Source organism: Coregonus clupeaformis, chromosome 24, assembly GCF_020615455.1.
Source record: "Coregonus clupeaformis isolate EN_2021a chromosome 24, ASM2061545v1, whole genome shotgun sequence".
Classification (NCBI taxonomy): domain Eukaryota; kingdom Metazoa; phylum Chordata; class Actinopteri; order Salmoniformes; family Salmonidae; genus Coregonus; species Coregonus clupeaformis.
In genome coordinates, this window is record NC_059215.1 from 33,177,951 (window position 1) to 33,322,129 (window position 144,179).

A 144,179-nucleotide genomic window follows, 5' to 3' on the forward strand; every position below is an offset into this window, starting at 1 on the left:
TTGGGGTAGGATCAAGGCCCTGGCGAGAGAGGAGCAGCGGCGTCAGCAGTGCCATCGTCGGACGGACGAGAGGCACCCCCCAATAATTTTTTAGGGGGGGGCACAGGGCATGGACGACGGGGCTGACGGAGGCAGAGAAGGGGCGTATTCAAAAGGCCACCAGGTTACGGGGGCCACTGGTCAAAGTAGGGAAAGGAGGTTTAGAGGCACGGCGAGAGGTACTGGGGTGTGTTACCAGTCCGGTCCGGCCCGTTCCAGTTCCCGGAGTAGAGCCAGTGGTGTGTGTCCCCAGTACGGTCCGGCCTGTTCCTGCTCCACGCACCAAGTCTACGGTGTGCGTCGACAGCCCTGCCCGGCCTGTTCCTGCTCCACGCACCAAACCTACGGTGTGCGTCGCCAGCCCAGCCCGGCCTGTCCCTGCTCCACGCACCAAGCCTACGGGGTGCGTCGCCAGCCCAGCCCGGCCTGTCCCTGCTCCACGCACCAAACCTACGGTGTGCGTCGCCAGGCCCGGCCCGGCCTGTCCCTGCCCCTCGCACCAAGCCAGGGTGCGAGTCGCCAGCCCGGCCCGGTCTGTTCCTGCCACTCGCACCAAGCCAGGGGTGCGAGTCGCCAGCCTGGTCCAGCCTGTTCCTGCCACTCGCACCAAGCCAGGGGTGCGAGTCGTCAGCCTGGTTCAGCCCGTTCCTGCTACTCGCACCAAGCCCGGGGTGCGAGTCGTCAGCCTGGTAAGACCGGTCAGCTGCTCCACAACGGAGCGTGGGCAATCCGCTCCGTCGATGTCCAGTCCAGATCCAGCCAGCGGGGTCAGACCGGACCAGGGGCGCTACGGGGGTAGTATGGAGGGGTGGTGGTCAAAGCCGGAGCCGGAGCCGCCTCCGAGGAGGAATGCCCACCCAGCCCTCCCCTGTTTGGGGTGTTTAGACGCGGTCGCAGTCCGCGCCTTTAGGGGGGGGTACTGTCACACCCTGGCTCGGGGACTCTATATGTTGAGCCAGGGTGTGTGCATTCTATGTGTTCGTTTTCTATGTTGGGTGTTCTAGGTTGTCATTGTCTATGTTTGCCTGTGTGACTCCCAATCAGAGGCAACGAGTGTCAGCTGTCGGCTGGTTGTCTCTGATTGGGAGCCATATTTAATCTGTATGTTTTCCCTTGGGTGTTGTGGGTTTTTGTTCCTAGTCAGTCATTGTCACTGTGGACTTCACAAATCGTTATTTGTTTTGTTGTTTCGTGTTTCGCTTTAATTAAATAAAGCATCATGTTCGTGCAACACGCTGCGCTTTGGTCTACTCCTTTCCAAGACGATCGTGACAGAAACTCACTCTCGCCCATGTTTACACCGATCCAATGCTTTTTGAACTTTAGTAGTATAAAATGAATCAAGTTGGCTACCTAGACAATTTTTCCCCTGTTAGCTAGTGATAGCTAGCGAAACACAACCTAGGCCTATTTGAAAAGTTGCCATCTTCTGGATGCATTTACCCCTCAGATTTAGTAGCTTGAAAACCTCCCAGTAGCTTGAAAACCCCATTTAGATTTTTGCCTTAAGTTAAAGATGCATTATGCAGAAATCGATCCGCCATTTCCTGGTTGCTCAAATTATAATAGTTTGCCTAATTTCAGTATATGCGACAAAACAAGCAAGTATAGTGTGGGGAATCATTGTACCATCTAAACTGCTGTGAAATATATTTTTCATAACCAAAAATATTGTATTTTCATCTGGTGTACAAAACCAAAAGTAAAAGTTCCAAAAAAGAAATGTAAGAATGTGAAGCATAGAAATAGCGCACATAGGACAGATCATCCGCTTCTTAGACTTTCTTTCAATGAGAATTACAGCTCTATAACTCATATTTTTCTATGTGAATTTGGTCTGGTCGCCCAAAAAGTACCTATTGTGAATTTAAGAAAAAATAATACATTGTTTTTTATTTTAGTTAGTTTGAGTCAAAGATAATAGTTGCAGAATAGTTTTCTTTTTTCAAAAGGGTTGTTTAATTACTTTATTTCAATTGACTAAATTGATTTTTCCTGGCAAGTTTTCGTTTACTATAATAACCTTGGTTAGGAGACCCATGTTCGGGACCGGCAGGGGGAGTTGTCCTGTCACCGTTTGCTAGGCCATCCCACTTCTGACACCAGTGTAGCGAACAGCAACATTGCAGGTCTACTTGCTTATTGTGGTGAAATGCTAGTGCATTACCACTTGACTTTTTCCACTAGTAATGGTAGCCAAGTGACTATTGTTTATTATGGAATTGTTTCATCATTAAAATGTTGGATAGCGTACAGTCCAAGGGCAGAGACAGCATTCCTGGGGATACTAGAATAATGATTTAGTCTAGCATTTCACCAAAATGACGATGATGTCTTTTTGATTAATGTTTGCCATTGACACCAGCGCGATGTTTGGACCCCTGATGGACATTAGCTCAATGCTTTGTGCGTCGTTGTTTTGCGTTATAACCAAGTTAAAATAAAAACCATTGTTGTTTGATTCAGATTAGCCTACTATTAAAAATGTCCAGCCTTCGGACACCTTGGCAACAGCAGCTATGTACAGTGTGTAGTAGCACCCAGAAGCGAACAAAGCGACCCGGAAGCGCTGAACCAATTGGAGGCAGGCAGAAAGAATACCAATCTTTTATAAAAAGCAAGACAAAATCTGCAATCGGGACATCAGGTCTGTGTGCAATTCTTTGAAGTTGTTTGTAAATGTGCATTTCTGGAAGTTGATAAACCCCAAATGTATGCATTATGCAGATAATATAATGTATGCCCCTCGATTCGTTAAAAAGTTGTGCAATGTAAAAAATACCAAAGTGAACGCATTTTGGGAAAGATTGGCATACCGTCGTTTTGAATATCATTATGTCAGAGTGCGGTTGTTACATTGTGATCTTTACGCATCGATTATGTTTTATCAAAATATTTAGGCGCAAAGCTCGAGCATTTTATCTATTTCCGTGCTATTTGCTGGGCATGGTTGTTGTAGGAAGTGTCCGTTTTTTAAGCGGTGGGGAGGCCGGGCTATTCAAACCTGCAATTCGTCGTAAACAATTATTCATGTTTTTCACATAAACACACATTTGTGTTAAGCGGCCTCCTTTTAGGAGAAAATGAGATGCTCCTAATTTTGGGGTCTGCAGAATATGGCGTCCCCTCTTCGAAAAATAAGTCAGGCTGCCATTTTTGTTTCTCTTTTGTCTGGAAATGTTTTAATAAAACTGTCTGAGGATGTTTCTGAGTGGCATCTGATCGGAAGGTCGCATCGCCAAATGTGACTGAATTTCAGAGCTGTCGAGGGGCACACGTGTTATCAAGTCTAGACTACCAAAGGAAATGTTTTATTAGTGAAATGTTGCCTACATTAATTCTAACTGGAAGGGGTCGTAACTAATATTTTACAGGAAAGACATTTTGGAAATAAATAATAAAACGTTGACATTGAGCCTATTCTGATGTCTATAGACCAAAAATGTGTGCTAAACCGTCTAGGCATAAAACCTCTGGCATAAACCTTTGGGAGTGGGATAAAGAATATTGAAGGTAGGCCTATCGAAAATGACTGACAGGTGTGACCATATTCAGTGAAAGTTTTGATGTTTGATTGCATTCTTGTAATGTCTTTTGAGGCCTGTGTTTCACTATGCAGTTTGAACTAAACATACTAGGTTTCTATACAATAATTATGAAAATGTATTATTGTGACTGTGTGTGAATTGTGCTGTTTGTTCTGTTTATTACCCAATCCGAATGCGACAATAAAGTTACTCAATTGTATTCTATTAATAATTCATTATTGGCATATCATATATTTTTTACAAGTATTAATGTAATATAGTAGAAATAATATAATAACTTTAGTTATTAGGTAATAAACTCACGATAACAGCACAATTCACATAGTCACAATCTAATTTCATAAGGCATATGGTACAAAACTGCTCTCTTTGTCTTGAGAGGTAGAGACCTGAGTCTGCCTCCCATTAAGGCTATTGTACTCCCCCCACACTCTACTACTACTACTACTACTGCTGTGCTGTACTCTGATTAGGTAGACCTCCGCAATTCAGAAAACGAAGGAAAATAGGAGGGATGCTCAAAAACAAAAGACAGTCACAGGAATCCAAAAATAGATGGACAGATATCTTGACTCTTGACATTGAAACATCAGTATACCTGTCCATTCTATTAATAGTTTAAATCTAATGCGTTTTAATAACCTCCCAATACATGGAATAATGCTTTGTAGATAATTGCATTTGGAAAATAATAAAATACCGCAACAAAATGTACGTTTCTATCGCAGGATGGCTGAGCCTCGGTTCAACAACCCCTACTTCTGGCCTCCGCCTCCCTCCATGCCTGGCCAGGTAAGGACATCATCATTTTATCTGTCCTTCCATCTAGGCTGACATGGTTATGCATACTATTTTCTCAGAAGTATTTAAATCTAGGCATGGTCCATATAGGTAAATGCCCATCAGAAGAGGTTAACAACTAAGGTATTAAATGGCAACAAAAGTTTGACTATAATGGGATCATCTTAAGCTTGATGGTTGATAAAATTGAGCTGTTTTCTGTTGAACATGACCGGTTAACCCTTTCAGCTGGATAACCTGGTGCTCATCAACAAGATCAAGGAGCAGCTGATGGCTGAGAAGATCCGACCCCTGCACCTGCCACCTAACTCAGCCCCCTCCCAGCAAACCCTGCTGCTGGCCTCCTCCCCCTCGGACGGGGGGCAGCAGCAGCACAGCATGCCCATGCCCAAGCCCCAGCAGGGGCAGCACCACCCCCAGGGCTCGGTCCAGCAGCCCGACATCGCCCTGCACGCCCGCCCAGCCTCCAGCTCTGTGCCAGGTAGGTACTGTAACAGTGTTTGCTGTCTGCTCACCACACTGGAGACACCACTTGGCTCTAGTCATGCTCTAGACCTATATTCTGTTCAATGGTCTCAATCTAAATTGTCTGAAGTGCCTTCCCCTTCGCATCTCCTCTCCGTCATCTGCATTGGCTTAAGAAAGCATAGATGAAAGTCATATGGTGGATGCCTACCAGTGTAGTTCTTTCATATCAGTGCAGATGATGGAAAGTAAGTCAAAAATATAGCTTAAATGCAGCCATAGATGTAGAAATGTTAATCATCCCCATTGTATTATGGAGCGTTGTAAGATTTCAGGATGGATGTTGAGTATAAATTGGTGCCATTTATAAAGTGATTTTCTCATTTTCCCTCAGTTAGATCAGTTAATTTTATTACCTTCAATTTCGATGATGCAGACGTGAATATGGATGACAAGTCAGCAGTGAAGGCCAAAGGACTGTGGGATGAGTGGCACATGCGACAGATCGTAGAGCAGCCATCTAGAGTTAACCATCGGTCAGGTAATAACCACACCACCTTTCTCATTGGAAACATACAAGCGTCAAAGAAAACATTCAAAAGCTGTGTAGTTCACAAGGGTTAGACAAGAGCCAAATACATTTCAGTGTGCCTCTTAAGTTTTAACACCTTCACTTATTAGTTTGTGTCAAAGTTCAGTCTCTCAGCAAGCTAAATCGCTAACCTTTTGCATGCTTATCATTTGTAAGTCTTCATGTGCCCATACACAGGTCTGGCCCCGTCATCCCGGCCGGACGGCCACAGCACTTCGGAGGCCCTCACGCCCACCACCCCCACCTCCAGCAGCCAGAACCGACTGGGAGGGGCCCCATCAGTCAACATCATCCCTGGGCTGGCCAGTGGGCCCGGCATGGAGCAGATGAAGAGCGGGGGCCTGGCCGGACTCCTCGGCCCTCCACCCAAGACACCCCGCGGGCGGAAGAAGATCAAAGCGGAGAGTGGAGGGCCTCTTCTGGTGGTGCCCTACCCGATCATGGCATCGGGCGCCGACCAGGGCTGTATCACCTTCCCTGCCAAAGAGGGCAAAACCTACAGGTATGGGCACTGTTTGTAAAATGCTTCAATTTAGCTTAGTTTCAAGTTTACATCATTCTTATTTCTTCAATAAGCACCCATTTCAGTGGTTTCAGACCTAGAGACATTTGAGTCACATGCACATATCGGTAACAGTGTTGCAGTATCATTCATAACACAACCTTCATCCATGACATATGATATGACCCAGTCCCATTTGTATGTATCCCTCCAACCAGATGCAAAGTGTGTCCGCTCACCTTCTTGTCCAAGTCGGAGATGCAGATCCACTCCAAGTCCCACACGGAGGCCAAGCCCCACAAGTGTCCCCACTGCTCCAAGTCCTTTGCCAACGCATCCTACCTGGCTCAGCACCTCCGCATCCACTTGGGCATCAAGCCCTACCACTGCTCCTACTGCGAGAACTCCTTCCGTCAGCTCTCACACCTGCAGCAGCACACCAGGTCATTTGAGTTCACCTTCATGGAATAAAAAGGAATAGAAAAAAAGTAATCCACCAAAATCCACACCATATGAAAATGTGTTTGTGGCTTCACAATGGCATTGACAACATTAAAAACATATTTTAAACAGGAACACTCCATGTATTGCTGGAATGTACAGTAGCTTTCCATCAGTGACACTGACATTGGGTAGTACTGTGAAATGTATGATTATGTATCCATTCTTTTATAACTGTCTTCTTTTTTTTTTACACCATATTCTTTTACATTGTAATTATATTATATTTCCTGCCATAATTGCTAAATAAACCATAATATTTCAGTCCATTCTCTCTCTAACATATATCTATCTTCCTCTGCATGTGTCTTAGAATACACACTGGTGACAGACCCTATAAATGTGCGGCCCCTGGATGTGAAAAGGCCTTTACCCAGCTCTCTAACCTCCAGGTCAGTATTAAATCACAGCATGATTACTTACTTATCCTCTACAGTCCATCTCGCAGTGCTGAATGGCCCCGAGCCTATTGATAATATTAAAGGTGCTACACAGTAAAATTCTACCTGAAAGTAGCCCTAAATGGCATACTGCAGAAGTGAAGGAATACGATTCCATGAGAGAAACATATGGTCTACTCAACCATACAATAATTACTTTCCTGGGATGCTCTGAATGATAGTTATCCTGTAATGAGTGACTGAGTTGCGCTTACCTCTTCTATTTCTCTCTTGCTCTGCCCCCCCTCCCTCCCCTATGTAGTCTCACCAGAGGCAGCACAACAAGGACAAGCCGTACAAATGTCCCAACTGCTACCGTGCCTACTCAGATTCAGCATCGTTACAGATCCACCTGTCTACGCACGCCGTCAAAAACGCTAAGGCCTACTGCTGTAGTATGTGTGGCCGGGCATACACCTCAGTGAGTATCCTATCCCACTGTTCTGTATTAGGTGTTAGTAGTAGTGTAAGCAAATCCAAGGCATTGCTATAGTCCTGGTCAGTTATAGTGTCTGTAAACATTTGCTCAAGCCGCACATAAAACCACAACATAACTAAGCATGAATTAAGCTCACCACATGAAGAAAGAAAGAGTGGTCAAAGATTATTGTGATTTACTGAATCAGTTGCTTCCTGACTTTTATAAAAACCTGCAGGCAATCACTGCATTTTGGGACCAGGGTTGCCAACCTATTCCTGTGTTTAGGCATTTGTGTGGGGAAACCAACAGGTTTTGAGTCATCCATTTTGTGTCTTTGCAGGAGACCTACCTTATGAAGCACATGTCCAAACATACGGTGGTTGAACACCTAGTGAGCCACCAGTCCCCCCAGAGGACAGAGTCCCCCAGTATCCCAATACGCATCTCCCTCATCTGAGCGCTCCACCCACACAGCATTACTGTATGTTGTTGTATTCATTTTCAATGTAAGGCTGTAGTTAGGGACCCTGGACATAAGGCAATTGACACAAGGCCTACATATGCATCACATGACACCTGACATTCATTTCCAAACCCCTTGTTCTATTTTGACAGATTGGGTCGGTTAAATGAAAACGAGCACATTCTTTGCAAAGGTTTATGTCAATGGAAACAAATGTCTTGCGTCGAATAAAACTGAGCACTTACGAAGGCGTTTTGCAAACGGTCTTATGCATTGGCCCTTAAAATATATTATATATATATATATATATACACACAGTACGAGTCAAAAATGTGGACACACCTACTCATTCCAGGGTTTTTCTTTATTTTTACATTGTAGAATAATAGTGAAGACATCAAAACTATGAAATAACACATGGAATCATGTAGGAACCAAAAAAGTGTTAAACAAATCAAAATATACTTCAAGTAGCCACCCTTTGCCTTGATGACAGGTTTGCACACTCTTGGCATTCTCTCATGAGCCAATCAGTTGTGTTGTGACAAGGTAGGGGGGGGGTATACAGAAGATAGCCCTATTTGGTAAAAGACCAAGTCCATATTATGGCAAGAACAGCTCAAATAAGCAAAGAGAAAAGACAGTCCATCATTACTTTAAGACATGAAGGTCAGTCAATACGGAATATTTCAAGAACTTTTAAAGTTTCTTCAAGTGCAGTCGCAAAAACCATCAAGCGCTATGATGAAACTGGCTCTCATGAGGACTGCCACAGGATTGGATTACCCAGAGCTACCTCTGCTGCAGAGGATAAGTTCAGTAGAGTTACCAGCCTCAGACATTGCAGCCCAAATAAATGCTTCAGAGTTCAAGTAACAGACACATCTCAACATCAACTGTTCAAAGGGGACTGTGTGAATCAGGCCTTCATGGTCGAATTGCTGCAAAGAAACCACTATTAAAGGACACCAATTAGAAGAAGAGACTTGCTTGGGCCAAGAAACACGAGCAATGGACATTAGACCGGTGGAAATGTGTCCTTTGGTCTGGAGTCCAAATTTGAGATTTTTGGTTTCAACCGCCGTGTCTTTGTGAGACGCGGTGTGGGTGAACGGATTATCTCTGCATGTGTATTTCCCACCGTAAAGCATGGAGGAGGAGGTGTTATGGTGTGGGAATGCTTTGCTGGTGACACTGTCTGGGATTTATTTAGAATTTAACCAGCATGGCTACCACAGCATTCTGCAGCGATATGCCATCCCATCTGGCTTGGGTTTAGTGGGACTATCATTTGTTTTTCAACAGGACAATGACCCAACACACCTCCAGGCTGTGTAAGGGCTATTTTACCAAGAAGGAGAGTGATGGAGTGCTGCATCAGATGACCTGGCCTCCACAATCCCCCGACCTCAACCTAATTGAGATGGTTTGGGATGAGTCGGACCGTAGAGTGAAGGAAAAGCAGCCAACAATTTCTCAGCATATGTGGGAACTCCTTCAAGACTGTTGGAAAAGCATTCCAGGTGAAGCTGGTTGAGAGAATGTCAAGAGTGTGCAAAGCTGTCATCAAGGCAAAGGGTGGCTATTTGAAGAATCTCAAATATATTTTGATTTGTTTAACACGTTTTTGTTTACTATATGATTCCATATGTGTTATTTCATAGTTTTGATGTCTTCACTATTATTTTACAATGTAAAAAATAGTAAAAATAAAGAAAAACCCTTGAAAGAGTAGGTGTGTCCAAACTTTTGACTGGTAGTATATTATATATATATATATACATATACACACACACACACATACCATTAAATGGGTTTCCAAAATATGCCAGACAATATTTGCCCTTATACGGAAAATAAATACATACATTTTTTTCCTGGGTGTGTTCTGGTGACATCCAAAGATAATCTTAAAGGGGCATTCTGCAGTTGCCACATACATTTTTGGACTTATAAATTAATTATATGTACCCATTGATTCTTGAAGATTATAACTTATAAATGCCTCATAAGCTTAGTTCAACTTTCATACCGCATCAGAACCCGAAATATAAGCTTGTTTTACACCAATGTTTGTAAACAAAGTAATGTTTGTAAACAAAGTAAATGTGAACAAACACTGCATACCCTTAAGACATGGTTAAAACTATCATTTTGATATCATGGATGGTCAGTCCTTGCATCCATAGCTCTGTCTATGAATTTGAGAGTGGTCACATTTCTCAAGCCCCATCCCTCAGCTTTTTACCGAAACAGTGGCGGTGAAAACACTTTGTTATTGTTTCAACTACGGATTGTCCCTTTAAAGCACTTTCAGGCCTTGTGGTTTTGGCTCCAAATGTTTCGATATTTTCCAATGGAAATGCAAAAGCATTGCTTGAGGCAGCTAAGACTATTGACTGTGTCTAATCGAAAGTTTGTTATTTTGTTATTTTTGTTCAAGCAAGTTTACAGGGTCAAACTTTAAAAGCGGCATTTCAGCGGAAAGCAATTGGAACTATGTGGACAATTCGATTGTAAGGTTGTTTCTCTCGGAGGAATGATGAAACAAACTAAAGTGCACCAAAATGTAAAAAAGGAATGAATGTTTGTTTGGTCAAGATAATTTCAATCATTGTTTATGGTTAATCGAATCAAGATCATATGGGTTATATGACCAGACACTAATTCAATCAACTGAACTGTTCAAATCAACAGAACTTTTCACCAATTTTCCTTGCGGCCAGGTAGTACAGATGGTAGCTTTGCACCTATGTGAGCCAAGTCAAGATTCATTAGGAAAGCAAGCTAACATTAGCTAGTGTGCCAGCTTTATGTTATTACGTGGCACTGCCCTCAATAGGCATACGCAAAGCTATCAAGATGAGCATTACAACTGTCATAAACAGTCATGCCAGCTTTTGTCAAGTAACTTCCGATGGTCCTCATAACACAAGCTGCTGTTAGCTAAGGTGCTAATAACAGAGATTAATGCTTTTGTCATGACAGTTCTATAATAAAAGTCACAACAGCTGATGATGGCTCTTATGATTGTGACCGAGTCAGGCAGGCCTTGACAGGGGGCCATGAAGTTAAGTGTTGCCACGTTGGTAATGTTGTTAGGGCTATGTTACTTGAGTAGAACATTTCTACTCTGAATATAGAGAAATATATAGCAAGCATACATTTATTGGAGGTGAAATATTTGGTATTTCTGTTGACTTCTAGTTTGTTATACTCTCATTGGTGTCACATTACACTTCAACATCTTATCACCAAGTCAAGTTAAAGCTATTGCCCAGCCTGGGAACAGAGGCTTGTGCTGCTTCATCAATAGAAAGTCAAAGTCAATAAAACAGTTTAAACATGACAATGGTATTTGAAAGTGGACCAAAAAGTGAACCAAAATTAACCCCTAAACCCACTACATTCAGGATAGATTAATCTTGATTTGCTTTGTGAAACCAATTCTCAACAGGTTTACATATAGTTAGAGTACGTGCAGTCAGTATGAGTTTGTTCAAAGGTTCATACCATATATAACTTCATATGAACTGGCAGTGTTACTGCAAGTGTTTCTTTCATCATGGTATACAAAGTATTGTTTGTTGTATTTTTACTGTAAATTGTACCTTCTGGTTGCTCTGGATGGTACTAGTAGCTTGTATTCTTCCAAGTTGCTTAAGAAAAGATGCTAAGGCTAGACGTTTATTTGAGATGGAGCTGAGAATATTGTTAAATACATTTATAGTATGTAAAAAAAAAAATAAAAAAAATAATAATAACTATAATTCAAGCCACTGGCCTGGAAACAAACATTTATGCCAACAGACCCTGCCTCTTCAATTTACTCTCTTCTGAGAAAAATTATAGGGAAATGTACATGTTGCTGTACTGTAAAACATGATCCTCATTTATAGTACCAATTTTCATAAACTGTTGTTTTGGGTTAGAGTTTTGTACAGGTATGTTTATGTATGAACTTATTGTAATGATTTGAGTCTATCCGAATATTGATAATTTGTTATTAATATTCATGTTTTATCAGTTATTTACATATAAGCCTTAACTATTTTATCATTGAACAACCATTTTATTTCCATATTCTGTATTGTGTTCTTCAGTATTCAGTCTAGTAAACATTTTTATTTTTCCGCATGGAATATCCAAACTGTAATCTGTATATTAATTAACTGTTAACCCATATTCTCTATGAAAATATATTATGTGTAGATTTATTACACCTCTTTCTTTGTGATTTCATAGAAAGTTTTTAGACAACTTAATATGCACACACAAGACTGAGAAGTAAAACTAAGAATATCAATGTTTTAAAAAACGTTGTATCTTTACCTTGTTTAATAAACAGACTGTTACAAACAAAAAATTGTACTGCATAACTTTGATGAATAATTTGAAACCAAACAACAGCTTGCAGCCACAAGTTTGACCTTCTGTTCCAAGATATGACCTGGAGTTTATTCATTAGGAACCAGACAGAAGCAAACAGCCGAAACGGGGAGGGACTAACCTGAACTTTTCCAATAAGAAACCAAAATGTTCTGTTGCCAAACTTTTTGCTTCTGTTTGGCACTAATGAATACACCCCAGGTGCGCTTAAACTAAACAAAGGAATCAAATACACGTGGGAAGATTTAATTACCTTTATTTATGAAAATACATGTTTATTATCTTTATAAAATATCGCATTTACATCAGTACCTACAAAAGTTAAAGGTTATTGTTAATGACTCAAATGAATATGACTGTTAATAGAGAGTATTATTTGTAGATTGATATTCCCTCCCAGTTTAGCAGCAGGATAGAGCATTACACTTTATCATTACAGGCACATTGAAGACAAAATGGATGATTACAAAGCATATCATACCATATTATTTAATGTACATTCCTTTCTGAATCAATCTCTAAAGGCTAAAGCGAATGATTGTAAGTTGTCAGTGGTTAAAGAAAAGGTTAAAATTCCAAGTTTATAAAACATTGCTAAATTAAATAATTACTTTGTGGTTAAAACGTCTAAGAGTCATACAACACAAACTTTAAAATCTGTAGTGACAAAGAAATGCATTACTGTAACAGGTGATCAAATGCTGCGTATACTGTGAATATGGTTTTTCCAAGACTACCAAGCAGTCACTAACCTCGACAATATATTAAATGTCACTCCCACAAAAGTGACATAAAACATTTTATATTTTTAATGATAAAGTACCTTAAAACCCTGACCTCTAAACGGACATGCGAGTGGATCCCATTCAAAGCAAAACAAACTATTGTAAGGCTTGTCATTACATAAGAGAGACAAGAACATAATGAACACAGGTATAGTATAGCCTACGCCTGAGTACAAGTTTGAGAATCCAAAATATAGTGGTTTGGGTGATAATTTTAGGATTGCTAATAATGGCTATTTGAAAGCCAACAATCTGTTTCTTAACATTAGGCTACACACACATACTGTATCTGCCTCATTACAACACATACAGTTGTATGTAACATTCTCACCCTCGTAACACCTATGTTCCACTCGATAGAAAACACATTTTGTAAACTTGTAACAGATACGTCTTTACCCACATTAAGACTTAATCTCAGAAAACATCCTAAAACATATTACAATCCCAAAAGGCATGAGTTTTTCATAGAAAATAAAAATAAATGGCAACAATGGATTTAAGTTCAATCCTACAGCTACTGTTTCACTACCACATTCCTCAGAATGTAAACCAACTCAAGAGCAGGTTCTAAAAACGTGATCATTTCAAACAGCTCTTTCACACCACTACCATTTAATTGTCACTATTGTACATTGTTTGATGTCACATGCAGCAAGGTCCAAAAGTATTTGGACAGTGACAAATGTTTTGTTGTTTTGCCTCTGTACTCCAGCACTTTGGATTTGAGGGTATTTTGATCCATATTGGGTGAACCCTTTAGAAATTACAGCACTTTCTGTACTTAGTCCCCCAAGTTTTGGGAACCAAACGTTTTTTGGACAAATTTACTTACGATATTTATGCCTCTAACTTTCTCACTCATCATTATTCACGACTCATTAATGATTATCAGTAATCATGGTAGCATCCACATTAATGTAAAAGTGTTTAGAATCATATTCTATTCTTATTTACAATAAAAGTGACTCCAAAATTAACCAATACATTATTTACCATTCATTTCTATTAGGCACAAAATCATCTGAAACACAACCAAAACAAACTGCAAATGCATCCAACAAGTTTGTACAGTCACAAGCTTGATGTAGTCATTGCATTCTAGGAATATGGGACCAGAAACTAAACTTTTGACTAATACTTAATACACACAAGTGAATATGTCCAAATACATTTGGTTCCCTAAAATGGGGGGACTATGTACAAAAAGTGCTGTAATTTCTAAACGATTCACCCGATATGGATGAAAATACCCTCAAATTAAAGCTGACAGTCTGCACTTTAACCTCAGTCCTTGTATCATTTCAAATCCAAAGTGCTGGAGTACAGAGCCAAAACAACAAATTATGAGTAACTGTACAAATACTTCTGGACCTCACTGTATTAGTGTAGAAATTGTGATGCTAGTATCCAGTACCATTTTTTTTAAAGGTTGCCGGTCTTTCCCTTGAATACAAAGACACATATTTGATTCAATGTAAATGTAGTCATACCACCTCCAGACCTTTATAAGGCTCCATGTTCAGTTTGGCTTTATTTTCTGAATACAAAGACCATTGTAGCATTTGGAGGATCTCAAATTAAGTGCATCCACATTTAGTGCATCCACAAAAGGACCGTACCTTAGTTAACTACTTCCACTTCGAATAGTTGCACTGAAGCTCAAATTACGCAAGTAATTGTTAAAAATACTATTTTCAATGTTTGCCATTGACACACTCCCACAGGCTTAACCAGCCAAACCCCCAAAAGCTCATTTTTCAAACATCCCACTGTGAACACAAGGGAGAGAAAGCAGCAGCTGCAAGCCAAATGAGGGAGTCATTTCAACCGTGTTCCACAGGCAAAGCAGAAAAGACCCTGAATGTCGTTACATTGGAGGCATCGCCTAAAACATTCTCACAACTGTCTATTTTGTACACAATGACATGATTGTCTTTTAAAATCACCACTCAGGTCAACACCTCACAGGTAAGTAACAGTAGCCTTCCAGGCTTCCTTAGAGACTTGGAAGAATGGTAACACAAGACTAGAGTAACAGTGACAGATTCTCCTGTGGTCAATGGAGCAGCCATTTTGTATACCAGGGTCCTCACCACCCTTTAACCCCTTCCTCATACCTGGTCACTCCCCACACTGATCACTTCCTGGTCACTGGTCACTCTCCTCTGGGTCTTTGGTGTCTGGGGGAGCTACAGGGGAGGTGAGGTTCAGGTAGCCCAGTTCAAAGGACTGCGACTGGGAATGGGGCGTGGAGGACGACATCCGGATGCCCTCCACGCGCTCGCCCACCTTCCCCCGGCAGATGGCATCGAGGATGCCCAGAGGGTCACACGCACCTGATGTCAGACTGCAGGCAGACAAGTGGTTACTGTAAGAACAATGGATGAATGGTGTGCAAGAAGTTATGAATGACCTTGCTACAAGCGCAGTTAAAATGTTGTTCAAGCCCAGAGCAGTCACAACGTTGAAGAGTAGCTTCAAATAAGAACATACAAACAAATAATCAATCCTTAAACTTTTGGAGAAATCTGTTTGACCAGATAAAATTGTATTTCACAGTAAACAAATTGACAACAGACTTTCAGCACGCTTATAGGGAAGGTCATTCAACAAGCACAGCACTTACACAAATGACTGATGATTGGCTGAGAGAAATTGATGATAAAAAGATTGTGGGGGCTGTTTTGTTAAGACTTCAGTGCGGCTTTTGACATTATCGATCATAGTCTGTTGCTGGAAAAACGTATGTGTTATTGCTTTACACCCCCTGTTATATTGTGAATAAAGAGTTACCTGTCTAACAGAACACAGAGGGTGTTCTTTAATGGAAGCCTCTCCAACAAAATCCAGGTAGAATCAGGAATTCCCCAGGGCAGCTGTCTAGGCCCCTTACTTTTTTCAATCTTTACTAACGACATGCCACTGGCTTTGAGTAAAGCCAGTGTGTCTATGTTTGCAGATGACTCAACACTATACAAGTCAGCTACCAAAGCGACTGAAATGACAGCAACACTTAACAAAGAGTCCCCTGTAGCTCAGTTGGTAGAGCATGGCGCTTGCAACGCCAGGGTTGTGGGTTCGTTTCCCACGGGGGGCCAGTATGAAAATGTATGCACTCACTAACTGTAAGTCGCTCTGGATAAGAGCGTCTGCTAAATGACTAAAATGTAAAAAATTTAAATGTAAAGAGCTGCAGTTAGTTCCAGAATATATGCAATATATTGTATGCATCTAAGCAATTTGTACCTTAATGTTGACGCATGAAGGACGCTGTCGTTCGGAAGACTTTCAGAAGGAAACATTTTCTTGATATCCTGAGGGGGGAAAGCGGATGAAAAATGTGTTAGGAAAACATGATGCTCTTTTGCTCCAATGTCAGGGACCATGGGATTGGTACCTCTATGTTGCAGAGCGATGGTGATTGGACGTTCCTCAGAGCCCGCTCTAGTGTTCCGACTTGATTGGCCAACTTTAAAGTTATTTCCTGAAGTTGTCTGTTCTCCACCTCCAGAAAGTTGACCCTGAAAGAGACACATGATCCGTGTGGACAGGAGATGGGCAACACAGCTCTGCAGTTACTTTCACTGTTCTACCAGCTCTGGCTACATACCTTCTCTAAAAGTAATGTAACTACACAAAGGATGGACCACAATAAACCTATGCAGTTGAACATGAGGACAGTCAGTAGTATATTGTGTACTGTATGGTTACATACCTTAAAAAAAGGGACACTTCGGCGAAATTACATATTGTAAAACTTGTATTAATAGCCAGGGAGTTTATTTGCTTAAATGACTGAACACAACAGTCAAATAGACAAACTTCTATTTGAGCCAGGCATCTATTTCCTTAATGCACACAGCTTTTGGTCATTTGCATAGTTAATTGTTTAATTCCAGCATTCATTTCCAGCATTTTAATACATTTCTTCATTTCCTGCACTAATGTGTTATCATTTACACACTGTAACCACGTTTCCATCCAGAGTTTATGCGAGTCAAAAATCACAACAGCTGTGATGGAAAAAGTTAATTTGTTTGTTCAACATGGTTATGCGAGAAATGGTGGTGGAAACGCCTTTATGCGCAAATATTGAAATAATAACAATCATATAGAAGTCAACTTTGAGGCACGCGATGATATGGTGTGTGGTCCTCCCGTTACGACTCGGGAAAACGTGCAGTTGACTAGGCTACAGATGAAATAAGTCACGATGAACTTCACAGGGTGGTGAAAGTGCATGGTGATCTTGATGCTCCTTTCCAATAAATATCTAGGGTCTTATTTTAGTGACATGTTCGATGCTTGACTGCCATTTGACAAATAAAAATATTATCACTCTTAGGCTATCCATAATAATCTCATCATGTAGACTACCTGCACAGCCTACCCAAACGGTATCTGCGACCTGTTGGCTAGAGCACACGTTTCAAGACCATAGTAGGCACATTTGCTATTTAACGCAACAGTTTTTGTGACAGAACTATCGGTAGAGTTGAAAATGCGATGGAAAGATATTTAACTTTAGATTTTATTCGGTACATGAAAACATAAGTGAAAAAATATATTTTGTCTGCACTGTCATCACGCAGTGATTTCTAATCCACAACCAGTCTGTTTGGTGGAAACACCACTGGTGGGAAAATGCCCATATTTTCTTTATGCTTTAAAAAAAAGATTCACATGAAAATCTGTCACCAATTGAATGAAAACCTAGTTAATGTCACTTTTCTTTTGTCTTAGTATACCGCCATAAAAAAATATATACTTTTCCTTGACAGAATAATTTGACTCTGACTGTGCATTTCCGGCAGTTCTTACTTCTGCCACTAGAGGGCGATCTGCCTATTTCTGGGGGTCTGTACTCTCTAAGTTATTGACTGTTTTCTGCTAGCCAGTTAGCTTGCAGTTATCAGCTGTTGGCAGCCAATGGCTAGCAGTTTCTTACTAACGATAAAAATGGATGATTGTAAAAATGTTCGAGTCATTACTGAATTATTTAATGTAACAAATCAAACATTAAACCTCGTAAACAATTAATTTAGACCCAGTGTTTATTTGAAACAGGTATTTATTTGCTAAAATGCGTGCCATTGCGTGGCTATTAAAAAGAGACAGGTGGCTATTTGAGACTCGCGTTTAATTGAACTTTTACAGTATTTAGATATTTGTTTCCTTACCTTGAAAGCAGTCTATGGAGAAGCAGTGACTGAATTCCACACATTGGTTTTGTTGAACTTTCCCTAATTTCGCTGAACTACACCTTTACCCATGTGATAACCCATGACTATGTTATAGCCTGAGTTGCGTGTGGCGAACACATTCACATCAGCACTAACCCTTACCCTAAAGACACACTCCTTAATTTGGCAGCCCAACCTTGCTTTAACTACTTATTACAAAAATAAGGAATGGGGCTGGAGAAATGTAACCACACTCAAACTCATAGATAGAGTACTCAGTACCTATGCTGAACATTGGAGGCCTTTCTCAGGCCATTGCTTTCCATCTCCTCTGCCTCGCTCATCCTCCTCAGAAGTTCTCTCTTCTCTACCAGCAATTTTTCATTCTCCTCCATAACTGTCCTGATCCAGTCTTTCTCCTGCATACCATAAGGATGAGAGACAAAAGAGAGAGAGGGGTAGAGTCCTTCAAGGCTATCATCATTATTATTCCTATTACAGCAACTGCTCATGCCACATCTCAATGCCCTCTCAGACACAACAGACACCATGCCCTACAGATGGCACTCTTTCAACAAGGGCAGACAAGCCCATCTAGGGATGTTGAAAATTAACATAGAGCATCGGATGATTGTTACATCAATGTGTCAATGTGTTTGTACCTGTCCCTATTCATGAAACAAACCATGAAACCAATGAAATGACTGACAAATGGACAGACAGACTGACCTTGTGGGAGAGGCTGGAGGCCAGGGCCAGGTCGTTCTCCAGTTTCTGGATGGTGCGGTCTCTCTGGGCCGTGGCCTTCAGGAAGATCTGCTTGGCCTTCCTCAGCTTGGTCTTGTGCTGTGACTGTTTCTCATTGTACTTCCTGTATGTGGAACGGGGAGGTGGGAGAGATGTTGGAGCGTTCATGATGTGTCATTGATGTCTATATAGTTTAATTATAGTCTATAGTGTTTATGGTATTCATGGAGGAAGTCATCTTAATGTTTGTGTATGTGTACAGTAAGTCGCTGGAGAGGATGGTGGTGTGTGTGTGTGAACAAATGTGCTCATTACATATACCCTTTTCACACTATCGTGCACAAACGACCCGAACCAAACTGTGCTGGCTCTGATATTTCCTTTTCAGCACAGTTCCAGCAACTGTGGTTGGATGCGTAGCCAGGCCTGTTCAGTTTGGTTTGGCACAGTAGTGTGAAAATCCCTTTATAGGCTACTCGATGAACAGGGTCTGACCTGATGTGCGTGTCCAGCTGCGTGATGACCTGCTGGAGCTCCTCCTGGAGCCGGTCACTCTCCTGCTGACTGGCCACCAGCTCCTCTCCCAGCTGAAGACACGTCCTCTGGCTCTCTCTCTGCTGCATACCAGACCATGCATACCCAAAACATAACGTTCAATCTGTATTCCTATTACTAGGGTTGACCCCATGGAGTCGAATTGACGAATATCAAATTCTACAAATTATCTGATTCGAATAGTCGCGAAATTAAATTTTTAACATGAAGCTCAGTCTTTAAAAATACATACACTAATCAAAACATTAGCTTCATTAAAGTGTTGGCCAAATGGTTTCCACCTGTCTGGGCACAGAGACCCAGTAAGGGTGAATGAGGGCAGAGAGAAGTAACAGAGCTATGGGATTGGAAACTCGCTTCAGAGGTAGATCCTGTAGGTACTGCAGACCTGGGTTCAAATACTACTTGAGATCATTTCAAAAAACATTAGCTGGGCTTGAGTGAGCTTCCCTGTTGCCATGGAACCAATAGAGAAGTCCCAAAAGGGCAAACCCCACCCACCTGGCATTCTAGACATACTAAAGCAAACGCTCAACGTATTTGAAAAATATCAACTAGTATTTGAACCCACGTCTGGGCCCAGTATCTACTGACCTCCTCTCTGGCCTTGCCATGCTCGGCCTCCACCACGGCCAGGCGTGTCTCCAGCTGCTGTGTGAGGTGTCTGAGCTCGGAGTTGCTGCGTCCCAGCGACGCCTCCTTCCCCCTCAGAGAACGCACCTGCTGCTGCAGCTCCTCCTCCCTCTGCTCCAACAGCTTCCTGTTCAGGGGGGCGGCGATGTTGGGACATGAGATATAGCCATAGTGAGATCAGGTACTCGGTGTTAGGTGATGGTACTTTTAAAAGTGGCATCCTTTTTAAAATAAATTATTTCCATTGACCCCCTTTTTTTTTTTTTATGTTCACTGATATTCTTGCACTGACTCTACCCACACACTCACACATACTACACTGACACTCCAACACACAGATACACACTACATACGCTCACACACAGAAAAATATTCACACACACACTTTCACATATGCTACTGGTACTGTTTATTATCTATCCTGATTGTCTAGTCACTATTAGCCCTACCTACATGTACATATTACCTCAGTTACCTCATACCCCTACATATCGACTCGGTACCGGTACTCCTTGTATATAGCCTCGTTATTGTTATTTTATTGTGTTACTATCTCCTTTCTAATATTTTCTTACTTTTTAACTCTGCACTGTTGGGAAAGGGCTCATAAGTAACCATTTCACGGTAAAGTCTACACCTGTTGTATTCAGAGCATGTGACAAATACAATTTGATTGAGAATATGAGTCTCTTTTTCAATGTGAGCCCTGGAGGACTTTTCTTCTGTCCTACAGCTCACTCAATGATCTTTAAGGGCTACAGGGTAAAAGCAATATAGTAGTGAGTGAGAGAGAAAAGATCAAAAGTAGTGTATTTGGAAAGTGCGCTGGTGTGCCTCAGCAGACTATTATTCTCTGACTGTAGAGTACCACAGTATGAAACATAATACCCATAAAACCTAGCGGTCAAACAGGGAAATGGTTCCAACCGTTTTTCCACCATTCATTTTTTCCATAGAGGTTTTTATTATATTTTGGGTTGACGGTAGGTGAGGGCGGGAGTTCCTGTATAAACACAAACTCACTTCCTTGACAACAGCTCTGCGAAGCACAAGAAGTACAGTATGAATGCCCTGATTTCTGCAGAGGACATATCACCGTAAATTCTGCACGGCCAATGCAGACAGCGGATTGACCATGCAGCGCCTTTAAATCTCTCTAGGACAAGGTTCCTTTTACCAATATATTCGCCTGTATTTAGCCCCCAAAATGAAATGCTAATTAACTGCTAATGTGGCTATCATAAAGAACTCCAAATGCCACGATGATCTGGACGAAACTGCCAAATCGAGGCAAAGGTAAGAATCTCTGGATTAACTATCTAATGTTAGCTACATGTAGTATGAATAAATTGGCTACATTTCTTTAAATGGACAATTCTGTGAACTGTTTTGTGCAAGTTTTAAATTGGCACAATACATGATAGCAAAGGTGTCAGCTAGAGATGACGTGCAGGAGCTTGCAGGGATTTGTAGTTTTGCATGATGTCTACTTTGATGCTAATTATCATTTTCGAATCAGAGTAAATAGAGCAGAATATATTAATAAAAGAGTTACCTTGTCCGAGAGAGATTTACATGGTTATCAAAACGTCACGCCAGGGTAAGCCTACACAAACACAGCCCTTATTTTAAGTGTTTCTAAAATCCCCTAAAGGAAAAATTGATGGTGTTTGACTGCTAAGTTTTATTGGTATTATGACACCTCCACTGTGGGGCTCTATACCAACCCTCACTATCACACACACACACACTACGAGCTGGAAGAGGAACCAGGCTAAGTGAAAATTAGACTTATGTGGAAGTTACGAATCGCCCCTTGACAAGTGCGGGTCAATGGGATATTCAGCTATTCAATGCCTCTGCTTTCTTTACACTAGTAATCACCTCTGGAGCTGGTCCTCCTGCTGTCTGGCTCGGAGAGAGGAGAGGGTGTCGGACATGTCCCTACTGTCCCTCTCTAGCCGGCTGGTCTCCCCAGCCCGGGCCTCCTCCAGACGGAGCTGGTGGTGGGCACGCTTCAGCTGCTGCTGCAGCTCCAACACCTACAGAACACAGCCAGGCCACAGCAAGGGGTTCACTTACATGAAAGAATATACATACTTTTTTGGGGGGGGTCACAAAAATTGTATAGTTTAAAAAGTATAAATACTAGCAAAACACCTTAATGGAGGCAAACTAAGTTGAGTCAGGCTGCATATTATAACGTTAGATTGGTGTGTCTAGCTTAAACTGTTGAAGAGCAGGATGTGTTCTGGGAGGACAAATGTTTCTGTAAAGCATGATAAATCAAAAACCCTAATGCCATATTCCACTATCGCTAAGCAATCAATATGTTGGCTCAGAATTGAGTGAGAACTGAGGAACCTTCTTGTCTGCGGAGATGACGCGGGCTCTCTCTGCTTGGAGCTCCTCCTGCAGGCTGGCGTTGGTGTTGCGGCTCTGCCCGCTGCGGGCCAGCTCCAGTTCCAGCTCTCGGAGCCTGTGTTGCAGCCGCTCCGTCTCCGCAGCCTGCCCCGAGCCACTCTGCTCTGCCTGGGAAAGCTTTGCCTGTGCCTGCTTCAGCTCCGCACACACCTGGGAAAAGAAGTCCACATAACAAAAACTCCAAGCAACAAAATAACTTTGCAATGAAACTCCAAATGTAAGTGTCGTCAAGATAATTACCTCTCACACACACACGAACACACAATGATAATAAGTGGATGAGCAGGTGGATCTGGGAAGGGGTGATGTTGTAGATGTTTGTGTTCGTCTGTATGTTGTCGTTTGTATGTGTATGTTTTGTATTGCTAAAAAAAAAAAAAAAATATATATATATATATATATAAACTACCGTTCAAAAGTTTGGGGTCACTTAGAAATGTCCTTGTTTGTCCTTGTTTTCGAAAGAAAAGCAATTTCTTTGTCCATTAAAATAACATCAAATTGATCAGAAATACAGTGTAGACATTGTTAATGTTGTAAATCGCTATTGTAGCTGGAAACAGCTGATTTTTTATGGAATATCTACATAGGCCCATTATCAGCAACCATCAGTCCTGTGTTCCAATGGCACGTTGTGTTTGCTAATCCAAGTTTATCATTTTAAAAGGCTAATTGATCATTAGAAAACCCTTTTGCAATTATGTTAGCACAACTGAAAACTGTTGTGCTGATTAAAGAAGCAATAAAACTGTCCTTCTTGAGACTAGTTGAGTATGTGGAGCATCAGCAATTGTGGGTTCGATTACAGGATCAAAATGGCCAGAAACAAATAACTTTCTTCTGAAACTCGTCAGTCTATTCTTGTTCTGAGAAATGAAGGCTATTCCATGCGAGAAATTGCCAAGAAACTGAAGGTCTCGTACAACGCTGTGTACTACTTCCTTCACAGAACAGCGCAAACTGTCTCTAACCAGAATAGAAAGAGGAGTGGGAGGCCCGGTGCACAACTGAGCAAGAGGACAAATGCATTAGTGTCTAGTTTGAGAAACAGACGCCTCACAGGTACTCAACTGGCAGCTTCATTAAATAGTACCCGCAAAACACCAGTCTCAACGTCAACAGTGAAGAGGCGACTCCGGGATGCTGACCTTCTAGCCAGAGTTGCAAAGAAAAAGCCATATATCAGACTGGCCAATAAAAATAAAAGATTAAGATGGGCAAAAGAACACAGACACTGGACAGAGGAAGATTGGAAAAAAGTGTTATGGACAGACAAATCAAAGTTTGAGGTGTTCGGATCACAAAGAATAACATTTGTGAGACGCAGACCAAATGAAAAGATGCTGGAGGAGTGCTTGATGCCATTTGTCAAGCATGGTGGAGGCAATGTCATGGTCTGGGTGTGCTTTGATGGTGGTAAAGTGGGAGATTTGTACAGGGTAAAAGGGATCTTGAAGAAGGAAGGCTATCACTCCATTTTGCAACGCCATGCCATACCCTGTGGACGGCACTTGATCGGAGCCAATTTCCTCCTACAACAGGACAATTTCTATTAAAAATCATTTTTTCTAACCTTGTCAATGACTACATTTCCTATGCATTTTGCTATATTTCCTATTCAAACTCATTTCATATATGTTTTCATGGAAAACAAGGACATTTCTAAGTGACCCCAAACTTTTGAACGATAGTGTGTGTATATACAGTGGGGAGAACAAGTATTTGATACACTGCCGATTTTGCAGGTTTTCCTACTTACAAAGCATGTAGAAGTCTGTAATTTTATCATATGTACACTTCAACTGTGAGAGACGGAATCTAAAACAAAAATCCAGAAAATTGTATGATTTTTAAGTAATTAATTTGCATTTTATTGCATGACATAAGTATTTGATACATCAGAAAAGCAGAACTTAATATTTGGTACAGAAACCTTTGTTTGCAATTACAGAGATGATACGTTTCCTGTAGGTCTTGACCAGGTTTGCACACACTGCAGCAGGGATTTTGGCCCACTCCTCCATACAGACCTTCTCCAGATCTTTCAGGTTTCGGGGCTGTCGCTGGGCAATACGGACTTTCAGCTCCCTCCAAAGATTTTCTATTGGGTTCAGGTCTGGAGACTGGCTAGGCCACTCCAGGACCTTGAGATGCTTCTTACGGATCCACTCCTTAGTTGCCCTGGCTGTGTGTTTGGGGTCGTTGTCATGCTGGAAGACCCAGTCACGACCCATCTTCAATGATCTTACTGAGGGAAGGTGACCCATTCAGGTGTCACGATACATGGCCCCATCCATCCTCCCCTCAATACGGTGCAGTCGTCCAGTCCCCTTTGCAGAAAAGCATCCCCAAAGAATGATGTTTCCACCTCCATGCTTCACGGTTGGGATGGTGTTCTTGGGGCTGTACTCATCCTTCTTTTTCCTCCAAACACGGCGAGTGGAGTTTAGACCAAAAAGCTCTATTTTTGTCTCATCAGACCACATGACCTTCTCCCATTCCTCCTCTGGATCATCCAGATGGTCATTGGCAAACTTCAGACAGGCCTGGACATGCGCTGGCTTGAGCAGGGGGACCTTGCGTGCGCTGCAGGATTTTAATCCATGACGGTGTAGTGTGTTACTAATGGTTTTCTTTGAGACTGTGGTCCCAGCTCTCTTCAGGTCATTGACCAGGTCCTGCCGTGTAGTTCTGGGCTGATCCCTCACCTTCCTCATGATCATTGATGCCCCACGAGGTGAGATCTTGCATGGAGCCCCAGACCGAGAGTGATTGACCGTCATCTTGAACTTCTTCCATTTTCTAATAATTGCGCCAACAGTTGTTGCCTTCTCACCAAGCTGCTTGCCTATTGTCCTGTAGCCCATCCCAGCCTTGTGCAGGTCTACAATTTTATCCCTGATGTCCTTACACAGCTCTCTGGTCTTGGCCATTGTGGAGAGGTTGGAGTCTGTTTGATTGAGTGTGTGGACAGGTGTCTTTTATACAGGTAACGAGTTCAAACAGGTGCAGTTAATACAGGTAATGAGTGGAGAACAGGAGGGTTTCTTAAAGAAAAACTAACAGGTCTGTGAGAGCCGGAATTCTTACTGGCTGGTAGGTGATCAAATACTTATGTCATGCAATAAAATGCAAATTAATTACTTAAAAATCATACAATGTGATTTTCTGGATTTTTGTTTTAGATTCCGTCTCTCACAGTTGAAGTGTACCTATGATAAAAATTACAGACCTCTACATGCTTTGTAAGTAGGAAAACCTGCAAAAATCGGCAGTGTATCAAATACTTGTTCTCCCCACTGTATATACATACACACACACACACACACACACACACACACACACACACACACACACACACACACACACACACACACACACACACACACACACACACACACACACACACACACACACACACACACACACACACACACACACACACACTACCGGTCAAAAGTTTTAGAACACCTACTCATTCAAGGGTTTTCTTTATTTTTAGTATTTTCTACATTGTACAATAATAGTGAAGACATTAGAACTATGAAATAACACACAGTTTTCATGTAGTAACCAAAAGTGTTAAACAAATCAAAATATATTTTATATTTGAGATTCTTCAAATAGCCACCCTTTGCCTTGACAGCTTTGAACACTCTTGGCATTCTCTCAACCAGCTTCATGAGGTAGTCACCTGGAATGCATTTCAATTAACAGGTGTGCCTTCTTAAAAGTTAATTTGTGGAACGAGAAACGCCAATCCAGCAATACTTTAAGACATGAAGGACAGTCAATACGGAACATTTCAAGAACTTTTAAAGTTTCTACAAGTGCAGTCGCAAAAACCTCTCATGAGGACCGCCACAGGAATGGAAGACCCAGAGTTACCTCTGCTGCAGAAGCTAAGTTCATTAGAGTTACCAGCCTCAGAAATTGCAGCCCAAATAAATGCTTCAGAGTTCAAGTAACAGACACATCTCAACATCACCTGTTCAGAGGAGACTGTGTGAATCAGGCCTTCATGTTCGAACTGCTGCAAAGAAACCACTACTAAAGGACACCAATAAGAAGAGCCTTGCTTGGGCCAAGAAACACGAGCAATGGACATTAGACCGGTGGAAATTTGTCCTTTGGTCTGGAGTCCAAATTGGAGATTTCTGGTTCCAACCGCCGTGTCTTTGTGAGACGCAGTGTCGGTGAACAGATGATCTCTGCATGTGTAGTTCCCACCATAAAGCATGGAGGAGGAGGTGTTATGGTGTGGGGGTGCTTTTCTGGTGACACTGTCTGATTTATTTAGAATTCAAGGCACCCTTAACCAGCATGGCTACCACAGCATTCTGCAGCGATACGCCATCCCATCTGGTTTGGGCTTAGTGGGACTATCATTTGTTTTTCAACAGGACAATGACCCAACATACCTCCAGGCTGTGTAATGGCTATTTTACCAAGAAGGAGAGTGATGGAGTGTTGCATAAGATGACCTGGCCTCCACAATCCCCCGACCTCAACCAAATTGAGATGGTTTGGGATGATTCGGACCGCAGAGTAAAGGAAAAGCAGCCAACAAGTGCTCAGCATATGTGGGAACTCCTTCAAGACTGTTGGAAAAGCATTCCAGCTGAAGCTGGTTGAGAGAATGCCAAGAGTGTGCAAAGCTGTCATCAAGGCAAAGGGTGGCTTTTTGAAGAATCTCAAATATAATATTTTGATTTGTTTAACACTTTTTGGGTTACTACATGATTCCATATGTGTTATTTCATCATTTTGATGTCTTCACTATTATTCTACAATGTAGAAAATAGTACAAATAAAGAAAAACCCTTGAATGAGTAGGTGTTCTAAAACTTGACTGGTAGTGTATATACAGTGGGGAGAACAAGTATTTGATACACTGCCGATTTTGCAGGTTTTCCAACTTACAAAGCATGTAGAGGTCTGTAATTTTTATCATAGGTACACTTCAACTGTGAGAGACGGAATCTAAAACAAAAATCCAGAAAATCACATTGTATGATTTTTAAGTAATTAATTTGCATTTTATTGCATGACATAAGTATTTGATACATCAGAAAAGCAGAACTTAATATTTGGTACAGAAACCTTTGTTTGCAATTACAGAGATCATACGTTTCCTGCAGGTCTTGACCAGGTTTGCACACACTGCAGCAGGGATTTTGGCCTACTCCTCCATACAGACCTTCTCCAGATCCTTCAGGTTTCGGGGCTGTCGCTGGGCAATACGGACTTTCAGCTCCCTCCAAAGATTTTCTATTGGGTTCATGTCTGGAGACTGGCTAGGCCACTCCAGGACCTTGAGATGCTTCTTACGGAGCCACTCCTTAGTTGCCCTGGCTGTGTGTTTCGGGTCGTTGTCATGCTGGAAGACCCAGCCACGACCCATCTTCAATGCTCTTACTGAGGGAAGGAGGTTGTTGGCCAAGATCTCGCGATACATGGCCCCATCCATCCTCCCCTCAATACGGTGCAGTCGTCCTGTCAACTTTGCAGAAAATCATCCCCAAGGAATGATGTTTCCACCTCCATGCTTCACGGTTGGGATGGTGTTCTTGGGGATGTACTCATCCTTCTTCTTCCTCCAAACACGGCGAGTGGAGTTTAGACCAAAAAGCTCTATTTCTGTCTCATCAGACCACATGACCTTCTCCCATTCCTCCTCTGGATCATCCAGATGGTCATTGGCAAACTTCAGACGGGCCTGGACATGCGCTGGCTTGAGCAGGGGGACCTTGCGTGCGCTGCAGGATTTTAATCCATGACGGTGTAGTGTGCTACTAATGGTTTTCTTTGAGACTGTGGTCCCAGCTCTCTTCAGGTCATTGACCAGGTCCTGCCATGTAGTTCTGGGCTGATCCCTCACCTTCCTCATGTTCATTGATGCCCCAAGAGGTGAGCTCTTGCATGGAGCCCCAGACCGAGGTTGATTGACCGTCATCTTGAACTTCTTCCATTTTCTATTAATTGCGCCAACAGTTGTTGCCTTCTCACCAAGCTGCTTGCCTATTGTCCTGTAGCCCATCCCAGCCTTGTGCAGGTCTACAATTTTATCCCTGATGTCCTTACACAGCTCTCTGGTCTTGGCCATTGTGGAGAGGTTGGAGTCTGTTTGATTGAGTGTGTGGACAGGTGTCTTTTATACAGGTAACGAGTTCAAACAGGTGCAGTTAATACAGGTAATGAGTGGAGAACAGGAGGGCTTCTTAAAGAAAAACTAACAGGTCTGTGAGAGCCGGAATTCTTACTGGTTGGTAGGTGATCAAATACTTATGTCATGCAATAAAATGCAAATGAATTACTTAAAAATCATACAATGTGATTTTCTTGATTTTTGTTTTAGATTCTGTCTCTCACAGTTGAAGTGTACCTATGATAAAAATTACAGACCTCTCCATGCTTTGTAAGTAGGAAAAAATGCAAAATCAGCAGTGTATCAAATACTTGTTCTCCCCACTGTATATATTTTTAACAATACAAAACATACACATGCAAACAACATACACATGCAAACAACAACATACAGACGCACACAAACATATACACACACACACACACATATATATACATATATAAATAAAACAGTTAAGTGGATGACAAGATGATGGCAGGTATTCTAGGCTCGATGGTGGTACGATTTAACAGGCGAATCCTAACTTCCACTTAAGCACTTAAGTCTCAGTCCCATTGATATCAATGCATGACTAAGTGAAACTGTCAGTGAAAGTTAGGATTGGCTGTCAGTGAACATGTGGTTGTGTTAAGTGTACCTTGATTTTCTCCTGGTCCAGGAGGGCGTTGTGTCTCTTGAGGTCCAGGTTCTTCTCTCTCTCGTAGCGTAGCTCCCTCTCAGCCGAGGTGAACAGACTCTGTGCTCTCTGGATGTCCTGCTTCAGCTGCTTGCTCTCCTCAGCTTTCTGCCCCAGCACGGAGTCCTGGGACTGGGGAGGCATTGGGGAAGAGGGGGGTGGGGTGGGGGAACAGACACGCCACTGAATTGGAAGGGCTGGTTCACCTTTGGTAAACCATTCAAAAGGAGAATATCAGCCAATATATTTTTTAAAGTGCCACGTGAAACACTTTTTCCCTGGCTTTATATTTGTGTTTATATTAGGGACTAGATTGTGTGTTTCTTTGACTTGAGCGCATTAGGTGTGACAGTATTTTGATTGAGTAATATTGGCTTATCGTCGAGGGATAACGTTGAGTAATGTTGGCTTATCGTTGTTCAGTGGATTACGCGTGACAGTATTGATTGAGTTACACTGACAGGCCCTTGAGGGGACATTGGGTACTGACCTTAGTGCGGGCCTGGGCCTCGTTGACCTGGGCCTGCAGGGCCAGCTGGTGCTGAGTGGCCAGCTGCCGCTCCTCCTCCAGGATGGCGTGCAGACGACTCAGCTCACACTTCAGAGACGCCAGCTAGGAGGGGAGCGCAGAGTGCACGCACGCACACACACACACACACAATCTGTGATATGGAAGATACATAAACAATCTACTGATAATTGATGTATGTGGCAACACAATTTGATATTCATACATCCTTTGGCTTATCATAAATCAGATGTTTTTCTATTTAAGACCCTATGAAAGTCCCCATGTTAACCATGTGTTTCTATGTGAATGCTTATCCAGGTACCTGGTTGAGGCATTCATCTTTGGTCCTCTCTGCTAGCAGGAAGCTGTAGTCTGGTTCTGGGGTGTCCTGTCTGGACCTGGTGAGCCCTGCTGTCTCCTGCCGGGTCTGGGTGGAGAGTTGGAGTTGTTCCCTGAGCCGGAGTACCTCGATGCCCAGTCTCTCCTTCTCCCCTTCAGCCGTCAGCTTCTCCCGGACCCTCTCACTCAGCTGGGCCTGGAGGTCTGCGGCCCGCCTCCTCTCCTGCGCCATCTCATCCCTGAAATGTGGCATGGACAGTCAGACACGTGGGAACTGTGACCTGACTAGGATGCATGACTGTATGGCAACCTAACAGTACACAACCGCAAGGCCATACGAGGGAGTGTGATGACGGCAGATTGGGGGGAACGGCACAAGGAATCATAGGGACAGAGCTGCACTCTGTAGAGGACAATTACACCAACTGCTGCCGCAACAAGGCTTTTACCACATAAAAAAAGAAATCCTCTAGTCACAAAATGACTATGTAAAGAAAAGTCAGTCTAAAGTCTAGATCAGTGGTCAACAACCTTTTTCTGAGTCAAGATCACTTTCGCAGTCAAAAAGCAAGCCGAGATCTACCGCTCAGATTATTTATTTTTTAAACATGAAAAATGTAAGCCTATGCAACATTAATAAAAACTGTTCTGTAGGAATGACGTTTGTGCAGTAGGCCTAATACATTATCACAGCATATTGGCTAAATGCCTGGCCTGCTAATATTGTTATTCTCAGGCCATATTATATTTCAAAACTCAAGCTTTGACAACAAAACAGATCAGTTGTATAACTTGCGAGGCACAGCGGAGCATAAATTGAAAGAATATATATTTTTTTAATTGACCAAAGGGACACCGTCCTCCTACTGATAGTGAAACTCGAGTCGCATCGCATTATTTCTGCCTCATGCATGTTGTTCCTATGACCAGAGAAAGTTAAATATTCCTCGATATTAAAATATAACGAGCAGGCCTATCGATACACTTGGCTACTAATTCAGTGCAGCTGCAGCACGAGAGTCGGGAGAAGCGTGTTTTATGCTTTATAAAAACAGTGTTGACACTGCTGAATAAAAAAACGTAAACATGAAATCACTCATAAAAACAGCAGCTCTTTGCTGTATTCTTTGACAGTTTCTCTCTGGTATCAAACTTTGCTGTGGGGTCGTGGAAGCTGTACTAGGCACGGTGATTTGAGCTATCCGATTGGCCAGCGCAGTAGGCACTCTTGATTTAGCTACAGCTCTCCTGGTCCGCCGGGTAGGCGGAGTTTGTCCTTTCAGACAAATGAAATGGTTCAAAATGTGCCTAACCTGCGTGCAGGGCTTCTGAATCAAGTGCACCTTCCGCCAAAAGCAAAGTCGAATAAAAATAAAGGAGCGCAAGTCTTTATCGTTGGCTTTTCTACAGAAATGTTTGGTGATCGACTAGGAATGCCTAGAAGATCGACCGGTTGGTGACCACTGGTCTAGATAATGACCTCCGTGTGCAATGCTCTTCCTCCAAGCAGGAGAGCTCCAAAGTGAGCTGCTCCACTTTGGCCTCCAGCTCTGCCACCTGCGTCCTGCTCTCCCTCAGGTCCTCCTGGGTCTGGCTACTCTCGGTCTGGCTGCTGTCTGTCTGGCGCTCCCGGTCACTCTGGAGTCTGCTCTGAGCGCGCTCCAACTGGGCCACCTGCCGCGAGCACAAAGTGAATGAAAAACACTTTCACTTCCACTAGACATGTTGTCCATTCAGATCAATAGAAAATGATATTAGGTCAGTGCATTGTCTTCCGTTTGGTAGCTTCACTCCTACGCGACAATAGTCTCTTGATCAGTGCAGTCGAATACAATGAAGGATGGATTTGAAATGAATCACAAACTGAACCCTATTGCCCGATTCGCACTATAGGGCCGTCCCAAACTGTCCTTTGCTGGCTGAAACCGTACTTTGCTGGCCCAAACCGTACTTTGCTGGCCCAAACCGTACTTGTATATTTTCCTTTTCAGCACGGTTTCAGCATTTAACCAGGTCAGCCCAGTATATCGCGGCTTGGCCCTATAGTGTGAAGTTTATGTTTTTGATGAACATATAACAATGGTGTACAGACTGTATTCAGTGATGACCGATGGCAGGGGCAATTTGGTGAATTCAACTCACTTTCTCTTCCAAAATTCCCTTTTCCCCTTTAACTTGCATTAGGCTCTTGATGAGGGTTTTCCCTTGTTGACATTCAGTTTGCAGGCCCTGCAGCTCCAATCGCAACGTCCTCAGCTCCCTCTCATCTCTCTGCAGTGTCTTGGGGTGACAGACAATGACAGTATTATCATTAAACACAACTATAGCTGCTAAAGCTATATAACTACAGATAAAACTACAGCTACAAATACAGCTATAAAACCAAAGGACAAATAACTTGCTGTTGTGCATTTCCAAATGAATGAGGTAGGCTGTTGTAACATTTCCACATGATTTAGGTTAAATCCATGCGAGTTGTAATCAGGGGACAAAGTAGGCCCCTGACATATACAGTGAGGGAAAAAAGTATTTGATCCCCTGCTGATTTTGTACGTTTGCCCACTGACAAAGAAATGATCAGTCTATAATTTTAATGGTAGGTTTATTTGAACAGTGAGAGACAGAATAACAACAAAAAAATCCAGAAAAACGCATGTCAAAAATGTTATAAATTGATTTGCATTTTAATGAGGGAAATAAGCATTTGACCCCCTTTCAATCAGAAAGATTTCTGGCTCCCAGGTGTCTTTTATACAGGTTATACGCTCTTAAAGGGAGTGCTCCTAATCTCAGCTTGTTACCTGTATAAAAGACACCTGTCCACAGAAGCAATCTATCAATCAGATTCCAAACTCTCCACCATGGCCAAGACCAAAGAGCTCTCCAAGGATGTCAGGGACAAGATTGTAGACCTACACAAGGGTGGAATGGGCTACAAGACCATCGCCAAGCAGCTTGGTGAGAAGGAGACAACAGTTGGTGCGATTATTCGCAAATGGAAGAAACACAAAATAACTGTCAATCTCCCTCGGCCTGGCGCTCCATGCAAGATCTCACTTCGTGGAGTTGCAATGATCATGAGAACGGTGAGAAATCAGCCCAGAACTACACGGGAGGATCTTGTCAATGATCTCAAGGCAGCTGGGACCATAGTCACCAAGAAAACAATTGGTAACACACTACACCGTGAAGGACTGAAATCCTGCAGCGCCCGCAAGGTCCCCCAGCTCAAGAAAGCACATATACAGGGCCGTCTGAATTTTGCCAATGAACATCTGAATGATTCAGAGGAGAACTGGGTGAAAGTGTTGTGGTCAGATGAGACCAAAATCGAGCTCTTTGGCATCAACTCAACTCGCCGTGTTTGGAGGAGGAGGAATGCTGCATATGTCCCCAAGAACACCATCCCCACCGTCAAACATGGAGGTGGAAACATTATGCGTTGGGGGTGTTTTTCTGCTAAGGGGACAGGACAACTTCACCGCATCAAAGGGACGATGGACGGGGCCATGTACCGTCAAATCTTGGGTGAGAACCTCCTTCCCTCAGCCAGGGCATTGAAAATGGGTCGTGGGTGGGTATTCCAGCATGACAATGACCCAAAACACACGGCCAAGGCAACAAAGGAGTGCCTCAAGAAGAAGCACATTAAGGTCCTGGAGTGGCCTAGCCAGTCTCCAGACCTTAATCCCATAGAAGATCTGTGGAGGGAGCTGAAGGTTCGAGTTGCCAAACGTCAGCCTCGAAACCTTAATGACTTGGAGAAGATATGCAAAGAGGAGTGGAACAAAATCCCTCCTGAGATGTGTGCAAACCTGGTGGCCAACTACAAGAAACGTCTGACCTCTGTGATTGCCAACAAGGGTTTTGCCACCAAATACTAAGTCATGTTTTGCAGAGGGGTCAAATACTTATTTCCCTCATTAAAATGCAAATAAATGTATAACATTTCTGACATGCGTTTTTCTGGATTTTGTTGTTGTTATTCTGTCTCTCACTGTTCAAATAAACCTACCATTAAAATTATAGACTGATCATGTCTTTGTCAGTGGGCAAACGTACAAAATCAGCAGGGGATCAAATACTTGTTTCCCTCACTGTAGCTATTCAATGAAGAAGTCTGACCAATTCAACCATTGGAGGTTACCAATGGCGTGTATAAACCCTGGATGACTGACAGGGGGCGCATTATTGAAGCCACCGCACAGCCATCTTGGTACTCCTCCATTGTAAAAAATATTTTGGAAGCTATAGGAATGCATTTACGTCTACATTTTTGCCAAGTATATTACATTACAGACACCTTAATACATACTTTTAAATTATATTGTGTAAGCTAAACATAACCACTACAACAACAAAAATACTTAAATACATGTAATTTTGCCCTTGAAACATTTAATTGAAATACTGTAGAATTCCATTAATTCCTATGGAGGATTGCTCCTACTGGGGAGTGCCATAATGGCCGACCAGTGGCTTCAAAGCCTCTCAATGAGCAATACATAGCGTCAGCAATTCAGCAATCCAGAGTTTATATACATCCTTGGACTTCGCAAAACCCATTATTCTACCTAGCATGCCTTGCAGTGTACCTCTTTGTTCTTTTTGAGTGCAGCCTGGGCAGCGCCAAGGTCCACCTCCAGCTGTCTCCTCCAATCCTTCTCCTCGGTCAGACGAGCCTCCAGCAGAGCCACCCTCTCCTGGCTGCTGTCCCTCAACTAGGTAGGGGAGGCAGAAAAACATAATACAGTTGGTAAAAGTCCTTATTCACTGATGTCCTGTTTTGTGGTTAGAGGCAACTTGTAACTCAAGCACATCACCTGTTCTCAAAGTTCACAAATCACAAACCGTTAAGATGTACAATAGGTCACTGGCAATCAAAGAGCTCTAGGCGATGGCCAATCTGGGTGCCTCTGGGTGCCTGGGAAGAACTTATTTGGCCTGCTACATTGGTTTTAAATGACTACCATTAAATGGGTGCCTGACACTTTGAGAAAGTAGTTGGATGAGACAAAAGCATGGCACAGGCAAGTTAGCTTGTACATTTCCACTCTAAACTACCAGCACAACGTTTTCCTACCTGATGTAAGTACGTCTCAGTCTCTCTGCCTACGACACCTCCATCCTTCAGTACCTGGTCCTGAGCACATATCTTCTTCAGCTCTGCCTCTAGGCTTTTAATCTGTGAGTGGACGTTTAAAAGGAACACTTTATTATAATTTATAACCTCCTATTCATTATCTCCAGCACCATAACAGTGTCTAAATCTGTGAAAACTGATATTTTCTATGTTCTGTTAGCAAAAAGATAAGAAGAAAAGGTCTTGAGAAAATTACTCTTGATTATGTCATAAAATAAAAAATAAATGAAAGAATATACACTACCGGTCAAAAGTTTTAGAACACCTACTCATTCAAGGGTTTTTCTTTATTTTTACTATTTTTTACTTTGTAGAATAATAGTGAAGACATCAAAACAATGAACATATCGAATCATGTAGTAACCAAAAAAGTGTTAAACAAATCAAAATATATTTTATATTTGAGATTCTTCAAATAGCCACCCTTTGCCTTGATGACAGTTTTGATGTCTTCACTATTATTCTACAATGTACAAAATAGTCAAAATAAAGAAACCCTTGAATGAGTAGGTGTTCTAAAAAAAACGGTAGTGTATTTATGACCCTTCTCGTTCAACCCCCTCTCCCACCTTGCGGTGCAGTCCCTCGAGTTCTCCCTCGTGGCGCTGGCACTCCTCCTTGCTGGCATTCTGGGCCTCTCCCAGTAGCGCCTCCAGCTCTTCGTTCCTCTCCACCAGCTCCTCCTGCTCCTGTTGCTGCCTCTGCATGCGCCGCTGCAGCTCCCGCAGCTGGCTGCCCACGTCCTCCACAGCCTCGCGACACCTGCAGGACAGGGTGAGGGAGTCAGGGAGAGAGTGAGATCGTGTGAGAAAAGTGTGTAAGAGAGAGGGAGGGAAAGAAAGACAGGGTGAGAGTAAGTTGAGGGGAGGGAGGTAGAAAGACGGCACAAAATAAGGGAGTAAGATACATGTGTGAAAGAGGGAGAGAGTGTGAGAAAGAGACAGAACAAGAAATATGTCAGATCATTGATTAATGGCAATACAGCGCTTTGTGACAACTGCTGATATAAAAAGGGCTTTATTAAATACATTTGATTGAATAGAGTGAATGCTACTTCTTATGACTGACATGTGGACATGACTGACATGAGGTGACTCCTGGTCAGCACAACCAGAGAAAGACCTCTGAACAGAATGATTCTACAGATGTAGGATAAACGTATTTACTGCAGAGGGGCTGAGGGTGCATCCATACCTTTTATGAATCTGCTCCTGTTCGTCAGGTGTCGATGTTGTCAACAACAGCGTAGGCAGGTCTTTATGGTGCTCACTGCCATTGCCCTCCCCCTGACAAATACACACGTCGGTGTACACACATCATTCCTTCTGTACAGGAAACACATCCTCTTTCTATCTCACAAGGATCATACAAGTACTAACCACATCACATAGTGCTGGGAGTTTGGCAGTCTGTGACATTATTGTTCGAGCTTACAAAGAATCAGTTAGGTAATATGTGGTTACCCAATATTTTAGGGCCCAACAGTAGGCCTATGTTTAGTTAATGCGCACCATCTGTAACAGGGTTTTCTTCTCAGAGTCCAGGGAGCGCACTCGCTCTCTCAGAACCCGGATTTCCCCATCCAGTCTTTCGTTGTGCTCCTTCGCTCTCTGCAGCTCCAGCATATCTGAAGAAAACAAAAAGGCATTGTGTAGAGGGGCTTCACATGGACCTCCCCAAATGAAGTGCTACTTAATAAGTGATACTACAGTGCACTCGGAAAGTATTCAGACCCCTTCACTTTTCCCACATTTTGTTACGTTACAGCCTTTTTCTAAAATGGATTAAATTGTTTTTTCCCCCCTCATCAATCTACACACACAATACCCCATAACGACAAAACAAAAACAGGTTTTAGTCATTTTTACTTATTTACATAAGTACTCAGACCCTTTGCTATGAGACTCAAAATTGAGGTCAGGTGTATCCTGTTTCCATTGATCATCCTTGAGATGTTTCTATAACTTGACTGGAGTTCACCTGTGGTAAATTAAATTGATTAGACATGATTTGGAAAGGCACACACCTGTCTATATAAGGTCCCACAGTTGACAGTGCATGTCAGAGCAAGAACCAAGCCATGAGGTCGAAGGAATTGTCCGTAGAGCTCCGAGACAGGATTGTGTCGAGGCACAGATCTGGGGAAGGGTTCCAAAAAATGTCTGCAGCATTGAAGGTTCCGAAGAACACAGTGGCCTCCATCATTCTTAAACTGCAAAAGTTTGGAACCACCAAGACTCTTCCTACAGCTGGCCGCCCGGCCAAACTGAACAATCGGGGGAGAAGGGCCTTGGTCAGGGAGTTGACCAAGAATCCGATGGTCACTCTGACAGAGCTCAAGAGTTCCTCTGTGGAGATGGGAGAATCTTCCAGAAGGACAACAAATCACCGCAGCACTCCACCAATCAGGCCTTATTGTTAGAGTGGCCAGACAGAAGCCACTCCTCAGAAAAAGGCACATGACAGCCTGCTTGGAGTTTCCAAAAGGCACTCTCAGACCATGAAAAACAAGATTCTCTGGTCTGATGAAACCAAGATTGAACTCTTTGGCCTGAATGCCAAGCGTCACGTCTGGAGGAAACCTGGCACCATCCCTACGGTGAAGCATGGTGGTGGCAGCATCATGTTGTGGGGATGTTTTTCAGCGGCAGGAACTGGGATACTAGTCAGGATCGAGGGAAAGATAAACGGCGCCGAGTACAGAGAGATCATTGATGAAAACCTGCTCCCGAGCGCTCAGGACCTCAGACTGGGGCGAAGGTTCACTTTCCAACAGGACAACGATCCTAAGCACACAGCCAAGACAATGCAGGAGTGGCTTCGGGATAAGTCTCTGAACGTCCTTGAGTGGCCCAGCCAGAGCCTGGCCTTGAACCCGATCGAACATCTTTGGAGAGACCTGAAAATAGCTGTGCAGCAACGCTCCCCATCCATCCTGACACAGCTTGAGAGGATCTGCAGAGAAGAATGGAAAAAAACTCCCCAAATACAGGTGTGCCAAGCTTGTAGCGTCATACACAAGAAGACTCGAGGCTGTAATTGCTGCCAAAAGTGCTTCAACAAAGTACTGAGTAAGGGGACTGAATATTTAAGTAAATGTGATATTTCATGTTTTTCATTTGTAATAAATATTTGTAAAAAATCTAACAACCTGTTTTTGCTTTGTCATTATGGGGTATTGTGTATAGAAAAAATAATAATAATAGAATAAGGCTGTAACGTAACAAAATGTGGAAAAAGTCAAGGGGTCTGAATAGAAAATCAAAAGAAATCAGCCAAGACCTCAGAAAGGAAATTGTAGACCTCCACAAGTCTGGTTCATCCTTGGGAGTAATTTCCAAACGCCTGAAGGTACCACGTTCATCTGTACAAACAATAGTACGCAAGTATGAACACCATGGGACCACACAGCCGTCATACCACTCAGGAAGGAGACGCGTTCTGTCTCCTAGAGATGAACGTACTTTGGTGCAAAAAGTGCAAATCAATCCCAGAACAACAGCAAAGGACCTTGTGAATATGCTGGAGGAAACAGGTACAAAAGTATCTATATCCACAGTAAAACTAATCCTATATTGACATAACCTGAAAGGCCGCTCAGCAAGGAAGAAGCCACTGCTCCAAAACTGCCATAAAAAAAGACAGACTACAGTTTGCAACTGCACATGGGGACAAAGATCGTACTTTTTGGAGAAATATCCTATGGTCTGAGAATAGAACTGTTTGGCCATAATGACCATCGTTATGTTTGGAGGAAAAAGGGGGATGCTTGCAAGCCGAAGAACAACATCCCAACCGTGAAGCACGGGGGTGGCAGCATCATGCTGTGGGGGTGCTTTGCTGCAGGGGGGACTGGTGCACTTCACAAAATAGATGGCATCATGAGGAAGGAAAATTATGTGGATATATTGAAGCAGCATCTCAAGACATCAGTCAGGAAGTTAAAGCTTGGTCGCAAATTGGTCTTCCAAATGGACAATGACCCCAAGCATACTTCCAAAGTTGTGGCAAAATTACTTAAGGACAACAAAGTCAAGGTATTGGAGTGGCCATCACAAAGCCCTGACCTCAATCCTATAGAACATTTGTGGGCAGAACTGAAAAAGTGTGTGTGAGCAAGGAGGCCTACAAACCTGACTCAGTTACAGTACATCAGCTCTGTCAGGAGGAATGGGCCAGAATTCACCCAACTTATTGTGGGAAGCTTGTGGAAGGCTACCCGAAACATTTGACCCAAGTTAAACAATTTAAAGTCAATGCTACCAAATACTAATTGAGTGTATGTAAACTTCTGACCCACTGGGAATGTGATGAAAGAAATAAAAGCAGAAAATAAATCATTCTCTCTACTATTATTCTGACATTTCACATTCTTAAAATAAAGTGGTGATCCTAACTGACCTAAACAGGGAATTTTTGCTAGGATAAAATGTCAGGAATTGTGAAAAACTGAGTTTAAATATATTTGGCTAAGGTGTATGTAAACTTTCGACTTCAACTGTACAACACACATACAACCAGTCAAGTTTGGACACACCTACTCATTCAAGGGTTTTTCTTTATTTTTAATTTTTTTTACATTGTAGAATAATAATGAAGACATCAAAACTATGAAATAACACATATGGAATCATGTAGTAACCAAAAAAGTGTTAATTAAATCAAAATATATTTTATATTTGAGATTCTTCAAATAGCCACCTTTTGCCTTGATGACAGCTTTGCATTCTCTCAACCAGCTTCATGAGGTAGTCACCTGGAATGCGTTTCAATTAACAGGTGTGCCTTCTTAAAAGTTAATTTGTGGAATTTCTTTCCTTCTTAATGCATTTGAGCCAATCAGGTATGGGGGTATACAGAAGATTGCCCTATTTGGTAAAATATCAAGTCCATATTATTGCAAGAACAGCTCAAATAAGCAAAGAGAAACGACAGTCCATCATTACTTTAAGACATGAAGGACAGTCAATACGGAACATTTCAAGTACTTTGAACTTTCAACAGGACAATGACCCAACACACCTCCAGGCTGTGTAAGGGCTATTTTACCAAGAAGGAGAGTGATGGAGTGCTGCATCAGATGACCTGGCCTCCACAATCCCCCGACCTCAACCCAATTGAAATGGTTTGGGATGAGTCGGACAGCAGAGTGAAGGAAAAGCAGCCAACAAGTGCTCAGCATATGTGGGAACGCCTTCAAGACTGTTGGAAAAGCATTCCAGGTGAAGCTGGTTGAGAGAATGCCAAAAGTGTGCAAAGCTGTCATCAAGGCAAAAGGTGGCTATTTGAAGAATGTCAAATATAAAATATGATTCCATATGTGTTATTTAATAGTTTTGATGTCGTTTTGATGTACAAATAAAGAAAAAGCCTTGAATGAGTAGGTGTGTCCAAACCTTTGACTGCTACTGTATGTATGTATGTATGTATGTATACACACACACACACACAGACAGAACCCCTAGATATAGCAAGAGTAGAGTTTTCTGTAGGCTGGCTAGTTTGTTTCGTAACAGTAGTTTAAGTTAGCCTATCTTACACACTTGGTGTGCATAAGTCACCAACTGGCTCCAGTCAATAACGGCGCTTGTTAGGACTCAGTGTTAATATGGATTGTGAAGAAAAATTAGATGGAAGAGGAACTATCAAGGTCAAGTAGTATCTCACCACATTGCTTCAGCTTGTCCACCTCCTTCCTCAGGCTCTCCACCTCTTGACCAGTTCGCTCAAGCTCAGGTCCTACATTTTTTACAAATGACAAATTGTGACATGATTTTAAGAGTAGGCTACACACTTCTATTACTCCAGCATTTCTGTCACTAATATCACACTTTATTACATTGTTTTCAAATATTTTTAAAATTTCCCAATATTTGAACTGCCCTCCTGAACATTAGCAATCCTTTCATGGTGATGCCACACAGCAGCATATTCTCCTTTCCTTCCCGTTGTGTGTTAAAATCATAAGAAATAAAATGTGTGGCCTCCTGAGTGGTGCAGCGGTCTAAGGCAATGCGTTGCAGTGATGGAGGCGTCACTACAGACCCGTGTTCAATCCCAGGCTGTGTCGCAGCCGGCCGTGACCGGGAGATCCATGAGGCGGCATACAATTGGCCCAGCGTCGTCCGGGTTAGGGGAGGGTTTGGCCGGCCGGGATGTCCTTGTCCCATTGCGCTCTAGCGACTCCTGTGGCGTGCCGGGCGCATGCACGCTGACACGGTCGCCAGTTGTACAGTGTTTCCTCCGACACATTGGTGCGCCTGGCTTCCGGGTTAAGTGAGCAGTGTGTCAAGAAGCAGTGCGGCTTGGCAGGGTCGTGTTTTGGAGGACGCATGGCTCTCGACCGTCGCCTCTCCTGAGTCCGTACGGGAGTTGCAGCGATGGGACAAGACTGTAACTACCAATTGGATATCACCAAATTGGGGAGAAAATGGGGTAAAAAAAAGTTTTTTTAATAATAATTGCGTTATTATAATTATATTGTAGGAGTGTTTAAAAGTAAGTGTTAAACATGTATTATAAACTGGGTGCATGCAGATGAGCTTCCCTGAGACGGTTTCTGACAGTTTGTGCAAACCCAGTTTCATCAGCTGTCCGGGTGGCTGGTCTCAGACGATCCTGCAGGTGAAGAAGCCGGATGTGAAGGTCCTGGGCTGGCGTGGTTACACATGGTCTGCAGTTGTGAGGCCGGTTGGACGTACTGCCAAATTCGCTAATGATGTTGGAGGCAGCTTATGGTAGAGAAATGAACATTCAATTCTCTAGCAACAGCTCTGTGGACATTCCTGCAGTCAGCATGCGCCAATTACACGCTAACCTCAAAACTTGAGACATCTGTGGCCTTGTGTTGTGTTTGAAAACCGCACATTTTAGAGTGGTCTTTTATTGTCTCCAGCACAAGGTGCACCTGTGTAATGATCATGCCGTTTAATCAGCTTCTTGATATGCCACACCTTTCAGGTGGATGGATTATCTTGGCAAAGGAGAAATGCTCACCAAAAGGGATGTAAACTAATTTGTGCACAACATTTGAGAAATAAATATTTTAGTGCGTATGGAAAATTTCTGGGATCTTTTTTCAGCTCATTCAACATGGGACCAATACTTTACATGTTGCGTTTATATTTTTGTTCAGTATACATACAAATACTGAGATATATTGTTTGCTCCAGAAAATCAAAAAAGTATTATTTCATACTAATACATTTACATTTTAGTCATTTAGCAGACGCTCTTATCCAGAGCGACTTGCATACATTATCTATTTTATTTTATTTTTCAAATTTGGCCCCCCGTGGGAATCGAACCCACAACCCTGGTGATGCAAACGCCATGCTCTACCAACCGGCCATTCCCTCCCCTTCTCCCGGTCAGCTACGACAGAGCCTGGATTCGAACCAGGATCTCTAGTGGCACAGCTAGCACTGCGATGCAGAGCCTTAGACCACTGCGCCACTCGGGAGGAGAAAGAGATTGTTTAAGTAATTATATATATTTCTTAATTAAGATGGGTAAAAATGACTGGATCCCCTGTTTTCAATACTTCAGCACCCTCTTCTTGCGAGGATAACGACACCGAGCCTTTTTCTAAACTGTTTTAGGAGATTGGCAAACATATTGGGAGGGATCTTAGACCATTCCTCCATAAAGAATCTTTCAAGATCCTTGATACACTTTATCTGCCCCTCTTAAATTCAAACCACAGGTTTTCGATGGGGTTCAAGTCCTGAGACTGAGATCGCCATTGCGAAATGTTGATTTTGTGGTCAATTAAGATTTGGTGGGGGATTTTGTGGTGTGCTTGGAGTCATTGTCTTGCTGGAAGATCCACTTGCGGCCAAGTTACAGCTTCCTGACAGAAGCAAGCAGGTTTTTGGCTAAAATGTCCTGGTACTTGGTAAAGTTCACCTTAACAAGGGCCCCAGGACCAGAGGAAGCAAAATAGCCCCATAACATCTGACTGTATATAAACCCTTGATTGCTCACATGTATTGGCAAATTAGACTTTCAAGGCACTGTCCGCCTTATTGGTACTAGGAATTAATGGAATTCTACAATATTTCAAGGACAAAATGTTATGTATTTAAAGAGATTAAATGGGATCTTAAGCACATAAAAATTCGTAAAATATTGTACGAACTGGAATTCGTAACATATCATATGAATTGCAGATTATTAGTTTAATGTATGCATTAAGGTGTCTAATAGAACATTCTAAAAGGAAAGAATTCAGACCCCTTGACTTTTTCCACATTTTGTTAAATTAAAGCCTTATTCTAAAATTGATTGATGAGAAAAATAAACTATTTAATCTACACACAATACCCCATAATGACGAAGCAAAAACAGATTTTGACATTTTTGCAATTGTTTTTAAAATAGAAAAAAATGAAATACAGTGGGGGAAAAAAGTATTTAGTCAGCCACCAATTGTGCAAGTTCTCCCACTTAAAAAGATGAGGCCTGTAATTTTCATCATAGGTACACGTCAACTATGACAGACAAAATGAGAAAAAAAAATCCAGAAAATCACATTGTAGGATTTTTAATGAATTTATTTACAAATTATGGTGGAAAATAAGTATTTGGTCAATAACAAAAAAGTTTCTCAATACTTTGTTATATACCCTTTGTTGGCAATGACACAGGTCAAACGTTTTCTGTAAGTCTTCACAAGGTTTGCTGGTATTTTGGCCCATTCCTCCATGCAGATCTCCTCTAGAGCAGTGATGTTTTGGGGCTGTCGCTGGGCAACACAGACTTTCAACTCCCTCCAAAGATTTTCTATGGGGTTGAGATCTGGAGACTGGCTAGGCCACTCCAGGACCTTGAAATGCTTCTTACGAAGCCACTCCTTCGTTGCCAGGGCGGTGTGTTTGGAATCATTGTCATGCTGAAAGACCCAGCCACGTTTCATCTTCAATGCCCATGCTGATGGAAGGAGGTTTTCACTCAAAATCTCACGATACATGGCCCCATTCATTCTTTCCTTTACACGGATCAGTCGTCCTGGTCCCTTTGCAGAAAAACAGCCCCAAAGCATGATGTTTCCACCCCCATGCTTCACAGTAGGTATGGTGTTCTTTGGACGCAACTCAGCATTCTTTGTCCTCCAAACACGACGAGTTGAGTTTTTACCAAAAAGTTCTATTTTGGTTTCATCTGACCATATGACATTCTCCCAATCCTCTTCTGGATCATCCAAATGCACTCTAGCAAACTTCAGACGGGCCTGGACATGTACTGGCTTAAGCAGGGGGACACGTCTGGCACTGCAGGATTTGAGTCCCTGGCGGCGTAGTGTGTTACTGATGGTAGGCTTTGTTACTTTGGTCCCAGCTCTCTGCAGGTCATTCACTAGGTCCCCCCGTGTGGTTCTGGGATTTTTGCTCACCGTTCTTGTGATCATTTTGACCCCACGGGGTGAGATCTTGCGTGGAGCCCCAGATCGAGGGAGATTATCAGTGGTCTTGTATGTCTTCCATTTCCTAATAAATTGCTCCCACAGTTGATTTCTTCAAACCAAGCTGCTTACCTATTGCAGATTCAGTCTTCCCAGCCTGGTGCAGGTCTACAATTTTGTTTCTGGTGTCCTTTGACAGCTCTTTGGTCTTGGCCATAGTGGAGTTTGGAGTGTGACTGTTTGAGGTTGTGGACAGGTGTCTTTTATACTGATAACAAGTTCAAACAGGTGCCATTAATACAGGTAATGAGTGGAGGACAGAGGAGCCTCTTAAAGAAGAAGTTACAGGTCTGTGAGAGCCAGAAATCTTGCTTGTTTGTAGGTGACCAAATACTTATTTTCCACCATAATTTGCAAATAAATTCATTAAAAATCCTACAATGTGATTTTTTAGATTTCATTTTCTCATTTTGTCTGTCATAGTTGACGTGTACCTATGATGAAAATTACAGGCCTCTCATCTTTTTAAGTGGGAGAACTTGCACAATTGGTGGCTGACTACCCCCAAGCCATAAGACTCCTGAACAGCTAATCATGGCTACCCGGACTATTTGCACTGCCCCCCCACCCCATCCTTTTTACGTTGCTGCTACTCTGTTAAGTATTTATGCATAGTCACTTTAACTCTACCCACATGTACATATTACCTCAACTACCTCAACTAGCCGGTGCCCCAGCACATTGACTCTGCAACGGTACCCCCCTGTATATATAGCCTCCCTACTGTCACTTTATTTTACTTCTGCTCTTTTTTTCTCTCAACACTTTTTTTGTTGTTTTATTCTTACTTTTTTTTGTTTAAAATAAATGCACTGTTGGTTAAGGGCTGTAAGTAAGCATTTCACTGTAATGTCTGCACCTGTTGTATTCGGCGCATGTGACCAATACAATTTGATTTGATTTGACTAAATACTTTTTTCCCCCACTGTAGTACATTTAAATAAGTATTCAGACCTTTTACTCAGTAGTTTGTTGAAGCACCTTTGGCAGCGATTACAGCATTGAGTCTTCTTGGGTATGACACTACAAGCTTGCCACACCGATATTGGGAGTTTCTCCCATTCTTCTCTGCATATCCTCTCAAGCTCTGTCAGGTTGGATGGGGAGCGTCGCTGCACAACTATTTTTAGGTCTCTCCAAAGACGTTCGATTGGGTTCCAATCCGGGCTCTGGCTGGGCCACTCAAGGACATTCAGAGACTTGTCTCGAAGCCACTCCTGCGTTGTCTTGGCTGTGTGCTTAGGGTCGTTGTCCTGTTGGAAGGTGAACCTTCGCCCCAGTCTGAGGTCCTGAGTGCTCTGGAGCAGGTTTTCATCAAGGATCTCTCTGTACTTTGCTCCGTTCATCTTTCCCTCGATCCTGACTAGTCTCCCAGTCCCTGCCGCTGAAAAACATCCCCACAGCAGGATGCTGCCACCACCATGCTTCACCATAGGGATGGTGCCAGGTTTCCTCCAGATGTGACGCTTGGCATTCAGGCCAAAGAGTTCAATCTTGGTTTCATCAGACCAGAGAAACTTGTTTCTCATGGTCTGAGAGTCCTTCAGGTGCCTTTTGGCAAACTCCAAGCGGGCTGTCATGTGCCTTTTACTGAAGAGTGGCTTCTGTCTGGCCACTCTACCGTAAAGGCTTGATTGGTGGAGTGCTGCAGAGATGGTTCTCCTTCTGGAAGGTTCTCCCATCTCCACAGAGAAACTCTGGAGCTCTGTCAGAGTGACCATCGGGTTCTTGGTCACCTCCCTGACCAAGGCCCTTCTCCCCCGATTGCTCAGTTTGGCCGGGCAGCCAGCTCTAGGAAGAGTCTTGGTGGTTCCAAACTTCTTCCATTTAAGAATGATGGAGGCCATTGTGTTCTTGGGGACCTTCAAAGCTGCAGAAATAGTTTGGAACCCTTCCCCAGATCTGTGCCTCAACACAATCCTGTCTCGGAGCTCTACGGACAATTCCTTCGACCTCATGGCTTGGTTCTTGCTCTGACATGCACTATCAACTGTGGGACCTTATATAGACAGGTGTGTGCCTTTCCAAATCATTTCCAATCAATTGAATTTACCACAGGTGGACTCCAATCAAATTGTAGAAACATCTCATGGATGATCAATGGAATCAGGATGCACCTGAGCTCAATTTCGAGTCTCATAGCAAAGGGTCTGAATACTTATGTAAATATGGTATCTGTTTTTAATTTTTATATAAATGCGCAAACATTTCTACAAACCTGTTTTCGCTTTGTCATTATGGGGTATTGTGTGTAGATTAATGAGGAAAACATTTCATTTAATCCATTTGAGAGTAAGGCTGTAACGTAACAAAATGTTGAAAAAGTCAAGGGGTCTGAATACTTTCCGAATGCACTGTAAATGCATTTATATAGCTTCCAAATGCTTTTTTTTACAATGGTAATGGTGGAGTACAAAAATGGCTGCGCAATGGCTTAAAAACAGCGCCCCGTCAGTCATCTAGGATATATATACATAATTGACTCAAACACACGCAGGTTTTTTATAATGGCCGGGCATCACTTTCCATTTTAGCAAATAAACACCAGGTGGGAGGCGGGATCAGGTCAGCCCAGAATTGTCCAATGAGGTTGCAGAGTGGGCCCAAGCACACCACAGTTTTTTTTTACTCTTTGTGCACATGCTGCAGGGCTCGAGAACAATTACATGATACACATTATATGACGTTGTACACAATTTTCAGGGATCCATTTTGGCTAGTGAGCGCTAGTTTCAAAACTACTGGGTGAACTTAGGCAGAATTTCTGTAATATGACTAATTTAACCTGGGAAAACATGTTTGTTATGAAGTTGAAGACATGCTCTTTATAACAATGTTAAAATGAGATTAAATAATAATTTCTGACAAAAATACACTACCCAAAAGGCACTCTATTTGTGGAATGACCCAAGTATTATACAATATTTAAAGTAATTACAAGTAGGCTATACGTGCACACATTTAGCACTGCATCAAATGTAAGCCTGCCTGTTATATAAAATGTTTAATCAATATTTGTGCATTTTATAGGCCTCGCCTCCTTTACGGAGTTTCCTGCTGCTTCTCCTGTTGATCCTGTCATTTGCTGGCTTACCGATCTGTCCACTATGGGGGTTCTGCCTTCATCGGGTACCACAAATGTGCAGCCAGGGTGGCATCTCAACCACTTTCTCCTACTCTGTCCTCTTGCTGCCACGACCACTCACGCCAAACCACTTACACCATCCACCCTTCCAACACTCGTCTGATGACGAGAAGCCAAACTTGTGACGTGGGATGTATTGATGTGTTTGGCTAATGGTTTGTCTTCCGGTTATTGTTGGGCCGTAACACAGATTGATAAGACCAAATGCTGATTTTATTTGTGTGACTGCAGGATGCACCCTGAACTGCCCAGCAAATAGTGTACTAAGAAAATGTGTAGGGGAATATCAATTACATTCTATTTTATATTAGTCAACTCAGAAGTGAGAAGGTGTTCATGTTATTGCTTGGTACTACAGGTAACCTCTGTAGCTCAGCTGGTAGAGCACGGCGCTTGTAAGGCCAAGGTAGTGGGTTCGATCCCCGGGACCACCCATACACAAAAAAAAACAATATGTATGCACGCATGACTGTAAGTCGCTTTGGATAAAAGCGTCTGCTAAATAGCATATTATTATTATTATTAAAATAATGGAAACACTTAAGTGAGGAATACAAAATATATTGAAAGCAGGTGATTCCACAGAGCTGTGGTTCCTGAGTTAATTAAGCAATTAACATCCCATCATGCTTAGGGTAATGTATAAAAATGTTTAGGCCATTATTTTGGCTACCATGTCTAGGCCCCCATAGGATGACAATGCCCCCATCCAAAGGGCACGGAGTGGTCACTGAATGGTTTGATACCATGGCCGTCTCAGTCACCAGATCTCAACCCAATTGAACACTTATGGGAGATTCTGTAGCAGCACCTGAGACAGCGTTTTCCACCACCTACAACAAAACACCAAATGATGGAATTTCTCACGGAAGAATGGTGTCACATCCTTCCAACAGAGTTCCAGACACTTGTAGAATCTATGCCAAGGTGCATTGAAGCTGTTCAGGCTCGTGGTGGCCCAACGCCCTATTAAGACACTTTATGTTGGTGTTTTATTTTGGTAGTTACCTGTACAATATAATGAGAAAGATAATATTGTTGTCTCATACCACACATGGCCTGGGTCTTCTTGGCAGATTCCAGCTCGTCTGTCAGTCTGCGGATGTCCTCGTGGGCCATGGAAAGCCTCCGAGCTGCCTCCTCCAGATCCCTCTCCAGCCGCTGGCGCTCGGAACGCTCCTGGGATACGTCCTCATTGCGGACCTGAGACAGAGGGAGAGCAAATACGGAGTCAAGATTGAGTCAAGATACCATGTTGGCGTTAGAACTTTAAACAAATGCATGTGTGGCAATAATATGGATAAAATGTTTATAGATATTTGCATCTGATAGAGTACATAAATGTACTGAAGCTGAAACCCAACTAAAAAACCCATATTGATACTTTATTTTTCTTGGTAATAATTACGTTTACAGAGCTTCATATAAACGTGGACAATTTCCACCAGACCCATAACTCCCAATGCCCATGCCATTCAAAATGCCAGTCTAAAACATTTAAATATTTAAGCAGTTAGTAAGGCTCCAGGGTTAGCAATGTGAGCAGTGTCGTGGATGCCTTGCCAACAGTAGTACGGCTCTGAAATAGGACTTGAAAGGAAGAACCACAGAAAAGTTGACCCATGCAATCTTGCCTCAAGTCATTACAATATCATGGTTAGTTGGATATGGCAGATAAGATGGGGACCTACAGGGGCACCATTGTGTGTGCTCTGTGAGGACTTGCGTAGGCCAAACAGCTTCTTCCAAGGCCTCTGAGCTGGAGACTGCTGCTCCTTGGGAAGAAAGACCACGGGGCAGAAGGATTGACAAGAGAACCTATGAGGGTGTCCCCACTGTCCAGGATCAATGCCAGCTGCGTCAAGGCGGTATCAACTTAGACGCTAAATCAGCGTTTCCCAAACTCGGTCCTCAGGACCCCAAGGGGGATTTTTGCCCTAACACTACACAGCTGATTCAAATTATCAAAGCTTGATGATTAGTTGATTATTTGAAATCAGCTGTGTAGTGTTAGGGCCTTGGGGTCCCGAGGACAGAGTTTGGGAAACCCTGTGCTAAATACAATTTTTTAAATTAAAGGGTCAATCTGCAGTTTCAACAATAACAAAGTGACACCCAGTCACTGTTTAGGTAAACAGATGAGGGATAGGGCTGGAGAAATGTAACCATTTCAACGGACCATCCATGATATCAAAATTATGGTTTTAACCATGTTTTGAGGCTATACAGTGTTTGCTTAAAATTAAATTGTTTACAAACAAAGGAGTTTGTATTTTGGGGTTCTGATGGGGTACGACAATTGAACTAAGCTCATGAGGTATATATAACTTATATTCTTCAATAATCAATGGGTATATATAATGAATTTAAAAGTCCAAAAATGTATGTAGCATTTGCAGATTGGCTCTTTAAAGTCAGATTTCACTTCCAGATCTCTTTTCTTTCATAACCTGAGAGAGATGCTGACTAGTCTAAAGCAAGAGGAGGTTTTCCACCCAGATATCTATAGTTATCCCTCTTCACCTGGTTCATGCTTTCTTTGGTACACTGCATGGTCTCCCTCTGCTGTCTTAACTCTTCCTCCATAGTGTGGCGAATATGATCCAGCTCGTCCTGTGAAACACAGCAACCCCACACCCCAGGACAGTCACATACATTTAAAACTGCACTCCGTGATTTACATACATTTAATTGACTGTATTTGAAAACAGCTTTACTTATAGCCTTCATTGTGGAACACAAACAAGATAGAAAATAACCAATAAAAACATAGTCCGTTACCTGCAGGTGGACCTCCCTGAGGTTGCCTGTGAGGCTCTGCGTGTCCAGCCTCCTCTCTGCAGCCTCCAGTCTCTCCAACAGCGTGGCCCTCTCCACCAGCAGGTAGGCCACCTGCTCACTGGTGCTGCTGAGGCCAATTTCACCCAAGTCCTCCTGGGCCAGCATCTCCACCACCTCCTTCCTCTGTGAATCTGTGAGACAGTGGAAAGGAGAGTAATTGGGTCAATGCAGTGTCTTGCCCAATCACAAACGGCTACTAATCCCAACCGCCCAGGTACTTGTAGAGATAGACATAAGCAAGATTCTGTGTCTACACTGTTGTTCAGACAACTTTTCACAGTGTGTGCTAAGTGACAACAATGCGTGCCAGTGAATACATCTTCCATTAATCTTGCCTAAATACCTTGCTGGAGCCTAATCTGCTGGAGGTCTGCATGGAGCTGCTCGTTGTCCCGCTCATACTCGGCTGTCAGAGACTCACGCTCCTCCAGCAGGCCACGGATGTGCTCCACATAGTTCTCCACCTGAGACAGACCGACAGCCAGCCATGAATGACATTGGTCCATGGATGAGGCTACCCCCCTGGTAGGGATGATATTGAGAACCGGACCAGTACTTTACTAGTACCCGTATTAAATTGGACAGAGCTGACTGAATCCCATTGGAACTTTTGCTGCCTGTTTTCAGTTCTGGATTGTCTAAACACTGCTACCATGAGTTAAATGTAAAATAAATGTAGAATGCAATTTGTGGACTGAATACAGTAGGCCAGGACTGCCCAACCCTGTTCCTGGAGAGCTACCGTCCTGTAGGTTTTTGCTCCAACCCTAATCTAGCACACCTGATTCTAATAATTAGCAGGCTGATAAGATTAATCAGGTTAGTAACACCTGTGGTTGGAGCAAAAACCTACAGGAGGTTAGCTCTCCAGGAACAGGGTTGGGCAACCCTGCAGTAGGCTATAGTTTTGCTTTAAAACAAGATAGCTGTGGGCAAGACTATTCACCAGCTTCCTCGTGCACCAGAAGGAGGATAGCAGCACAAATGTGATATGAACGCCTCATTAACCATTCTTTAGAACTAGGCATCAGATAGCAGATCCTAGCCTACCGTCTGTGGCCCCTGGTGTGTTATGTGCATTATGTCTTAGGCAACTGTTCCAGAACCAGTTGTGTAATTTACTTCAAAACGGTTAGCGGGATAACTGTGATGGGAAATGCTGATCCCAAGTCAGTTCACACTGACTGAGTAATCACAGTGTGGTGTCTGCTGAGCTCTGTGCCTCACCTCTTTCATCTCGGTGGCCTGCTGTGTGCGCAGCGTGTGCAGCTCCTGGGTAGCTGTGCGCAGGTCTCCCTCACAATGCAGGAGCTGACGCCACAGGTGCCGCTGACACTCCTCCGGACTTGCCGAGTGAGCCAGGCCGCCCTCCTGCAGACGCAGGGCAATCTGATCCAACTCCGACGGAACCTGGGCGCCATAACAAAACGCATTAAACAAAATGATACGCCATAGTTATTTCCTTTTTACAGGTGATGCCATGTCGTACCATTTGGTGTGATTGAATGATTTAACAGCAAAGCAGTCAGTTTAACTGTAATGTGATCTCCTTTGTGACACATGGGCGGTCACGCACAGAGACCCCTGCCAACGCTAAACACAGCCTAAAATAGAATTCAATACTGTAATTTGCAAGCCCAGTAACCTGACACGGCTCATCATTCAACGATGAGACTACAAGGCTACTAAAGACATTGTTCAACATGATAGTAGGCAGAATGGTTCAACAAGCTGCCCCAGAGCATCAGGTCTCATCCACCCCCACCTGTTGTTGTGATCTAACACAAAATATTACTGCCAAGTCAAAATTGTTTTGTTAGGCTAGTTGTGAGTTCACAATAACTGAACTGCCAAAGAATTAAAACTATGATTGACAAATAGTGTCCCTTCTCCATGGCATCCCTTATAACCAATTGAAAGGTCAGTTGTTCTCATACTTTGCTATCACATAGGGCCCTAGCTCTCAAGTACCCAAGAGGACATTCAGCCAGCCCTAGGGTTCTCAGTTGAAAGTATGGACCTCAGCTGGGCAATGTGAACTACAATCCCAACACTCTGTTTTAACATTTAGAAACGCTAATAAAACTCACTTGCGATACGGTTTTGGAAACCTTTGGAACTTCACTTTCATTTCACAGAGAAATAATTGTACAAATACAAAATATAAACCTACTGTGCATTTTTTAAAATATAATTCCACAGAGTTGTTTTGCATTGCACATTTACCTGAACTACAACAACACTTCCTGAGTTAATGGAAACTTGGGAGGGAACAACAACAAAAACGTTGGCTTGTGTAGCTGCATTACACAAAAAACCTCAGTGGAAATCTGTAAAACAGCTAACAGTAAGTGTATCTTGAATATTTGTAAAGTTATTTTTGGATGCTAATTCAGTTGTGTTCAAGGTTTCCAAAAGTGTATCGCAATCAAGGATCCATTTGTTTCTAGATAGAGCATTTCTCACTTGAATCCCTTCAGCTAATCAAAAGGGGATGTGGAATGACTCCAATGCAATGCAATTGGAGTCATGATAAGGGCAAATAGCGCCCTGGGCCTAGACTTAGAACTAGCTACTGAAGATTAGCAACTAAAACATTTGCATTGCATGACATGCAGGTTTAAAATTAACATATTATCAAGCTGGATGACTTCATGCACATGCCTATCTCGTTTAAATAAGCAAATTCAGGCTTGAGTTTACCTCATCATAATCCATGTCCATACACTAGCTAGATCCAAGGGAGTTGCATTTGCAAGTGATGCTGTTTCCTTCAGTAAAAAGTTACCAAGTAGCAGGCTACATGGTACACTGTTAAACAGCTTGTGGTTTGAAATGCATGACAAGGATGGATGCAAGCCAGCGAAATCCACAGACAGTAGTTTAGACCGTCCATCCCAAGTCAATCACCTGAAAAAGATGACAGAGCAACTATAAACAGAGCAAGGAATGAGCAAACGATTAAAGCTAAGCAAGGCTTAGAGTCGAGCCGATTATAGTTAGCTAGCTGCTAAAAACTAATCTTGAGGAGCTGTCATGATGGTCCAGCAGCAACTACTACGTCAGTTGCTCTCGAGAACCCAAGTTGCCATTCTACTGCCTTTATCACTAGAGTTAACTAGCTAGCGTCTATGAATAGGCTACTAACGTTACGCTAGCTACTATATAGAACGAAACTCTGAAGCTTGCACTAATGTCTGTCTGACTGATAACATTTCAGGGTGCAATGTCTCACAACAAGTAGGCAGACAACCTTAGTTAATTAGCTAGCTATAAAATAGAGGCAGTGCAACGTTAGCCAGCTGGAGTTTGATAAAATTCCTCATTCTCCCCAAAATGTCTGACAACGTCAGAGAGGAACGACTTACTAATGTTAGCAATCACAGAGAGTTAGCGCTAGCTAACGTTAGCTTGCTAGCTTGCTAACGTCAGCTAAACGAATGATCGCTGACTGCATGCACGCCAAAAAGTTATTAATTACAAGTTGTAGACACAACTGAGCGACTTCAAATCTTGGACGCTTGGCTCGATCAAACTTATTGCACCGCCACTTCCAGCACCAGGCAAAACCAACCAACCTACCTACCTAGCTAGCTAGCTAGCTAGCGCTGAAGCTCAGGTGCAGCAAACACTCACTGATGTAGCCAGCAGGTGTGGACAAGTCGGTCGCTTCTACCAGCGCCTAGGCAACGGAATATACCATTCAGGTGATACAGGGGGTAAATGGGAAAATCTATCTATTGTATGATGAGGAGAAATATGTGTCTCTAATCATTTTATACAAAACATGAAAATGGTAACAATAAAAAACTATGTACAAAAAAAAAGTCACGTTCTATACTGATCCCTGGAGCATGCTTTTGGGGAACAGTCGATGGCGCGCTGGACTTCGGGCTAGAAGGTTGAGGGTTCGAGACCTGCTCCCTGCCTGTTTCATTACAATACATTTAGTTGTTCTGTATCTCCTTTGTAAACCTGAAAACACCAACGTGTGGAATAGGAGGGCCAGAATGCACCCACATTTATTTCGGTCAGTACAGTAAATTCCTCTGAAAATGAATGCCTTATATATATATTTAGCCTTCTGTGTGTCATTTAATGTAATTGCTTTGTGGCATGATTTGCATTTCTATTTATCTGTTGCCAGTCGCTTTGTAACTCACCACACGCACATGCAAATTAACATAATGGTTTGTGTACTGTACACCGCATTTAGGCCTAGCACACTCCCACTCTAAAGTGGCATTTTTTTTGTATTTTCTTTTTCCATATATATCTTTCTTTGGGATTAAAAGATAGGGTGATCATAACTAGTGCAGTATGATCATATAGACACCAGATGTGGGATTAACTCAACGTGAAATGTTTACAGTATAAATATTTTCATGTGGCTTGCTGTTCTACTGCTCAAGGGTGGGTCTGGTTTGAGATGGTGATTTTGGACTGAAGGGAGTCAGGAGAGCAAAGGGAGCTCTGTTCAACTAAAAGGAAATGGGCGTTTAGGGTTTCTTTTTTTAAAACTCTGCAGCATTCCTCCTCCTTTCCTCCTAATGGAAACTTTGGAAATGGAGTGATTGAAAAAAATAAAGGGGGAGTGGCATGAGAGGCAAGGAGAGGACCACCAGAGGGGAAACTTACAGAGTTGTACAGAAGGAGAGGCCTGATTCAGAGGAACGTGAAATACACAAACTAAGGTGAGTACAGATTCTTCAATGATAATTCGGACTTTCTGGAGTACATTCACCAGAGGTTTATTATATAAATGTTATTATATAAATGTTTTATAGGCGTACTTGTCAGATTCTGGCTTTATGATGGAAGAAAAACATGTTCTTAAATCACCAGACTGAAGTATTCAGAGCATAACGCATGGAACAAGTCTTAGAATTGAGAAAGCTTGTGATAAGCCATTTTCTATAAATGTTTTGATTTCCATGCTAATTCTCATTCAACTCAACCGATACAGTCACATCTAAGACACCCAAGCCCTTCATTCAGTTGTCAGATGGAATTTGTTTCATTTAATGGTATAATTTGACAATCATGATTTACCCACCCCAAATCGGGCCCCTCCTAAAGATAGAGATCTATACAGACGTGTTCATCGTTCTACCCTTTTTGCTGGGCTAATTCATCATGTCCCCTGTGGTAAAATTATATTTTTATGTTTTTGACCACCATACTACTACAAAACTACTATATTATGACTATGTTCAATGTTTGCGGGTGTTGTTGTAAACATCTATTTGATGATTTATTTAGCAAAACTGGATTTGCTCTTTACAAGTTGAAATGTTGTAAAGCTAATATTAAAACCATTTGTTAGCCCAGTTTACTCCTCCAAATTGTAAAGCACGTATTCCCCTTTTCCGTCATTGCAGACGTTTGAGGTTACTTCAGTAAATAACGTGACACAATTTTTATTTCAACCAGCCCCGCCCTCTCGTTTAAATACATGTTTATTACAGTGACACAGACCAGTCAAAGAGCCGTTTTAGAAAGAGTTAATTGGCTCTCTGTTTTGTGGCCTTTTCACAGCTCAGACTTTCCATTTGCGTTTGGGGTGAAATCTATTTGAGCTCAGAAGCACACAGTGGTGGAAAAAGTACTCAATTGTCACATTTGAGTAAAAGCAAAGATACCTTAATAGAAAATGACTCAAGTAAAAGTCACCCCAGTAAAATATTACTTGAGTAAAAGTCTAAAAGTAACTTGTTTTAAATGTACTTAAGTATAAGTAGTTGAAAACATACTCAATTGTCATACCTGAGTAAAAGTAAAAGTAAATGCTATACATTACATTCCTTTTGTTAAGAAAACCAGACAGCAGAATTATTTAGTTTTTAAAAAATTTTTACAGACAGACAGGGGCATTCTCCAACACTCAGACATAATTTACAAACACAGTATTTGTATTTAGTGAGTCTGCCAGATAAGAGGCAGTAGGGATGACAACACGTTATATTGATAGGTGTGTGAATTGGACCATATTGCTGTCCTGCCTGAGCATTCGAAATGTGTACTCTTGGTGTCAGAGAAAATGTATGGGAGTAAAAGTAGGCAAAAAAAAAAGTGGAATGTAGTGGAGTAAAAGTAATAAATATAAATAGTAAAGTAAAAGTACAGATACCCCCAAAAACGTTACTTTAAAGTATTTTTACTTAAATACTTTACACCCCTGGAAGCACAGTAAACCTATATTATGAGGTGGATGTGGAGGTGCGGCAGTGTTTGTGAGGTGAACCTGATGAAAAACATACATTTGCAAATATTACTTTATAGCATCTAGACCACAAGTTTTTTTTGCCATAATCAAAATATTGTTTTGGCTTCCCTTAAACCAATAAAAACACCAACCAAGCCCGAACTGAAACAGTAAATGTTGCCTGTTATGTGCAAGCCATCTGTGATTTCAGCCAGATTTCAATCTCCATTATCTGACAGGGACCTTGTTCAGATGGCGTACTTGCTGATGTTTGTGACCCTGCTGCATCTAATCACCTTGGCCATGCTCTTCATTGCCACCATGGAGAAGGTGAGAGACCTACTTCACCAATATATATTTTCATTATTGTTAGTTAAGATATAAATGTGTGATAAAAGTAGTTCAGCCTTTTCTCATACAGTAGATGTTTACCATACAACAAAACCACTCCCTTCACTTGAACACGTTTCCTGCCTCTCTTTCCCTCTTAGTCCTGGTGGGTATGGGATGGGATGGAGAACTCAGATCTCTGGTATAACTGTAGATTTGACAATGACACTGGAACCTGGTTGTGTGCCTCCACCAAGGAGACTGGTAAACATATTTTTTACCCCATGACATCATTGAAATCTTCCCTTCCCTGACAGTTTGAGGTGCATATTGATAAATCTTTCCTTGTCCTTCCTCAGAGTGGCTCCAATCAGTCCAGGTGTTGATGGTGCTGTCTGTGGTCTTCTCTTCAGTTTCCTTCCTAGTCTTCCTTGGGCAGCTCTTCACAATGTCCAAAGGGGGGCTCTTCTACTTCACTGGATTATGTCAAGTCTTTGCAGGTATGAAGTGAAACAATGAACCATCTCTATCTGCCACCAGGCCTGTTGTAGTTGATTTTGAAAAGGTAATGTGGTCAGAAAAAACGCATGGTCCTAACCATCAGTGCTAGATAATGTTTACAAACATTCACTCATGCTGTGAAAGACCAACGAGCTCCCCTTATGGTGAAATACTGCTCTTGCAGTCTCCTTCAAATCTTTTCAGCCTACCTCCGAAAGTTTTTCCAGTGCTGTGTTACGGTTGTTGTAATATAGCAATTTGATGAAAGTATAGGATCATTTCAACACTGGTATAGAGTGTCAGTTGTTGCGGCCCAAGTCAACCACTTTGCAATAACCAGAAGACGAACCATTAGCTTGTTCATGAATACATGCCACAGTAGACCTACGACAACATCAATAACAAATGCCTCTTCAGCAAAGCCCTCTTCAGTATGGAATCAATCAAATCATAGGGGTGCTTAACTTCCCCCTTCATTCCTTCATTTCATTATTTATTTCCTTTATTTTGGACAATATAAAATAAACAGGGAGCCTAAATTGTGCATGGAGTTTCATTGTCATGCATGCTGACATCCAGGATGTAATTTTTGTGCTGCGATTCCAATTTAGTGACTTTTTCATCCAAATTATCGTTTTCAGCTGCAAGCAAACGTTATTTATGAGAACTTGGAATAGACGCATGGCTGCGGGAAGATGTTTTGCACTGGGGGTGCTGTAATTAATTAATTAATTTATCAGGGGGTGCTGCAGCACCCTCAGCACACCTACTTCCTGCCTTTATGCTGGTTCAGTCACCGATTGACAGCTCATCAGAACAGTCCACACTCAGGCTCTTTATACCTGACGGGAGGCGCGAATTCAAGACTCTGATTGGTGTGGGCACATACTCACACCTGATGCTCCTTTTCGTTGATTACGGGGAGGTAACGCACACAGAATAATTTCATTCTAAAACAGGCAGGAACAACAACATAACACAGTATACAGTAGAGTTATCTTGATGTGACTAATTTAAGAGTGTTACAGGAAAGAATAGAATAGATGCTTTATTGTCTATTGTTCAACGGAAATGTGTCATTTTGCTGTCACAGTACACTCAGTGCTTGACTTGGGCAGGATCTCACTGGAGCTGAGTACCGGCACCTCAACTTTTCTACTGCTTGAGCTCCTGCGCCTCTTACAGAATATTAGCTCAAAACTATTGTGGAGCTCCTGCACCTAAATATAAACAGTAACGGCACCCAAAATGAGTACAGGCACCTATTTCAGTCCAAGTTAAGCACTGAGTATACCCCTAACTTAGCTCTGGCTTTTGATTCTCTTAGGTCTCACTGCATTTGCGGCTGCTCTCATCTACACACTGCACAACCAAGAGATCCTCCAGGACTCACAAGAGCTGATCAAGGGACATTTTGGCTACTGTTTCATACTGGCCTGGGTGTGTGTACCGCTGCTACTGATCAGTGGAGTCATGTACATCCACCTACGTAAGAAAGAGTGACCAGGGAAGAGAGGTGAATACTGAGCACAAAAAAAAGCCTAGTTGTTGACATTGAGCTATAATTAGATCAGAGGCGATGGAGCTCCAGATCTGGGTCTGTTACTTTGTTGTCATATAGAAGCAGCTATTTCTGATCAATCCAAATATTGATTGGATCTTGGATAAAAGCGAATCTGGTGAGGCTTTTGAATATAGCATGTTTAGTAGCCTATAGAGCTTCGCTATACAGTGCTACAGGCAATTATATATATTTGTCCTATTTCCAAAATATCTATGTCTGAAAAATTCTGAAAGCTCCAAGTCAGTATGTATTGTAAACCTGGGTGACTTATGAAGCCAACGATGACAACTACCAAAGAGGTGTTCCTGATATTGCAGAATCAAGCTTGTATTGATTTGAAATATATGTACATGAATAGGGAAATATATTTTTGTATTTGTAATATGTAGTCCTATCAGCTAGAGCTGCTCTAACTTTCCTAAATAAAACGTATAGAACTTACGTTGAAGTTAGTTGTTTCTTATTATATTCTCTGTTATTTATTTGATTGAAATGCTCTTATTTTCAGTGTGCAGAACAAAACACGCCACATACATCTTTCATGTTCTATTCAGTAACAGTTACCAATAGTGATAATTTCCTGTTCTTTTTAGAAATGATCCATTCATACATGAAGATAGCTGCAAGGTCACTATAGTTATAGTTGTGTTCCTGGACCTAGGATAACAGTTTACTACACAATTGTCACGATCGTTACAGGAAGACTCGTGGAACCAAGGCGCAGCGTGATAAGCGTACATCTTTAATTAGTACTTAACACACGAACAAAACCAAAACAACAAACCAACGATACGTGAAGTCCTGAGGTTACACACACCAAACCTTTACGGATCAAGATCCCACAAACTAACTGGTGCCAACAGGCTGCCTAAGTATTGTCCCCAATCAGAGACAACGAGCTACAGCTGTCTCTGATTGGGAACCACCCTGGCCAACATAGATCAACACGATCTAGAACAAAAACATAGAAAACTAAACAATGAAAAATCCACACCCTGGCTCAACATTTAAGAGTCCCCAGAGCCAGGGCGTGACAACAATTCAACTCAATTGGCTTATGTCAGGAAAGGATCAAAGACAGAGATGAATCATTAGTGTGCATGCAAGTCCACTCTAGATATTCGACATTCAGTGTGCCAAAAGGGCATAAGTGATGCAGATTGGATATAGGGTTACAGTAAAGGACTTGATTTTATGTGGTGCCAGACATTACATACATAAAAGATGAGTAGCGTTTCGTTTTTAAACGTGTATGCTTTTCTCTTCTGCAAAAACAACAGCTGATTCAAAGAGGGTGTGTCGGATTTCGAAATGCTTCTGCGATAGGGAGCCTTGGGATAAACATGAGTATCCTCAGCTGAAGGAGGCTATCGAGGCCACGTCTTTGTCTACTGTCACCCCTTCAAAGGTCTGAATACAACTATCTACTGATTCTTCAACACAAGCAAGCTGTCATACTTTGAACTGTTCAATGTACAAGCAATAAAACAATACATGTAAAACACTGGTTTGATAGTCTTTGGAACTTGTTTTGGAGTCATTGAACTCTAGGGGTAGACACAACAACAATAACAGCAACATGTGTCTGTTGCCAGGCTATGGCTGCCACCAGCAGTCTCCTGTCTGAACAGCATTTTGGAGTGCTCCATCTGCCTGAAGATGTTCTCAGACCCAGTCACCACCACATGCGGACACAGCTTCTGCTTGGCCTGTATCAGTAGATACTGGGGAAGCAGTGACCAGTACCGGTGTCCACTCTGTAATAAGAGATTCCAGAAAATACATGAGGTAACTGTCAACACAACACTCAGAGAGGCTGTTGAGAAATCTAAAGCTAGACATACTGTCCAATGTCAAGTCTTAACCTCAGCCCCAGCCCCAGCTAGACATGGAGAAGAAGAGCCTGGCAGTGTTTTCACTGGATGGAATCTCATGGCCCTGGTGCTGTGTTTGGTGTGTGCGGTGTATATGATGTATCCACATACTCACTTGGAGCCTGACAAACCACTGGGGGAGTGGGGAAAAAAGTTGGTATGTACTGTGTGTGTAGGATGGACCCATGCATTAGTAAGGAACAAACCAATGAGACATCTCTTTATAAATGTATTTTTTTTTACAGTTAAGAAAGTGAAGTCAGAAATGCAGCAGATGATCCAGGAGATAATGGATATTGTTAAAGAGGTCAAATGCTCAGTGGAGCTCAGCAAGGTGAGTCAAAAATGTCAAAACCCACAATGACTGCTATGTGTGACTTAGTTGACAATTTTGTTTACTATTCTAAAGAGAACTGCAGACAGTGAGCGGGAGGTCCAGTTTAAAGTATAGAAGTGAACTGAAGCTCTTGATTGAGAGAAGCCGAACTGAGCTTATTGACCTTGAGAAGAAGCAGAAAGCAGCAGAAAGGCAGATTGCAGGAATCATGAAGAGCTGGAGCAGCTCTCACACACTGAGGACAACCTCCACCTCCTCAAGGTCAGTGTCCCTCTGTCTCTCTCTCTGGTGAATTGGGATAAATGGGGTAAATCAACAGACATCTCTCTCTCTCTCTCTGCCTCCTCTCTCCTACTGCAGAGTGAGAGTCTCCCATCCAAGTGTCACGCCCTGGCTCTGGGACTCTGTTATGTTGAGCCAGGGTGTGTAGTTTCCATGATTTTGTGTTCTAGGTTCATTATCTAGCTGATGTGTTTTCTATGTTGGCCGGTGTGGTTCTCAATCAGAGGCAACGTGAATCAGCTGTTGATTGTTGTCTCTGATTGGAAACCATACTTAGGAAGCCTGTTTTGCCACAGTGTTTGTGGGATCTTGTTCCGTGTATGGTTTGTGGCTGTTACTAAGGACTTCACGTATCGTTTTGTTCGTTGTGGTACTCTAAATAAAGAAGTATGTTCACTTATCACGCTGCGCATTGGTCCACTTCCTCCAACGATCTTGACACCAAGGGGGGAATTAAGGGGGATGCAGGTATGTACTGTTCACAAATAGTAGTTTGGTTATATACACTAAGTGTAAAAAAAAAAACATTAAGAACACCTTCCTAATATTGAGTTGTACATCCCCTTTTGCCCTCAGAACAGCCTCAATTCGTCGGGGCATGGACTCTACAAAGTGTCAAGTGTTCCACAGGGATGCTGGCCCATGTTGACTCCAATGCTTCCCACAGTTGTGTCAAGTTGGCTGGATGTACCTTGGGTGGTGGACCATTCCTGATACACACGGGAAACTGTTGAGCACGAAAAGCTCAGCAGCGTTGCAGTTCTTGACACAAACCGCTGCGACTGGCACCTACTACCATACCCCATTCAAAAGCACTTAAATATTTTGTCTTGCCCATTCACCCTCTGAAAATATTAACTTAAATACCTGGACTGTGTTATCTGCTGTGTAATACTTTACTAGTAAAATAGACAAGACACAGAACAGTATGGCACAGGAGGTAGGTTGCTTTTTGTTTACAGAATCAAATCAAATTGTATTTGTCACATACACGTGTTTAGCAGATGTTATTGCGGGTGTAGCAAAATGCTTGTGCTTCTAGCTCCGACAGTGCAGTAATATCTAACAACTAATATCTAACAATTTCACAACATACAGTGGGGAGAACAAGTATTTGATACACTGCCGATTTTGCAGGTTTTCCTACTTACAAAGCATGTAGATGTCTGTAATTTTTATCATAGGTACACTTCAATTGTGAGAGACGGAATCTAAAACAAAAATCCAGAAAATCACATTGTATGATTTTTAAGTAATTAATTTGCATTTTATTGCATGACATAAGTATTTGATACATCACAAAAGCAGAACTTAATATTTGGTACAGAAACCTTTGTTTGCAATTACAGAGATCATACGTTTCCTGTAGGTCTTGACCAGGTTTGCACATACTGCAGCAGGGATTTTCGCCCACTCCTCCATACAGACCTTCTCCAGATCCTTCAGGTTTCGGGGCTGTCGCTGGGCAATACGGACTTTCAGCTCCCTCCAAAGATGTTCTATTGGGTTCAGGTCTGGAGACTGGCTAGGCCACTCCAGGACCTTGAGATGCTTCTTACAGAGCCACTCCTTAGTTGCCCTGGCTGTGTGTTTCGGGTCGTTGTCATGCTGGAAGACCCAGCCACGACCCATCTTCAATGCTCTTACTGAGGGAAGGAGGTTGTTGGCCAAGATCTCGCGATACATGGCCCCATCCATCCTCCCCTCAATACGGTGCAGTCGTCCTGTCCCCTTTGCAGAAAAGCATCCCCAAAGAATGATGTTTCCACCTCCATGCTTCACGGTTGGGATGGTGTTCTTGGGGTTGTTCTCATCCTTCTTCCTCCAAACACAGCGAGTGGAGTTTAGACCAAAAAGCTATATTTTTGTCTCATCAGACCACATGACCTTCTCCCATTCCTCCTCTGGATCATCCAGATGGTCATTGGCAAACTTCAGACGGGCCTGGACATGCGCTGGCTTGAGCAGGGGGACCTTGCGTGCGCTGCAGGATTTTAATCCATGACGGCGTAGTGTGTTACTAATGGTTTTCTTTGAGACTGTGGTCCCAGCTCTCTTCAGGTCATTGACCAGGTCCTGCCGTGTAGTTCTGGGCTGATCCCTCACCTTCCTCATGATCATTGATGCCCCACGAGGTGAGATCTTGCATGGAGCCCCAGACCGAGGGTGATTGACCGTCATCTTGAACTTCTTCCATTTTCTAATAATTGCGCCAACAGTTGTTGCCTTCTCACCAAGCTGCTTGCCTATTGTCCTGTAGCCCATCCCAGCCTTGTGCAGGTCTACAATTTTATCCCTGATGTCCTTACACAGCTCTCTGGTCTTGGCCATTGTGGAGAGGTTGGAGTCTGTTTGACTGAGTGTGGACAGGTGTCTTTTATACAGGTAACGAGTTCAAACAGGTGCAGTTAATACAGGTAATGAGTGGAGAATAGGAGGGCTTCTTAAAGAAAAACTAACAGGTCTGTGAGAGCTGGAATTCTTACTGGTTGGTAGGTGATCAAATACTTATGTCATGCAATAAAATGCAAATTAATTACTTAAAAATCATACAATGTGATTTTCTGGATTTAAAAAAAAATTACAGACCTCTCCATGCTTTGTAAGTAGGAAAACCTGCAAAATCGGCAGTGTATCAAATACTTGTTCTCCCCACTGTATACCCAATACACACAAATCTAAGTAAGGAATGGAATTTAAGAAAATATACATATGGACAAGCAATGACAGAGCGGCATGGACTTGGATACAGTTAAATATTATAGAATACAGTATATACATATGAGATGAGTAGTGCAAGATATGTAAACATTATTAAAGTGACTAGTGTTCCATTTCTTAAAGTGGCCAGTGATTTCAATAGACAGCAGCAGCCTCTAATGTGCAAGTGATGGCTATTTAACAGTCTGATGGCCTTGAGATAGAAGCTGTTTTTCATTCTCTCGGTCCTGATGGAGATTTTTTAGTGGACTATGAGATAAAACTGGGTTAATCACGAATATAGAGTTAGAGTTCTTTGTTATTGGGCCAGGAACTTAATTGGATCATTTCACTGTGTGTGGGGGGGTTTAGGATTTAGGGACCTGTCATGTCCAACAATCGGTCTTCAGGTAAAGCCCAGGAGAGCCGGGGTTGAACAGAGTTTAAACTAAACATGAGTGTTTTTGCAAGATAAGGGATTGATTGATGGTATTACTATTGATTCTGAACTGAATGAAAGTCGAATTTAGCCGCCACCATAAACAAAGGGAGTGGGCAATAAAAGAGCGGGAAACTGATAAAAAGTTTGTGCGGGTTTTAGGTGCCAAGCCAAATTTCTTCAGCCTCCTGAGGTTGAAGAGGCTCTGTTGCACCTTCTTCACCACACTGTCTGCGTGGGTGGACCATTTCAGTTTGTCAGTGATGTCTACGCCAAGGAACTTGAAGCTTTCCACCTTCTCCACTGCGGTCCCGTCGATGTGGATAGGGGGGTGCATCCTCTGCTGTTTCCTGAAGTCCATGATCATCTCCTTTGTTTTGTTGACATTGAGTGAGAGGTTATTTTCCTGGCACCACACTTCCAGACCCCACACCTCCTCCCTGTAGGCTGTCTCGTCATTGTTGGTAATCAAGCCTACTACTGTTGTGTCGTCTGCAAACTTGATGATTGAGTTGGAGGCGTGCTTGGCCACACAGTCATGGGTGAACAGGGAGTACAGGAGGGGGCTGAGCACGCACCCTTGTGGAGCCCCAGTGTTGAGGATCAGCGAAGTGGAGATGTTGTTTCCTACCTTCACCACGTGGAGCGGGAAACATAAAAATAAAAAAAATACCGCAAGGTTTCCTAAGAGCTAGTCGCAAGTCTGCCATCTTCGTTGGCGCCAAGATACCACCAAGATACCACACACACACATATAAACACTGAGTGTAGAAAACGTTAGGCACACCTTCCTAATATTGAGTTGCATTCCCTTGTGCCCTCAGAACAGCTTCAATTCGTCAGGCCATTCTTGATACACATTGTAAACTGTTGAGCGTGAAATACCCAGCAGCATTGCAGTTCTCGACACACTTAAACCGGTGTGCCTGGCACCTACTACCACACCCCGTTCAAAGGCACTTACATCTTTTGTCTTGTCCATTCACCTTCTGAATGGCACACATACACAATCCATGTCTCAATTGTCTCAAGGCTTAAAAATCCTTCATTAACCTGTCTCCTCCTCTTCATCTAAACTGATTGAAGTGGATTTAACAAGTGACATTAATAAGGGATCATAGCTTTCACCTGGATTGACCTGGTCAGTCTATGTCATGGATGGCGGCAGGTAGCTTAGTGGTTAAGAGTGTTGTGCTAGTAACCGAAAGGTCGCTGGTTTTAATCCCAGAGCTGACTAGGTGAAAAATCTGTCAATGTGCTAAATGACTAAAATGTAATGGAAAGAGCAGGTGTGCTTAATGTTTTGTACACTTAGTGTACAAATAAATTCCAGTATACGAATTAAAAACAAATGTACAGTTTTGTCATAATCATCAGTATCTTAAATGATACAAAATAAAACCTTATTATCCAAGTATTTGCACTGTACTATCAAAAACATGCAACATTCTGGGTGTAAACTTTATTCCACTACCACAAAAACACATTTTTATTCAGGAAAATGTCCTCTGTAGTTGAAAGATTGATCATAAATGATTTATCTATTTGATCAAATGTTAAATATGTTTATACAGAACAAACGCTTATACGCCGATCTGTTTGTATTAGTTTGATGCCTATGTTTCTGTGCTGTTGTCTTATTTTAAACAAGTAATATGTTCAAAGGTCGTCTCCATAGCAACTTGAGGCGTTCAGGAAACAAAATGTGAAACGTTTTTCTCACCTCAGTGGTTTTTCTTGGCGAGCAATAGTAGATAGGGTAAACTTGTGTTTATTATATAATGAGCTCAATAACGAAGAGTAAATCTCATGTTTCGTCACTGATGTCAGCGATAAATCCACTTGCAAACCCAAGAGGAGCGAAAAAGCAATGTGAGCTTTGTCAAAACCCTGCGTACCTGCAATGCAGTAAGTGTCGGGTCACTTTCTACTGGTAAGTTTATGAAGTAGTAGTCGACATAGTTAGCTAGCATAGATACGCCTTAAATGACCATAAAAATGGCATTATTTTAATATGGCTCCAAGAACAACAACTTGCTAGTAAGTTACAGTAGTTCACAGCTTCTGACTTTAAGTTTTATGAAAAATAAATCTGACCAGTTTCAATACTAGGTGGCAGTGTTTTGTTAGCTACAAACGTATTACTAGATAGTCAGAGACACTAAAAGCAGACTTGTGTTGGCCTCAGTCAAAATGTGGTACTGGGAACAGATGGAAAGCAAGTTAGCTCTTTTGAAGGATATTTTTAAGAGAAGAATGTCAAGTGAAGTACGCCTAAGCCATATCATGCGGTCTCTGAAAGAGTGCACCCTTATGTAATAGCAAGTCCTACTGAATTTCTAGTTTTATATATGCTACATTTAAAAGCACAATCCTTAATTCGTTCCTCATCTGAACAGCAGCCCTGCCATTTGGTTTGCTATATTTGATGAATCTGTTACTTTTGGGAGAGTTATTCTTCTTACTAATACAGTACCTACAGAAAGTATTCACACCCGTTGACTTTTTCCACATTTTGTTGTGTTACAGCCTGAATTTAAAATGGATTAAACAGAGATTTTTTGTCACTGGCCTACACACAATACCCCATAATGTCAAAGTGGAATTATGTATTTTGTTTAAAAACAAAACAAATGTGTAACAAATTAAAAGCTGGAATGCCTTGAGTCAATAAGTATTGAACCCCTTTGTTATTGCAAGCCTAAATAAGTTTAACAAGTCACATAATAAGTTGCATGGATTCACTCTGTGTGCACTAATAGTGTTTAACATGATTTTTGAATGACTACCTCATCTCTGTACCCCACACATACAATTATCTGTAAGGTCCCTCAGTCGAGCAGTGAATTTCAACCACAGATTCAACCACAAAGACCAGGGAGGTTTTCCAATGCCTCTCAAAGAAGGGCACCTATTGGTAGATGGGTCAAAACAAAAAAAAAGCAGACATTGAATATCCCTTTGAGCATGGTGAAGTTATTAATTACACTTTGGATGCTGTATCAATACACCAAGTCACTACAAAGATACAGGCGCCCTTCCTAACTCAGTTGGCGGAGAGGTAGGAAACTGCTCAGGGATTTCACCATGAGGCCAATGGTGAATTTAAAACAGTTACAGAGTTTAATGGCTGTGATAGGAGAAAACTAAGTATGGATCAACAACCTTGTAGTTACCCCACAATACTAACCTAAATGACAGAGTGAAAAGAAGGAAGCTTGTACACAATACAAATGTGGGAAAGAAATTAACTTTATGTCTTGAATACAAAGCTCTATGTTTGGGACAAACACAACACATCACTGAGTATGACTCTTCATATTTTCGAGTATGGTGGTGGCTGCATCATGTTATGGGTATGCTTGTCATCATCAAGGACTAGGGAGTTTTTTTTTGGATAAAAATAAATGGAATAAAGCACAGGCAAAATCCTAGAGGAAAACCTGGTTCAGTCTGCTTTCCATCAAACACTGGGAGATGAATTCACCTTTCAGCAGGGCAATAACCTAAAACAGAAGGCTAAATCTACACTGGAGTTGCTTACCAAGAAGACAGTGAAAGTCCTCTGGCAGCATACCACCCTGCAGCCCACTGCTGGCTTGCCACTGAAGCTAAGCAGGGTTGGTTGTGGGCGATCCCTGGATGGGAGGCCAGATGCTGCTGGAAGTGGTGTTGTAGGGCCAGTAGGAGGCACTCTTTCCTCTGGTCAAATTTTTTTTGCTACTGCAGTGATTGGAGACATTGCCCTGTGTATGGTGCTGTCTTTTGGATGGGATGTTAAACGGGTGTCCTGACTCTCTGTGGTCATTAAAGAGCCCATGGCACTTATCGTAAGAGTAGTGGTGTTAACCCCAGTGTCCTGGCTCAATTCCTAAACTCGCACCATCATGGCCACCTAATCATGCTATCTTCCAATTGGCTCATTCATCCCCCTGTAACTATTTCCCAGGTCATTGCTGTAAATGAGAATGTGTTCTCAGTCAACTTACCTGGTAAAATAAGGATACAATTCCCAGTGGCTGGGTTAGTTTTGACTTAAATCTTCTTCACAATCTATGGCAAGACTCGGTTGTGTAGAAATGATCAACAATCAATTTGACAGTACAATCCAGGTATGCAAAGCTCTTAAAAACTTACCCAGAAAGACAGCTGTAATTGCTGCCAAAGGTGATTCTAACATGTATTGACTCGGGGGTGTGAATACTTATGTAAATTAGATATTTCTGTTGTTTTCTCTTTGTCATTCTGGGGTATTGTGTGTAGATGGGTGAGACATTATTATAATTTTTTTTATTCAGGCTGTAACACAACAAAAAGTCAAGAGGTATGAATACTTTCTGAAGGCACTGTACATAATATGGCCTAGTTCTTGGTGACAGCCTTCCACTAGCCCTAAGCTTTAAGGGATGAGACACTAAAGCCATTCCCTCTGAGGGAGCTTAAAAGCGTGTTATATCCCTGGCTCTGTCCCCCTGCTGCGTCTCTTCCTTTAAAACGAATTTCTCTCATCCTGCAAGTATGAAAACTAGCCTACCTCTAGGGCCAGCTGTCTGCCTACGTCCGGATTAATAGACGTCTCTGTGCCAAGTGGCTGCATAAACACTGCCATGCTCTGGAGCAACAGAGAGCAGTCCCAACCAGCCAAACACACCATACATTATGGTCTACAGACTGAGTTAGGGACCTTCAATGAATGAGAAAGTACAGGTCTGTGTCCTTAGGAGCCCCTTGACTCTTGTGTGAGTGCATAGTCAGTGCATGCACATTTCAGCTCTCGTGAGCCAGCCCATATGCTGTGTTATTGCCATGACGTGACTGAACTGCCTTAAATCCAGACCAGTAAAAACACATTGGAATGAACAAGCACCGCAGAAAGAAAACATGAGGAAACTCAGACAGTTCCAAAGCATTGGGAAAATAGCAAGATGCACAAAATTATAAACCTGTTATTTAATGCCATACAATTTAGGATACCTTTAGGGGAATTGAAAGATGTTGCACATGGAATGATTCAAGTCATAGCTTAGGCCTATGCCTTCTTATTTAAATGTTAGAGAAGGCAATGTGACTTATACAGGCAGACTGATGTCTTATCTAGTCTAGTGTCCTCAAATTGTATCCCACCCTTAAAATGTTTCTGTAGACAGACCGACTGTAATTGATCTACGCATGACATGCCAGGCATACAGGTACAGCTATAATGTCTTCAAAACAAAATTCCTGAAAACAGTGAGTACCAGTTGGTGAAAGTAAGTACTGTAAGAAACCACATTGCTCACATCCAGTCCTGTGTGATTCGCACAGTGGGGTCAGCTAGGACAAACGTAAAGGAGCCCATTTTTGGGATTGGAATGCAGCCCATGTCTCTTTTTTTATTTCAGTGACACGGAGCACCAGCAGGCTGACTGGGTAGGGATCCATGAGAAGGTCTGCCAGCTGCTCATCCCCATCCGCACTGCAACGCTCTTCCACAGCCTGCAGGCGGACAGAGACCACCACTGCGCCCAGATACTGCACAGACAAGTGAGGACCAGACACTCACCAGGATCTTATTCATTAGGGCACACCATAGTGAAACATTTCTTTTTTTTAAGGAAAACAAAAACCAGCTGTTCTTATGGACAAGTCCAGTTAGTCCCTCCCTCTTTCAGTCCTTTTCTACTGTTTGTTGTCTAATGAATATGAACATGAATAGAGAAAGCTCACCCCAAAATCAATGTTTTGTCAGACATTTTCATACCTAAAGAGTTGTTTAAGGACAAGATGAGTCCATATTCCATGCCATCTGTTAAATTAAGAGCCTATACCACATTTGAGAAATCAGTAGCCCTCAATCTCAAATGATGTCTGAAGGAATGTCTGACAACTTTGATTTTGGGTGGAAACAACTCAATGAGACCTACTGAAACGCATGCCCTGTCCTGTACTGTAACTGTAGTGTCTCTGCTTGGTGTAACCCCTGTTTAGGAGGAGCTGATTGAGATCTCCAGGGCTGTGGCTCAGAAGAAGCTGTTTGAGGGGAAGTACCAGGAGTCACTGCCTGCCGCCCAGCTCTCCCTGCGCTGTGCAATGGACGTCTACGGTTCCAGTGCTGTCCAGCTGGTCCCTGCATACCTCCTGCTGGCCGAGGCCAACGTGGGTGAGTCACAAGAATGAGGAAACTCCCCATGAGCTGGCAGTTTTACCAAAGAACAACGGGAAGGCAGAGACCAAATCAATTCAAATGCAGCTATGAGATACTATTGTGTTTACAATATGCATGCAAGGGTAGTAGTAGATACATTAGATTTTAGAGAACCTGCACTGTCTTCAGTCCATTTTCAGCATTGTGTTGAACTCAGTGATTCATCAAATCATTGCTGATCTGTGTCGAACTCTTTGTTGAAACACAGTGATCTATTCCTTTCGGGACGAATCTTACTTGGGAGCCGTGTAAATTCAACACATTTATACAAAAGTCAGAGATACGCACGTGGATCTCAAGATAGTATTCAGCGCTCACAGTCTATAATTCTGCCCTGTAGATTCATGATTTAGATGTTGAGACCCTTACCTCTGATCTGTAGGCCCATAGCTCTGTAGTTTTTAAGTTTTGACCTGGATGTGACCCTTGACCCTGCTACATGACTCTGACCTGTGGAGTGACCCATGCCACTGAACTATAGACTGTTGTTGTGTTGCGTATGAGCCACTCCTCTGCTCCCCTCCCCCCAGGTCTGGGCAGTCTGGCCCAGGCAGAGGAGTACCTGTCTCAGGCTGAGTGGACGGTGATGAAGACGCCTGAGTGTAGCCAGACCGTCCGCCACCAGCTGCACCGCAACCTGGGTCGCCTGTACACCGCCACAGAAAACCTGGAGGGAGCGCTGTTGCACTTTGCCAACGATGTGTGTGTCAAAGCTTATCAGTGGTCAAATCTACCAGTGCTTCAAAACCACAGATTTACTATGGCAGCCAAACTATAGGGGTGCATTTCAATTGTGAAAAGTTGCTTCCTCTCTTTGTTTCTTTGGTGAAAAGATGGGATTTAGCGTGTCTCCTTCACCTTTACTAATCTCAGGGTTGGGAAGTAATGGATTACATGTAACATATATTTTTTAAACTTTAACTGTAATCCGTTACCAGCTAAATCAGATTCTAATGAGATTACAGATACTTTTGAAAAACAAGATGATTACTTCTAGGATTACTTTTAAATTCAGAAAGGAGGTTTTGACACCTTTCTGTTTTATCAATGACATTCAAATCAGCATTGAAAAAAGGCACACGTTTAAGTTTGTTCCGCCTGAGACAACTATGATGACTCACCAAATGTGTTTTATGGATGGCGGGAAAATAGCAGGAATAGGCTTTTGTAGGCTACTGTCCAAGTATGTCTTCCAATGGTACAACTGCTGTCGGCATCAAAAGATTATCCAGTTTAAATAAACACTTGGAGGTAAGGACGTCAGCAGTGGTGTAGCCTACAGGCGATACTGATATCAGTTATTATTGATATCTACATAGAACATTGATGTGAATCACACTGCTGGCAGAACTTAGCGATTTCCGCTAGATGGGCCAGCTGCAAAGTCAAAATTGGCTATGTAAAAATGTATGAAAACCAACATTTGCTTTTTGGTCTTCATTTAAGGTTAGGCTAGGCATTAGGGTTAGCAGTGTGGTTAAGGTTAGGGGTAAGTTTAAAATCTGATTTTATGTCTTTGTGGCTGTGCCAGTTAGTGACCACTGTGCAGAGCTGCCTCCAGAACAAGCACCTCTTAAAGGTCGTTTTTATCTCAATATCAAATAGTTTCTACTGTAATTGTTATCAGTTAAAATGGTCAAAAATAGCTTCTTAGCAAAGAGCAATTTCTCAAGCCAGAATTTTGCTAGGACTGTCTGGGAGTGGTCTGAGTGGGGAGGGGAAAACTGAAAACTAGCTGTTATTGGCAGAGAAGTTTGGAACTCTCTTTCTTATTGGTCTATTAACTAATTTACTGCCTGGTGATGTCACCAGGCAGGCCAGAACTCCATCCCACCAAAACAGGCAGAAATGTCAGGCGGTCTTTTCAAATAGCTCTTACACCAAAAGGGCATTATCATAATTTTCACAATTTCACAGTATTATTTCAAACTCAGTGTGGAAATATATATAAAACACAGGAAAATCAAGTTTTTGACTGCACTGGACCTTTAAGGGGAAAGTAATCTAAATGTAACTGAAAGTAAACAGATTGCATTACTGAGTTTGTGTAATCCAAAAGTTATGTTACTGATTACAGTTTTGGACAGGTAACTAGGAACTGTAATGGATTAGAAAGTAACATACCCAACCCTGAAAATCTGAAAACACAATGATTGCAGTGCAGATTATAAGGAGTTTTACAGTATTGTTTTAAACCGTCTCAGAGTAGGTGCTGATCTAGGCAGAACTGATCCTAGATCAGCACTCCTACTCTGAGATGCTTGATACATATGCTCATTTGGATGTCCAAAATGTTCGCTCCGTGTCCACTAAAGGATGTGGATGCTATCCCCATGCCAAACATATGCTGAGTCAACCAGTGGAGAATCTCAGGAATTATGAATGCACTTTGACTACCTATTTGGATAGAGCAATATTCCACATCTGAACCTGTTTCTTTGGTTTTCAGGTGTACTATGCCAGTGAGGAGTATGGCTTGGATAACATTGTCACTTGTGGTGGCTACTTTCTGATGGCCAATGTCTTTATCAAGCAAGAAAAGATGGATATTGTCAGTTCCTTATACACTGAGGTAAAATTGTAATAAGTGCCTCACAGTAAAAAATTGAAGACAAAATACTGTAGTTTTATCGTGATTATTTACTGGTCTAGTAGCATTAAAACAGCAAATGCCTCCATGAAAACATAGTGTTTTGGTGTGTGAGTTTGTGCCTGACTACTTTTTTGTGTCTGATTTTACAGGTGGCAAGTACATGGCACTCTCACCTGACCAAACTTTTGGAGACTCATACTCAAGGATCCATGACGCTGGAGCACTCTTTTGGTGGGTACAGCTTCATATCGAATAGATACCAAGGACTGCTGAGAAATATGTATACATTCTATGGTGGTGCATATATGTGTACTGCATCTACAACAGGTTTATATATTGACAAATCATTCAAACCAAGACTAAATTAAAATGGAAACTTGATCAGATAATGACGCTATTGAATTAGCCTCAGCTCCTTCAGTCAAAGTCAAAATGACTCTATACCCAAAACCATTGTGAACAGATTGATGGTAGATGATAATAAATTGTTGACCCACAGAGATACATTAAATTAAATTGGTCTATTTAATTCTGTGGGCTCACTAACAGCCACATGCTGCAGCCAATCACACACTTAATAAACAACAACACTGCCAGCTCTAAGTGGCTTGATGACATCAGTAGGTATCATCATCTCCACCAGCCAAATAGCATTTGGCTCCATTCGTGGATCACTGAAAATAAGGTCAGTGGCACTAAATTTAGCATCTTACCCTGACGTGCTATCCTAGAGCTAAACCCCAGCTTTAAATCAACATGCTTGGGGCTGACTAAGACCATTCATGACACATCTCTGGCTGTCGCAGCTTCTGACACGGCAATGCAATTCCCCAGGATTTTCAGGCGAGCCACCACTGCAGTGTATGACCTTGCTGTTAGCTCACACCGGTCAGTTTCTGCAGGGATGTGTCTTCTTATCCTGTATTATGAGCAAACTGGCACAGGATGGCTGTTATGCACGCCCCAGGTTGGGCGCTACTGTAGGCTACATTTACTCATTGGTGGTGGATGAAGTAGGTTACCCCGCCACGGCCACCCCAAACACATAAACAATGTAAAGCGCTTTGAGACCTGGTGACAAATGTTATATAAAACCAAAATCATTAACGTAAATGTCTGTGTGTGTGTGTTTTGTAATGATCCCCATGCACAAGAAGCCCCTGCCTAATAGGACAACCACAAAGCAGGCTTAACTTGCGCCGTCTTTCACTTAAACAATGGGAATGAACCAAGAAGATCAGTTTTAGGCTATGCCTACTGGAATTTCTTACAGTTTGGTTGTTTTCAGTGAAATAAAAAATCACCTGTGGCAACTTTAGAGCAGGCTTTTAGAGAACCTGCACTGTGTCTTCAGTCCATTTTCAGCATTGTGCTGAACTCAGTGATTCATCAAATCATTGCTGATCTGTGTCGAACTCTTTGTTGAAAGACAGTGATCTATTCCTTTCAGGATTAATCTAACCCAACTCCAAGCCAACTACCCCAAAACCCCCCACCCCCCCACCCCAAATCTTTGTTTACATACATGATTTATGCGAGAGTCAGAGATCCACAAGTGGATCTCAAGTTAGTATTCAGTGCGCACAGTCAATAATTCTGCCCAGAAGACTCATGATGTTGAGACCCTTACCTCTGATCTGTAGGCCCATAGTTCTGTGCGGTTTAGGTTTAGTTTTGACCTGGATGTGAATTCATTAACATAAATGTGTGTGTGTGTGTGTTTTCTATTGATCCCCATGCAGATGAAGCTCAGCAGGCCGAAGCGGACCAGATGCTAAGGGCCATGCTGAAGGTTCAGGAGAGTAGCCCCAAGCAGGCTGCGGCCCAGAATGCCCTAGTGGCCCACTCTCTGGCCATGCTGTGGTTCCTGGGAGGTTCCCCAGACAAGGTGAGGTGTTATGACGACACCCTGACACATTTCCCTCCACCGTGTCCTTCCCATGGAGCGCTGTCTAGAGACAGGATTAGTTTAAATTAGTCTTAAAGACTATTGCTCTGGCAGGATTTAGTGGGACTCGATGCGACTGGCCTGATACTCCAACTCCCCTCCCCGGGCTTCCGGCCAGGGCCACTTCTCTCTGATCTGGCAAGTATGCTAGGGCTTAGTGGGGGATTTTGGGTGTGTTATCCAGGGATGTAGCTAGTGTCCATATCTATGAGAAAAGAGAAAGGGCATGCAAATGGAGAGAATGATTTGCAAGAAGTTTAATAGATGCCTGAGAAAGGGAGTCAGGGGGGGATAAGGTATTTATAGTTATGGCAGCATTTCCCAAACTTGGTCCTGGGGACCCCAAGGGGTGCACGTTTTGGTTGATTCAAATTATCAAAGCTGATTCTAAAATCAAAGCTTGATGATTAGTTGATTATTTGAATCAGCTGTGTAGTGCTAGGGCAAAAACCTAAACGTGCACCCCTTGCGGTCCCGAGGACTGAGTTTGGGAAACCCTGAGTTATGGTCTTTAGTTCAATAGGAGACAATGTCTTGGCGAGAGTAAATAACACACAAACCCAGAACGTCTCCCACTGTCCCACGTCAGCTTTGATCTCTCCAGTCCCTCCCTCTCTCTTGTTGCAGGGATCAGGAGCAGCAACTCTCGTCACATGACAACAAAGATAGTCAGAGGAGTTGGCTAAAGCACATGCTGTAGAGATCTGGAGCAGGCTATGATAGATCGACCTTCAATGGGGGTTGAATGAAGCTCAGCTTGGCTAGCCATTACAGTGCATCTTAATGACAGTTGCTTGTCACCTATACCTAATCTGCACTGATCTGAAAAGGATGATGGGAAAAGCCAAAGAGAGGGACCTCGGTTTTAAATGCTCTGTTCTTTCAGATCAGTGGAGTTGAAGGAGAAATATGAGGACAGGAAGCCATTATTAGAGATGACTGAAATTCACCAATAGTCTGGCTAGGCATGACAGACAATGAAAAAAGCAGGAAAACCAAGAACTCGTTTTTCATTCAAACCCATATTTCCGTAGTGGCATATAAACATAACTATTTTCCCTATTGTCCATAATAACTGGAAAAGGGTAGATTCCCTTTACAGGTGGATGCTTGCAGAATTAGGCATGTGTGTAAACAGGCTGCATTGGTATGGATGAAAATACTGAATAAGCCTTACTGTGGCAGGTTTTATTGAATCTATCCCAAATACTGACTGCACTTCATTTCCTTTGCTACATTTGGCAATAAACAAAACATTCTTAGATATTGTCTGAACCATTTCAGTTCAAAACCTTTCATCATGGTGCATTAACATCATAAGATTGTATTTATTTTGTCTGGTTTGTAAAACGTTTGTACAGTCGTAAAACGTTTGTACAGTCAGCACAGTGAAGTCCCAGGCAGTGTCTCGGTAGTTCTAAATACTTTTCTTTCCTTGTCTTCTTTCCTTCATAGCCGCAGATAGATCACAGGACTGGATAGGTTTTCAACTGTCCTTTCAGATCAGTGGGCATGCCGCTAAGGAAGCTTTTTAAGACTGTTGGGGCAAAGCCCAGTTTACAGTGATACATATTACGTATATAAATTAATATACTGTGTATATACACAGCAGGAAGTGGGTGCAATGGCTTTACTGTGTGTGTGTGTGTTGTCAGGCGCTGGAGTTTGGCAGGAAGGCCCTGCAGTCCAGCCAGCTGGTCTCAGACCATAGCCTGACAGAGCCCATCCAGAGCCTGCTGCAGCTGGCAGCAGAGAAAGGCCCACACCCTACCAACGCAAGCTGACTGCCCGCCTGCCTGACTGCCTGTCTTCTTGACTGCGTGTCCATCCACCAGCCGGCTACCTCCTCAGCTCAACACAAAAGAAGCACGCTCCACACATGAAAAAATGGGCCATAGTAGTAGAATCATAACAGAATAAAATATGTTGTGACTTTCCATGGTGACTTCTGATAGGATGTGACTGAACAGTAAGGATGTGTCTTACCGGTGTGTTTTTGAGTTGAGAATATAAAAGGCCCATGATGCAGCTTGGTTGGCAGACATGTTGGGAGAGGTACATTTCAAATGTGACGTTCACACTTGAGACATCTTCTATTCCCATTTGTGGGTATTAATTATGCAATTACACTGTTGCCATGTAGTTTCTAAATAAATACCAGGTAACTGATGGTCTGTCAAAAATAGCATCACCCCGTTTTCTTTAATAAGATAATACTGACATCTCATTGTATGCGAGTTCAACTTTATTTGAATAGAGAAATAAGAAACAGAACACATTTTCGTCTGTTTTGAATAATGACTCATTTTAATTTAATTTAAAAATGAGGTGTGTCTTTACATAATTTTTGCGCTAAGTACATTTATCAGCTTGAACCAAATTTGGGATCCATTTTCGCCATGCTGTCAAAATGGTTCACATAATAATGATAAGAGTAATGATTGACCCTATTCCTTCACACAAAATTATTGCATGACTTGAGCCTGCAGATGCATGGCATTAGCATTCCAAAACGTCATCATTTAGATATGTTTTCAGTATTTCATCATACACAGATGGTTTGAAGGTGACATTTCTTGTGTTATGAATTATATTGAATTTGTATTTGAACCCACAGAAAGTTTAATCAAATCATTAAAAAATAGGGCATATCAGTAGCAGTTTTTTATTGATCAACTAAATATATCAATCAATATTGTAAACCTTGGAGAAAATTCAGGCTCATTTCTGAAAACATTGATGGATGAAAGCACCCTAAGGAGCTCTTTCAAGTCCTACATATGTACAGGTAATTTCTGACATGTCTTTATTATTATTTATATCAAAACACAAATAATAAATGTTAAAATCATTTCACTACTAGTATTATTAGTATTGAATTTTACAACAATGCTTGTTTTTGGCATTCAGATTCATTTCCTAGGTGTTGAGAGGCAGAGAAACTTGGAAACCCGTTGGATTCCTCAATTCCCTTTCAAATATATGAGCCAAATATACATTAGCAGCAATTCAGAAATAAATAGTAACTTTGAGTTGTGTTGTTGTGCACACAGTCACCAATGAGGATAGTCACAGACCCTTCACACAGCAGAGGTCAGTACAGAACAGGTTGGAGTGTTGCATCATCAAACCAGGACCATGTCTTACCAATTTGATAGCTTTAGCCATGTCATAAATATAATAGGCAGTGTAACCTGTTCTCGTCAATTGGTTTTAAGTGTTTTTGGACACATACTGAACCATACTGAGTAAATTAACCTAGATATGCTGTAGGTTATATGAATGTAGTGAGCAGGGATATTATTTTAACAATGCATATGTTGGAGAAAATGGTCGTCCTTTCATTCTTTCCTATGGCTGGTCTTAAGGTCTAGAGGATACGTGTTCTCTTTACATTAATCTAAAAAATGAATGAATGTGGAGTGACACAGGCTTCATATAAAACACAATAAACGTAACCTCTTGAAAAAGAAAAGGGACAACAACAATTGTAGACCAGTCACCCAGAAGCTGTGGAAGCAGGGTGACTTAGACTTATTGATGACCAGACCCCCTGGCCCTATGTCAAGTACAGGGGATTCGCAGTTCTCAGAGAGATATTTCATAATGCTGGACAAATCACAATACTGTAAATGGTGTTAAGTCCCAGGGGAGCCGCTGAGATACTTGACTGCTTTTTCCCAAAAAGTCACAAATTCTTTGCCGCGTTCGCATTTGGCACGCTTGTGATTACTGCCTCAGACCCCTGTTAGATTCCAGACCGTTAGTAAATCGCCCCCACAAAAATCAAGCTTCACAACGGCCTCACTTTATTTGAGACAAGATTAGTGCACACAAACCACCTTTTCCCTTAAAAAATACCATAAATTAATTAGAGGAAAAAACACTGAACATTATAAAACAAGCAAGGAAAAAAAGTGCACGTTAACCTTCATGGTACACCACATTTTTTAATAGTTTAACATTTATTTTTTTGTTTGTCATCAATACACATTTTAGGCAGATCTGTAGCTAGGATGGATATGTCACATGCCTTGGGAGTGGGTATGAGATCAAGGCTGCTTCCCTGAGTTATGTTTGAGAGTCAACTGTTTGACATAGAAGCCTTCTACATATGGGTTATGGGCCTCAACACTAATGGCTAGTCACTAAGTGGCACAAAGTAGGGTGGCTTGTGCTTTGGATGATTACTGCGAATGGTTTTTGGTTGATGGCGGATGCCCCAGAGTTGATACGTAGTGGATAGGTCTTTTTTTAAGGCTGAGTGGTAGAAGATTTACCGCAATTAACCAACAGCTCAAGAGAGAAGCTCTAGGCCACATATATCCCTGGAGAAGTTTTCCTTTTGAGGAATGAAACGGTAACATTCTATCAAACACACTGTAAAAAAAGAAAGTATTGTTTTGCATTTTATTTGTACAACATGTTTATGAAGTTTAGCTCACTTGAGAAGAATAAACAGTAATTCGTCATCGGCCAAAACATTGGGCTGATTAACCACATTTAGCCAAATCCACAGAAGCGTTAGCACGCATGTTCTTTGTTAAAACTTAATTTTTTACGTTGCATGTTCTGCACAAACCAATCTGTTGTACACAATAGCTTACCAAAATGTTTAAGTTGAGAAAGTTGACAGTTATTTCAGCCCCTAGGGTTTTCCTATCAGCCAGAGACTAGTATGCATGAACGCTTCTAAAATTATTATTTACAAACAATTTACTTGACTATATCTACGTCCTATGGAGGGATCAAAGCTTGTAAGTCAAGGCTCACTTGAAACCACAAGGATGCTGGCTGATATGTATGACTCAAAGTAGTTTATTCTATGGCAGTGAGAAGTTCTGTTTTGAGGTATATTATTCTTGTAGGTGTAGTGACAGCTTCCTCACTGTTCCTAGACGGAGCCAACTTTCTTCCCGAGAACTTTCAAATTAAGAAAAAGAAACGGTGTCTCATAAGAAGAGTCACCGTTTGACTATTGTTCTTGTAAAAAGCTCAAAAAAGCTAATAAAAACAAGCCCCTAAAAACATGAAATTGAAAACCGAGTGACTGTAGTGCTCGATTTCGGGTCAATTGTGCTTGACCTACGCTTATGTGTTTCTAGATGCATTCTCTTGAGAGGGTATCGTGTAGTGCTGTTACTATACAAGGTGCCCTTAGGCAATGGTCCTAGGTCAGTTTTGTAATTCTAATAATCTGTAATATTTTCTAACATCTTCAATTAAGAGTTGGGGGAAGGGAAGTCAGACCATAGATCCAGTGTTTAGGGGCTCCTTATCAGTGTTGAGGGGTAAGTTCCATTTTGATTCCAGACAATTCATGAATTTAATGCAAATGAATGTGATGACGATTTTTATTTTATGATTTTCAAATCATCCCATTTCCAGAATTAACTGAGGTAGAAAATGGAACTGGCCCCAATCTGCACTTAATAGTCCCTGTGACAGTGTACTCTGTCTGTCCTGTGCTACATGGAGCTGGTGGGCAGTCTATCTAGTCCTCTGTGTGCGTACCCCTCTCCCAGTCATGGAGAAAATCACATGCAAAACATTTCATTTCACCACCAGTAAATCAAGCCTGGCTACGTCTTCAGTGGTTGATCTACAACGACGACCACGCATCAATCTCATTCTCCAATATACAGTTTTGTAGTGTGTGTTCGCTCAATAGGATGACAGATTTCCGTTGACTATGTGCTGGTGTATGTAACGCTCTTTAGGGTTCTCCCAAAAAAACACTCTTGCTCAACTCACCCTCACAAAACAATTGAAAACAAAAAGATTCAGTAATTCAGCTAACCTTCTGGATCCCACTTCTGCCACCAACTGCGGTTGTAAACTAACTGGGTTGTTCGCAGTGGGGGAGAAGAGTCAGGGGAGCAGCCTCAGATCTCTATGTGTTTATGGGGGGAGTTAGTATGAGAAGGTGCGTGCGTCTACGTCTGTTCGTAATGTCAGTTTATGTGGTCATGGCATTTTTCATTACATTTTTGTTTGTTCAACTCATGCTTTTGCATGTAACATCCTGCCTGTGTAACGTGTATAGGAGTTTGTGTTTGTGCTCTGTAACAGGAATGTCCACCGCCAAATGTTCAGGTGTGTGTTTGTAAGTGTGTGTGTGTCTGTATGTTTGAGTGTGTGTGAGTGTGTGAGTGTGCGCCTTGGCTGTGTCCAGCTCACTCAGTCAATAATTTGATCTCGTTGGCAAGGAGGGTGTTGAAGTTGTAGGCCGGGTCGGGGAGGTTGGGTAGCACCGGGCTGGGGCCAGCTTGGCGGCTCGGGGGCTGCGGGGTGGTATCGGCCAGCTCTGGATCGCTCTCGCTAGAAGTAGAGCCCACGCTCATGTTGCACACGGCCTCGGGCAGCACGCTGCTGACTGCCGGGCACACCTCGGGCTCGCTGCTTGTCTCGCTGGCGCTGGACACCACCGAGAGCAGCGACATCTTGCGCGTGAGGCGGCTGGGCAGCAGCGAGAGGGCATGGTCGGCCACGATGCCCGCCACGTCCATGCCGCACGCCTGGTCGAAGGCGATGAAGCCCACGTTGGCGTTGGCCTCGCACACCACAAACGAGCCATCGTTGAGCTGCAGCAGGTCGATGCCGCACACGTCCATGCCCAGGATGTTGGACACCTGCACCGCCAGCTGCTTGCCCTGCTCGCTCAGCGGGCACATCATCCCCACGCCGCCTGCAGGAGAGAAGGGCACAATTGAAATATAGGGACATCAGTCACCACACACACACACTCGCCAGTCACCGCTATCTGTGGACAGTGGACTGTTCACTGTGGACTGTGGACTGTTCACTGTGGACTGTTCACTGTGGACTGTGTGCCTTACATTCACATTATTCACATTCTCTGAGGCCTCTATGCCGAGGAAGGATAGAAGGACAGAGAAAACAGTGACCAACTCTCAGGACAACTATTTCTTGTGAAATGTGGAATTATTAGTATTTCTTTTAGAGAAATAGATAGTAATAGGATGGACAAACACATACATCATCTACTATATGAACCAGCCGGAGCAACCGAGAATCTATGCTTGCGTAAGACAAACCAAATCTTGTTATAAACATCATGTGACACTTGTCATATAACTGTGGAACAATTGATGACTGATGACCCCAAAATGTCACAAGACATGAGTGTGTTGGCTAGCCTAAAACTGCAGACGTTATGACAAGCGTAGTCTGTCATCAACAGCAAAGTCACGTTCAAGACAACTAACTATATTGTCCTTCTGTGGCCAAATTCAAGTGCACTGCTCCTCTCGCTGTCCCCTATGATCTGGTGTGGTTTCCTAACATAGACAAACTATGACCCTTCAAAATCCATTGGAATCCTCTTGTGAACAACAAAATAAACAAAACTAATGGAAATAGCATGTTCAGCATGTTCAGCGGGAGTAAAAAAATATGATTCTTAGCCAACTAAAGAAATTCTCATTAATTGAAAATAACATAACAACAAAGCAACATTTGTTTTATGGAACTCCATTAATCTCGGGTACCCAGATGTAAAATTCTGGTTAGAAAGTTTCAAATGTTCTGTGTTTAAGCTAAGTCTCCTCCGTTGAAAACGGAATCTCTGACAATTTTGACTTTGTGGCTGTGGAATCTAGTGGAAACCGTTTATCAAACGCACACAGGCTTGAAAATCTCTGCACCAGTTTAAGCACCGCCTTCGCGTCCAAATAATCAGCGACGAAAACCCAAAACCAGGAACTACTCCTGCTCGTAATCACATAATTCTACGTGAGCCTTGACAGATTATTGCCGTTTTATCTGTCCACGAGAGATTAGAACTCCATAAAAAAAAAAAAGATTTGACTCTGACCTTGGGTTTCTCTAGCGATAACCAGTCTATAGACCTAGTCACTGGAGACAAACATTGCAGAGGGCCGACCAGTGGGTGCCTGTCCAGACACCGTAGTGACAACTGTCAGCCCTAGGGGACCTGCCTGTCCAGCATCACATCAGCCTCCTTTATTTTCTGTCTGTAAAACCCTGATGAAGGCTACATGCCGTGTTCGTTTTAATAAAGAACCATAAAAAATAAACTTCCATTGTCCAAGAGTGGCTGAATAATATATATATATATTTTTTACATCCTTCTCTCCTCTGTCCAGCATCACTCACCCAGGGAGCAGTTGCTCTGCATGCGTCCATCAGTGGAGCAGCGCAGCATGGAGCCGATGACGCGGCCGCCCACCAGCACCACCCGGACGTCACGGCCGTGCGACTCTTTCACGTACTCCTGGAAGAGGTAGGGAGCGTCGTGGCGAATCAGGTGGCTCAGGTCAGCCAGGTGGTGCTTGTCCCTGGCCAGGAACACTGCCTTTCCTGTGAGAGAGCGGTGGGGGGATGTTGAGGAGTGGAGGGTAGGGAGAAAGAATGATACATTAAATTTATTTAGCACTTTTCATTACATGTCAAGAATCTCAAAGATGCTTTAAAAAGAAAAAGAAACATTAGGCTATTTATAGTTAATGGCCTGGACAATGATCGAGTTAAACAGAATGAGAGAGAAAGTGAGCAAGGGTTTTCAGTCACAAAAGTCATCATTCATTAACGTGACCATTGCCCTCCTGACCATGTAATACTCTACATACAGTGCCTTCAGAAAGTATTCACACCCCTTGACCTTTTCCACATTTTGTTGTGTTAAAAAGTGGGATTAAAATAGATTTAAATGTCATTTTTTGTCAACGATCTACACAAAATACCCTGTAATGTCAAAGTGGAAGAAAAATTCTATCATTTGCACAAAAAAAAATACAATAAAAACACTTGATTAGATAAGTATTCAACACCCTGAGTCAATACATGTTAGAATCACAGGCAGCGATTACAGTTGTGAGTATTTCTGGATTGTCACCTGTATTGCGCAACATTTGCCCATTATTCTTTTCAAAATTCTTCAAGCTGTCAAATTGGTTGTTGATCATTGCTTGACAGACATTTTCAGGTCTTGCCATACATTTTCAAGCAGATTTAAGTCAAAAATGTAACTTGGCCACTCAGGAATATTCACTGTGTTCTTGGAAAGCAACTCCAGTGTAGATTTGACCTTGTGTTTTAGGTTATTGTCCTGCTGAGATGAATTCATATCCCAGTGTCTGGTGGAAAGCAGACTGAACCAGGTTTTAGCTCCCCAGTCCTTAACAATTACAAGCATACCCATAACATGATGCAGCCACCACTATGCTTGAAAATATGGAGAGTGGTACTCAATAATGTGTTGCATTCGATATGCTCCAAACATAACACTTTGTATTCAGGACATACATTTTTGCTATATTACTTTAGTGATTTGTTATACAGGCTTCCTTCTTTTCACTTTTCAATTAGGTTATTATTTTTGAGCAACTACAATGTTGTTTATCCCAGCCATTAAACTCTGTCACTGTTTTAAAGTCACCATTGGCCTCATGGTGAAACTCCTGAACGGTTTCCTTCCTCTCCGGGTACTGAGTTAGGAAGGACGCCTGTATCTTTGTAGTGACTGGGTGTATTGATACACCATCCAAAGTTTAATTAATAACTTCACCATGCTCAAAGGGATATTCAATGTCTGCTTTATTTTTTTTTACCCATCCCTTCTTTGCGAGGCATGGGAAAACATCCCTGGTCTTTTGTGGTTGAATCAGTGTTTGAAATTCACTGCTCGACTGAGGGACCTTACAGATAATTGTATGTGTGGGGTACAGAGATGAGATAGTCATTCAAAAATCATGTTAAACACTATTATTACAGAGTGAGTCCTTGCAACTTATTATGTGACTTGTTAAGCAGATTTTTACTCCTGAACTTATTTAGGCTTGCCATAACAAAGGGGCTGAATACTTATTGACTCAAGACATTTCAGCATTTAATTTTTAATAAATTTGTAAAAATGTAGAAAAACATACAGTGGGGAAAAAAAGTATTTAGTCAGCCACCAATTGTGCAAGTTCTCCCACTTAAAAAGATGAGAGAGGCCTGTAATTGTCATCATAGGTACACGTCAACTATGACAGACAAAATGAGAAAAAGAAATCCAGAAAAACACATTGTAGGATTTTTTATGAATTTATTTGCATATTATGGTGGAAAATAAGTATTTGGTCAATAACAAAAGTTTCTTAATACTTTGTTATATACCCTTTGTTGGCAATGACACAGGTCAAACGTTTTCTGTAAGTCTTCACAAGGTTTTCACACACTGTTGCTGGTATTTTGGCCCATTCCTCCATGCAGATCTCCCCTAGAGCAGTGATGTTTTGGGGCTGTTGCTGGGCAACACGGACTTTCAACTCCCTCCAAAGATTTTCTATGGGGTTGAGATCTGGAGACTGGCTAGGCCACTCCAGGACCTTGAAATGCTTCTTACGAAGCCACTCCTTCATTGCCCGGGCGGTGTGTTTGGGATCATTGTCATGCTGAAAGACCCAGCCACATTTCATCTTCAATGCCCTTGCTGATGGAAGGAGGTTTTCACTCAAAATCTCACGATACATGGCCCCATTCATTCTTTCCTTTACACGGATCAGTAGTCCTGGTCCCTTAGCAGAAAAACAGCCCCAAAGCATGATGTTTCCACCCCCATGCTTCACAGTAGGTATGGTGTTCTTTGGATGCAACTCAGCATTCTTTGTCCTCCAAACACGACGAGTTGAGTTTTTACCAAAAAGTTATATTTTGGTTTCATCTGACCATATGACATTCTCCCAATCCTCTTCTGGATCATCCAAATGCACTCTAGCAAACTTCAGACGGGCCTGGACATGTACTGGCTTAAGCAGGGGGACATGTCTGGCACTGCAGGATATGAGTCCCTGGCGGCGTAGTGTGTTACTGATGGTAGGCTTTGTTACTTTGGTCCCAGCTCTCTGCAGGTCATTCACTAGGTCCCCCCGTGTGGTTCTGGGATTTTTGCTCACCGTTCTTGTGATCATTTTGACCCCACGGGGTGAGATCTTGCGTGGAGCCCCAGATCGAGGGAGATTATCAGTGGTCTTGTATGTCTTCCATTTCCTAATAATTGCTCCCACTGTTGATTTCTTCAAACCAAGCTGCTTACCTATTGCAGATTCAGTCTTCCCAGCCTGGTGCAGGTCTACAATTCTGTTTCTGGTGTCCTTTGACAGCTCTTTGGTCTTGGCCATAGTGGAGTTTGGAGTGTGACTGTTTGAGGTTGTGGACAGGTGTCTTTTATACTGATAACAAGTTCAAACAGGTGCCATTAATACAGGTAACGAGTGGAGGACAGAGGAGCCTCTTAAAGAAGAAGTTACAGGTCTGTGAGAGCCATAAATCTTGGTTGTTTGTAGGTGACCAAATACTTATTTTCCACCATAATTTGCAAATAAATTCATTAAAAATCCTACAATGTGATTTTCAGGAATTTTTTTTCTCAATTTGTCTGTCATAGGTGACGTGTACCTATGATGAAAATTACAGGCCTCTCTCATCTTTTTAAGTGGGAGAACTTGCACAATTGGTGGCTGACTAAATACTTTTTTCCCCCACTGTAATTCCACTTTGACATTGTGTAGGTATTTTAATCCATTTTAAATTCAGGCTGTAACAACAAAATGTGGAAATAGTCAAGGGGTGTGAATACTTTCTGAACACAGTGTACGTACTTTCAGTATTTTTCTGAAGCTGACAGTGATAGTGTGAATGCTGACACCTCTCACCTGGACTGCCATGTAACAATTGAAATTGAGTAATCTTTCGAGACACTCAGGACACTAACTGAGAAGCCATGGTGGGGAGAGCAGAATGCCTCTCGCACTGGCTAGCAAAAATGCCAGGGCCCATTTTAATTAGTGCAGACTCTGTCCTCGTGCTCAGTGGCATGTCCTCTGACCCCAACACAGGTCAGCGTTGACTAAGGGACCAGAGAGGGAGACCCATGAGAGGCGCATGTGAGTGTGGTGGGGTGTGTGTAGAGATATTCTAATAGGTTGCGTTGCTTACAGTATGCAGACGACACAGAATGATAGCCATGATACCTCATGGCTGAGATCAAACAACAGGACATAGCAAGGCCCCATGGAACAGGGGCAAGACAGCTGTCCAATGAGAGATAGAGTGTGGACACCCACTAAAAACCAGTGTCAACCAGCCAACCAAATTAAATGTAGAGTCTACACTCAACAAAGAGGACCACTTAGCTTTACATGTGAGAAAAGAAGGAACGACTCTGCCCCTGTTGGCATTGCTATTGGCTAGGTAGCTGGATCTTAAGTCATGTTAAATGCTCAAGAAATGGCTCATTGGCTGATATCCACCAATGGTCACTTTCCTTAACAATGCCCTGTCTTGATAGTCTATGCCCTGTCGCTACCCAAAGTCTATTATCCATACAGACAATGGACGACAAACTGAGAGACCAACTAAAGTGTCAATGACTATGAATAGATAGGTTGATGGGCCGGTAAGGCTCTGTGGAATAGCCCGAGAACAATCTCTTTCCAAAATTGTAGGGTTCTAAAAAAGGTCTCTGGCAATCCTACTATAAATGAGGGGAAAATATGAAAACGAAAGGGAACGTGATAAATATGGGTTTAAATAAGCTGTCAAAGATTCATACTTGGTGCTTTCCTCAATCAATTAGCACCCCTTTGTTGAATTCCTTATATAGGTGAACCGAGGTGCCATTGGCCATGACGCATATAATGGTGGAAGAGGATTCGAGAGACATGTTTGCATAAACCCAGAGGCCTGGGCTGTAAAGAGACAGCAATGAGAGAGGTGAGGGGAGGGATGGTCGCAGTCAGACTGACCTCTGTGACCACGAGTGTTCTTCACCACCACGGGGTAGCCCAGTGGTTCCGCCTCGTCGATCATCTTGCGGAAGTTCTCATGTCCTCCTATGAAACACACAAGACACACACACACACGTTACAATTTGTCCAATGATCAAACCCTCTCTATTAACCCTCTGTGTACCTCAGTCATTTGACTGTGAGAACTGGGGGTTGTTGCTATAGAAACCATGTTGTGACTTGTGAAGCAAGGAGTAGAGTAGTGTAGTCTTTATTATCACAGGGTGGCAATTGATTTTGCAGCACATAGTAAAAACACATTGAACACATTACAATAATATACACCAAAACTGTACTAATATACCACTAACAGTACTACTAGAGCTTATTGAGAAAGCTGATAGCAGCTGGCATGAAGGAGATTTTAGACCTATTCGTTTTAAAACTTGGAGAGCCTGTATCTGCCCTCTGAGGGAAGCAACATAAATTCATCAAACAAGGGATGCTGGGAGTCCCTCAGAATGGATTGGGCCTTAAAGATGACTCATGGCTGATAAGGAATGATTGCCATTGGATGAGGATTGCTGTGGGTATGTCATTCTGTGTTAATACTCGGCCATTTTAACGTCTCTGACTTTTCATATGACTATATCTGATAATACTTCTAATACAATTGACCATTAAGAACATTGTTGACATTTAAACGTCATCTGGAGAGAGAGAGAGCTCTGCTTCAGTTTGCTCTGTCTGGGACTGAACTGTTTGGAATATTGAACACTGAAATTTGAGCAAGAAGGAAACACAGGATCATTTAGATTTTTTCTGTGCTCTCTGTCTCTGGTCTGCCGTTTTAAAAGAGAACCAGATGTGAGCTGCCCCGCACATGCCTTTTTCAAAAAGCACACGTCCACACTGCTGTGAGAATGGGAGACGGAGACAGAAAGAGAGAGAGAGAGCAGCACATAACATTTCAAGCTCAGTTCTACCATGTTACTGGCTGCTGCGGCTGGGGGAGAGCCAGAGGAGGGGAGGGGCAGGGGGAGGTCTCTTTTATTTTCAGTCATGAGGGTGGAGGGGCGCATTACATAAGCGCTCCAGCTTCCCTGCACCGCCTGGCCTCTGTAGTCTGAGTGCTATTCGGGATTATCCCTGCTGCCCTCACCAAAACACACGGCATTCGATTTTTGCAGTGGCAAAACAAATATCAAAATACACAGTGTCTGTCAGCTTTGGTGTAGTCTTACAACAAAACAAAAACACAGCGAGTGTGTGGTTTTGGCTTAGGGCGTACAGGCCCCGTTGCCTGCCTGTATTCTTCCACATCCTGCTTTGTCCAACGTAAAGAAGGAAGAAATTCCATGGAAAATGTGACAAATACCCCAAAATGACACAGACTATTGGTGTTGGAGAAAGGGATGATGATAGAGGGGATGCTCTTTCTGTTTTGATTCTGAAGGGCAACTATCAGCTGACTTTTTAGGTTAATCCTGATTGTAGATCCGCTTGTCATGACTATGTCTAGACTACATCTACACTCAGACCAACTCAAGTGCATTTAAAAAGCTTGCTTGGCTAATCATTCTCTGCAAGGCATATCTCCGATACAAGGATGCACCCAATTCATTATCACTGCCCTCACTCCAAGAACAAAGAGAGCAGCCGTGCTTTGATTTTCCGCTTTATGTACAATCTGCAGTATAGTGTAAGGACATTTCATCTGTGATAATGTTGTAGATCGAGATTTGGAGCAATATATCCTTAGTTATTATAGTCCAATATATATCCATATAGAGATCTCAAGTACTGTGTGTGTCAGATAATGTGTGTGTGTTTTAACCCTTCACTTGTGGTCAGATGTCTGTGCGAGAAAGGGCCACTCCGCTGAGGAATTCTTCTGAAAGAGAGCTCTGCCTATTCTGGGCAGTAAGGTTGCTGACCAAGACACATTCTCCTGGAGGGTAAACTTGAGTTGTTGACCCGTTTGAACCATTTATTTTCAGCTCTCTGTTAACCTCATGTTAATGCCATATTTGAAGTATGGGTAGTTCTGTACCGACCAATCAGAAGTGCATTATGTGACAGTATAAAAGCCATGTAAAAACCTCAAACTTGCATGGTGTTGGTTGAAGCGCAACCCTTCCATCGCGATTAATTAAACAACTGAACTTGGACAAACTGTCTAAGATTCCTTGAGTCGACTCCTTACTCCTCTGTAATTATATATTTTCTTCTGTGTTGTTGGTTACTGACTTTTTTATTAGTGGTATTGTAATTAAATACAAGCTGTCTTAAGTGTGGGTGGGTACTGACTTGAACAAAGATACTGTACCTGTTGATTTCCTGCCCCTGCATTGATAGCCAGAAACAGAAAGGAGTGGTGCGGTAGCTAATTAACTGTACATAACTAAATATACTGAACAAAAATATAAAACGCAACATGCAACAATTTCAAAGATTTTACTGAGTTACAGTTCATATAAGGAAAATCAGTAAATTGAACTAAATTCATTAGGCCCTAATCTATGGATTTTAGATGACTGGGAATAGGGATATGCATCTGTTGGTCCCAGATTCCTTTAAAAAAAAGGTAGGGGCGTGGATCAGAAAACCAGTCAGTATTTGGTGTGACCACCATTTGCCTCATGCAGCGCTGTACGAAGTTGCTGGATATTGGCGGGAACTGGAACACGCTGTCATACTCATCAATCCAGAGCATCCCAAACATGCTCAATGGGTGACATACAGTGCATTCGGAAAGTACTCAGACCCCTTCCCTTTTTCCACATTTTGTTACGTTACAGCCTTATTCTAAAATAGAGTTTAAAAAAATCACTCCAATCTACACACAATAACCCATAATGACAAAGCGAAAACAGTTTATTTTTATTACAAATAAAAAACAGAAATACCTTATTTCCATAAGTATTCAGACCCTTTGCTAAGAGACTCAGAATTGAGCTCAGGTGCATCCTGTTTCCATTTATCATTCTTGAGATGTTTCTACAACTTATTTGGAGTCCACCTGTGGTAAATTCAATTGATTGGACATGATTTGGAAAGGAACACACCTGTCTATATAAGGTCCCACAGTTGACAGTGCATGTCAGAGCAAAAACCAAGCCATGAGATCAAAGGAATTGTCCGTAGAGCTCCGAGACAGGATTGTGTCGAGGCACAGATCTGGGGAAGGGTACCAAAACATTCCTGCAGCATTGAAGGTCCCCAAGAACACAGTGGCCTCCATCATTCTTAAATGGAAGAAGTTTGTAACCACCAAGAATCTTCCCAGAGCTGGCTGCCCAGCCAAACTGAGCAATCGGGGGAGAAGGACCTTGGTCAGGGAGGTGACCAAGAACCCGATGGTCACTCTGACAGAGTTCCAGAATTCCTCTATGGAGATGGGAGAACATTCCAGAAGGACAACCATCTCTGCAGCACTCCACCAATCAGGCCTTTATGGTAGAATGGCCAGACGGAAGCCACTCCTTAGTAAAAGGCACATGACAGCCCGCTTGGAGTTTGCCAAAAGGCACCTAAAGGACTCTCAGACCATGAGAAACAAGATTCTCTGGTCTGATGAAACCAAGATTTAACTTTTGGTCTGAATGCCAAGCGTCACGTCTGGAGGAAACCTGGCACCATCCCTACGGTGAAGCATGGTGGTGGCAACATCATGCTGTGGGGATGTTTTTCAGTGGCAGGGACTGGGAGACTAGTCAGGATCGAGGGAAAGATTAACGGAGCAAAGTACAGAGAGATCCTTGATGAAAACCTGATCCAGAGTGCTCAAGACCTCAGAGTGGGGCGAAGGTTCACCTTCCAACAGGACTACAACCCTAAGCACACAGCCAAGACAATGCAGGAGTGGCTTCGGGACAAGTCTCTGAATGTCCTTGAGTGGCCCAGCCAGAGCCCGACTTGAACCCGATCGAACATCTCTGAAGAGACCTGAAAATAGCTGTGCAGTGACGCTCCCCATCCAACCTGACAGAGCTTGATAGGATCTGCAGAGAAGAATGGGAGAAACTCCCCAAATACAGGTGTGCCAATCTTGTAGCGTCACACCCAAGAAGAGTCGTGGCTGTAATCGCTGCCAAAGGTGCTTCAATGAAAGTACTGTGTAAAGGGTCTGAATACTTATGTAAATGTGATAATTCTGTTTTTTGTGTAAATGTGTAAAAACCTGTTTTGATGAGGGAAAAAAACGATTTAATCAATTTTAGAATAAGGCTGTAAAATAACAAAATGTGGAAAAAGTCAAGGGGTCTGAATACTTTCCGAATGCACTTTATCTGGTGAATATGCTGTCCATGGAAGAACTGGGACATTTTCAGCTTCCAGAAATTGTGTACAGATCCTTGCGACATGGGGCCGTGCATTATCATGCTGAAACATGAGGTGATGGCGGCGGATGAATGGCACGATAAATGGGCCACAGGATCTCGTCACGGTGTCTCTGTGCATTCAAATGGCCATTGATAAAATGCAATTGTGTTTGTTGTCCGTAGCATATGCCTGCCCATACCATAACCCCACTGCCACCATGGGGCACTCTGTTCACAACGTTGACATCAGTAAACTGCTCGCCCACACGGCGCCATACATGTAGTCTGCGGTCTGAGGACAGTTGGATGTATTGCCAAATTCTCTAAAATGATGTTCGAGGCAGTTTATGGTAGATAAATTAACATTCAATTATCTGGCAACAGCTCTGGTGGACATTCCTGCAGCCAGCATGCTAATTGCACACTCCCTCAAAACTTGAGACATCTGTGGCATTGTGTTGTGTGACAAAACTGTACATTTTAGAGAGGCCTTTTATTGTCCCCAGCACAAGGTGCACCTGTGTAATGATCATGCTGTTTAATCAGCTTCTTGATATGGCACACCTGTCAGGTGGATGGATTATCTTGGCAAAGGAGAAATGTAAACAGATTTGTACACAACATTTTAGAGAAATAAGCTTTTTGTGCTTATGCTTTTATTTCAGCTCACGAAACGTGACCAACACTTTACATGTTGCGTTTATGTTTTTGTTCAGTGTAGTTATCCAATTTCAGTTACAGAAATACATTTCAGCAAATCATTATTATCAAGGATGTAATCAACACAACATAAAAAGTCAAGGGATTATGGGTTTTCTAAACTCAGGAATCAGAAATAATATGACCAAGCTTCTGAGCTCACCGTAGGAGAAGGTGTCCGGGAGGGGGACCCCGTGGCCGGCCAGCTCCTGGAAGGTCCAGAACTTATTGACGCAATTGAGGATGGCCTGGGGCCGGTTGACCAGCCTGCAGCCCATCTTCTCCAGGTGGCGCAGAACCGTGATGTCGCTGTCCGACTGCACCCAGGGGGTGGGCACCCGCACCACCGCCACCTGAGGGTAGGACGTCACCACCTCCTGCTCCACCCGCAGACCTGTGGATGAAAGGAGTGAGGGAGAGACACAAAAGAGAGGCCTCTTATCTTAAAATATTCCCAATGTCACATTTCACATAGTTTCATATAGACAGCTTTGGCAATGATTGATCATATAGACAGGTTTCACAATCTTCTACAGATACGGAAATGCAGGCTACACTTTCACTCATGAATGCCAACTGAAACAACACATTTAATTGATATCAACATTTTTCTGAGCAACTCAGGTAGCGACAGTGGCTTGGCTTTATCTGTATCACAGAACAGTAGCCCATGCCCGTTTGGAACATTCAGGCCACACCCATAAATCTGTTCCCACTGCACCAAACGTAGGCCTGATACTACTGTGTTTGTCTACGCAGCTCGTCATTATCGAGCTGCTCTGGATGCGCGAGCTCTGAGCTGGCTGTGAGTAACAGAGGCGTGGGTCCAGGTAGGGTAGCCTAGTGGTGTAATAGCATCATCTGGACTGGGTCCTGCCTGCATCGCTCACCCACATCACACCCTGCCCACATCCACATGCTCCCCAGTGGCACTGCCAACTTCTCTGGCCCCAGGGCCAAGATTCGTCGCCCCTGGAGGAGCACCGATCCCCAGCAGTGTACTTAATACAGCTTACAGTTCATTGCATGCTCCCAATATAGGAAGGTATCAGCACAAATAGGGGAGACTGAACCTAAATACACATACGAGATTTCAACGATCATGCACGCAAGTGGCACCACCAGCACCTATTCTCTGAATGATCCTCAAACACATTTTTGAGAAAGTATACAAGACATAGCCTATCTATAGATTGTGTACAAACATATTGTAAAATAATAATTTGATAGTTTGCGTGTTTGAACGTTTTATTGTGCCCGAAGTTACTCACTGTGAGATTTGAACTGGCAACTAACAGTCCATTTTGGCCTACTACCAGCCATTTTAATTCCGGAAGAAGAACAATAAGGAGAGGCAGATGGGGTGATGATGGTACACGAGGTGGAGCGGGGGAAGAGAGGAGGGAGGGAGGGAGGGAGGAGAGAGGCTTGTCACTGACGCAGCACTCTTCACTCCACTGTGACCTGCTTTTCAGCCATCTTAAGATCTCCACTCACCAAAGCGACAGCGTCAACGCTGGATCGACAGAGGTCGCATTGTCTGAGGCACACAAACAAATAGGTGACGGGCTTCTCAAATACTGCCTCCTGATGCTGAAAGGAGCGCACAGAGAGAAGGAAGGATATAGGTCATTTTTGGTTCAAACTATGGTCAGTGAAATGAAAAATGGAAAAGGCTGGAGATGTATGCATAAAGGACTGCAGGTGTGGTGGGGAGAAGTGTGTGAGTGTGTGGCGGGGATGACTCTGAGAAGTGGAAAGCGTTTGTTGAGGAATAGCCCTGCCCGTCACCCCTCCCCTCATTCTCAGTATTCAATCGGGGGATAATTCACATCACTGCATAAACACACCCTTTTCTCCCCATTCACACTTTTGATTGTGCAGCCGTTGAGCAAGCCATGCTACAATTAAGTATTAAAGAACCCCGGCCAAGACAGTATTCGGTGTCCACATCACTTGTCTCGGTTTCCAAGGGAACTACACAGAGCACATGGAAAACCCCAATGAATCTGTTCATTCATTTGGGGCGAGTGGGTGCACTTATAGTACTGTTAGCCAGCCATGTGATCATTTAGAAAAGTTAAAGAAACCTTCTAGTCCTCTTGTCAGAAAGACCATCCAGGCATAGTAGTGTGTTACTAGTTTCTAGTGAAAAAATGACGTTTACGACCATCTGATCTGTCAGTCGTCTTTCAGTGGGCCGGGCCTTCCATCCTCACAGGCCGTTGAACTGTGTGTTATTTTCATTGTGCCAGACAGGACTGACTGGCTCCATAACTGCTGAGTGGGGGACTCCCATCAGCTCTGGCATTCTGTGCATTCTGTCGTGACGTCACAATACGGCTGGGCTGACACATGCCAACGCTCGGTGGGCCTTGCCAACCCTGGACGCAGCCCCTGCAAGGCGGGCACCACTTCCTCTGGGGAGAGGGTGGCTGGCTGGCTGGACTGGACACTGGTCTGGTTTGTCTACTGATAATACAGACACATGCAGCGATACACAAAGTCACACACATAAAATGCAGTGGATATACACACACACACACACACAGAAACACCCGTGCCAGTTGGGATTTTCACATTAACGTCTAAACGGCACTTGCCCATTGGGCAAGTCAGGAGTAGTTTTTGGTTGCCCGAAAATGCACATTAGTTATTTAGACGCATATTTAGGTGCCATATATTGCTGCCTGCCTTTCACGTACACATAGGGAATGAATTAGAAAGATCAGTACTGAAATTCTTTGTATTTTGGTTGTTATCAAAACATTCTCAGGGCAGGCTCAACTTGCCCTACTGCCATACATTTTCTGTCTTTCACTTAATGGGGAGGACCACAAAGATCAGTTTCAGCCCACTGGGCACACACTGGTTGAATCAATGTTGTTTCCACGTCATTACAATGAAATTAAGTTGAACCAACGTGGAATAGACGTTTGTGCCCAGTGGGAGGCTACTGGAATTCTTTATAGTTTGGTTGTTTTCACTTTTAAAAAATAATACAAAATCACCTCCCCAATGGGGCAACCTCAGAGCAAGATCAACTTGCGCGACTGCTCAGTTCAATGGCCCCAGGCAATAGGGCAACCCTTAATGTCAATCCCTGTGTAATGCTGACATTATATTGGGAGACAAGTGAATTCTCCATTCAACTTCAGCCGTAGGCTAACAACAAAAGGTGAAATGCTACACTGACTTCTAAAAATATATATCCTTCAGACCACTTGGTGTTTACTCACTTTGCTCTTTACCATTTCCAAGGCAAGTGTCCTTCATTGAATACAACATCTTACAGCTGACAATGTCCTGGGAAATAGCCTAAGCTATGCCTATTTCTCCCATTTGGTTAAATGATTTTAGTTTGAGCTAAAACGACCTTGTCAAAAGCAGAGGTATTTACACCGGGAAAAAATATAAAAGCAAAATGCACAATTTCAAAGATTACTGAGTTACAGTTCATATAAGGAAATCAGTCAATTTAAATGGATTTCTCTAAAACGACGTTGGAGGCGGTTTATGGTAGAAACATTTACATTCAGTTCTCTGACAACAGCTCTGGTGGACATTCCTGCAGTAAGCATGCCAATTTCACACTCCCTCAAAACTTGAGACATCTGTGGCATTGTGTTGTGTGAGAAAACGGCACATTTTAGAGTGGCCTATTATTGTGCCCAGCAAAGCTGCACCTGTGTAATGACCATGCTGTTTTGTTTTTGTGGTACTTTTTACCCCTTTTTCTCCCCAATTGGTAGTTACAGTTTTGTCCCATCACCGCAACTCCTGTACGGACTCGGGAGAGACGAAGGTCGAGAGTCATGCGTCGTCCGAAACACGACTCCGCCAAGCCGCACTGCTTCTTGACACACGGCTTGTTTAACCCGGAAGCCAGCCGCACCAATGTGTCGGAGGAAACGCCATACAGCTGGTGACCGAAGCCAGCATGCATGCGCCCGGCTGCCACAAGGAGTCTCTAGAGCGCGATGGGACAAGGACATCCCAGCCGGCCAAACCCTCCCCTAACCCGGACGACGCTGGGCCAATTGTGCGCCGCCTCATGGGTCTCCTGGTCGCAGCCGGGAGAACCCGGATCTGTAGTGACGCCTCTAGCACTGCGATACAGTGCCTTAGACCGCTGCGCCACTCGGGAGGCTCTATAACCATGCTGTTTAACCAGCTTCTTGATATGCCACACCAGTCAGGTGGATGGATTATCTTGGCAAAGGAGAAATGCTCACTAAAAGGGATGTAAACAAATTTGTGCACAACATTTGAGAGAAATAAGCTTTTTGTGCATATGGAACATTTCTGTGATCTTTTACTTCAGCTCATGAAACATGGGACCAACACTTTACATGTTGCGTTTATATTTTTGTTCAGTATATACATACACCCCGCTGTTCCGGAGGACCTCGCTCTCTCTGAAGCCAACGTGAGTAGACCTAAGTCTTTTAAACGAGTTAACACACGTAAGGCCGCAGGGCCAGACGGAATTCTAGGGTGCGTCATCACGGAATGTGCAGACCAGCTGGCAGGCGTCTTCACAGACGTTTTCAACCGCTCCTTGTCCAGTCTGTAATCCCCACATGTTTCAACCGGACTACCATCCTTCCTGTTCTCAAAAACTCTAAGGCAACCTGCCACAATGACTACCGCCCTGTAGCACTCACATCTTTTATCATGAAGTGCTTTGAAAGGCTGGTCAATGGCACACATCAACTCCATCATCCAAGACACCTTGGACCCACTCCAATTTGCAAATGAGTTGTCGTGACACAGCTCGCTACAGTGGCTCTTTTTCTAATGGTCAAATTAACTCAGATTGGTATTGGGTACTGTATCAAACCTACAACTACTGTACTACCAGGGTGACCCCTCTCACAGGTATGCTTTCAATTTTCAGAATTAGAAGTGTGTAGGCACGGGATGAATATTGTAAATAAAGGATTTGAAGAAGAAGAAAAAAAGATATCTGCCCATGTGGGATTAGAACTCACAACCATTGAACTATGAGCCAACTGTCTTAACAGACTGCACCACCAGTCATTGCAGTTGGGGAAAAAAGACAACAGGTTGACATGACCACCATTGTCATCTATTTATTTGTATGATTAATATAAATGCATATTCCTGATAGCCTACATGTTTGTTTTTTTGTTTGTAAAAGCACATAGATGTGTATGAAACGGTAAGCAAAAACATTGAATTTGGTCATATGCGGGAATATGCCTTACTGCCGTTTGAATTTTGTGTAACGTCAGTAGTCTAATCAAGCATCATGCAAAATATACTGAACAAAATTATAAACAACATGCAACAATTTCAGCGATTTTACTTAGTTACAGTTCATATAAGGAAATCAGTCAATTGAAATAAATTCATTAGGCCCTAATCTATGGATTTCATATTACTGTGCAGGAGTGCAGCCATGGGTGGGCCTGGGAGGGCATAGGCCCACCCACTGGGGAGACAGGCCCAGCCAATCAGAATGAGCTTTTCCCCACAAAAGTACTGTCCAGGTGGCTGGTCTCAGACGATCCCACAGGTGAAGAAGACCGATGTGGAGGTCCTGGGCTGGCGTGGTTACACGTGGTCTGCGGTTGTGAGGCCGGTTGGACGTACTGCAAAATTCTCTAAAACGACGTTGGCTTATGGTAGAGAAATGAACATTACATTCTCTAGCAACAGCTCTGGTGGACATTCCTGCAGTCAGCATGCCAAATGCACGCTCCCTCAAAACTTGAGACATCTGTTGCATTGTGTTGTGTGACAAAACTGCACATTTTAGAGCAGCCTTTTATTGTCCCCAGCACAAGGTGCACCTGTGTAATGATCATGCTGTTTAATCAGCTTCTTGATATGCCACACCTTTCAGGTGGATGGATTATCCTGGTAAAGGAGAAATGCTCACTAACAGGGATGTAAACAAATTTGTGCACAACATTTGAGAGAAATAACCTTTTTGTGTGTATTGAACATTTCTGGGATCTTTTATTTCAGCTCATGAAACATGGGACCAACACTTTACATGTTGCGTTTATATTTTTGTTCAGTTTATATTATTGCCACACTCCACTTACCAAGACCATTGCCAAATAAGGCGAGCTGTCACCTGCTTTTATAGTAAGCCTTGAGGTGGTACCACCCAGCACATCTAGAAGGGAGTGTATTTCATACCGAACCCCTCCCTTGAGATGACGTAGAAGAACATTCTCAAGTTGCCTCTACATCACTATTTCAATGGCAGAGTCGAACCGCTAGGGGCAAAAAGAGCTAGATTTACTACTAAAAGACCAAAATATATCACTTTTGCAACGAACTGTCAAAATTAAGAACAGAATTTAAGTGTTTCACTATAACTAAGTCGAAAACATCTGTTTATCAATTATTACATCTTTTTTTTCATGATAGTTACTCTTTAACAAGGGCCAAAGGCCCAGTGGAAGCTAAATAGCCCCATTACATCAAAGATGCACCACCATATTTTAATGTAGGTATGAGTTCTTTTCTGCATATGCTTCAGTTTTTCAACGCCAAACCCACCACTGGTGTGCGTGGCCAAAGCGCTCTATTTTCATGTCATCTGACCATAGCACCGCCTGGAGTTTGATAAATGGCATTGGCACTTGGATCGGAACCGGTGCTATAGTCAACGTCTTTGATGTTACGGGGCTATTTTGCTTCCACTGATCCTGGGTCCCTTGTTAAGGTCAGTGGCATCTTAGCCAGGATATTTTAGCCAAAAACCTGGTTACCTCTTCCAGGAATCTGACACTTGGCCGCAAGTGGATCTTCCAGCAAGACAATAACACCAAGCACTAATCAAAATCAACAAAGAAATTGTTAATTGACCACAAAATCAACATTTTGCAATGGCCATCTCAGTCTCTGGACATGAACCCCATTGAAAACCTGTGAAGAATTGAAGAGGGCAGATGAAGGATATCAAGGATCTGGAAGGATTCTGTATGGAGGAATGGTCTAAGATCCCTCCCAATGTGTTCTTCAATATCATAAAACATTTTAGAAAAAGGCTCAGTGTCGTTATGAAAACAGGTTGCCAATACTTTTGACCCATATCTTTGAGATTTTTTAAATTACTTGTTAAACAAATGATCTTTCTCTGAGCAATTCTATTAGTATAAAATAATACAATTTCCCCATTATTTTAAACAAACAACATAGCTCAGTATTTGTATTCTTGATTTTATAGAGTCTTTTTTGCTCATCTTTATCAGGGGTGCCAATAATTATGGACCCCACTGTATATACCAACCTCAATCACTCCAGTACCCCTGCACATTGTAATAATGGTACTGGCACTGACTTGTATATAACTTGCATTCTCGTGTTTCTGTTTCCTTCTCTCGTATTTCTTATTTTTATTAACTATATTATTACTTTTATTCTGCATTGTTGGAAAGAACTGACAAGTAAGCATTTCACTGTACTGTTTAACACCTGCTGTATCCTGTGCATGTGACAATAAAACTTTAAACTGATGGATGAGCATGGTTCGTCAATGGGGTGTCTTTCCTCAGTGTTCCGGTGCCAAGATTATGATTAAGGAAAGATAGGGAACTGAGCCCCTGGTCTATTACTGATGCGTCTCACATCATATGACTGGCGGCGGTGGAAAATCACTGTGTTCAGTTGGCCATAGCTCGAGAGATCCTGTGTCCTGTTGCCTTCGATAATATTATGGAAGTGTTATATTTGTCATCTAGCGGTGAAAAGTGTGTTTGTGTCGCCTCTACGTGGAAGGCCAAAGAATCCGGCGTCGATTCGTAACATGTGTTCCTCTTGCACAACTCTGTATCTCTGAATCATGGGATGTGAGATTCCTTTGGCTGACCACTGGGTTTGGCCTCTTACGTGAAGGTCCATCTTTGATAATCCAGACAAGCTAGTTAGCACATAGCCTGTTCAGAGGACATGGAGCATCAATTAACCACTTTTGCATGGAACAGGCTATGACAGTGGACTTTGCCCATGGTCTGTTGCTACTAAAGTTATTTACACACTACAGGGCTGATACATACTGAACCATTTCAAGCCTGCTGTCATTTCATACTGTTTATTAGATAGCACTGCAGGTATAGGCTTAATGCACTATGATGCAGTTACAATGGATTGTAAGGCCTGTCATGTCATGAGCATGTATGACTCCCTATGAGAAAAAAAGAGGGCAGCCCACACAGGACACAGCCGTGCTCCAGTTGTGGCTTTGGCCAATAGTCCTACCCTCCCTTCCTCCTGAGTTTCTCACAGATTATTCAGCATTGAAGACTAGGCTATCTACTAAGTAGGCCATTGTTAAAGTGGGTGTCTGACTGGCTTTGACTTTACCACCATTTTGTAAGCCATGTCATTTCGTAAGCTAAGTATTTTCAACTATTGTAGAGTAGCACATTCGACATGTAGCCTACGTGGAGGATGAGGAGAGTACACTGGTTTCTAGATCTTACGTGCTCCATCCCACGTGAGGAAGCGGCTTCTGGATTCAGAAGCTGTTCCCAATCTTACTGCCACATGTCAAAGAGCAAGCTCCATCCCCACCTCCTGGTCTGAGTCAGCTTGCTCCCTCCCTCCCTCTCTCCAGTCAATGCCATCATGTAAGATGTGCTATAAAACAGCCTGCCACCTCATTGAGCTAAATGCAACCCCCTTACCCAAGCTCACGCATGACTACCAAATTCCACAATTTGGAACACATGTTCTTCAAATCAAGCAACCAAGGATATTAATATGTGATAAACTTATAGTAGCTATTGTTGTACTTGTCCCACCAGCGCTCAAGTCTGTTCTGATGCCTGTGTCTGTTGTCCCTGCATGCAAGTGCCTCGTGAGAAACCCAATTTCTCCTATTTATTAGCAATTGTTGTACTAGTGTTGACTCAAGTGTATGACAGAAAGAGAAGACAGCTAAAAGCTAAAAATGAAACAATCTAGCTAGCTAAACCCACTACAAACTTCACTTAGCTAATTACAAATCAAATCAATTAAAATTGCACTACATCCTCTTCTACAGCTTATATACTTCCATTGAATTAATGTAAGCTAGAGTAGCGCATAGCTGTGCTGGCCCATGAAGAATAGCCCATAACCTAATAACGTTAGCTACTAGCTGGCCACTCTTTGTATTGCGATGCGCTGTTCACAACAACTATATAGCATACCGTTAGCTAGCTTGTTAATTATTATACGGCTACATAATGTGGACAATATTTTCCAGCTACGCATATAATAAAGTAGCTATTCGATGTAGCAATTTTTTGCCTTGGCATCATGGAGTATCTTCGTCTGACTATTTGGGGCTGTCTGGAAAATGGGTTGGAGCTATACCTAGGTAAAATTAGTTTTATATTGGATATTCGGTTTTGATCTTTTATATTCGGTTCACTCGTCAACAGCTATTGAACCAAGCATGTCATGACTATGAAAATTGTATATTCTGAATCAGGGGAGGATGGAGAACCATCAACACATTTTTCTCCATCCTCCCTTGATACATAATATATAATTTTCATAGTAATGTTAAGCTTTGTTTAAGAGCTATTGAAGATTGAAATCTGAAACTTACTTTTTATTATTATTATTCAAAAAATAAAATATTGTTTTCCATCCTTCCCTGATTCAGAATATACAATTGTAATAGTCATTGCATGCTTGGTTCAATAGCTATTGACGAGAGAAAACCAAAAATCCAATATAACTAATTTTACCAAGGTTTAGGCGGTCACGTCACACAGTTAGCTAGCTAGCCAGCAGCTCGCGCTAGCAAGCTGTGTGTGTGTGCTTCAGTACCGAACAATACCTGCTACTGCTAGGCTCGCTAGTGGCTATATAATACTACACTGAAATACACCCCACCATAGACAAAAACAATACACGATTAAACCCCAATTCAAAACAGTTGAAAAAATTAGATGACTATTGTATTACGGTAGTAGATGTGCAACTTCAAATCTAGTGATACTTGCCTAATTGTCCCTCGCTGATGGTGAGCACGATTTGGTCCATGAGAAGAGAGCGGAATTCAACATCCTCCTCGGCGCATCGCTGTTTCAGAGCCCGAAGGATCTGAACTTGCGGATACTCCTGGTGGATACGCCGGTCGGTCACAAACCAAACCCGAGAACACATATTTATATCAAACTGTGTCGTGCCGATTGAAAATAGTAGCGAATACACACAGCTGTGGCCGAGTGGATGGCGGGCGGGCGAACGAGAGCGCGGGATCCTGGTCAGAGAGTGACGGGAATAATACAAAGATGCTCACACAATAGAGTGCAGCTACACGAACAAGCAATGTGGCTAAAAAAATCAAACACCACGATTACGGCTGTTCTTTTAATGGTCGATTAATTACTCGATTTCCACTTGCTTCCCTTCATTTGCAGGCCGTTATTCCTGGTCCCTTTCGATCCAAGAACCCGCTGAATCACAATGAGCACCACAGTTTCTTCCCTTCTAAAAACAATACTGGTAGCAGTATTAGCTATTGCTCCTTGCACTTGCAGCCCTTAGGGCAAACAAAGCTTGTGCCGTTTTGCTTCGAATCCTCCGCTCATCGAACTCAACAGCTACTACCCAGTGAACACGGCAGCCGCTTGGCTGAATAACAAAATTGTGGTAGCTCTATGATTATCGAAGAAACAGATGCTGCTCGTATCCCCACGCTTGTCTGGTCTGATTAATTGGTGGAATGGACCTGTACCGCTATCCACGAGGATCGGTGCTGAAAAGGTGCACGCTTGTTTTCAGTCCTGCGTTTTTCTTCAAGCACGCGCCTCGTTTACAACTCAATTTTCCGCGTTCCCGGACAATAGATGGCCAATGATAATCGAGTTTATGCCATCATATCGACCAATCGCAGTTTATAAACCAACGGGTCGCAGGAGTAGGCGCTATAGTTTTAGCTCTATGGGCGGAGTTTGCGTATTTTATACAATTTCATTGGTTCTAAAGTGAAATCCGGAGCGCCGGACGAGAACGGAGTGCAACCGGTGTTACTGTCCAATCAGGATGCTGACGCTGTGGAGGCTCGCAAGGCATGTGAGCCAATGAGAATGCGTTAATTAACACAGGGGTGTGGCCAACGTGGGCGCGCGGATGCTGTGATTCAGTGCATGTCATAGCTACAGCACAGAGGGGGGAGTTAGTACCACGAGTTTGCGCATCACCCGAACCGGTTCAGACCGGGTGCTGGGAGATTTGGTGAATACCAACGCCTCTGTCTCCATGTTGTGATGCTGAAATGTAAGGAATTATAACATAGCTTCAACAATGGGATGGTCAGACTGGGTTTCTTAGCTGTTGCCTAAACGACACATTGATCGACAGCTAATCTCTGCTGGACAAACTAGCATTTGACCAATTACGCGATACTTTAGTTCTGGTCGACAGTTTATGAACACAGATAGAAAGAAGCCAGATGTCTCACAGGATGTATATATCTGAAGCATCCGTTTAGAACTTCCACTCACCACAAATATGGTAATGAGAGGAAGTCCAGTAGCGGGAAACTAATTTTCTAATCGATTAAACAAACATTCGATCTCAATACAATTTAACTAGAGTGTGTTACGAACAGATTGCACAACGTTTTGTAGACTTGCCAAAGTTTCAAGAAATTGCGTTGTTCAGAAGGATTGCAAGGGCGACTCGAGTTATTGCATACGCGCACTTCACCGAGAAGGCGTTCCCTAACGAAAATATGCAATTACATGCTAAATCGCGTCAATAGGATGTCGCTAGCTGGTGCTTGGCAATGTCCACCTTGCTTGTTTTCCCCACTATGCTTTCTTTTGCTGATTTAAATATATTGGGTTAGTTACTAGTAATCTTTGCTGTAACGGTCCGCAGCCTATTTATCCTCGCAAAAGCAATAGTGGTTTCAAGAAACAAGATCTCGCATAGTTTTGCTGGTAGAGGGCGTCAGAATCGTTGGTTTGTAGGCTTTTTCTAACTATTTTTTGTAGGCTGCCGCACTTATGTGGCTTTTATAGTCCATTGTCGACGCTTAAAAACCAACAGATCTAACATGCTCTGTTATGAGCTTTATTTCACAGAATGCATATGGTCTATCACTCGACTGATAATATAGGTTTGTGTGTGACTGGCTGCTCTGCGTCACGGATACAAACACATGTGATCATCACGGGCGAAATTATGCCTTTGCAATGACCTTTTCCGAGAAAGTGAGAGAGTGGAGCGCTATTGCAAGCCATGTTCAATGAATTTGGATATGTATTGTTTTTCAGACAATAGCCTTAATCAGACTTTATAAGGACAGCACTATTGATTGTTCACAACAAATATGACCCCCCTAGCACCCCGACCCCCCATTTTGAAGTACTTTAGGCTATGTCTAAATGTTACTTTTAGGGAATTTCTGGGTGTTGTATAATGTGGGATGTTTCTTGTAGAATTCAGAAAATTGATGATTAAGTTCTAGACTGGACAGGCACACAGGTGGAACTACAGAATGAATAGGCCAGGTCAGTTGTACTAAAACCAATCACAAGACACAAACACCCATCTTTCTCACCTTGGTTCAATAGCACTACCCTTGTTCCAGCTGAATCACATCCATCATGGACAAAACAGCCTTGCCATTTCCACTGACCAATCAGACTTCCAATGAGGAGCAATACATGCATCCTTCAATGTGAGCACAGCAAGACTGGAATGACAGTTTTTCTTACAATCAAGTTCTGTAAAATAGACTAACAACTGTGAATCACTGAGATGCCCAGATTAGACTTTTGTTGTAAATGTTGGAAGATATGCAACACACTTTAAAAGTGTGTGTGCCTTTTGAAGTGAATTTGATTGTAAGACATGAAATGAAAGGTCAAGCCCCTCTAATTGTGCTTCATAAAGCCATAAAGTTCATGGCTGCAATCAATGTTAGATGTTACTTTATCCTAAGGGGGTTGTTATGGTTGATCCTAGACTAGTCAATAAACAGTTTTAGTTAACATGTAGTTTATAAATAATTGATTAATAGTTTTAACTCATAAACATAAGTCATACAAATTGTGGAATGATCATTTTGGTGCATGTCAAATAGTGAGCTAATATGTCGCTGTAAAATAACAGCAATAATAGATTACAATACACCAAAACAACGCTATTTGAACCAATGAGTTAAAGAGTAAGTGTTTGATAAAGATTTATAAACTACATACAGTTGAAGTCGGAGGTTTACATACACATTAGCCAAATACATTTAAACTCAGTTTTCCACAATTCCTGACATTTAATCCTAGTAAAAATTCCCTGTCTTAGGTCAGTTATTTTAAGAATGTGAAATGTCAGAATAATAGTAGAGAGAATGATTTATTTAAGCTTTTATTTCTTTCATCACATTCCCAGTGGGTCAGAAGTTTACATACACTATTTTTTTAATTTATTTTTTGGGGGTGGGGTAAGGGGGGGTAGAAGGATTACTTTATCCTATCCCAGGTATTCCTTAAAGAGGTGGGGTTTCAAGTGTCTCCGGAAGGTGGTGAGTGACTCTGCTGTCCTAGCGTTCTGGGATTGATTTGCACTTTTCGCACCAAAGTACGGTCATCTCTAGGAGACAGAACGCGTCTCCTTCCTGAGCGGTATGACGGCTGCGTGGTCCCATGGTGTTTATACTTGGGTACTATTGTTTGTACAGATGAACGTGGTACCTTCAGGCGTTTGGAAATTGCTCCCAAGGATGAACCAGACTTGTGGAGGTCTACAATAATTTTTCTGAGGTCTTGGCTGATTTCTTTTGATTTCCCCATGATGTCAAGCAAAGAGGCACTGAGTTTGAAGGTAGGCCTTGAAATACATCCACAGGGACACCTCCAATTGACTCAAATGATGTCAAGTAGCCTATCAGAAGCTTCTAAAGCCATGACATCATTTTCTGGAATATTCCAAGTTGTTTAAAGGCACAGTGAACTTAGTGTATGTAAACTTCTGACCCACTGGAATTGTGATACAGTGAATTGTAAGTGAAATAATCTGTCTGTAAACAAATGTTGGAACAATTACTTGTGTCATGCACAAAGTAGATGTCCTAACCGACTTGCCCAAACTATAGTTTGTTAACAAGAAATTTGTGGAGTGGTTGAAAAATGAGTTTTAATGACTCCAACCTAAGTGTATGTAAACTTCCGACTTATATTTTACAGACACTCTTATCCAGAGCAACTTACAGTTAGTGAGCGCATACATTTTTTAAAATACTGGCCCCCCGTGGGAATTGAACCCACAACCCTGGCGTTGCAAGCGCCATGCTCTACCAACTGAGCTACATGGGACCACAACTTCAAATTTATGTTTCTTATGTGAGAATCCCCAATAAAAAAATTGTAACAATTCAGTAATACTGATTTTTTAAAATAGATTTTATTTAGATTTGACTAACTGTTTTTCTTTTGTGATTCATAGAAGACAATCATGACCGGCTTCCACCAGATGTCATATCTTACTATCTTCATTATTTTGGGGACATGGGTGATGAACTAATAATGACTAAAAAGGTCTTGGAAAAGTGTCTGTAAAAATGTCTTATACAGAAATAATAATTATTAGTCTAGATCGCCATCTAGTGAAATAATACTGTGTACAGTTTAGGCAGCCTTGTCTGAATGTTATTCTGTGCCAAATAGGGTTGGGGTCAATTCCTAACTGTATTTGAATGACTGTGAACCAGTGGCACTAAACGTGGCTGTTATGAAACAGGGCAATATTTAAAGTAATTGCGGTTTAAATGAAGGAGAGCTAGGCCCTACACCTTTACCGGGCAACAATGTCTACTAAAAATTAAACACTTTTGGCTAAAGACAATCTAGAATCATGGAACACTCTGCGTTAAGGTATTATATAGATAAACACATGGGATGTTTTTTCCCCCAGTCTTCCACCATTTGTATGTGTTCCCTGGTCAAACAAAGCCAAGGTGTGTTTCATTCAAGAACTTCAATTGACTTTCAATGATTTTTCCCTCCCTAGGCTTTCTTATTTAAAAAAATGTTTATGTGTCTGAGGTTGAGATATGACCTGTGGGCTTATGGTGTATGTCAATAGGTATATACAGAGAATTGACATTACCATTAGACAGATTCCCAGATCCCAGTCTGTAGCTTTTAAGAGATAAAAAACGATATACAGCTAAAATCATTCTGGGATGAGAACGGAGCAGAAGACACATTTCCGTTGTTCGCTGTAAAACATGGAAAATAATGTTGTATTCTATTCTTGGAGACAGGCCCTTTATATCTTAATCAGACAGCAGTAAATGTTCTGTAAACTCCAGCCCAAGAGGCTTGTAGGAAGTCAAAACAAACATGCAGTAACTTTGTCAGCTGCTACAGAATCACACTGTGTACAGTGTTCACAGAATGTCATCAATACAATACAACAGTGAATAATCAGTGTGTCCTTGGCCCTTGTACCTCCAGTCTGGCGTCAATCACTATCAACAGAAATGAGAATAATTCATAACATTCAGTATCAAATCTATACTATTAGAAAAAAAAGGTGATTCGGTTTGTCCCCATAGGGGAACCCTTTTTGGTGCTAGGTAGAACCTTTTGCAGAGGGTTCTACCTAGACCTAGAACCCTCTATGAAGGATTCTTCATAGAACCCTCCATGAAAGGTTATTCCTAGAACCCTCTACGAAAGGTTCTACCAAGAACCCTTTTATCCTCTGAAGGTTTTTTCTAGGACCCTCTATGAAGGGTGTAAAGCCTTATTTGCATATATCCCAGTGTGCTTTTCGAGTGAATTGTAGAGTTACTGTACCACCCATGACTGTGTTTGTTAGTGACAGAGACATGGTTGTTGCATTCGATGGCTTTCAATCCTGTAGCCTTCATCAAGTGAGTGCCTAAGTGAATATGCTATCATTAAAATTAAACTTTATGACAACACATTACATAATAATAAGGCTTTACTTTGGCGGCCTAGTTTTACCTCACATTGTTCTGAAACTCCTGATTTGCAGGCTACATCAGGCGTGCAAGTCACATTATGCTAGCTTGCAAAGTGACGTGTAATTTCTATTGGAATCCAGCCAGAGTGAAGATATCCAACAATTTGAACTTTTAATCACCCGCCACCCACATTCAGAATGACTGCCAAGGTAGGGAAGATAGATAAATGAGACTACCTAAACCAGGGATGGGCAACTTTGATGGGGATGGGGGCCACAAAAAAATCTGAACTCATCATGAGGGGCTGCAGTGACTTACAGGTCTGCGTAACCACATCCATACCCACACATACAGTCAAATGATTTGAGCAATCAATCCATTTGTGCAGTTAAACTACTTAATTCTCTTAAAAAAATGCTTTATACCAGTAGCCAGGGCCGGGCCTTTTACAGGCCCAAAGTGAGATTTGATTGGGGGACCCCCCACCTCACGGGCAAATCATTTTGATGCCCCCATCTTGACAGTGGAGAAAAAAATGTACGTTTTATAGTCAAAGACATGCTCCAGAAATGTGGCGACTAAGTATTTTTTAAACCTCCACTTTGGGCTGGATGTGTCAATGTGTAGTTCATACATGCATAATCTATTAGCTGAATTACTGTTTTACCTCAATTAGCCACAAAATCCCTAGATTGAAAGCAACTTCTTCTGGAAGCTGTGCTGCGCAATTTTCCCAAAATATTACCCCACGTGGGCCAGCCCCCTAGCAATTTGAGTTCTAGCCAATAAGCTACAGCCCCTCACCATTGGGGTGACAAATAGCAAGATGCACAAACAGCAGAGCAAGAGAGAGCGCAATGATGTGGTGCACATACAGTTGAAGTCGGAAGTTTACATACACCTTAGCCAAATACATTTAAACTCAGTTTTTCACAATTCCTGACATTTTATCCTAGTAAAAATTCCCTATCTTAGGTCAGTTAGGATCACCACTTTATTTTAAGAATGTGAAATGTCAGAATACTAGTAGAGAGAATGATTTATTTCTGCTTTTATTTCTTTCATCACATTCCCAGTGGGTCAGAAGTTTACATACACTCAATTAGTATTTGGTAGCATTGCCTTTAAATTGTTTAACTTGGGTCAAACGTTTCGGGTAGCCTTCCACAAGCTTCCCACAATAAGTTGGGTGAATTTTGGCCCATTCCTCCTGACAGAGCTGGTGTAACTGAGTCAGGTTTGTAGAACTCCTTGCTCACACACACCTTTTCAGTTCTGCCCACAAATTGTCTATAGGATTGAGGTCAGGGCTTTGTGATGGCCACTCCAATACCTTGACTTTGTTGTTCTTAAGCCATTTTGCCACAACTTTGGAAGTATGCTTTGGGTCATTGTCCATTTGGAAGACCCATTTGCGACCAAGCTTTAACTTCCTGACTGATGTCTTGAGATGTTGCTTCAATATATCCACATAATTTTCCTTCCTCATGATGCCATCAATTTTGTGAAGTGCACCAGTCCCTCCTGCAGCAAAGCACCCCCACAGCATGATGCTGCCAACCCCGTGCTTCACGGTTGGGGTGGTCTTCTTCGGCTTGCAAGCGTTCCCCTATTTCCTCCAAACATAACGATGGTCATTATGGCCAAACAGTTCTATTTTTGTTTCATCAGACCAGAGGCCATTTCTCCAAAAAGTATGATCTTTGTCCGCATGTGCAGTTGCAAGCCGTAATCTGGCTTTTTTATGGCGGTTTTGGAGCAGGGGCTTCTTCCTTCCTGAGCGGCCTTTCAGGTTATGTCGATATAGGACTAATTTTTACTGTGGATATAGATACTTTTGTACCCGTTTCCTCCAGTATGTTCACAATGTCCTTTGCTGTTGTTCTGGGATTGATATGCACTTTTCGCACCAAAGTACGGTCATCTCTAGGAGACAGAATGCGTCTCCTTCCTGAGCGCTATGACGGCTGCGTGGTCCCATGGTGTTTATACTTGGGTACTATTGTTTGTACAGATGAACGTGGTATCTTCAGGCGTTTGGAAATTGCTCCCAAGGATGAACCAGACTTGTGGAGGTCTACAATTATTTTTCTGAGGTCTTGGCTGATTTCTTTTGATTTCCCCATGATGTCAAGCAAAGAGGCACTGAGTTTGAAGGTAGGCCTTGAAATACATCCACAGGTACACCTCCAATTGACTCAAATGATGTCAATTAGCCTATCAGAAGCTTCTAAAGCCATGACATCATTTTCTGGAATTTTCCAAGCTGTTTAAAGGCACAGTCAACTTAGTGCATGTAAACTTCTGACCCACTGGAATTGTGATACAGTGAATAGTAAGTGAAATAATCTGTCTGTAAACAATTGTTGCAACAATTACTTGTGTCATGCACAAAGTAGATGTCCTAACTGACTTGACAAAACTATAGTTTGTTAACAAGAAATTTGTGGAGTGGTTGAAAAACAAGTTTTAATGACTCCAACCTAAGTGTATGTAAACTTCCGACTTCAACTGTATGTTTCTTACGTGAGAATCCCCAATATTTTTTAAAAAACAATTCAGTAATACTGATTTTTTTAAATAGATTTGATTTAGATTTGACTAACTGTTTTTCTTTTGTGATTCATAGAAGACAATCATGACCGGCTTCCACCAGATGTCATATCTTACTATCTTCATTATTTTGGGGACATGGGTGATGAACTAATAATGACTAAAAAGGTATTGGAAAAGTGTCTGTAAAAATGTCTTATACAGAAATAATAATTATTAGTCTAGATCGCCATCTAGTGACATAATACTGTGTACAGTTTAGGCAGCCTTGTCTGAATGTTATTCTGTGCCAAATAGGGTTGGGGTCAATTCCTAACTGTATTTGAATGACTGTGAACCATTGGCCCTAAACATGGCTGTTATGAATATTTAAAGACATTGCGGTTTAAATGAAGGAGGGCTAGGCCCTACACCTTTATCAGGCAACAATGTCTACTCAAAATTAAACACTTTTGGCTAAAGATAATGTAGAATCATGGAAAGCTCTGCGTTAAGGTATTGTATAGATAAACACATGGGATGTTTTTTGTTTGTAAGCTTCCGACTTCAACTGTATCTGCACATATGATTACTACCAGTTTAGATAGCTGGCTAGACTAATTTACAAATCAAAACATTGTTGACATGGCTAATTGAGTGACTGTCAGTGACTGAAATAACAAAATAAAAACTGCTGATGCACAATAAAATTTCGAAATTGTATCTTGTGTATTCTACTATTCTAACTCTCAACAGTAAATTGAGACTCCGACTTAGTTCCCAAACCATCGAAACAGGAACAACCATCTCAGTAACGGGTGCAATAAATCCAACTACTAACAGAATGGATTAGATTATAATATTTTGTAAATGTATTTTTGTGTAGCATAAGATCAATCAATCAATCAATATACATGCAAAAACACAGATATTATAACAATCAATTCTAAAAATCAACCTGCCAAAGAGCATGGAAATATGAAAATGAGGGGCGTGGTTTTAAGTGTCTTTGTAAAAATGACACAGTCACACTCAACTCTGATTATGAACACCAACACGGGTTCTTTTACATTCCACTTAAAAAATTATCTGGGACCGGGCTAAAATCAACCAACTATATAATATATGAACAGATTTACATGCTCACAATGCAGTTAGCAATGCTTGCAAAATAAATAGGAAAAAAACAAAGGCATAAAGTCAACCCAACCTAGTTAAGTGGAGATAATAAGAAAATAATCAGCCCTTGTGCACGTTAGTTGTGGACCACTCTTCCACCCTCTTCCCTGCATAAGCTTCTGTCTCCATCTTCTGGTGGTTCTCAACATTACATTGGGTAGACAAACTAGGCTTCAATCATACACTGAGCAAAAAATATAAACGCAACATGCAACAATTTCAAATATTTTACTGAGTTACAGTTCATATAAGGAAATCAGTCAATTGAAATAAATTCATTACGGCCTAATCTATGGATTTCACATGACTGGGAATACAGATATGCATCTGTTGGTCAAAGATACCTTAACAAAAGGTGGTTCAGAAAACCAGTCAGTATTTGGTGTGACCACCATTTGCCTCATGCAGCGCGACACGTCTCCTTCGCATAGAGTTGATCAGGATGTTGATTGTGGCCTGCGGAATGTTGTCCCACTCCTCTTCAATGGCTATGCGAAGATGCTGGATATTGGCGGGAACTGGAACACGCTGTCGTACATGTCGATCCAGAGCATCCCAAACTCTGTGCATTCAAATTGCCGTCGATAAAATGCAATTGTGTTCATTGTCCGTAGCTTATGCCTGCCCATACCATAACCCCACCAACACCATGGGGCACTCTGATCACAACGTTGACATAACCAAACCGCTCGTCCACACGACGCCATGCACATGGTCTGCAGTTGTGAGGCCGGTTGGATGTACTGCCAAATTCTCTAAAATGACATTGGTAGAGAAATTAACATGAAATTATCTGGCAACAGCTCTGGTGGACATTCCCGCAGTCAGCATGCCAATTGCACACTCCTTTAAAAATGTGAGACATCTGTGGCATTGTGTTTTGTGACAAAACTGCCATTTTTAGAGTGGCCTTTTATTGTCCCCAGCACAAGGTGCACCTGTGCCGTTTAATCAGTTTCTTGATATGCCACACCTGTCAGGTGGATAGATTATCTTGGCAAAGGAGAAATGTCAATAACCGGGATGTAAACAAAATTGAGCACAGAATCTGAGCGAAATAAGCTTTTTGTGCTTTTGGAACATTTCTGGGATCTTTTATTTCAGCTCATGAAACATGGGACCAAAACTTTACATGTTGTGTTTATAGTTTTGTTCAGTGTACCTGCCACAGGAGCTGGTGGACCAAAACGTTTGTTTCAGGCTCTGTCCAGTGCAGGAGCTGGTGGACCAAAACATTTGTTTCAGGCTCTGTCCAGTGCAGGAGCTGGTGGACCAAAACATTTGTTTCAGGCTCTGTCCAGTGCAGGAGCTGGTGGACCAAAACGTTTGTTTCAGGCTCTGTCCAGTGCAGGAGCTGGTGGACCAAAACGTTTGTTTCAGGCTCTGTCCAGTGCAGGAGCTGGTGGACCAAAACGTTTGTTTCAGGCTCTGTCCAGTGCAGTAGCTGGTGGACCAAAACGTTTGTTTCAGGCTCTGTCCAGTGCAGTAGGTGGTGGTGTATGCACTTTTTCAGTTAGTTGCGATCCACCAAACAAACTTAAAAATTAGACTATATGGCCTAGGACCCACTGAAATATTGAATCATTATTGAACAGTGAATCACCGGAAACACATTTCTCAGTTGAATAAGTAGTTATTTATCTCAGCTTTTACAGAAGGTATTTTTTATCATATTTGACACAAATAAGAAAGGCCATTGGACAGACTCCAAATGTCTAAAGAATATGTCCTTGGCAGAAGGTTAAAGTCACAGTGACCTGAAATGTATTTTTCGAGGTTATGACCTAGATTTTTTTTTTTTAGGTGGTGCAAATTGCAGTCCCATCCCCCAAAAAACGATAAGAAGAAATTGTTATGTCTCCAAACTTAGGACATTTATTTACATCATGATATGTTCTAATTCAATCTAAGGCAATAACAAACATATTGTTAAATTAATATAGTACAAAGTTGTTGTTTATACACCTACAGTTGAAGTTGGAAGTTTACATACACTAAGTTGACTGTGCCTTTAAACAGCTTGGAAAATTCCTGAAAATGATGTCATAGCTTTAGAAGCTTCTGATAGCCTAATTGACATAATTTGAGTCAATTGGAGGTGTACCTGTGGATGTATTTCAAGGCCTACCTTCAAACTCAGTGCCTCTTTGCTTGACATCATGGGAAAATCAAAAGAAATCAGCCCCCTGTATATATAGCCTCCCTACAGTTATTTTATTCTACTTCTGCTCTTTTTTTCTCAACACTTTTTTTGTTGTTGTTTTATTTTTACTTTTTTTGTTAAAAATAAATGCACTGTTGGTTAAGGGCTGTAAGTAAGCATTTCACTGTAATGTCTGCACCTGTTGTATTCGGCGCATGTGACCAATACAATTTGATTTGATTTGATTTGAAGACCTCAGAAAATAAATTGTAGACCTCCACAAGTCTGGTTCATCCTTGGGAGCAATTTCCAAACGCCTGAAGGTACCACATTCATCTGTACAAACAATAGTACGCAAGTATAAACACCATGGGACCACGCAGCCGTCACACCGCTCAGGAAGGAGACGCGTTCTGTCTCCTAGAGATGAACGTACTTTGGTGCAAAAAGTGCAAATCAATCCCAGAACAACAGCAAATGACCTTGTGAAGATGCTGGAGGAAACAGTTACAAAAGTATCTATATTCACAGTAAAACAAGTCCTATATCGACATAACCTGAAAGGCCACTCAGCAAGGAAGAAGCCACTGCTCCAAAACCACCATAAAATAGCCAGATTACGGTTTACAACTGCACATCGGGACAAAGATTGTACTTTTTGGAGAAATGTCCTCTGGTCTGATGAAACAAAAATAGAACTGTTTGGCCATAATGACCATCGTTATGTTTGGAGGAAAAAGGGGGTTGCTTGCAAGCCGAAGAACCCCATCCCAACCGTGAAGCACGGGGGTGGCAGCATCATGCTGTGGGGGTGCTTTGCTGCAGGAGGGACTGGTGCACTTCACAAAATTGATGGCATCATGAGGAAGGAAAAATTTAGATATATTGAAGCAACATCTCAAGACATCAGTCAGGAAGTTAAAGCTTGGTCGCAAATGGGTCTTCCAAATGGACAATGACCCAAAGCATACTTCCAAAGTTGTGGCAAAATGGCTTAAGGACAACAAAGTCAAGGTATTGGAGTGGCCATTACAAAGCCCTGACCTCAATCCTATAGAAAATGTGTGTGCTGTACTGAAAATGCGTGTGCGAGCAAGGAGGCCTACAAACCTGACTCAGTTACACCAGCTCTGTCAGGAGGAATGTGCCAAAATTCACCCAACTTATTGTGGGAAGCTTGTGGAAGGCTACCCGAAACGTTTGACCCAAGTTAAACAATTTAAAGGCAATGCTACCAAATACTAATTGAGTGTATGTAAACTTCTGACCCACTGGGAATGTGATGAAAGAAATAAAAGCAGAAAATCAATCATTCTCTCTACTATTTGTCACGGTTTCGGCCGAGGCTGCCTCTCTCCCTTGTTGGGGCAGGCTTCGGCGTTCGTTGTCTCCGGAATACTAGCTGCCACCGTTGTATGTTTCATGTTCGTTTGCTTTTGTCTGTTTGTTGTCACACCTGTTCTTGTTTAGCCTAATTAGTGTTCTATAAGTTTCTTGTTGTGTTTGTCTAGTGTTGTGTGTTATTGATTTTTGTCATTCGTGTATAGGGCGTGATTCCTGTATTTCGCTCGGTTGAGCTTCCCTCCACTGTTGGAGTATTTACGCACCTGTTTGTGCGCTTTTGTTTTGTTCGCCTTCGTGCGTATTTCGCCTTCGGGCAAGAGTTGACCTATTGCCGGGTTTGGCGATCACTAAAGTCTGTTGGACTATCCGTCTGTGTCCTGCGTTTGATTCCACCACTGCACCCACCTACAGCACGCGCTGACAGAATAACACACCTTTTAAATGGAATCAGCAGGAGCCGCAGCAGCCCAGGCGACGCTGGAGGACAGGGTCCGGGAACAAGGTGACCAGATCCTGCAGATGGGGACCGCACTGCAGGAGGTGATCACCACCATCCGAGGCTGGGGGACGCCTCCACCGCCACCCGCCCTGCCAGCACCATCGGCCAGTCAGCCTATTCCCGCACCGGAACCCCGAGGAGTCCGACTCTCGCTCCCGAGGGCTTACGATGGAACCGCGGCTGGGTGCCAGGGTTTCCTTCTCCAGGTGGAGCTGTACCTGGCCACCGTGCACCCGGCGCCCTCGGGACATGAGAGCGTGTCCGCCCTGATCTCCTGCCTGTCCGGGGAAGGCGTTGGAATGGGCCAACGCGGGAGTGGAGGAGGATCGACGCGGACACCATAACCTACGAGGAGTTCTCCCGCCGCTTCAGGGGCGGTGTTTGACCATCCCCGGAGGGGGCGGCGGGGAGCGTCTGGTCTTCCTCCGGCAGGGGGGAGGAGTGCTCAGGAGTTCGCCCTCGAATTCCGTGCTCTAGCGGCAGATGCAGGGTGGAATGATCGGGCTCTCGTCGATCACTACAGATGTAGTCTACGAGAGGACGTCCGTCGGGAGCTGGCCTGTAGGGACACCAGCCTCACGTTCGACCAGTTGGTCGACATGTCCATCAGGCTGGATAACCTGCTAGCTACCCGCGGACGTCCCCGAGGGGGTCCGTCCATTTCACCCTCCAGCGCCTCCGAGCCGTGCCCCATGGAGCTCGGGGCGCTGGCGCTAGAGAGAGGAGGGGTCGGCTTACTAGGGGGTCCATCCCCTGCACCAACTGTGGTCGGGGAGGACACACCGCGGCTAGGTGCTGGGGATGGCCTCCTAGGGGAGAGGACGACAGGTCCCGCACTGGGGATTCCTTCCAGGTGAGTAGGCGCCCCACTCACCCAGAGCTCTCTGTTGCACATTTCTGTATACCTGTGCGTTTTCCACAGGTAGCACCTCATTCCCAGCATAAGGCGCTGGTAGATTCAGGCGCGGCTGGGAATTTTATTGATAAGAAGTTTTGTTTAGCTTTAGGGATTCCCCTTCTTCCTGTTGATGTCCCTTTCCCGTTCATGCCCTAGATAGTCGTCCGTTGGGTGCGGGCTTGATCAGGGAGGTCACTGCGCCACTTAGGATGTGTGCGCAGGGGGGTCATCAGGAGATGATTCAGCTATTTCTGATTGACTCTCCTGCGTATCCGGTGGTGCTGGGCATGCCCTGGTTGAGTACCCATAACCCATCTATTTCGTGGCAGGAGAGGGCTCTGATGGAGTGGTCTGCCCAGTGTGTGGGTAGATGTTTAGGCGTTTCCGTAGGGGCTACCTCGGTGGAGAGTCCAAACCAGGTGCCCGCATTGCACGTTCCCCCTGAGTATGGGGATTTGGCTATTGCGTTTAGTAAGTCGAGGGCGACGCAGTTGCCGCCCCATAGGCAGGGAGATTGTGCGATAGACCTCCAGGCAGGAGCTGCGCTCCCACGGAGCCATGTGTATCCTCTGTCTCAAGAGGAGAAAAAAGCTATGGAGACCTACATAGACAAATCTCTGAGACAAGGATACATACGGCCTTCCCCACTTCCCCTGCGTCCTCGAGTTTCTTTTTGTGAAGAAGAAGGATGGTGGTTTGCGCCCGTGCATCGATTACCGTGGTCTCAATCAGATTACGGTGAAGTACAGTTATCCACTCCCGCTGATTGCGACCATGACTGAGTCATTGCATGGGGCGCGCTTCTTCACTAAATTAGATCTCAGGAGCGCGTACAACTTGGTGCGCATCAGGGAGGGCGATGAATGGAAGACAGCCTTTAGTAGCACCTCGGGCCATTACGAGTATCTGGTCATGCCATACGGGTTGATGAACGCTCCGTCAGTTTTCCAATCATTCGTGGATGAGATCTTCAGGGACATGCAGGGGCAGGGGGTGGTTGTGTACATAGATGACATTCTCGTGTACTCGCCTACCCGTGTCGAGCATGTGGCCCTGGTGCGCCCGAGTGTTGCGGAGGCTGGTGGAGCACGACCTGTATGTTAAGGCAGAGAAGTGTCTGTTTTTCCAGGAGTCGGTCTCCTTTTTGGGGTATCAGTTGTCTGCGTCAGGGGTGAAGATGGAGGTAGACCGGGTGTCGGCCGTGCGTAATTGGCAAACACCAACCACTGTGAAGGAGGTGCAGCAGTTTTTGGGGTTTGCAAATTACTACAGGAGGTTTATCCGGGGTTTTGGACAGGTGGCAGCTCCCATCACGTCTCTTTTGAAGGGGGGTCCGGTGCGTCTGCAGTGGTCGGCCGAGGCGGACAGGGCGTTTGGGAGGCTGAAGGACCTGTTTACCTCGGCTCCGGTGCTGGCGCATCCGGATCCCTCTTGCCGTTCCAGGTAGAGGTGGACGCGTCAGAGGCCGGTCTAGGAGCCGTGCTTTCACAACGGTCTGGCGCGCCACCTAAACTCCGCCCCTGTGCTTTTTATTCTAAGAAGCTCAGTCGGCGGAGCGGAACTATGACGTGGGGACAGGGAGCTGTTAGCCGTGGTACAGGCCCTAAAGGTGTGGAGGCACTGGCTTGAGGGGGGCTCAACACCCTTTCCTCATTTTGACGGACCACCGTAACCTGGAGTACATCCGGGCAGCGAGGAGGCTGAACCCTCGCCAGGCAAGATGGAATATGTTCTTGACCAGGTTTACATTTACGATCACGTACATCCCTGGGTCACAGAACGGTAAGGCAGATGCGCTGTCTCGGCGGTATGACACGGAGGAGAGGTCCGTGGAGCCCACTCCCATACTGCCGGAGTCGTGTCTGGTGGCACCGGTAGTGTGGGAGGTCGATGCTGAACTCGAGCGGGCGTTACGCACCGACCCTAGTCCACCGCAATGCCCTGAGGGTCGGAAGTACGTTCCGCTCGAGGTTCGGGATCGATTGATCTATTGGGCTCACACGTCACCCTCCTCTGGACATCCTGGTATCGGCCGGACAGTGCACTGTCTTAGTGCCAAGTACTGGTGGCCCATGTTGGCGAAGGATGTGAGGGTTTATGTTTCCTCCTGCTCGGTGTGCGCCCAGTGTAAGGCGCCTAGACATCTGCCTAGGGGTAAGTTACTACCCCTGCCCGTTCCACAACGACCATGGTCTCACCTCTCGGTGGATTTCATTACTGACCTTCCTCCTTCACAGGGGAACACCACTATACTGGTCGTTGTGGACCAGTTTTCTAAGGCCTGTCGTTTGCTCCCCATGCCGGGCCTTCCTACTGCCCTGCAAACCGCCGAAGCACTATTCACCCATGTGTTCCGGCACTACGGGGTACCCGAGGATATTGTGTCTGATCGGGGTCCCCAATTTACCTCCAGGGTCTGGAGAGCCTTTATGGAGCGGTTGGGGGTCTCGGTGAGCCTCACCTCGGGTTACCACCCGGAGAGTAATGGGCAGGTGGAACGCGTGAACCAGGATGTGGGTAGGTTTCTTAGAACATACTGCCAGGACCGGCCGGAGGAGTGGGCAAGGTACGTTCCCTGGGCCGAGATGGCCCAGAATTCCCTACGCCATTCCTCCACTAACCTAACCCCTTTTCAATGTGTGCTGGGTTACCAGCCGGTTCTGGCACCTTGGCAGCAGAGCCAGATCGAGGCTCCTGCGGTGGATGAGTGGGCGCGGCGCTCGGAGGAGACATGGAACGCTGCACACGTCCACCTGCAGCGGGCCCTCCGACGTCATAAGGCGAGCGCCGATCTCCACCGCAGTGAGGGACCGGTGTACGCACCTGGTGATCGAGTCTGGCTCTCTACCAGAAACCTGCCCCTCCGCCTGCCCTGTCGGAAACTGGGTCGGCGGTTTGTAGGGCCATTTAAAGTCCTGGGAAGGTTGAACGAGGTGTGTTACAAATTACAACTGCCTGTTGAATATAAAAGTATTAACCCCTCGTTCCATGTGTCCCTTCTCAGGCCGGTGGTAGCTGGCCCACTCCAGAAAGTGAGATCAGGGAGACTCCTCCGCCCCCATTGGACATCGAGGGGGCACCGGCGTACACTGTGAGGTCCATCTTGGATTCGAGACGTCGGATGGGGGGTCTCCAGTATCTAGTGGAGTGGGAGGGGTACGGTCCGGAGGAGCGGTGCTGGGTGCCGAGGAGAGACATCTTGGACCCGTCTCTCCTGACGGAATTCCATCGTGGGCACCCGACGCACCCTGCTCCGCGTCCTCCGGGTCGTCCCGAGGCCGGAGTCGGCGCACGTCTGGAGCCGCGCGTCAAGGGGGGTACTGTCACGGTTTCGGCCGAGGCTGCCTCTCTCCCTTGTTCGGGCAGGCTTCGGCGTTCGTTGTCTCCGGAATACTAGCTGCCACCGTTGTATGTTTCATGTTCGTTTGCTTTTGTCTGTTTGTTGTCACACCTGTTCTTGTTTAGCCTAATTAGTGTTCTATAAGTTTCTCGTTGTGTTTGTCTAGTGTTGTGTGTTATTGATTTTTGTCATTCGTGTATAGGGCGTGATTCCTGTATTTCGCTCGGTTGAGCTTCCCTCCACTGTTGGAGTATTTACGCAACTGTTTGTGCGCTTTTGTTTTGTTCGCCTTCGTGCGTATTTCGCCTTCGGGCAAGAGTTGACCTATTGCCGGGTTTGGCGATCACTAAAGTCTGTTGGACTATCCGTCTGTGTCCTGCGTTTGATTCCACCACTGCACCCACCTACAGCACGCGCTGACACTATTATTCTGACATTTCACATTCTTAAAATAAAGTGGTGATCCTAACTGACCTAAGATAGGGAATTTTTACTAGGATAAAATGTCAGGAATTGTGAAAAACTGAGTTTAAATGTATTTGGCTAAGGTGTATGTAAACTTCAGACTTCAACTGTATTTCTATTGAGAGGTGGCTGTCCCAAACCCTGTCTCCTAAACTTAATGTTTGAAAAGAAAGTAATTAATGATAAAAAACTTATTTCAATAGAATATTTTGTTTATTTTTAAAACATCTTTCTTATTTTACAGAAACACACACACAGTAGAAGACTGTAGAATGAATGTGCCTTAATATTACTGGCAGCAATTTATATGGTGAAAAAAAATGTGGGAAGGCAAAGACAATGAAACTTAATCAATATCTTTGTCAGATAACACTGTAAAAATAAGAATTGATGCCATTGCTAGCAAACAAGAGAAAATTGACTGAACTACTCAAAAACTCCCCAGCTTATGCTCTTCAAATGTGCGTTAGCTGTGAGGGCCGAGATGCCCATGCATTGACTTTTGTTCGCTATACATGTTGGAGATGCTATTTACGAGGACATATTGTCTGTCTCACGATTCCCGAGCATGAAACGGCACAGGGGATGTTCAGTGTGCTGGGTGGCTATATTGACGAAAAACATATTCCATGGAATCGAATGGCTTTTACACAGATGGGGCTCCATCTATGGCTGGACGGCGGGCAGGCCTCCGCACTCTAGTTATGAATGTGTCTCCCTCCCTCTGCCACATGGACACATTGTATGATACACGGAGAGCAACTGGTGGCAAAACAGCTGAGCACAGAACTCTGAGATATAGGCCTACTGCAGAAGGTAACTTTGATTGTAAACTACCTGTTTGCAAAACTGTGTGGAGATATGGGATCAGAGCATGACAAATTGCTATTTCACACCGAGGCTCAGTGGTTATCGAAGTGAAGAGTGTTAGAAAGATTTTTCGAATTGAGAGAGGAACTGTTGTCATTCGCAATGGATGTAAAAAAACAAAAACAGACTTTGTTTCTGATGAAAAGAAAAGGTGTCTCCTGCTTATGTAACAGACATACAGTGCCTTCAGAAAGTATTCACACCCGTTTACTTTTTCCACATTTTGTTGTGTTACAGCCTGAATTAAAAATGGATTAAATTGAGATTTTGTGTCACTGGCCTACACACAACACCCCATAATGTCAAAGTGGAATTATGTTTTTAGAAATGTTTCCAAATTAATTAAAAAGAAAAGCTGAAATGTCTTTAGTCAATAATTATTCAACCCTTTTGTTATGCCAAGCCTAAATAAGTTCAGGAGAAAACATTTGCTTAACATAATAAGTTGCATGGATTCACTCTGTGTGCAATAATAGTGTTTAACATGATTTGTACATGACTACCACATATCCCACATACACAATTCTATATAAGGTCCCTCAGTTGAGCAGTGAATTTCAAACACAGATTCAACCATAAAGACCAGGGAGGTTTCCCAATGGTTGGCACAGAATGGCACCTATTGGTAGGGTAAAAAAAGCAGACATTGAATAGCCCTTTGAGCATGATGCAGTTATTAATTACACTTTGGATGGTGTATCAATACACCCAGTCACTACAAAGATACAGGTGCCCTTCCTAACTCAGTTGCCAGAGAGGAAGGAAACTGCTCAGGGAATTCACCATGAGGCCAATGGTGATTTAAAAATAGCTACAGTTTAATGGCTGTGATAGGAGATAACTGAGGATGGATCAACAACATTGTAGTTACTCCATAATACTAACCTAAATGAAGAGAGCCTGTACAGAATAGAAATACTCAAACAAATGTATCCTGTTTGCAAAAAGGCACTAAAGTAATACTGCAAAAAATGTGGCAAAGAAATTAACTTTTTGTCCTGAAAACAAAGCGTTACCTTTAGGGCAAATCCAACACAACACATCACTTAGTACCACTCTTCATATTTTTAAGCATAGTGGTGACTGCATCATGTTATGAGTATGCTTGTCATTGGCAAGGACTAGGGAGTTTTTTAAGTATAAAAATAAACGGAATAGAGCTAAGCACAGGCAAAATCCTAGAGGAAAACTTGGTTCAGTCTGCTTTCCAACAGACACTGGGAGACAAATTCTCCTTTGAGTAGGACAATTACCTAAAACACAAGGCCAAATATACACTGGAGTTGCTTACCAAGACAACATTGAATGTTCCTGAGTGGCCAAGTTACAGTTTTGACTTAAAATTGTCTTGAAAATATATGGCAAGACATGAAAATGGCTGTCTAGCAATGATCAACAACCAACTTGACAGAGCTTGAAGAATTAAAAAAATGATAATGGGCAAATATTGTACAATCCAGGTGTGCAAAGCTCTTAAAGATTTACCCACAAAGACTCACAGATTTAATCGCTGCCAAAGGTGATTCTAACATGTATTGACTCAGGGGGTTGAATACTTATCTAATCAATATATTAGTGTTTTATTTTCCATACATCATTTAAAAACATTTAGAATTTTTCTTCCACTTTGACATTACAGAATATTTTGTGTAATCGTTGACAGGAAATTACAAATAAATCCATTTTAATCCCACTTTGTAAAACAATACAATTTGGAAAAAGTCAAGGGGTATGAATACTTTCTGAAGGCACTGTAAATATACATTTCTAATATTTCAATAGTTTTCTGATATATATTTGCGCTAACTACTTGTAGCTAATATTGAGTGCCTCTAATTGTCGAGAGAGAATGAAAGGGAGATATTGACTATGTGGAGACAGGAGTAGCCATCGCTCTGTATATAGGATGAACCCAGAGGAGAGGGAGAGGGTGTTAACACTCCTGGTATCCGCTATGTATCTCACCTCCATGAGTCCCGGTCAGTATTTCTGCTCAGCTCAGCTCGAGAGACTGTCAGAAGAAGCGAGAGTAATAAATGAAGATGAGACAGAGAGAAATAACAGCAGCAGCAGCATAAATATTAGAGCTGATCACACACACTCATATTCTCTCTCCGTATACAGTGGGGAAAAAAAGTATTTAGTCAGCCACCAATTGTGCAAGTTCTCCCACTTAAAAAGATGAGAGAGGCCTGTCATTTTCATCATAGGTACACGTCAACTATGACAGACAAATTGAGAAAAAAAAATCCAGAAAATCACATTGTAGGATTTTTAATGAATTTATTTGCAAATTATGGTGGAAAATAAGTATTTGGTCACCTACAAACAAGCAAGATTTCTGGCTCTCACAGACCTGTAACTTCTTCTTTAAGAGGCTCCTCTGTCCTCCACTCGTTACCTGTATTAATGGCACCTGTTTGAACTTGTTATCAGTATAAAAGACACCTGTCCACAACCTCAAACAGTCACACTCCAAACTCCACTATGGTCAAGACCATAGAGCTGTCAAGGGACACCAGAAACAAAATTGTAGACCTGCACCAGGCTGGGAAGACTGAATCTGCAATAGGTAAGCAGCTTGGTTTGAAGAAATCAACTGTGGGAGCAATTATTAGGAAATGGAAGACATACAAGACCACTGATAATCTCCCTCGATCTGGGGCTCCACGCAAGATCTCACCCCGTGAGGTCAAAATGATCACAAGAACGGTGTGCAAAAATCCCAGAACCACACGGGGGGACCTAGTGAATGACCTGCAGAGAGCTGGGACCAAAGTAACAAAGCTTACCATCAGTAACACACTACGCCGCCAGGGACTCAAATCCTGCATTGCCAGACGTGTCCCCCTGCTTAAGCCAGTACATGTCCAGGCCCGTCTGAAGTTTGCTAGAGTGCATTTGGATGATCCAGAAGAGGATTGGGAGAATGTCATATGGTCAGATGAAACCAAAATAGAACTTTTGGTAAAAACTCAACTCATCGTGTTTGGAGGACAAAGAATGCTGAGTTGCATCCAAAGAACACCATACCTACTGTGAAGCATGGGGGTGGAAACTTCATGCTTTGGGACTGTTTTTCTGCAAAGGGACCAGGACAACTGATCCGTGTAAAGGAAAGAATGAATGGGGCCATGTATCATGAGATTTTGAGTGAAAACCTCCTTCCATCAGCAAGGGCATTGAAGATGAAACGTGGCTGGGTCTTTCAGCATGACAATGATCCCAAACACACCGCCCGGGCAACGAAGGAGTGACTTCGTAGAAGCATTTCAAGGTCCTGGAGTGGCCTAGCCAGTCTCCAGATCTCAACCCCATAGAAAATCTTTGGAGGGAATTGAAAGTCTGTGTTACCCAGCGACAGCCCCAAAACATCACTGCTCTAGAGGAGATCTGCATGGAGGAATGGGCCAAAATACCAGCAACAGTGTGTGAAAACCTTGTGAAGACTTACAGAAAACGTTTGACCTGTGTCATTGCCAACAAAGGGTATATAACAAAGTATTGAGAAACTTTTGTTATTGACCAAATACTTATTTTCCACCATAATTTGCAAATAAATTCATAAAAAATCCTACAATGTGATTTTCTGGATTTTTATTTCTCATTTTGTCTGTCATAGTTGACGTGTACCTATGATGAAAATTACAGGCCTCTCTCATCTTTTTAAGTGGGAGAACTTGCACAATTGGTGGCTGACTAAATACTTTTTTTCCCCACTGTACATGTTCTCTGAGTTTCTCTCAGCAGAGACCATAGAGAGGAGTGTTTGTCTGCTGACTGCAGCAGGTTTCTCTCTCTCTCTCTTCATGCCTTCTTAGCTGTGCACTCACTCTGAAGCAGCGGCTCATAGAGGGACAAACGAGGAAGGAAAGCAGGACGGCAGAGATCTCAGACCAGATGAAGAAAAGCGGGTCTTCACACAGCAGCAGGTGCACAGTGAAACAGCACTGATTTCAGACCAGTCTGAAGCAGCTGTAAGCCAGACGGGAGCCCATGTCTCTCAGACCCCAGTGTGAAAACAGTGAAGGAAAGGAGCTCTATCGTAACCCACTTTCACCCTGCTTCCCAGGCTGACCTACGGCACACCCTCCCTGGGTACTGCAAGAGGACCTTCACCCTGAAGACCTGAGCCATGGAGGACATACTCACCCACAGCAGCACCACCTTGTGCAAGCCAGTGAGTATCAAACTCCACATGAAAACATGAAAGTCGTACACTGATTCTTTATTGCGGTGTGATTTATTTCAATGTTACATTACACCAACGTTTCGGTTGTGATGCCTTCATTAACAATGATGATGCCTTCATTAACTCCCCCCACACACACATTCTCTCATCTTTACTCAGGTCTGACTCAGTCTTGTTTTTTTTTTGTTTCAACATTTTTTTCCAGCTCGAAGGTATTAAAAATGACTTATAGGAGTGTTTCTTGATGGGATTTGATGGGATTATCTTTGAATAATGACAAGCACTGTAGACTGTAGTAATTTATTTGTGTAAATTAGGTTTAATGCATCATTTACTGGACTGCATAGCATGGAATAGCTGTTGAGAAATCATTGGAGATGCTAATGCTCCTGTGCTGTTTTTTTTCGTTCTGAGTCTGTTTTTTTTGTATATTGTTGTTGTGAGTCTATGGCAAGACGCAACTCTGAAGCTTTATTTAGTGAAGTGGATACAGATACATAAGGGATATGATTCTGGAATATGCTGCAGAATGCAGCAACATTAGGGGCAACATGGTACACAGTAGGAATGCTATGTCCTCCTTCACTTGTACTAATTAGTGGGATTTATTTTAAACCTTTTCTTGTCATATAATTCTCTTATCCACTCAAAAACACCTCAAGTCATTTGAAATGACGAAACAGTGTCTGTCTTTACACTCAAATACATAAATGTGGCAATTTTCAATACTGTAATGCTATCATGTTGTAACGATCCCGGCAGTCTGAGTCGGGTCCTGTCTGTGGACTAGTTTTTTCTGTTCGTGATCTCCAGTTTCCCGAGGGTTCTGGAACGCTCCGGGGAGCTCTCTTGATTTCCGCACCTGCATCCCATCAGCAATCTGCACACCTGGTCCTGATCATCACCCTTCTTAGGCTCTGGCCTAACATCCATTCCCTGCCGGATCGTTAGCCATTAACAGTATGTTTTGTCAGCGTATCAGCCTCTTAGTACTAGCGTTAGTTTTGTTGTTTTGCACCTTGTTGACCTGCCTTGTACTTACCTCAGTTTTTTTCTGTCTACAGTCATTCTCCCGGAACCTTCACCCAACCCCTGCCGTGCCATCATTTAATCTGCCACTTCGCCTCCACCTACTCATCTCCGCCACCCGCTCCGTCTCCTGGATTATTCTGCACCTTTTGAATATGTAAATAAACACTCACCTTCGTTCAACTCTCCTTGTCCTGGTCTGCTTCTGGGTTCTGTCTTAGGGAACCGTGACACATGTAAAACCATGTACTGTAAATCTGGCAAACCTCAGATTACAAATTGTCTGGTTTTTGTTTCATCCTTTTAATGGGTGTCGTTTTTAACAAGGACACCAAAATATGACAAGATACCAAAAGTAATCAGACACCGGAACAGTGTTAATTAACCTTAGAGAAAATTAAAAGCCTGAGGCAAGGTTATACATATTAGTCAGTGAAACAGATTTCAGATTGTGTTCTATAGAATGTGCCCCTTCGAATCCGTCTCCATAATATTTATTCACATAGAGAAAAACCTGTCCCCTCAAAACGTGAGTTTTTTCCTCAGAATGGATGTGTCATGTACAATGCCTTCACACCACTTTACTTTTCCCACATTTTGTTGTGTTACAGCCTGAATTAAAAATGGATTAAATTGAGATTTATTGTCACTGGCTTAAACACAATACCCCATAATGTCAAAGTGGAATTATGTTTTTAGAAATGTTTCCAAATTAATTAAAATGAAAAGCTGAAATGTCTTGAGTCAATAAGTATTCAAACCCTTTGTTATGGCAAGCCTAAAAAAGTTCAGGAGTAAAAATGTGCTTAACAATTTGCATAATAAGTTGTATGGACTCCTTCCGTGTTCAGTAATAGTGGTTAACATGATTATTGAATGATTGCCCCATCTCTGTACCCCACACATACAAATATCTTTAAGGTCCCTCATTCGAGTAGTGAATTTCAAGCACAGATTCAACCACAAAGACCAGGGAAGTTTTTCAATGCCTCGCAAAGATAAAAATGAAAAAAGCAGAATATCCCTTTGAGCATAGGGAAGTTATAAATTAGGCTTTGGATGGTGTATCAATACACCCAGTCACTACAAAGATACAGGCATCCTTCCTAACTCAGTTGCCAGAGAGGAAGGAAACTGCTCAAGAATTTCAACATGAGGCCATTGAGGATTATAAAACATTTACAGTTGAATGGTTGTGATATGAGAAAACTGAGGATGGATCAACAAAATTGTACTGTAGTTATTCTACAATACTAACCTAAATGACAGAGGGAAAAGAAGGAAGCCTGTAGAGAATACAATTATTCCAAAACATGCATCCTGTTTGCAACAAGGCACTTAAGTAATACTGCAAGAAATGTGGTAAAGAAAATAACTTATTGTCCTGAATACAGTGTTATGTTTGAGACAAATCCAACACAACACATCACTGAGTACTACTCTTCATATTTTCAAGCATGGTGGTGGCTGCATCAAGTTATGCATTTGCTTGTCATCGGCAAGGACTAGGGAGTTTTTTAGGATCAAAAGAAACAGAATACAGCTATAAGCACAGGCCAAATCCTAGAGGAAAACCTGGTTCAGTCTGCTTTCCAACAGACACTGGGAGACAAATTCACCTTTCAGCAGGACAAAACACACGGCCAAATCTATACTGGAGTTGCTTACCAAGACGACATTGAATGTTCCTGAGTGGCGTAATTACAGTTTTGACTTAAATTGGCTTGAAAATCTATGGCAAGACTTGAAAATGGTTGTCTAGCAATGATCAACCCACTGGCTCCAGGCCTCATTGGTCACCATAGCAGCACCCACCCGCAGTCTGCGCTCCAGCAGGTATATCTCACTGGTCATTCCCAAAGCCAACACCTCCTTTGGCCGCCATTCCTTCCAGTTCTCTGCTGCCAATGACTGGAACGAATTGCAAAAATCTCTGAAGCTGGAGACTCTTATCTCCCCCAATAACTTTAAGCATCAGTTGTCAGAGCACCTTACCGATCACTGCACCTGTACACAGCCCATCTGAAATTAGCCCACCCAACTACCTCATCCCTATATTGTTATTTAATTTGCTCTTTTGCACCCCAGTATCTCTATTTGCACATAATCTCTTGCACATCTAGCATTCCAGTGTTAATACTATTGTAATTATTCTGCACTATAGCCTATTTATTGCCTTACCTCCATAACTTGCTACATTTGCACACACTGTATATATATTTTCTGTTGTATTTCTGACTTTATGTTTTTTTTACCCCATATGTAACTCTGTGTTGTTTTTATTGCACTACTTTGCTTTATCTTGGCCAGGTCGCAGTTGTAAATGAGAACCTGTTCTCAACTGGCTTACCTGGTTAAATAAAGGTGAAAAAAAAAAAAAAAAATCAACAATCAACTTGACAGAACTGGAAGAAAGTATTAAATAATAATGTGCAAACCTTCTACAATCCAGGTGTGCAAAGCTCTTAGAGACTTACCCAAAAAGATTCACAGCTGTAATCGCTGCCAAAGGTGATTCTAACATGTATTGACTCAGGGGTTTGAATATTTATGTAAATTAGATATTTATCTATTTCATTGTCAATACATTTGCCAAAATATCTGAAAACATGTTTTCACTTTGTCATTATGGGGTATTGTGTGTAAATCTACTTAATCAATTTTGAATTCAGGCGGTAACACAACAAAATGTGGAATAAGTCAAGGGGTATGAATAATTTCTGAAGGCACTGCACATCTTATGTATACTGAACAAAATATAAAGTGTTGGTCACATGTTTAATGAGCTGAAATAAAAGATCCCAGAAATGTTCCAAAGCCACAAAAACCTTATTTCTCTCAAGTTTTTGGCAGAAATTTGTTTACATCCCTGTTAGTGAGCATTTATCATTTTTCAAGATAAACCATCCACCTGACAGGTGTGGCATATCAAGAAGCTGATTAAACAGCATGATCATTACACAGGTGCACCTTGTGCTGAGGACAATGAAAGGCCACTCTAAAATTAGAGCTGTTGCCAGATAATTGAATGTTAATTTCTCTACCATAAGCAATGTCGTTTTAGAGAATTTGGCAGTAAGTCCAACCGGCCTCACAACCGCAGACCATGTGTAACAACGCCAGCCCAGGACCTCCACATCCTGCTACTTCACCTGCAGGATGGTCTGAGACCAGCCACCCGGACAGCTGATGAAACTATGGGTTTGCACAACCGAATATTTTCTGCACAAACTGTCAGAAACAGTCTCAGGGAAGCTCATCTGCGTGCTCGTCGTCCTCACCCTGGGTCTTAACCTGACTACAGTTCGGCGTCGTAACTGACTTCAGTGGGCAAATGCTCACCTTCGATGGCCACTGGCATGCTGGAGAATTGTGATCTTCATGGATGAATCCCGGTTTCAACTGTACCGGGTAGATGTACAGAGTGCCGCATGGTGACGGTGGGGTTATGGTATGGGCAGGCATAAGCTACAGACAACGAACACAATTGCATTTTATCGAAAGCAATTTGAATACACAGATATTACCGTGACGAGATCCTGAGGCCCATTGTCGTGCCATTCATCCGCTGCCATCACTTCATGTTTCAGCATGATAATGCACAGCCCAATGTCGCAAGGAACTGTACACAATTCCTGGAAGCTGAAAATGTCCCAGTTCTTCCATGGCCTACATACTCACCAGACATGTCACCCATTCACCATGTTTGGGATGCTTTGGATCGACGTGTACGACAGCGTGTTCCAGTTCCCGCCAATACCAGCAACTTCGCACAGCCATTGAAGAGCAGCCGGACAACATTCCACAGGCCACAATCAACAGCCTGATCAACTCTATGCGAAGGAGATGTGTCGCGCTGCATGAGGCAAATGGTGGTCACACCAGATACTGACTGATTTACTGATTCACTCCCCTACCTTTTTTTAAGGTATCTGTGACCAACATATGCATATCTGTATTCCCAGTCATGTGAAATACATAGATTAGGGCCTAATGAATTTATTTCAATTGACTGATTTCCTTATATGAACTGTAACTCAGTAAAATCTTTGAAATTGTTGCATGTTGCGTTGATATTTTTGTTCAGTTTAAATAACACACCACTTTGAGTGTCTGTTCAAAATGCCATCTTTTTTACATTCATCTCTAGTTTTTCCATTTTCAGTAGTGAAGAAGTATAGAGGTTGTTTATAGTACCTACAGTGAAGAGGCTCTTCTTCAAGCTGATTTTGTTGGAGCTAAATTTTCTCTCATGGCCACACCACAGTAGTTGACATTTCCTGAATAACACCTTTGGACACAGGTTTAGCCGAGTGTTGATAGTTAGAGGTGCTGTTTTCATTTAATGTTAGAGGTGCTGTTTTCACAATATGTCAGGTGTGTGTATGTGTGTGTTTATGTGTGCGTGGGCACATGCTTCTAATAATGTTAGTTCATGGGATGCTGCTGGGTGAGTTTTGTATCCCCAGGATTGTTTTTGTTAAGTCAACTCCTCTTGAATGGGTAAGTCTGCCCGCAGAACTTTGTCACACAGTGTCACAAACCCTCTAACACATACAGGCTCCTGGATCATGGCTGACCTGCCTGTTACTATGGTGGCATGTGAGTTTTCACAGGTACATTTCAGATTCTGATGGTTGCTTGTCCTCAGGACAACATCCCCTTCTTTTGTCTTATTTGATTTTATTCTTGCTTATTTGCATATTGTGTGGTCACGCACGTGTTGCTAGCTCCAAAGTGTAACCATTTTGGTCGCATATGCTCCTAAATATTTTTATTTGGGAGCACCATTGCGCCTAGAAAAGAAATCCGCCAGATAATAATTGTTGTAATGATTAGGCTTCTCTGTACCACTGTTGTGCAGATTCGTGACCATGGTGGTTGCACGATTACTACAGAGAAAACCACTTGTCTCTAGCTCAAAAAGTTGTGATCCATATTACCGGCTCAACGTTTTCGTCCTTCTATTGCACATTGGTGCTGCAGCTGGATGCATCTCCATTGGCGGGCCACTTGGCAATCGGTCACTAGGGACAACAGTGAGCGCTGTTACCTTTGTAGGCTTTGGTTTTGCTGGGGTGTTGCCTCTGGTTCCAAAGGTTGCATATTCGAATCCAGCGATAGAAAGTTATTTTTGTTCTAAGCCTATCCCAAACCTTAACCCTTACCTTAACTACTCAGAGTTAATGCCTAACCTTATGAATAAGAAGTTAATGCCTAACCTTAAGAATTCTGAATTAATGCCTAAACCTAACCTTGAACGATACATTGAAGTAACCAAACACTTTGAAATTTGACGTTTGGAACAACTTTGAAATTTGATGTTTGAGAAACATGGATGAACGTCTAATTCTGACGTGAGACTGTGAGAGCTTGTTGTTCTAAAACTACTCCTGGGCCATTAACACCTTGTTCAGTCATGTTACCTCATTACAGAACTAGCTAACAACCTGTTAACATTACCAGTATATCTAAACATTTGGGGGCACAGAAAGAATGGAAAAGGGATAGCTTCTTCAGGAGATCAATGATCCTAGCAATGAATGAATGACAGATTTGCATGTCAATACTCAGAACGTCGCTGACATTCTTAAAGAGACAGTGTAAAGTTTTCAAAGTAATGCTTCTTAATAGGAAACAGTGCTTTTTACATAATGTAGAAACCTAATATTCCACAAATTACTTTGTTATTTAAATGAGAGGTATTTGTATAAAATGTTTAGCTTTTATAATAAACAAATGCCTTTACAGGGTTCATTTCCAATGCCTCTCTCTCCCTTCACTCAGTGATGAGAGTGGGCGTGTTCCTCTACCAAGGCGTTGCTAACGCATGCCAGATCTTACAACGCCTGGATAAGTATTTTACCTATCAGCTAACCACATCATGTTATAGCAATCTGGTGCCCAATGGCACAGTCAATGGCGTTGCACACAACCATTGGTTGATGCATGCAATGTCTGAGCAGGGGAACACGACCAGTGTTTGGTGCGGTAAGCCTGAGTGTCTGTCTGTGTTAGGCTGCATTTACACAGGCGGCCCAATTCTGATATTCTTTCCACTAATTGGTCTTTTGACCAATTCAATTAGATATTTTCACATCAGATCTTTTTCGGAGCTTGTCTGATTGGTCAAAAGACCAATTAGTGAAAAAAATATCTGAATTGTGCTGCCTGTGTAAACACAGCCAAAGTGAGTGTGACATTATCATTCTCTGTGTAGTTTCCCATTACTGTGATTGAGTGAGTCTCAGTGGCTGCGTTTACACAATTGTTGGCAAAAAAGCTGATCTGATTGGTCAAAACACTAATTTGTGGACAAAGATCAGAATTGTTGCTGCCTTTGTAAACACAACATCTCTGCTCCATCATCTTTGAAGACTTTGCTACACGTCTGTGTCGGAGTTTCGAGAGAGAGAGAGCGAAAGAGAGACTGGGATAGAGGCAAACTGTTTGAATAAGAGATGATTTTTTTCTATTTTTAGTGTCCCCCTCACATGCTTCGACACAGTCGCCTGGTGGAATAATCTGCCTCGTAATGTTTGAATAGTAATTAACGTTTTCATCTTTAGCTATCACCCATCATGGGATCAGAAGTCCCTGTGCACCAGGCCTGCTTCTGCGACAGCAGAAAGGAGACAATGTATAATGTAGGTGTTACGCACAATGACTTGAACATTAACTCTGATAGTGATACAGGGAAGATAATAATAATCTCTGGCCCCCTGCCATGCTATAGAAGGGGTTCAGAACGTTACAGTCACCTCACTGCCCTAAATGAGTTCCTGAATGTCTCCTTTTGTGACAATTTTGACTTGCTGTGAGAGCAACCAACACTCTTTAAAATAGACAGGATTCTCCCTAACCGAAGGGGTTCCCGGATTATCTACATCATCATTACGAACTGTTTAAGAGACTAATGGTCTGGGTTTGGTAGTGCTCCAGTCCTCCCTGTCATAATAAGCAACAAAGAGAAATAGAAGTGCAGTTAATGTAAGTAACCTAATCTATGTTCCTTTAACTGTTAGCTCCGAGGGTATTGTCAGCAATAACCATAGAATTGAATTCTACTGTTTGCACTGAAACTGTCTGCCTAAGGAAGAGGCCCACTGTGGGCAGCCCACTCAGTACCATTGGCTCAAATATAAATGTCACTGACATGTCTACCTTGGATCAGCCTCTCAGAATAGTATCTAAAACAAACAAGCAACCCAGAAAAGGACAATAAATAGCCCATATTAACATATGTAGCCCTGATTAACAAGGTTAATGAAATTGACAACTTACTAACATCAGAAAACATTCATATTTTAGCCACCTCTGAAACACACTTAGATAATTCCTTTGATGATGCAGTAGTAGCTATACATGGTTATATAATATACAGGAAAGTTAGAAATACAAATATAGGAGGTGTTGCTATGCATGTCCAGAGTCTTATTCCTGTTAGGCTGAGCGAGGATCTCATGTCAGATGATGTGGAAGTAATATGGCTACAGGTTAATCTGCCTCACCTAAAGCCTATTCTCGTAGGACGTTGCTATAGACCACTGAGTGCTAAAAGTCAGTATTTGGACTATATGTGTGAAATGCTCGATAACGTATGTGATATCAACAGAGAGTTATATTTTCTGGGTGACCTAAATATTGACCGGTTGTCATCAAGCTGTCTACTCAAAAAGAAGCTTCAATCTGTAACCAATGCCTGCAATCTGGTTCAGGTTATCAGTCAACCTACCATGGTATTTACAAACAGAACAGGAATGTGTATTGACCACATCTTTACTAATGCGGCAGAAATCTGCTCTAAAGCAGTATCCACACCCATTGGATGTATTGATCATAATATAATAGCCATATCTAGTTCCAAAGACTAGACATAAAACTGTGTATTTTTTTAATATATATTTTTATTTAACCTTTATTTAACTAGGCAAGTCAGTTAAGAACAAATTCTTATTTACAATGACGGCCTACACCGGCCAAACCCGGACGACGCTGGGCCAATTGTGCGGCGCCATATGGGACTCCCAATCACGGCCGGTTGTGATACAGCCTGGAATCGAACCAGGGGGGTCTGTAGTGACGCCTCAAGCACTGAGATGCAGTGCCTTAGACTGCTGCGCCACAAGCAATCATACAAGAGGTTTTACAATGATTCCTATGCAAAAGATGTGAACAAAATATTTGTTGGACTGATGTGTGTAATGAGGAACAACCTGACGCCTCACTTGGCACACAGTTCAGACACTCATCAGTACCACACAAGAAATGCAGCCAGAGGTCTTTTCACAGTCTTCAGGTCCAGAAGAGAGGCTGAGAAATTCACAGTATATAAATAGAGCCATGACTACATGGAACTCTCTGCCACCCCAGGTAACTCAAGCTAGCAATAAAACCTGATTTAAAAAACAGATAAAATAACATATTACGGCACAACAGGGACTGTGAAGAGAAACAGACATTTATATACATTTTGTATTGTATTTTGCATTGTATTATGTATTGTACAGTCGTGGTCAAAAGTTTTGAGAATGACACAAATACTAATTTTCACAAAGTCTGCTGCCTCAGTTTTGATGATGGCAATTTGCATATACTCCAGAATGTCATGAAGAGTGATCAGATGAATTGCAATTAATTGCAAAGTCCCTCTTTGCCATGAAAATGAACTTAATCCCCCAAAAAACATTTCCACTACATTTCAGCCCTGCCACAAAAGGACAAGCTGCCATCATGTCAGTGATTCTCTCATTAACATAGGTGAGAGTGATGACGAGGACAAGGCTGGAGATCACTCTGTCATGCTGATTGAGTTAGAATAACAGACTGGAAGCTTTTAAAGGAGGGTGGTGCTTGAAATCATTGTTCTTCCTCTGTTAACCATGGTTACCAGCAAGGAAACACGTGCCGGCATCATTGCTTTGCACAAAAAGGGCTTCACAGGCAAGGATATTGCTGCTAGTAAGATTGCACCTAACTCAACCATTTATCGGATCATCAAGAACTTCAAGGAGAGAGGTTCAATTGTTGTGAAGAAGACGTCAGGGCGTCCAAGAAAGTCCAGCAAGCGCCAGGACCGTCTCCTAAAGTTGATTCAGCTTCGGGATCGGGGCACCACCAGTGCAGAGCTTGCTCAGGAATGGCAGCAGGCAGGTGCGAGTGCATCTGCACGCACAGTGAGGCGAAGACTTTTGGAGGATGACCTGGTGTCAAGAAGGGCAGCAAAGAAGCCACTTCTCTCCAGGAAAAACATCAGGGACAGACTGATATTCTGCAAAAGGTACAGGGATTGGACTGCTGAGGACTGGGATAAAGTCATTTTCTCTGATGAATCCCCTTTCCGATTGTTTGGGGCATCCGGAAAACACCTTGTCCGGTGAAGAATAGGTGAGCAATGCCTTTTCCAGCATGATGGAGCACCTTGCCATAAGTCAAAAGTGATAACTAAGTGGCTCGGGGAACAAAACATCAAATTTTGGGTCCATGGCCAGGAAACTCCCCAGACCTTAATCCCATTGAGAACTTGTGGTCCATCCTCAAGAGGCGGGTGGACAAACAAAAACCCACAAATTCTGGGCGGATTGCAGAGGTCTTGAAAAAGAAGGGTCAACACTGCAAATATTGACTCTTTGCATAAACTTAATGTAATTGTCAATAAAAGCCTTTGACACTTATGGAATGCTTGTAATTATACTTCAGTATACCATAGTAACATCTGACAAAAATATCTCATAACACTGAAGCAGTGAACTTTGTGAAGACCAATACTTGTGTCATTCTCAAAACTTTTGACCACGACTGTATTATTTAGTGATATGTATATTATGTATTTTATGTATTTTATTTGTTGTTTTGTTTCCTGTTTGGACCCCAGGAATCCTAATAAAAAATAAATAAATAAAAAATTCACAATGCATTGCCAGGTGCTCTCCCTGGTTCATCAGATTCAGTTTGCTATATGGGCTCTCTCTTTCTCTGTTCTTTGTTCTCTTGTGAGTGTATTACCTTTTACTGTGTCCTCATAATTTCAAGTCCCTCATCAGATTCAGTATGCTATATGGGCTCTCTCTTTCTCTGTTCTTTGTTCTCTTGTGAGTGTATTACCTTTCACTGTGTCACGCCCTGGCTCTAGGGACTCTTTTATGTTGAGCCAGGGTGTGTAGTGTCTATGTTTTGTGTTCTATGTTTAGTTTCTAGTTCATGTGTTTTCTATGTTGGCCGGGGTGGTTCTCAATCAGAGGCAACGTGAATCAGCTGTTGCTTGTTGTCTCTGATTGGGAACCATACTTAGGCAGCCTATTGTGCACTTGTGTTTCGTGGGATCTTGTTCCGTGTTGGTTTGTTTGTTAACCGAGGACTTCACGTTTCGTTTTGTTAGTTGTGTAAGTACTCTAATAAAAGATGTACGCATTCCACGCTGCGCCTTGGTCTACTCCTTTTGACGATCGTGACAGAAGATCCCACCAAAACAGGACCAAGCAGCGTGTCCAGGAGCAGACAGCCTGGACTTGGGAGGAGATATTGGACGGGCAGGGGTCCTGGACTTGGGAGGAAATTTTTTATTTATTTTTATTTTATTTCACCTTTATTTAACCAGGTAAGCCAGTTGAGAACAGGTTCTCATTTACAACTGCGACCTGGCCAAGATAAAGCAAAGTAGTGCAATAAAAACAACACAGAGTTACATATGGGGTAAAAAAAAACATAAAGTCAGAAATACAACAGAAAATATATATACAGTGTGTGCAAATGTAGCAAGTTATGGAGGTAAGGCAATAAATAGGCTATAGTGCAGAATAATTACAATAGTATTAACACTGGAATGCTAGATGTGCAAGAGATGATGTGCAAATAGAGATACTGGGGTGCAAAAGAGCAAAATAAATAACAATATAGGGATGAGGTAGTTGGGTGGGCTAATTTCAGATGGGCTGTGTACAGGTGCAGTGATCGGTAAGGTGCTCTGACAACTGATGCTTAAAGTTATTGAGGGAGATAAGAGTCTCCAGCTTCAGAGATTTTTGCAATTCGTTCCAGTCATTGGCAGCAGAGAACTGGAAGGAATGGCGGCCAAAGGAGGTGTTGGCTTTGGGAATGACCAGTGAGATATACCTGCTGGAGCGCAGACTACGGGTGGGTGCTGCTATGGTGACCAATGAGCTAAGATAAGGCGGGGATTTGCCTAGCAGTGATTTATAGATGGCCTGGAGCCAGTGGGTTTGACGACGAACATGTAGTGAGGACCAGCCAACAAGAGCGTACAGGTCACAGTGGTGGGTAGTGTATGGGGCTTTGGAGACAAAACGGATGGCACTGTGATAGACTACATCCAATTTGCTGAGTAGAGTGTTGGAGGCTATTTTGTAAATGACATCGCCGAAGTCAAGGATCGGTAGGATAGTCAGTTTTACGAGGGCATGTTTGGCAGCATGAGTGAAGGAGGCTTTGTTGCGAAATAGGAAGCCGATTCTAGATTTAACTTTGGATTGGAGATTCTTAATGTGAGTCTGGAAGGAGAGTTTACAGTCTAACCAGACACCTAGATATTTGTAGTTGTCCACATACTCTAGGTCAGACCCGTCGAGAGTGGTGATTCTAGTCGGGTGGGCGGGTGCTAGCAGCGTTCGATTGAAAAGCATGCATTTAGTTTTACTAGTGTTTAAGAGCAGTTGAAGGCTACTGAAGGGAAATCCAGGCCGGGATGGATCGCCGTCCGTGGGAGGAGACGGTGGAGGCGCGCCGTAGAGAGGAGCAGCGGCGCCAACCAGGCCGTCGTCGGACAGGCGAGAGGCACCCCCAAGAAATGTTTAGGGGGGGGGCATATGGCATGGACGACGGGGCTGCTGGAGGCAGATAAAGGGCGAGTTTGTGGACATGGAGAGAAGGCCACCAGGTTACGGGGGCCATTGGTCATTAGAGGGAAGGAAAGTGTAGAGGCACGGCGAGAGGTACTGAAGTGTGTTACCAGTCCGGTCCGGCCCGTTCCTGTCCCTCGCACCAAGCCTATGTTGTGTGTTCCCAGTGCGGTCCGGCCTGTTCCTGTCCCTCGCACCAAGCCTATGGTGCGCGTCGCCAGCCCGGCCTGGCCTGTTCCTGCTCCCCGCACCAAGCCTACGGTGCGCGTCGTCAGCCCGGTCCGGCCCATTCCTGCTCCCCACACCAAGCCAGTGGTGCGCGTCGCGTGCCCGGTCCGGCCCATTCCTGCTCCCCGCACCAAGCCTGTGGTGCGCGTCGTCAGCCCGGTCCGGCCCGTCCCTGCTCCCCGCACCAAGCCAGTGGTGCGCTTCGTCAGCCCGGTTCGGCCCGTCCCTGCTCCCCGCACCAAGCCAATGGTGCGCGTCGTCAGCCGGGCTGGCCCGTCCCTGCTCCCCGCACCAAGCCTGTGGTGCGCCGTCGTCAGTCCGGCACAGCCCGTGCCCGTTTCACCGGTGCCTGGTCAGGTACCGGTCAGCTGCTCCACACCGGAGCCTAAGCAATCCGCTCCACCGATGTCCAGTCCAGCTCCAGCCAGCGGGGCCAGACCAGGGGTACTACGGGGGGGTTGTTAGAGGGTGGATCCGCCTCCGAGGAGGAATGCCCACCCGGCCCCTCCCCTGTTCGGTTTATGTTGGCGCGGTCGCAGTCCGCGCCTTTGGGGGGGGGGGTACTGTCACGCCCTGGCTCTAGGGACTCTTTTATGTTGAGCCAGGGTGTGTAGTGTCTATGTTTTGTGTTCTATGTTTAGTTTCTAGTTCATGTGTTTTCTATGTTGGCCAGGGTGGTTCTCAATCAGAGGCAACGTGAATCAGCTGTTGCTTGTTGTCTCTGATTGGGAACCATACTTAGGCAGCCTATTGTGCACTTGTGTTTCGTGGGATCTTGTTCTGTGTTGGTTTGTTTGTTAACCGAGGACTTCACGTTTCGTTTTGTTAGTTGTGTAAGTACTCTAATAAAAGATGTACGCATTCCACGCTGCGCCTTGGTCTACTCCTTTTGACGATCGTGACACACTGTGTCCTTATAATTTCAAGTCTCTAGATCACACAATACCTGGCAGGAAAATATGACATCTTTCTCCAGCTATGAAATAACAGAAAATGATGACATCTGTTCGGCCTCCTTCTTTATCCGTTTTTGAAATTAAATCTAGAGCACACCTTGACTTTAATCCTCCCATCCATCGCCTCTCCCTCTGGTATTCCCTTTAAGTCAATATTACATTACAAAACTCACATGTTCACGCCAAGATCAAACCATGTTATCAATTTGCAGTGAATCTGCTTTATTATTGTCGGCTTTGAAGGTCTTGTTAAGGTCCACATTTTAGTTACACCTACTGATACAAAAGTAACGCTCAATCCCAATGCCTGCCCTTAGCCCTCCCCCTCCGTTTTGTGCAATCCTGTGAGACGTTTGGAGTGGTGTCCCGATTCAACTTTAAACTAGGTATAGTGCCTTCTCAGCCCTCCAAACGCACCGAATCGCATACTTCCTAGCGAGTGGTACTCAAACTACATTTTAGTCATTTAGCAGACGCTCTTATCCAGAGCAACTTACAGTTAGTGAGTGCATACCTGATTATTATACTGGCCCCCCGTGGGAATCGAACCCACAACCCTGGCGTTGCAAACGCCATGCTCTACATCCCTGCCGGCCATTCCCTCCCCTACCCTGGACGACACTTGGCCAATTGTGCGCCGCCCCATGGGTCTCCCGGTCGGCTACGACAGAGCCTGGATTCGAACCAGGATCTCTAGTGGCACAGCTAGCACTGCGATGCAGTGCCTTAGACCACTGCGCCACTCGGGAGATACCCATGAACTACCCATGAAGCTCTGCGACCCAGGCTGGAAGGTTTCTGCAGGAAAGATGGCTGGCAAAAATAATAGGATGGAAGCAAATGTAAGTAATTATAACTTCATAACGAATCATGCAAACATTTCACAGTTAAGAGGAATATGTTAGTTAATGCAGAGACACACGATTATGCATATTTTTGTCAAAGTTATTTTATGAAAATCGCTATTTAGCATGCTGGCTGAAAAGCTAACATTAGCTAACAGGCTAGCTAGCTAGCTATATATTTAGCTAACTACACTGAGTGTACAAAACATTATGAACACCTGCTCTTTCCATGACATAGACTGACCAGGTGAATCCAGGTGAAAGCTCAATATTAGGAAGGTGTTCTTAATATTTTTTACACTCAGTGTATATGGGCATTTGATATTTGTATTAATTGTAGTCTGTGTTGTTCAATGTTTTAGGGAATCTAGAGGAAACCAGCAAACCAGGCTGTCATCTTGTGAAACCAATTGGATGTAGAAAATAATAATTGCTAAAGCATTTACTGCAAATTGAATGTACAATTTTGTAAGCTTGCCTTGCTCTTCCATTTAAAAAATAGTTCAAAGTCAATCACTTGCCATTGTTCTTTATTGTAGTAATGTTAGTGATTGATCATATTTGCCAATGCATCTGAAGTATAAGTTAACTATTTCCTTGCTTATAGTGTAGTGGAGGCTAAAAAGAGGAGGATAAAAATACCTGATTGCCTATGGATGTGTAGCTACAGTGCATTCGGAAAGTATTCAGACCCCTTCCCTTTTTCTACATTTTGTTACGTTACAGCCTTATTCTAAAATGGATTTTTCTGCCATAAATGGAAAGATTAGGAGTGGACAAGAGGATAAGCTCTTCTAGAGGGAAACTGCTATCAGGGAAATGTTGTGGTTTCGATTAAACATAAAAAAAAAAAAAGAACAATCGCGCTCTCCCAGAAGCTTGACTGGTGTGTAAAACCTGCGAGTACGCTATCCCTGATGCAGTGAAAATAATACAAAATATTGAATAATTAAGTCAGCTTTATGCGACATCTGTTTGAGTGCAAACCCATTACACATTTTTGGTTTCGATTAAAGAAATGGCCTGAGACATTTATTGCCCTTGAAGAATTCACAATGGCTCCTCTCGTACGGGTTCTTCCATCCTATGTCGGACATCTTCTTCTTCTATTAATCTTCAGATGAGTGAGCACTCCGCCAATTTACCACACCAAAGACAGAGGACCATTTCAGACTTGTGCAGGTTTCCTCCTCTCTATGTCCCCCACTGAGGCCAAACTCTAATACAAACACCAATACCAAATGAGCTGATCCTGTCACGACATCCTCCGAAGCTGCCTCCTCTCCTTGTTCGGGCAGGCTTCGGCCTTCAAGCCACTGCCGCTCCTCATCTCATAATTCCATTTGTTTTGTCTTGTTTATTACACACACCTGGTTCATATACCCTCATCAGTACCTGTATAAGTGTTCCCTCTGCCCCCTTGTCTTTGTGTGTGGTTGTTTATTGTGGAGGTTAGTTTAGCTCGGTGAATGCTCCCGGACCCGCGCCTGACTCAAAATCACTCACCACAGAATCACACACCAAGACATGGAGTCAGCAGGAGAGGAGCACATGCCTGGAATCGTGGCGCGGGTCCGGGAGCATTCTACAATGCTAGCCAGCTTGGGAGAAGCGATCCAATGCCTGGAGAGGAGAGGACCCGATCCTTCGGGACCAGCTGAGCGACCGGATCCAGCCACCCACACCCCAGCACCCAGAGGGATTCATCTATCCCGACCGAGGGATTATGACGGGACAGCTGCCAGCTGCCAGGGATTCCTCCTACAACTGGACATCTACTTCTCCACCATCAGCCCTGCTCCACCGGAGCAGGAGAAGATGTCCGCACTCGTCTCCTGCCTCTCAGGGAAAGCCCTGGAGTGGGCCGACGTGGTATGGAGTGAAGGAGGAGCCGCATTGGACAACTACAGGGAGTTCGCACGCCTCTTCTACGGGGAGTTCACTGCCTCAAGTGGGTGGTCCACTTGAGGCAGTGGACGAGGACCGCGCATAACTTTGCCCTGGAGTTTCGTACTCTAGCGTCTGGGTCCGGGTGGAACGAGCGGGCCCTCATCGTCAGCTTCCGGTGCAGCCTGCGAGAGGACGTCCGAAGGGAGCTAGCCTGCTGGGATACCATGTTGACTTTCGAGCAGCTGGTAGACAACCTGCTAGCTGCAAGAGGATGTCCTGGAAGGGGACTGCCCATTTCACCACCCCTCAACCCGGATTCAGTTCCGATGGAGCTGGGTGGTGCAGCGATCCGGGAGAACGGAGGATGACAGCTCCAGTGTCAGGAGAGGACATTTTGTTGCATGCTGTCGTCAGGGTTCTTTCGGGTCTGGAGGCGGCAGGCAGGGCACTCTCGCATCACCCCAGGTAGCGCAAACCCACACTCGTTCAGAGCCCTCTG

The 144,179-nt window shown here is 42.9% G+C and overlaps 5 protein-coding genes across 14 annotated transcripts; 3 read left to right on the forward strand and 2 right to left on the reverse strand.

Moving 5' to 3' along the window:
* The first annotated feature begins 2,576 nt into the window (after positions 1-2,576).
* On the forward strand, positions 2,577-8,122 carry znf362b (zinc finger protein 362b). Of its 5 annotated transcripts, none has more exons than XM_041846143.2 (9): positions 2,577-2,686; positions 4,316-4,379; positions 4,644-4,869; positions 5,248-5,394; positions 5,602-5,947; positions 6,166-6,390; positions 6,762-6,840; positions 7,151-7,309; positions 7,650-8,122. In XM_041846143.2, the coding sequence occupies exons 2-9, from the start codon at positions 4,317-4,319 to the stop codon at positions 7,764-7,766; spliced, it is 1,362 nt and encodes a 453-aa protein (XP_041702077.1). In that variant the 5' UTR covers positions 2,577-2,686; position 4,316; the 3' UTR covers positions 7,767-8,122. The 5 variants fall into 5 exon arrangements, with proteins under 5 accessions (XP_041702077.1, XP_041702075.1, XP_041702076.1 ...); XM_041846141.2 differs by having other exon boundaries at positions 2,578-2,686; positions 4,617-4,869; XM_041846142.2 differs by having other exon boundaries at positions 2,578-2,686; positions 4,617-4,869; positions 5,623-5,947.
* Positions 8,123-14,216: 6,094 nt separating this feature from the next.
* ccdc30 (coiled-coil domain containing 30) lies at positions 14,217-54,402 on the reverse strand. Of its 2 annotated transcripts, XM_045207148.1 has the most exons (28): positions 54,340-54,402; positions 53,461-53,667; positions 51,985-52,167; positions 51,101-51,221; positions 50,698-50,888; positions 50,440-50,529; positions 49,608-49,691; positions 48,966-49,119; positions 40,976-41,047; positions 36,820-36,935; positions 36,503-36,594; positions 35,878-36,070; positions 35,249-35,350; positions 34,761-34,886; positions 32,308-32,445; positions 31,646-31,839; positions 30,149-30,404; positions 29,806-29,928; positions 29,277-29,447; positions 22,432-22,641; positions 21,952-22,109; positions 20,029-20,194; positions 19,375-19,496; positions 18,862-19,003; positions 18,415-18,551; positions 16,347-16,470; positions 16,196-16,263; positions 14,217-15,296 (listed from the first exon to the last, which is right to left on the reverse strand). In XM_045207148.1, the coding sequence occupies exons 2-28, from the start codon at positions 53,479-53,481 to the stop codon at positions 15,098-15,100; spliced, it is 3,753 nt and encodes a 1,250-aa protein (XP_045063083.1). In that variant the 5' UTR covers positions 53,482-53,667; positions 54,340-54,402; the 3' UTR covers positions 14,217-15,097. The 2 variants fall into 2 exon arrangements, with proteins under 2 accessions (XP_045063083.1, XP_045063084.1); XM_045207149.1 differs by lacking the exon at positions 49,608-49,691 and having other exon boundaries at positions 54,344-54,401.
* A 235-nt stretch (positions 54,403-54,637) lies between these two features.
* On the forward strand, positions 54,638-59,798 carry LOC121537478 (epithelial membrane protein 3). Its single transcript, XM_041845100.2, has 6 exons — positions 54,638-54,787; positions 55,286-55,451; positions 57,202-57,292; positions 57,454-57,556; positions 57,652-57,792; positions 59,121-59,798. Exons 2-6 carry the CDS (start codon positions 55,357-55,359, stop codon positions 59,294-59,296), a joined length of 606 nt encoding a protein of 201 aa, XP_041701034.1. The 5' UTR covers positions 54,638-54,787; positions 55,286-55,356; the 3' UTR covers positions 59,297-59,798.
* Positions 59,799-66,677: 6,879 nt separating this feature from the next.
* On the forward strand, positions 66,678-77,651 carry zmynd12 (zinc finger, MYND-type containing 12). Of its 5 annotated transcripts, none has more exons than XM_041846135.1 (9): positions 66,678-66,897; positions 70,133-70,178; positions 70,371-70,512; positions 70,957-71,128; positions 71,704-71,873; positions 73,623-73,745; positions 73,916-73,997; positions 75,509-75,654; positions 77,370-77,651. In XM_041846135.1, exons 1-9 carry the CDS (start codon positions 66,771-66,773, stop codon positions 77,496-77,498), a joined length of 1,137 nt encoding a protein of 378 aa, XP_041702069.1. In that variant the 5' UTR covers positions 66,678-66,770; the 3' UTR covers positions 77,499-77,651. The 5 variants fall into 5 exon arrangements, with proteins under 5 accessions (XP_041702069.1, XP_041702068.1, XP_041702071.1 ...); XM_041846134.2 differs by lacking the exon at positions 77,370-77,651 and adding an exon at positions 75,769-76,018; XM_041846137.1 differs by lacking the exon at positions 70,133-70,178 and having other exon boundaries at positions 66,678-66,922.
* Positions 77,652-79,644: 1,993 nt separating this feature from the next.
* On the reverse strand, positions 79,645-104,359 carry LOC121538272 (beta-citrylglutamate synthase B). The gene is made up of 5 exons (XM_041846133.2): positions 103,474-104,359; positions 93,657-93,887; positions 88,488-88,574; positions 83,854-84,057; positions 79,645-82,402 (listed from the first exon to the last, which is right to left on the reverse strand). Exons 1-5 carry the CDS (start codon positions 103,634-103,636, stop codon positions 81,891-81,893), a joined length of 1,197 nt encoding a protein of 398 aa, XP_041702067.1. The 5' UTR covers positions 103,637-104,359; the 3' UTR covers positions 79,645-81,890.
* Between the last annotated feature and the right edge of the window lie 39,820 nt (positions 104,360-144,179).

What these genes read in the sequence shown, in the direction of transcription:
- znf362b (XM_041846141.2), top strand. Translation starts at nt 4,317, where the DNA reads ATGGCTGAGCCTCGGTTCAACAACCCCTACTTCTGGCCTCCGCCTCCC. An exon ending in CTCCCTCCATGCCTGGCCAG is followed by an intron (nt 4,380 to 4,616) that starts GTAAGGACATCA and finishes TAACCCTTTCAG; the next exon opens with CTGGATAACCTGGTGCTCAT. An exon ending in CCCAGCTCTCTAACCTCCAG is followed by an intron (nt 6,841 to 7,150) that starts GTCAGTATTAAA and finishes TCCCCTATGTAG; the next exon opens with TCTCACCAGAGGCAGCACAA.
- ccdc30 (XM_045207148.1), bottom strand. Translation starts at nt 53,481, where the DNA reads ATGGACATGGATTATGATGAG. An exon ending in TCGAGGGACTGCACCGCAAG is followed by an intron (nt 35,351 to 35,877) that starts GTGGGAGAGGGG and finishes GTCCACTCACAG; the next exon opens with ATTAAAAGCCTAGAGGCAGA. An exon ending in AGGGAATTTTGGAAGAGAAA is followed by an intron (nt 31,840 to 32,307) that starts GTGAGTTGAATT and finishes TGCTCGCGGCAG; the next exon opens with GTGGCCCAGTTGGAGCGCGC.
- LOC121537478 (XM_041845100.2), top strand. Translation starts at nt 55,357, where the DNA reads ATGAGAGGCAAGGAGAGGACCACCAGAGGGGAAACTTACAGAGTTGTA. An exon ending in TGCCTCCACCAAGGAGACTG is followed by an intron (nt 57,557 to 57,651) that starts GTAAACATATTT and finishes GTCCTTCCTCAG; the next exon opens with AGTGGCTCCAATCAGTCCAG. An exon ending in ATTATGTCAAGTCTTTGCAG is followed by an intron (nt 57,793 to 59,120) that starts GTATGAAGTGAA and finishes TGATTCTCTTAG; the next exon opens with GTCTCACTGCATTTGCGGCT.
- zmynd12 (XM_041846134.2), top strand. Translation starts at nt 66,771, where the DNA reads ATGAGCTCAATAACGAAGAGTAAATCTCATGTTTCGTCACTGATGTCA. An exon ending in ATGACATGCCAGGCATACAG is followed by an intron (nt 70,179 to 70,370) that starts GTACAGCTATAA and finishes TTTTTATTTCAG; the next exon opens with TGACACGGAGCACCAGCAGG. An exon ending in TGTTGCACTTTGCCAACGAT is followed by an intron (nt 71,874 to 73,622) that starts GTGTGTGTCAAA and finishes TTTGGTTTTCAG; the next exon opens with GTGTACTATGCCAGTGAGGA.
- LOC121538272 (XM_041846133.2), bottom strand. Translation starts at nt 103,636, where the DNA reads ATGTGTTCTCGGGTTTGGTTTGTGACCGACCGGCGTATCCACCAGGAG. An exon ending in GAACACTCGTGGTCACAGAG is followed by an intron (nt 84,058 to 88,487) that starts GTCAGTCTGACT and finishes GCTCTCTCACAG; the next exon opens with GAAAGGCAGTGTTCCTGGCC. An exon ending in GCAGAGCAACTGCTCCCTGG is followed by an intron (nt 82,403 to 83,853) that starts GTGAGTGATGCT and finishes TCTCTCCTGCAG; the next exon opens with GCGGCGTGGGGATGATGTGC.